Raw genomic sequence first — 132,592 nt, forward strand, 5'->3', positions numbered from 1 at the left:
TCATTCTATAGGTAAGTTGTGTCTAGTCTTCTAATGAGGTCATCAGAAGTGTTCCTCATTTCTGATATACTTATCTTTTTTTACTTTGTTTCATTTTTTTCTTTTTTTTTTTTTTGTAGTGTAGTTAATACACAATGTTACATTGGTTTTCGGGAAACAACATAATAATTTGAGAAGTCGGCTTCTTATGCTATGCTCGCCACACGAGTGGCTACCATCTGTCACCATACAATGCTACTGCAATACCACTGACTGCGTTGCCTACATTGTACCTTTCACCCCTGTGACTTATTCCCTGACTGGAAGCCTGTACCTCCCGCTCTCCTTCACCCATTTTGCCCATCCCCTCAGAGAGAATTTTCATCTGTCTGTCTGCATTACCCCTCTATTCTTGCACGTTACTGCTTTTCCCATTAGAACCCTTACCATATCCATCATAGCTATTTTAAATTCCTTGTTGGATAATTCCAACACCTGTATCCTATCTGAGTCTGGTTTCTGATGCTTACTTTGTCTCGTTTGATTGTTTTGTTCTTGTTTGATATTGTGCTTTGTGGTTTTTTCATGAAGGCTGTACACGTTTTATTGGGTAATAGCAACTGAGGTAAATGGTCTTTAGTGTGAAATTTTATGTTAATCTAGTTAACAGTTGGGCTTTACTTACTGTTGACTTAGTAGTTATAGATGCCAAAAACTTCCAAAATTGTTCCTGTGTTCCTATTGTTGCCTCCTTTTCTGACCTTGGGCTTTTAAAAGTACTTTTCAGGGAAAGTCTGTTTCTCTCAGCTTTAACACACCATTATCATTCAGGAGACCTTAAAGTGTGACAGGAATGGATGAGGGAGGGCATTTTATAATCTCCCAATTAAATCTCAGTCTTTCACTGGGGTCATGTATCTGGCCCATGACCTTCACAGGTGTTTCTTCTTGTACAGCTTCCCCCATAGGTGGACAGGAAGGCTGCAGAGAGCAGAACAGCCTCTCCCACTGCTCTAGGACAAGGCTCCCATCTAGCCTTTGTCCCTGGAGAGGAGATCTTTGTTACAGAGAAGGCTCTGGGTGTCCATCACTAGCGTTACTCCTCCTTCCCCACTCTCTCCAGTCTTCACTGTGACAACCTGTGGGGACTCTTCAAGGTAAAATCCACGAAATGTGGAACTCTCTAGGATGTCCGCCCCCAGGAGTATCTCACTCTCATGTTAGTCCACACTCAGCCTCCAGTAATTTCTCAAAATTACCATTAAAGCTTTCTACCAGCATATGTCTCCAGGAGTTTCTGTTCCATGGGAGCAGATTTCCTGTGAGAATCTGGATTTTCCTGTCTCTCCCAAGTGCAGGGTGGAGATTAGCAGTACAAACTTAGTTCTCTGAAAGGCCTAAGAAAAATCATCGATTGCCAGTGTATCCAGTTTCCTCTTGTAAGGATAGGATTGGCAACTTCCAAATTCTTTACATCTGAAATTGGAAACCCTTAATCTAGTCTTTAACGTCATAAATATGCTTGTTTGGGGCCTCATTTAATGATTTTAGCTTTATATCTTACTCTATCTGATTTTTAAAGTATCATTTGTTTAGGACATTCTTAGTCATGCCATTAATGTTAGCCTTTCTATGTAACTTTATTTTGTGCCTCATAAAGAGCACATAGTTGGATTAGTTCCTTAATCTAACCTGACATTTATCTATTAATAAGGTAATTCAACGCATTACTCTTGTACTATCATTGCTTTGTGCTGTAAGGATTCTGACATTAGATTTTCCAAATTGATGATTTGTTTTTAACAGTCTATTTTTAAATTTCCTTTATTAACCTTTTTTATACAAAAAATCACGTTATTGTTTTTAACATTGTAAAACCTCTTTTTTCTTCCCTTCTAATTTCTTTGAAATGTTTTCTTATATTATCTTAAGGATTCATTTTTATTTCCTTATGCTTTTCTGGGGAATGTCTTAGCCAGGTGCTAAGAATTTAAAAATGAATTTTGTCACAAGTTGGCTAAGAACCCAGGGACTGGCAAGCTGTCCTACCCAGGTTGAGAGCTTTGGAAGCCTCTAGGTTGCTAAGCTCTTATGGAATGAGAAGCAAGATGCATTTTTCTTCTGACTTCCCATTTCCCTGGCATAGTCCTTTCCTTTAGTGGGATACAATAGGCAAGTGCATTACACTTTTCCCTGTACAGTGATCACCATGCAGTTCCTCTGTGAAAGCCAGGGCATGGGATGGCATCACTCCAATTTCCTCATGCAGGTTCTCCTTTCAGACTACATGGTCTTGCATGATAGAAATTGCTCCTTACAGTCTCCTTATAAAAGAAAACTGTTTTGAGATTGATTCCCATGTTGGGGCACCTGGGTGGCTCAGTCGGTTATGCATCTGCCTTCAGTTCAAGTCATGATCCTTGGATCCTGGGTGGAGTTCTGCATGGGGTCCCTGCTCAGTGGGGAGCCTGCTTCTCCCTCTGCCCTCCCCACTCCGCTTGTGCTTGCTCTCTCTCTCTCTCATGCTCCCCCACAAAATAAATAAAGTCTTAAAAAAAATACTGATCCCCATGTGAGGTGGATGGGGAGAGGGTGTAACTGGGTGATGGACATTAAAGAGGACACTCGATATAATGAGCACTGGGTGTTGTATGCAACTGATGAATCACTAAATTCTATCCCTGAAACTAATAATTCACTATATGTTAACTAAATTGAATTTAAGTTAAAAAGAGAGAGAGAGAGAGAGAGAGAGAGAGAGATTGATCTCTATTAACCCCTATGTTTCTCCTTAAGGTATATCCCATGGCCCAATCCCCCAAGACATTTTCTCAACACACACACACACACACACACACACTCACACACAGTCACACACTATTACCAAAGAGGTAATTTTTAAAAGAAGTTATTTACTAGTACCCTAAGAAGCCCTATTTATAGAATCTCTTTAGTCATTATTAACTCTTTCCATCTTCTTGAATAATAATATTAGATAAAGTACCTTTCATATTGGAGTCTGTTTAAATACAACAATGTATGGCTGAGGAAGACTGAAGAGTTTTTATATTTTGTTATTTGTAAAGAAAAGAGAGCCTTATATGTGAACTAGCCAGAGTAAAGAAATATATCTGTATCTATGTAGTTAGAAAAATGCTTCAATTTTTATATGTATCTAACCAAGCTAAAACCCTCACATCACTCATGCCCTACTTATCCTCAAAATACTACCCTGATAAATAGTGAAAATGAAGAGACCTATTTCTTGAAATGTATTTATGTCTACTTGTCAATGTGGAGATAATAAAGTATATCACTTCAAAAACAATGGAAAAATATTAAATTTACCAAGCTTTATTCACATGTTAACATTCCAGTTTCTTTTGACCTTCTTAAATTTTGGCATACTTCTTCCTTCTCTGCTTTTCTCATCTTCTTCAAGATCAATTCCATTTGGAGCTACAAATTTGTTAAAAGCAACATTTAAGTGTTCGTAATGGGATCAGTGAAACTGCACTAAATGCCATCTATTGTGAATTTTAAAATATATTCTTTCACTAACCTAATAAAATCTCTATTGCTTTTAGCTATTCCATCAGTAACGCTGAACCGGATTTGGCATCTGTTTGAGATAACTTCTGTCTTGGTTTTCAAAAGGAAGGAATTAACTCAATCAATTGTTCATAGTTTCCCTAGAAATTATACCAACTAAAATAGAATGGCAATATATGAAGAATTATTTTATATATTCCTATATTTCTTCTGATAACACACTAAAACATAAACAAGAACGACAAAATCCCCAAAATTTTCTAAGAGGCACAGACACAGGTCTCAATTATCATATTTACCTCTTTTATATTTGTTTTCTTAAATATGTCTCATTTTGTTCTATGTTAGACAATATTTGATAAATATTTTATCCTTAGGAAAGTCAATGTTGTGATTCATCTGGTAATTTTCCTTGATTTATGGACAGAGATTTATGTTAAATAAGTAAGAATTCTGAACTTATTTTTTTTATAGATTTCTTAAAAAATTAGGCAGATGAAATCTTGGCCTCAAATCTAATGGAAAAGATTTCCTAGGGATGCTCCAAATCCCAAGTCTCAGAATGAATGACTCTCTTCCTCTTCTTTACATATTTCCTGTAAAAGTCTGTCTATTGCATGCAAATATGTAACCTTCCTTTTGTGCATCTGCCTTTTGTTTTGGCCTTAGCTTTTAGTGGCTCAGAGATTCCATAAGTTACTGGCACAGCAGTCAAGGTGGACATTTCTTGAATAACACTGATCTCTGTTAGAGCGGCCGTTCTTGCCAATAAAATTTTTATTTTTAATTTTAAGATAGAAATTGTTTTGTAAATGGCATTGGGATAGAACCAGTTATCAATGAAGAATACAGATTGACTGACTGACACCAAAGTTTTGTACATAATTCACTAGTGGAGACATTTACATTCTTAAAAAATTCCATAAATAACCCAGTAAATCAGCTTTCGAGCTATTTAACAAAAATTCCAAAAAGGAATTAATATGCCACAAAATTGAAACCACAATGTTATGCTATTTTGAAATCACAATGTTACATCAAAGCGGTTTTCTTTCAGTGCAAATTCACCACATCATTTGCTTAAACTACTTTATTGAAACCCTTTAATATTTGGAAACAATTCAAAATCAACACATTCTTTTTTTGAATCAAACTTCTTCAGTGTAAATCTACTCATATTTCATCTCCTACTTAAGGTTTTAACTTGTAAGCCTCAACGTTCTTTGTTTCCTGATCTGGCTTACCTCTCTAGTTTTATCTCCTTCCACTTCCCTGTTTCAGCCATCCTGTAGTTCTGAGTACCTGTTGGGCTCCCACTCAGTTCCAATGTCCATATACATCCTGCTCTGTATGTTTAGAAAAAAATCTCTGCACCAGAAGGTCTTTCATCCAGCAAACTTCTAATTATTTTACAAGATTCATTGCAATCACCTCTTTTGGGAAACCTTCAGGATTCCTCACGTATGAGCTATGTGTTGCCATTATGCTCTGTATTTACCTGTATAACAACTCTTAACTACACTGTTTGACAAATGTTTGTTTCCCCACTTTGGATCACTTACAGGTACCTATCATTTCTTACCAGTTTTCATATTTAAGTTGCCTATAGATGTTTAGCATATGGTAAATATCCCAAACATGTTTTTATTCAAGTAAAAATGAATTAAAATGAGCTATATAATATTCCTTCAGTGATTATTAGTAATTTTCTTACTTAGAAAGTACTGTTTAGAGTGCCTGGGTGAGTCAGTCAGTTAAGTATCTGCTTTAGGCTGAGGTCATGATTTCAGGGTCCCGGATTGGAGCCTGGGTCAGGTGATTAAATTAAAAGGAGATGGTTTGGAAGAAGCCGTAAACCAATAAGACTAGTGTTCTTAGAGGAAGAGGGAGGGGGGCAAAAGGGCGGGGGGGGGGCTTGCCCCAAAGATCAGTTGGTAGAGCGTGTGACTCTTGATCTCTGTCTGGGCTGTGGGTTTGAGCCCCATGTTTGGTATAGAAATTACTTAAAAATAAAAATCTAAGAAGAAGAAGAAGAAGGAGGAGGAGGAGGAGGAGAAGAAGAAGGAGGAGGAGGAGGAGGAGGAGGAGAAAGAGGTGGAGGAGGAGGAAGAGGAGGAGGAGGAGAAGGGACACCAGGGACATGTGTGCATACATTGGGATGGCCATATGACCATATGAAGAGGCAGCAAGTGGGCCAAAAAAAGAAACTTTAAATGAAACCAACTCTACTGGCACCTTGATCTTGGACTTCCAGCCCCCAGAACTCTGAGAAAATTAATTTCTGTTGTTATTTTGTTATGATGGTCCTAGAAAAGCAATATGATTTTGAACTTGGGTCAAATACTTTCCAGTCAGTAGGGATTCTTTTTTTTTTTTTTTTTTTTTTTTTTTTTTCAGTAGGGATTCTAATGTTCTTCCTCTACATAGTAAAGTTGATCATGGAAAGGGAGAGAAAGAAAGTTCTAGCCAAAGAAGAAAGCAAAACTGTAGATGCAGAGCTTCAGAGTCAGAATGCTTTTTACACACTGCTTTATTTTTATTTGATATTGATGTTTATTGTGGATTACTTAGCCTTTCTGAAGAAGGTTTCTGTTTTTAAACATCTGAAGGCCTTGGTATGTTTAACGATCGAGTTAGTAGAGAAAGGGAAGATGAAAGTAAAGAGAGAGGAGAATTGATGCGTTATACTTCCTGCATGTCACACAGGTGATGAAATTCGAAGAACAGGTGAGGGAATTGATCTTGGAGAGGACAAGAAGCATAGAAGAAGAAATGTTTTATCTAACTGAATGGAAGGGAAAAGAAAAGTTCTTATCATAAGCAGGTTTGTTGAATAAACCCTGAGGAATATCCATTCTCATGCTTCCAATTTCTCATGGATTGAGAATAGGGAGGAAGTGAGATGCATGGAGGTTTGAGGAGAATGGAGAATGCATGAAATAACTATGGAAAACAAGAGCAAACATAATAACATTGTTGTGCTTTTAAAGGGCCAATCTAGTATAAATGTCATTTAAGCTATTGTTAAGTAATTAATCTGTTCACTCAGTTTTGGAGAATTCAGGTTGTTGGGTTTACCCAGGATTGGAATTTTATCAAAGGGATACAGCAGAAGAAGAAAGAAGCAGTGTAGCTCAGGATATTAATTAAAACGTTATTCCTTGAAACTGCCTAACAATAATTTATATTCCTATTTCAGCCACTGAACTGAAATAAAACAAACAAAATACACAAAATAACTACACCATTATTCTTATGTTTTTGGTCAACCACATGCTTGGTTCTGCCATCTTCAACCTGTCGTGTTCCATTATGCATTTCTCAACATCTAATCATCACCTATCCTGGGAATTTTGCTTCATAGGTATCTCTTATAATTTCTGGTTTCTTTTATTTTCCAAGGTTTTCATTATGTTTGGACCCATATTATCTTGTATACTTTTACAACCTCCTCAGTGGTCTTCTTGTTCCTTGTTTTGTCTCTTATCATTGTCTCTAAATGGCTTCAAGAAATCATTTTACAAGACAAATCTGATCCTGTAATTCCCTTTTCTTAAGACACTTTGCTGCTAATTAAGGAGGGCACATGATGTGATGAGCACTGGGTGTTATATGCAACTGATAAATTATTGAGAACTACATCTGAAACTAATGATGTACTACATGTTGGATAATTGAATTTAAATAATAAAAATAGGGGCGCCTGGATGACTCAGTGGGTTAAAGCCTCTGCCTTCGGCTCAGGTCATGATCCCGGGGTGCCGGGATCAAGGCCCACATTGGGCTCTCCACTCAGCGGGGAGCCTGCTTCCTCCTTTCTCTCTGCCTGCCTCTCTGCCTACTTGTGATCTCTGTCAAATAAATAAATAAAATCTTTAAAAAAATAATAAAAATAAATGTAAATATAGCCTAGGAAATGAATATCGTTGTATATTTGGACTTCCATAATCTGGCCCATCCTAATTTCTCTAGCTTTGTTTTCTGTCCCTCTCTCTTTTACTCATGTCATTAACTCTTTATAGCCCAGCAAAATAAAACTATGGAAATATGGATATATCATGTAATCTACATCTATGTCTCTATGTCTCACACATGTTTTTCTACTTGTTTTGAATTCCCTTTTCCCTTTGGTCAGTCCGGCATATTGATTTTATAAAACCAAACTCAGGCATCATTTTCATGAAAAACAGCAATCCTTCCCTCATAGCCTTGAGCCAGTTAATAAGTCACTCTCAGGAGGCCATGAATGCCTGGTACATGAGTTTTTTTTATTGTAATGATAATACTCTTAAGTTACACTCTTGGGAAGTGGTGCATTTAAAAGAGGGGGTAGTATTGTGTTTGACTCATTTTACTATTGATTGATGGACATGATATTCTTTGGTGTGACCACTGTGGACCTGCACCCCATCTTGTTCATTTTTAGTGAAAACTCTAACTTACCTTTTCTAAGGCTTTAGTCTTGGAATCATTGTGGAATTTTTCTTCCCTTCTATCTGTTACTAAGTTCTCATTTTTCTCTTTGCTAGCAATGCTGCCCTCTATTCTTGCTCTTGGCAAAAACCCTACACCTGACTGAAGATTTTTTGCTAGTTATTATTGACTATCCACTTCATTTACTATTAGCACCCCCAAGGTTTAATGCTAGATGTTGAACTCTCTCATGTTGCTTGTAGTTTTTCAAATCTATGTTTGCTATGGCTCTCCCAGAGGGATAACCCATTAAGGAAATTACTATGTTTTATACTTTCTAGAACTATTTGTATAAACTATTGCATAAACTTTCTGAGTTAAGAGTTCTCCATTGTCTCTCCAGAATATCTACAAGATTTCATCATTTCTGTTCACTTTCTTGGACTTCATTTCATCTAGTCCTTCACCTGAGGCCATGATTACTCTAAAATCCTTTTAGACAGGCACTGTTCCACTAGTCTCTTATTTTAGCTAATATTCTATTCTTATATAAACACACAAAAAACATTATTTTCAACATCCCTCTTCTCTATCAGGAGCCTATTCTTATACTGCTTTTTTTGTATTATTTGTTTTTGTTTTTTATGGAGCAACCTTTTCTGAATACTATTTCTTGGAACACTAGGTCTATAGAAATTTAAACTTGTGGCATTATAAAAAAAGAAAAATATCTTGGACAAACATGTTACAGAGATATTGAGTTAAATGACATTAATATGTTTCTTTATGACATAGCAAAACATGGGATATGCTAAAAGAATATAAATCTGAGTAGGTACAATAGACAAAAATTTCCAAGTTTGTTTATTCATTGACTATTTCTATTTTCTCATGAAGCATACTGAAGCCTAATGTTGCACAGAATATATTTTAGGAAATGCCAATTGATAGATTTTATCCACTTTATTATTATTATTTTTTAAGATTTTATTTATTATTTATTTGACAGACAGAGATCACAAGTAGGCAGAGAGAGGAAGGGAAACAGGCTCCCTAAAGAGCAGAGAGCCCAATGTGGGGCTCGATTCCAGGGCCCTGAGATCATGACCTGAGCTGAAGGCAGAGGCTTTAACTCATTGAGCCACCCAGGTGCCCCATATCCATTTTATTCTGATCCCATTTTCCCTAAGTCAACCCAATGCTTTATTGACTATCCTTTTGGCTTCTCTCTCCCAATCAAGCCAGTCTCAGAACCGGGTCTTTATCCCTCACCCCTTCTGTGGACGCTGCTGCCTAAGAAAAAATGTTTTTCTCCTACACCAGTGCTATATATAAATTCTATATTTTTATTTTTTTAAATTTATTTTATTTTATTTTTATTATTATTATTATTATTTTTTTAAGATTTTATTTATTTATCAGAGAGAGAGAGGGGGAGAGAGCGAGCACAGGCAGACAGAATGGCAGGCAGAGGCAGAGGGAGAAGCAGGCTCCCCGCCGAGCAAGGAGCCCAATGTGGGACTCGATCCCAGGACGCCGGGATCATGACCTGAGCCGAAGGCAGCTGCTCAATCAACTGAGCCACCCAGGCGTCCCTACATATAAATTCTATTAATAAAATAAGTTTTAAACCTTGGGTTAGAGAGACATAAACCTTACAATCCACAGCAAACTTTAGTGAATAATGACGTGAACTTAATTTCCTCAGTGAGCCTGATTTTTTTTTTGAAACTTTATAATTTTTTATTTTTTATAAACATATATTTTATCCCCAGGGGTACAGGTCTGTGAATCACCAGGTTTACACACTTCACAGCTCAGTGAGCCTGATTTTAATATTTTACTTTAAACCAAAATAATTTGATAAATACCATGGTTTTCTTTATATAACTTACCTTTAGTATTCATCGGATCATTATGCATTTACTTGCTTATTCTTAAAAGAAACCTGCTAAAATAGAATGTTTATTCTTATTCATTTATCTCTTATGCCATATACATAAATTATAAATGGGGTTTACTGGTGTGGTAAATATGAAACATTTGCCACAAAGGTGTAGATTTAGAATCTACGATTTGCATGCTTTTAACTTTCAGTTGTTGTAGCTTGATATTAGAAAAACTAGAGGAATAAATTTTTAATATTGATCATACACAGTACTTCCATATTAATTGTTCAACTATGTCTTTAAAAAAAGAGAGATAATAACAAAAAGTCAAACCTGACATTGTTTCAGGTTTTGAAAAAAGAGATTCTTGGATTGCTTTTTAAACTGATGTGACATATTTGCTTTGGATACTGGAGAAGAGGGTAAGTTGTCATAAATATTTAAGAGTTGAATTCCTGGCTGCTGGAGGAAAGCGTGACCTCTCAGATCTGCAGCAATTCTGATAGGCAGATTCAAAGCTTGTCAAAAGAGGCAACTCTAACTTTTCTCAGACTTAGTTAAAACTGCATCTGACTGGAAGATCTGTAGGTCTCTTAGTAGTCACATTCTTAGTAGTCACATTCTTCTGCCGTAATAATTGCTACTATTGCTCCAGAAGAAGGTATGACTTTGAGTAGTCCTGAATGAGACAACCTATCACGTGCTAACTATAAAATAACTTTGGATGACAGTTGTTCCATAGTATCTACCTGGATGTAAAGAGCTTTGGCTAAAATCAATAATTTTGATATAACTGTTATTGGACTAGCCTTAATGACACTAAATAATAGACTTATTTGTTTTTTCCTAAAGCACATTCTTAAAGTACAGTAACAGTATCATGTTATTTCCATAGAGGTCAGTAATTTTTTGCCTTTTTTTCCCTAAGACCAGGGATCATATATCTGATTTATCTAAAAACTATATCATGTCATGTAGGCATTTTTGCAGTAAATATTCTGACAGAACATTAAAATCCTGATCTATTTTTAGTCCCTGCACAACCATCTGAGGATTGTTTTTCCTCCATGCGAGTAAGGGCTGATGATGGATTGATAGATGGTACAGGGGACCTTTAATTGTTCAGAACTGTTCCTCAATTAGATGAAACGGTACAATGCTCAAATTCATAAACAGGAAGATCTTACTCATAGTTCTTATTTTATCTTCTCAAAATTACATTACAATTAATGTAGTGTTTTGGTTGCGTATAAATGTTATTCTAGGCCTCATGGGATATGATTGAATATATAATTTGCAGTCACACACCCACACAAATATTTTAAGGGCCAGTTTCCAGAATTAGACATACTTAATCATATAGTTCTTGCAATCATTTATTAGCAAAGTTATAGCAAAATCTGTAAGAGCTGTATCATGCCTCTGAATCTCCATCTATAGATTGTAGTAAAAATAGTACTGACCACATAAAGTTGTTGAGAAGATAATGAAGGTAACATGTTTTGTGTATATCTGAGAAATAGCACACCTCAATCGATACTGATAATTAGCATTATTGCCATTATGTCAAACATACAAAAAAAAAAAGGGCGGGGGAAAGTGATTCTCAAGTTAGTTCATATTTAGGCCTAACCTGGGCCTGGAAGTAGGAGCCTGAATCTATACATTAGTCTCCTTGACTCCAGCTTCCTAGTCTATAGTCAGAGTTCTGTATAAGCCATGTCTATGTCTAAAAACCAAGCTGCTCTAAATCACCTATATGCAATCAGAATCAGTCTGTTTGCTTGTTTTTTTGGTTTGTTTGTTTTTGTTTTTGTTTCAAAGATTTTATTTATTTATTTGACAGAGAGAGACAGAGAGAGAGGGAACACAAGCAGGGGGAGTGGGAAAGGGAGAAGGAGGCTTCCTGCAGAGCAGGGAGCCCATTGCGGGGCTGGATAGGGGAACCCTGGGATCATGACCTGAGCCAGAGGCAGAAGCTTAAAGACTGAACCACCCAGATGCCCCTCAGAATCAGAGGCTTAATGTTTTACAGGACGTTAAAGATGGAATAATCCCATCTCCGCACCTTCCAACTCTATTATACTATATAAGTGGATTTATCTTTGAAGCCTTTGGTTTCTCATCAAAAATACAAATATGAAAATAACTTGCCAAGATATCTTGACGTTTTTAAAGCATAATTCAATGACATTTCTTGCAATTAATCAATAAGAAGTGGCTATCATTTAAAAGTTAGTTTTAAAATAATTAGGAGATTGGAGAACATTTTAAGGATAATACACTATTTAAAAAAACATGGAAGTGATCTTGGGCTATCAAGTACTGTTTTTGTTATTCCAGTATGTTAAAATTGACTGCTCATTGAAATTTCCTAATACAAATTTTATTCTCTTCTGAAATCATGAATGTACTTAAGAGATTCTGAATAACTGACACATTATCTACTTATTCCCTGTTGTAATATTCCCTTTATATTTTAGTCCCATTATCTATTTTTGAATCATTTTTAAAGATTATGAATTGGGGAAAAACACATCTAAAGTATCTGGACATGGGGGTGCCTGGCTAGCTCAGTGGGTAGAGCCTGCTACTCTTGACCTCAGAGTTGTGAGTTCAAGCCCCACATTGGGTGTGGAGCCTACTTAAATTGATTAAAAAACAAATAAAATAGCTGGACATAGTGGAAGAACTGGATAAAGGCATCAAAGGGTACAAACTTTCAGTTTTAAGGTAAATAAGTTCTGGGGATAGAAAGCACAACATGATGTCTATAGTTAACATAGTATATTGTATATTTAAAAGTTAAAAATTCTCCTCACAAGAAAAAAATGTGTGAAGTATGTGTGGTGATGGATGTAGTAATAATCATTTTGCAATATATACAGATATCAAATTATTATGTTATACACCTGAAACTTATACAATATTGTAGGTCAATTGTATCTCAATAAAATGGGGAAAAATAAAGGAGCTGGATATGCTTCTCTTAAAAATCTGTGGTGGTAATAATAGAATTTTGACTGAAGTTATGATGAAAAAATCTCATTATGACTTACAATTTGGGCTCATATGTTAATAAATCAGCATGACTCGCATAGAGAAAAATTAAAAAGGGAATAAATGTGTGTATTCCAGACTAATGTTTTAAAGCTACTTAAGGCCATAGCAAGAATGTTAAGTGCTTATGTCATATAAACAAATAATATGGCAAGAAACTTGTCTTCTCTTCTAATGTTTGGCTACTCAGTCTAACACAAGATATTTAAGACAGCATCTACAATTGATTTTCAAGTAAAATAGGTATTATAGGCCACATAAAGCTGGGTACATAAAAAATAGGGTTCTTATTGGATATGTTGAGCTTGGTTTCCTAAAATGATTCCAGGTAGATGTAAGTAAAGGAACAAACAAGCAGAAAGAAATGTAAAACAGGATCTTATTAATAGAAACAAATGTATCATTCTGTTAAGCAAATAAAATTCTGTTTAGTTCTTAGAACAATCTGAAACTTATGCACTGTTCTTTTCATTTTATTGGTAAGAAAACACAACATTTAAAGAGATTAAGCAACTAGGTCAAGATTTACTCATTTACTCAACCTTGTTTTAGGTGCTTGGGCAATATCAACTGACAAAAACAGACACAAACCTCTCCCTTCGTTGAGCTTACATTTTAGTGTAGAAAGAGAAGCAACATATACATTAATAAGTCATGTAATACATTAAAAGGCAATAAGTACTATGAAAAAGAAAAAGAAAAGCAGGAAAAGCGGGATCAGAAATCCTTGGAGATGGGACAGTTTTCACTTAAAAAAAAAATATTAGATAAATGTCCTTGAGAGGGTTACATCTCAGAAACAACTGAAGAAATTAGGGAACTAGACATGATTGTCTGGAGGAAGAGCATTTTCATTTATTTACTTATTTATTTTCAGTGTAACAGAATTTGGAGGAAGAGCATTTTAAGCAAAGAGAACAGCTGTAGCCAACAACCTAAGGTGGGCTCTGTGTGGCATTGGCAAGTTGGAGAAGCAGCAAGATCAGTATGGATGGAACCAAGGGATTAAGGGGAAGAGGGAGAGAAGACAGTATTTGGAGAGGGTACATGACATTAGGAACCTTGTAAACTATTGTGAACACTTTGCTTTAGAATCCAAATAAAATGAGGAGCCATTGCTGGGTTCTGGGTTGAGGAATGACATCATCTGACATATGACTTGTTTTAACCGTTTCTGGTTGCTGTGCTGAGAATATTAGAGGATAGGGGAGACCTAATGGTAGAGGCAAGGAGAGCAGACAGGAAGCTATTACAATAATCCAACTTAGAGATGAAGGTGACTCAGTCCATGTTTGTTATAGTAAAAGTAATGAGAAACAGTTTCCTCATAGTTTGGATGTGAGGAAGGAGACTAAGAGAGGAATCAAGAACAACTTTTAAGAAATTTTGGCCTAAGCAATTGGAAGGAAGTGGTTATGATCAATTAAGAAGAAGACTCAGTTGGAGCAGATTTGGGGGAGAAGAACATTAGCTCCATTTTAGACGTGTTGAGTACAAAGTGTTTATTAAATATGCAAGTTGAGACATTGAGAAGGCAATTGCGTATTTGAGTCTAGAGTTCTGGAAAGAAGTCTAGTTTGGAGAAATAAATTTGGGAGTCATCAACAACGATACTGAAAGCTACATATTTGGATGAAATTACTAAAACAGTGAAGGAAGATTTAAAGAAAAATAGAGAAAGTAGACCAACTCTTGGTAGGATTGGGGAAAATCAGGTTATTTCATGACATTATTGGGAAGGTTTACCTTTAACAACATAATACACACAAAAAAAGTTATATAAATACAGTTGACTTGATCATCTTCATAGAAAATATTAAAAGTTCTGAACTTCATGGTTTCACAAGCCTGGAAGAGGTCTTTCTAGGTCACCAACTGTACTTTCTAAACTTTGGGCAAAAGAAAATGAACCCAAACATATCTAAACAGTTGGATATGCTTTTCTTATAAATAACTAATTCTCCAATAATACATCCATAAATGGCATAATTACAAAATAATACTAGGGGAGGTAAACCAGTTAATTTTAGGTATTTGCACACATAAGCCCTTCTAAATGTGTTCCTAAGATTTTTGTAAGCAGAAGGTGGGTATATTTCATTACAGGAGTCTGAATATCCTATTATTCCAAACTTTTAGTGATACCTTGATTATGAGAAAGCAAAGTTTGTGGTTTTCTTTGACTTCTGAACTCCCTTGGTTGCATGGAACTTTTCATTTATCCTTCTGTAGGGGATAAAAAAAATTTCCCTTTACCCTTCTAGGTTCTTGGCTAAGAACCACCTCCCCTTGTCCTCTCCCCTAATAAAAGATTAACAGGAGAAAAACAAACAAAAGTTTAATAACATGTGTACTTCTTATATACTTGGGAGGCATCCAGGAAACCTGAGTAACCTTCTAAAATGGCCCAAGCCATGGTCTTAAATACCATTTACTGCTAAAGACAAAAGAAGATATTGGAGGGGAAGAGGTTGTCAGGAAGGCCAATTGTGGAGGTTACCAGGAATGGCACAGTAACTAAGGGTATGCTGTTATACAGATTTAAGTCAGTAACTTCTCCATCAACAAGAGTTTCTAGAGATTTAGTCACCCTCTTCCTCTCCCTGGTATAGAGAAAGAGAGGGAGAAAGAAAGAGAGAGAGTGAGACAGAGACAGAAACAGAGAAAGGGAAACACCTTTGCAAATGGAGACTTCCCTTATAAATGTGTGTTTTTATTTTATTTTATTTTTTTACAAAAGGGTAACTTTTTTACCCAGTTTTCAGAGCTTCTCTTATGTCTGCTGTTTTGTAAAAATAATCAGCTCAAAGTAATCCTTATTCCAAAGACATATATCTTGGGGTAGCAAATTCTGTTCTCGTTCACTTTCTTACATGACTTGTTCACCAAAACTTATATCTTATTAAACTTATATGATCAATGAAATTCTCCTTTATACACTTGTAAAATCCAAGATCCTCTCCTGATCCAATTTGAAGATTCCAATAGGACAGCTCTTTATTTTATTTTTTTTAAAGGTTTCATTTACTTATTTGACAGACAGAGATCACAAGCAGGCAGAGAGAGACGGAGAAGCAGGCTCCCTGCTGAGCAGAGAGCCTGATACTGACTGGATCCCAGGACCCTGGGATCATGACCTGAGCCAAAGGCAGAGGTTTTAACCCACTGAGCCACCCAGGCTAGCTCTTTAAATAAAATAATGATCAAATGCTAACCTTAGGCAGCAGAACACCTTGTAAGCTTATAGAACATGGTTATATATAGGAAATATTCCTTTCCTGGCATAGATATGGGTTGAAGTATTTATTAGTGAATACATGTGTAGGTCCAAATGTATGATGCAAAGTGGTGCTCACCTGAGATGAGGATTTTTTTTTTTTTTTTTTTTTTTTTTAGATTTATTTGTTTGAGAGACAGAGAGCAACCACAGAAGGGGAGTAGCACAGGGGAAGAGCGAGGAGAGAGAATTTCAAGCAGACTCCCTGCTGAGCCCAAAGCCCAACACAGGACTCCATACCACCACCATGAGATCATGACCTGAGCCAAAATCAAGAGTCCCACAATTAACTATCTGAGCCACTCAAGTGCCCCTGAGACAATGCTTTCTTAAAAAAAAAAAAAAAAAAAAAAAAAGTCAGTTAGCTCTAGCATTAAGAGGTAATGGGAAAGGTTTGCCACCCAAAGGTGTTTTGTCAAATGAAAGGCTTCTTAGAAAACGACCACAACCAACACTTGGCTACCAGAAGGCCAATGTCATACCTGTCAATATCAGACTGAGTCTCTGGTAAATTCCATTCAAAATATGTAACACTAAATAATCCCTTAATGTATTTGAACTTCACTTTCTTCATCTGCAAAACGGGAATGACGACATAAAACCTGCCCAGGAATGAACCTTGTGAGGGCCAAAGGAGACAATGCAGGGCAAGGGTTTTGAAACTGTCAAGTGCAGGATTACATGATTTCAGTGATTTTGACTAATTTACGTTTGCTTAGAAAGGTCAGGCTTTTAGACATTGTTGGTAAGAATCAGCGATTACGTTAGATGTTGAGTCCGATGACTGAATTTCAGAAACTACGCGTTGTCCGCCCTGGTCCAAGAAGGTCATCTGTTATTCTCCTGTTTCTGTTCCTAGTGATCCAAAGTTGACCCTAAATGAATTCCAGCCCCTTAAAAAGTCTCCCCCCAACCTCTGTATCAAAACGGTCCTCATGCCCCATTCCCCGCGCCCGTCTTTTCTAGTCCCTTGCAGGGGGACTACATTTCACAGAAACCCCTCCAGTGCCCGGAGGGGAAGGTGCTGTGACGTCCTTGCAGGCGCGCTCGGAACACCTTTTCCCTCCCCCGTCCCGCCATCCCGCCGTCCCGCCAGCCCTCCTGGCTCCCGGCAGCGCGGCCCGCGGACCCGCAGCGGCCCGGAGCGCGGCTGCGGACGCCCGGCGGCGGGGCGCCACGGCGCAGGCTCCGCGGCCCGAGCAGGCGCGTCAGCCGAGCTCGGCGGTGGCGCGGGCGGCGGGGACGCAGCTGCCCCCGCTCTGCGCCCGCCGCACCCCCAGAAGCCACCGCCGTCTGGGCCCCGAGCCGCCGCGTCCTCGCCTGGCGGCTGCGGGCGGGGGCGCCTCGGGTAGGTGTCGGGGGCTCTTGGCTGGGGTGGGGGAGGAGGGCAGGAGAGGACCCGCAGAGGGAGGCGGCGGTGGTCTGGGGACGGGAAAAAACGCTCTGCGGAAGGACCGGGTCAAGCCTGGGGTGGTGGAGGCGCGGGGAGCACTGCGGCGTGCAGGGGGAGGAGGCGAGTGCTGCCCAGCGTGGGTAAAGGGGCGCGGGGTGCCGGGCAGCCGAGTCAGGGATGCAGCGATCCGGTGGCGTCCGCGGATACGCTCCGGATGGAAGGATGCTGAGAGCTGGGGGAACTGGGAGAACGCAGGATGTGCGGGGAGGGCTCCTTGCGTTGTTTTGTGAAGCTCCTTCAGTCATTGCAGCTGTCCCCTTTGAAAGGTTGGAGGTGAAGACAGGGAGCATAGGGTTGGATTTCTCTGGCCCCTTCAAACCGTTGGGACGGCCCTCCTGTTTTCCTGGGGAAGAATGTGGAGGTGGGAGAAGTACCTGCTGCTGTGGGCAGAGGTGTGTGGAAGCCGATGCCACCGTGGGATGGGGGAAGGGAACTCCAGTGGGAAGTTGACAGAGGAGAACCTTCTGTTGTTGCTCTGGGCATGATGAGCCCTCTCTGTTGTCCTTGGAGAGGGGGCCTGGGAAGAAGCCCCCTGGCTTGCCATAGGTGCTGTAAAGGATACATGGAAGAAAATAAGAATTCCTGGGAGAAAGGGAGGTGCAAAATATGACACAGGAGAAGCAAGATTATAAGGGTGAGAGGAATTAAGTCAATGGTGAGGAGTCTGATAGATCTCTTAGTCTGCAGAAAACAATGATGGAGAAACAATTTATGGTTTGGAAATGAAGGACTTCAATAAATATTCCAGTGTTTCTAGACGCTTAAAGTTCTTCATCTTCTCCTTCTTCTTCTTCTTCTTTTTTTTTTTTTCTTGATGCATCGGACCGGCAAGAATATAATTATAATTTGAGCATAGAAAGTGTTATTAAAATAGGTCTAAGAAGATTATGTTAAAGAGTCTGACCATACTTGCTAGTTTTTTTTTCCATATTATGTTACCTAGAATGTAGAGTCAAAAATCATCTTCGATCAATCTTAATATCATGAAAGTGGGAAAGCCAACAAAATACCTTAAGTCAATATGCACCCGTTTTGGGTAAAAGGTAACTTGCAAATTTAATGTGTATAAATAAAAACACCGAATTTAAAGTGTGAAATTTTGATGCTAATATTTTTCTTTTATCTCTGTCAATTCTTTAATCTTTGTGATTAGGATAGTTTTATTATTTTTGAAAAAATATACATGCAAAGTTCAAAAATGTAGAAATTGAAAAAGGAAATAAAAAATCCAAATGTACAAGAAGAAGGAAACCATTTTAACACTGTGTTAAACATCCTTGCAGGTAGTTTTCTAAGCATATATTGAATATTGTGCAATTCAATGTCAATTTATGATTTTTCTCTAACATAAAATCAGAAATTTTGCATACTTATCTTTTATACCTCCTTGGGGTTGTATTTTCTAAGAACGGTTATTCCATTTAACCTTTACTCACAAATATATAATGAAGGCCAACCACATAGGTTTGAGCAATGAGAATTTCATGTACAAATGTACTTGTCCTTTGGGTAGTAATGGTCATACTCTCTACAGTCGTATTGTTATCACGTTATGTAAACCTTTTCTTGTTCTTTCTTGTAGATTGATCTCCTGAAACTTAACTTTCAAGATGAAGTTTTTATTGGCGATTGCCTTTTTTATTTTAATTTCCTTATGGGTTGAAGAAGCTTATTCTAAAGAGAAGTCTTCAAAGAAAGGGAAGGGGAAAAAGAAGCAGTATCTATGCCCATCGTACGTCCTTCATGTCTTATATTATTATATGGAGATATATTAGTGCATTTTTTATCAAAGTAAGGTGGTTTGTTAAAGCATATCAGCAGAACTTTTCATATCAGAATATGTACCCATTGGTTTCACAGGAGAGGTTTAGAATGTGATAACTAATACCTAGTGCTTAAGATAAAGTTTTATAAAGTTTTGTTCATGCTCTAGGATTATACAATTTATGTACATATTTTATAAAATTAGGAAAAAAATTACTATTTCTTTCTTACTCTAAATATGGAGCTATAATTGGATACTGAAATTCCATGTTTTGATCAACAGCAGTTCAAAAAGATGGTTTTAAAAATTCCTAAAAATGAATATCAGTTTAAAAATTAGCTATAGTATGATTTTTAAGGTATATTTCATTTATGTTGATGCATGGAAGAAGAAAATTCCCATGGTAGATCAGTTTTCTATTTCAATATTTTTCTGTAAAGGGCTTAGATTGGAAAATTATTTTTTTCAAAATTGGATATTTTTCAAAAAATGATATTTTTCCTTTTCAAAAAAGGAATATTTTTTCAAATATTTCAAATATTTTTCAGAAAAGGATATTTTTCAAAAAATATGTCACGAAATTTGAAGTTACTTGTAAAAACAAAATCTAAATCTGAAACACCAACTCCTTTTGTGGTTTGGACTTTTTTTTTTTAATAGGAATGGTTAATATTACTGGTGAATAACAGCGTATTTTTTATAATACCTAATGGATAGAGCAATTGAAGAGTTTGTAAGTAAATAACTTTCATAAATATAAGGGATCTTTAGGCAATAAGATCACATATGCCGTGATCTGGAATAAAAATTAATTTGCTGTTATAGGTCATTTTTTAATTAAGATGTTTTAAATGTCATATTGATCATGGGTGACATCTCAGAATCAACATTATTCAAAGATAGACCATGATAGCTTTGTAGATATTCCGTATGAGATAGGAACATTTTGGGAAGTTTATTTTGTTAAGAAAGGATATTAAAATTGGTATTTTGGGATGGATATCTGTCTGACCATGTGAGACTGGAAGTCTGGAGTCAGTATCATGTACATATAGGTTAGCATTAAATAAAGTTCCTGATTTAGAAGTATCTCTTGGTTTTCAAGTTTATTAGTCCTACTTATTTCAGTGCTGCAGAGTCTGATGTCAGGGCCAGATTTCTGTGTGTATTACGGGATGGCCCTGAGTTACATTCACATGTCCCTCCTTAGCTGTCTTTCCAGTTGGATATGAAGTATCTCGTGGGGTAGGTTTAGGAATAATCACCATCTGCAATTATTACTATTCTTCAGTGTTCAGAGTTTTGGTGTCACAATCAGGATATAAGCCTGTTAGCAAAATGGACATTGTCAGGCCTTACTCCTCCCAAGGGAAAGGACACATTCTCATGTTTTAGCTCTTTTTGTATTTTTTACTTGATGCATGTTGGCATATTGATACAAACTGTTGCATACATGTTACAGTCATGGTGACTCTATGTGTGGGTTAGGCCAGCTTCAATCAGTCAGGTTTCTCTATATGTGGAAGCTGATAGAACTCTCTTCCACTACCTCTTGCCTGTCCCTCACCCTCTGCCCCCAATCAAATGTCATGAATCAAAGAGTTCGGAAGCTGGCAACAGCAAGTCTTAGAACTACTATGTATCTTTTTTTTAAAAAATATTTTAAATATTTTAAGATTTTATTTATTCATTTAACAGAGAGAGAGAGAGAGAGATCACAAGTAGGCAGAGAGGCAGACAGAGAGAAAGGGGGAAGCAGGATCCCTGCTGAGCAGAAAGCATGATGAGCTCCATGAGCATGAGAGCTTGATCCCAGGACCCTGAGATCATGACCTGAGCCCAAGGCAGATGCTTAACCCACTGAGCCACCCAGGTGCCCCCCCCCTTTTTTTGAAGATTTATTTATTTTGGGGGTACAGAGAGAGCAAATCTTCAGGCAGACTACCCATTGATTGTGGGGCCCAACATGGGGCTCAGTCTCATGACCCATGAGATTACAACCTGAGCAGAAACCAAGAGTCCAGTGCTTAACCAATGGAGGCACCCAGATACCCGTCACTACCATATATCTTACGATAGTCCTTTAGAAGACATTCTGTCCCTTTTCAGAATTATGCTATTAAATTGTCTTATATATAAACTGGCTATATGTTTTCAATGTCTATAGTTATTTAAGATAGATTTTTAAAGTTAAATCTAGTAGGTTAAGAATGAAACAATAAGGTTCTCTTGCTGAACATTTAAATTGACAAATAGAAGGCCCAACATAGACTTGGTAAGCCCATATCATGGTATTTTAAATACATTGTGTAATTAACTGAAATTTTATTTTTGAAATTTTCTACCATGAAATTTAAAATTTTATTTTATTTATTTTATCTTATTATAATTATGAGACTAGATAAAACTTTATTAACAGTTGCCATGGTGATGCTGCCAAAAATCTGACTTATTAAAAAACAGGTGTGCCTTGGAGAATAAGATTTATGTATTTTTTTTGTTTGAGCATTTTATAAGAATTTTGATTTATTGACACTAAATTATGAACTTCAGAAGACAATAGCGTTTTCTCTGGCTGTGTTTGGATCCATTATACATAATTCCTTGGAATATCCAGATTAAGAATCTCAGCTATTATAATGAGCTGTGAAAGAATATGCAGATCCTTTGTATCTTGGAGAATGATCCAGTTAGTCCATCTTGTATGAGTTGATAAAGTATAAAAACATTGTGACTAAGAGGAATATTTGAGATTATGAAAGTTAGGTACAGACCACCATAATGTTTTTCAATATGGTGAGATCTCCCTCTGTGGTATTTTTATTTCTTTACATTTTTTTTCTTTTTGAATAGAATTGAGAAAGCAATGAGGTTGTATACACACATGCAGTTAATGTGTGAGTATTGCAAACATGAACAAAGATTTCCCATTTTACTATTGTAACAATATTCTGTCCCCCAACCAAGACTTAAAAAGGGTTTAAAATGAAGGAATAGAAAATTCAGGGTTCTTAAAATTCTAGGGCTTAATTTTGATGTTGAGCTTGAATTGTATCATAAACTTTTACTGGCTCTTTTACTATATATTTTTTTAACTTACTTTGTTTTGAGATGCTATAACATAAATTTATGCTATTGTTTTTGATGTTTATAAGTGAAGCAGTAGTACCACACTGACAAGGTTTCTGATAAATTTCCTTTCAAAAACTTCAGAAATTTAAAACACATTGAGATATAAGAAATAAACTATAAATGAGGAAAAAAATTGATTAAGTCCTTGGATACAGTAAGCTTTTTATTTACAGCTTGAATTTAATGTTAACCTTCATTTATTGGTCTCTCCTCTTTCTATGGAGTCGGCCTGAGTGATTCCATCCAAATCTATGGCTGTAACTACCATGTATTCACTGTTAGCTCCTAAGGCTCTATGTCCATCTCAGACTTTGAAGAATGCCATATCCATACATCCAATATTTTCTACCTGGCTATCCTATTTTGACCTCAAACTCAACTTCAAATGATAACACTTGAGTTCAGAAATCCTCCCCATCACTCCTGATACAGGAGTAATGCATTCCTTATCTAGGAAATGATACCACTACCTCTTTTACCAACCAAAATGCTGGGCATCTCCTTAGACCTTCTCTTTCTACTGAAGCAAATTCAGTAGTGTCCAAGACTTCTCAATTCCATCTTTCTCACCTCCAGAATATGTCCTTCATTTTCGCTTCCCTGTGGGCACTGCGTTAATTACTTCTCTCCACCCATTTTCATGAACTCTTTATTAGTCTCCCTTCTTCTTGTCTTCCTCCATCAATTCATATTGGACACTGACCCTAGAGGATGTGTTCTAAATCTTTAATCTAGGCAAGTAATTCTAATGCTTAGAACCCTTCAAGCACCTCCATAGCTTTCTGTGGCTTCATAGAAAAAGCTCTTGATGAACTGGCCTCTGGCTCATTTCTTGGCTGCACATTTCTTGGCTCCACACACACAGCTCTTGCTGAACTGGCCTCTGACACCTGCATCTGTGTCGTTTTATCCTCCCACCCAGCACATATGAGTCAGGTCTCATATACACTTGATCTTTCATACCTCTTGGAAGTATGCTTTCCTTTACCTGAAATGCCAATGCTTTCTTTTTATCTTTAGTTAATTCCTGCCCCAGTGGTCTTGTCTAAATCTGTGGCTATAAATATCATCTTTCACTGTTGACTCTTCTTAGAAAACAATATTCAGCTGAGTAAACTGGAAGATCTAATTGGCTTTATGAAGAAATTCAAGAATTGGGCAGTATTCCATCTAGCAAGTAGAGAGATGCTCTGAAGAGTTATACAAAATGGAAGGTTTTTATGGGAAGGACAATGTGGTAAGAAGTTATTAGCAAAAGAAAGGATTGCTTCAGGCAAGCTACCTTCCCTTAAGGGGAAGGGCAAGGGATTTTATTGGGTAGATTACCTCATCTTTTGGGGGATGGAGAGGGCGCATGTGACAGATTCCTCATTGATGCTGGTCAGGAAATTCCTGACTAACCAGTTAACACTACATTTTTAGGGTAGGTTGAAATGTAGTCGGGTAAGGTATTAGGTCCATATTTGGTGACTTGACTGAAGTGACACCATTTTGAGCCAGTGGTTTTCTTTTTAAGGCACCTAAATCTGTATGCCTGGCCCAGACCTCTCTCTGAAGAGCACCACACCCATATAACCAGATTTTAATCTGATGGACCCACAGTGACCTCAAACTCAAACCTTGCTATCTCCTTTGGGAAATCTTTCCTAATCTGATAATTTGATTTAGATAATTACACTCTATACTTCTATATATCCCTAATTGTCTATCATGTTTATAATACTATGGCAATCATCAATTAGAATTTTTGCTTTCCCCACCTGATTGTAAGCTTCTTGGGAGTAGCATCTACTACTCAATCACCAGAGATGATATCAATTTAGTGCGTGACACAAATTATACATACAATAAAAATTTGTTTAAAGAGTGAATAAAAATCCAAAGATTTTTGGTTCTTATAAATCTTCTATTTAGATTTTGTTAAGGAACTTGAATATAACTTATATAGTCCCTATGGACTATATTTAGAAGTATGGTCTCAGTATAGGGATAACTAGGTAAGTTAACAACTGGGTAATTAGTGAAACTTTTCCAACCTGGATGATGTTTCCTGATGAAATTTTGGCCTTATCGTGTTTAACATTTTATCAATGACTAAAATAAGACTGTATGGAGGAGAGACTTATCCAAACTGAGAATCATGTGACTTAGGGACATATAATGAATATCTGAGACAGAATTAGTTTCCACTATGATCTTGAAGGGTCAAAGTAATGGACTGAAACTAAAAAAGGTAGATGGAAGTATAAATTGCACTTTTTCCCAGAAATCATCTGTGCAAGTATAGGATGGGGGAAACACAGTATGGTAGAGATCATTTGAGGGAAAAAAATAGATAATACAGTAATGATTTATATACATATATATGCATTACATGTAAACAATATATATGATACAAATGAGTATATATACTTACTTAAATTAATATTTTTATTTTACCAATTTTATGTTTACTCTATTACTTAATAGGATGATATTTAAAGCAAGACTTACAGAGATTTCTGCATTGTGCTAGTCATATTTTCAGGGGAGAGAAATAAGAACAATTGAGATCATTAAAATCATTATCATATTAGGGAGACTGAAAGAAACTGAGATACTTAAAGTTGTTTTCAAATTGTTGAAAAACTGTGATGTAGATGAGAAAGTAGACTTGGCAGTTGGCACCAATAATGAAAACCAGGACTAATGAGCTGAAGCTACGGGTAGGATATTTTTAGCTCTCAGGAAGAACTTTCTGATAAGAGTTCTGCCTAAATATAATTGACTGGGAAGGGAAGTAGTAGAGTTCTATATGACTGGTGTCACTTGGCATTGAGGGGTAATTATTTGGCAGACATTTTATAGAAAGTTTGAACATTGGTTGGGTGGTTAGACCAGATGGTGATACTTAAGGTCATTTCAATTTGTCAGATTTTTAAGATTCTTTGATTCTAATATATTATATTTGATTGTGGCCTTACTATTGTCCAATAGAATGAGATAGAATAATTTGAAAATTTTATCTCAATACATGTTTAGACAGATCTGCCTTTACTTTTGGCGCATTGCCTTGGGATGCTCTACCATATAAAATAAATAATATCTTGGTCCTATATTAATAATAAGGATTTAAAAACCTTCAGTAGTAGAATTTAATCTTGGAATTTCATGAATAATCATATTTTTAAAGTATCTCTTTCAAACCCAGAAAATACTTCTCTTTTCTGATCTAAACCAATAGGCAGAAATATGTCTTACATAGTGATTGGAGGATGACAGACATAAGTGATCCAATTAATGCTTACCATAATTTATAAGAAGGTGTAGGTTTACATACTTATATTTATATGTGTATTATATATGAAACCAGAACATGTTAAAATATACTTTCAGTGTTGCCTGAGTGGCTCAGTCAGTTAAGCATCTACTTTTGGCTCAGGTCATTATTCTGGGGTCCTGGGATGAAGCCATACATCAGGCTCCCTGCTCAATGGGGAGTCTGCTTCCCCTTCTGCTGCTCTCTCTCTCTGTCAAATAAATAAATAAAACCTTTCAAAAAATAAAATACACTTGCAGAATTTTTGTTTGAATAAACAAAAATAAAACAAGACAGAATTATCTCAGTAAAAACATTACTTGTCCTTTCTATTTGTGCTCCCAGCAGATATAATAACACTTCTAAATACTGAATTTACTGGGCCTCTCAATTGGTGACCCATTCACTCTTGATTTTGGCTCAGGTTGTGATCTCAAGGTTGTGAGATCCAGCACCATATTGGGCTCTGTGCTCTGCTGGAAGTCTGCTTGAGATTCTCCCTTTCCCTCTACCCTCCCCACACTCACATGTGCTCTCTCCCATGCTCTTCTCTCAAGTAAATAAATAAATCTTTCAAATTCATACATACATACATACTGAGTTTGACCAGGCTGTAACCTCTTAGCACGTGTTGCCATAGTTTACTATCATTGAGCTTAGGGAACTTCCACCATTTGTTGAGGACTGTTTGAATTTCAAGTGTCTGATAGCTTATAGTAAGTGCACTAATATGTTTACAAGTTAAATTTAAAATATCTTTTCTCCTACTTGGCCCAAACTTTTATCTTAGGTATGGAGAAGCTTAATAATAAGCCCTAAATTAGTACTAGGTGAGGGCTGCTATTACTTACATTAGTGTGTGGTCATGTTAGTGTGAATTTATCCTGTCTTCTTCATGATCTTTCCTCCAGACCATTGGTACTCTACCTTTAAAATCACGACAAGGAAATTTTTACTGTGATTCTGTGTGCACTAATGGAAAAAGTGTGATTTCTTTATATTAGTTTGTTCATAAACGAAAAAAAAAATGTGAGTTAAAGCGTTACCCTCTGTTATGAGAAATTTTTTTGTTTCCTTTAGAGATATACTGTACCACTTGATAATAACATTTGTACACATCAGTTTTATGTGGTAGAAGGGTAGGAATACTGAATAATCAAAAAGCTACTACATGTTGTGTAAGTATACTATTAGCCATTTTCTTCCTATTCTAATTTACTTACCTACTATTGATTTATAGAATAGGTTGATTTTAGTTTAGTTCTAGTTTCTTCCTAGTGGAAATGTTGATGATAACTGCATTGGCCAAAAGATGAAAGGCAATTGCAAAAGGGTATGGGTAATCTTGGTAATGAATACGATTGAAAATTGCCTACATTATTCTTACTATAACATATTTAGGTTGAATAGTTCACTGATGTTTAGTTATACATTTTCTTGCTACCTGTTGAACAGTCCCAGCTGAGTGGCATGCTTTTCTTTTGCCGTCAGCTGAATTAATGATCTTCCCTTTCCAAATAATTTCCCAGGTTTTAAAACTGGCATCCTCATTATTCTAGCTACTCAGGCATGAAATTTAAATGGAACCTGTCTTTCTATCTCTTAGAATTATTTCCTATATCTGTCAGGTTCATTGCCTCTCCACTTACCATCATTTTGAACAGTTTTCATCAATATTTTTCTAATTATTTACCCTATATTTTCTGTTCATTATCATTCATTTTGCATATGGTTTCCATTTTCATCTTGTTAATATTATATTCAAGACCCACAGTGCCTTCTTATTGCCTGATGGGTCCCAGTGCAGACTCTTTACTTTGACTTTCAAGGGCCTCTGTAATTTGCATCCCAAACTTTATGTGAAACTACCCTATTTTATTTTATTTTTCCTTTGGTAGATTTTTTTCTCATCTGTTTTTTTTTTAATTTAATTTAAGTTTTTTCAGTGTTCCAAAATTCATTATGTATCACACCCAGTGCTCCATGCAATACGTGCCCTCCTTAATACCCATCGTCAGGCTCACCCAACCCCCTACCCCTGTCCACTCCAAAACCCTCAGCGTGTTTCTCAGAGTCCACAGTCTCTCATGGTTTCTCTCCCCCGCCAATTTCTCCCAACTCACTTATTTTAGAAAGGCTGATCAGTTTTCACTCCTAAACTTCTTTTGCCATTGCTTATGCTTAGACTTGTTTATGTGTAGAATGACAACTTCCTGTGTAGTCCTTCAGGACTCATCTCAAGTAGTACCTTGTCTTATGAAAGTTTTAAAATAATTAGAAGTTTCAGTTGAGAATAAGGTTAATATAAATGAATAGCATGTGATGGCTATTTAATACTTTTGTCTTGGACACTGATAGAAATACTATGTTTAGAAAGGAAAAAAAAAAGTTAATATGGTGGGTATAAATTCTGGTTGCTATCGTGTGTGGTGGTTAGAATTACATCAGAGTTTGTCCAGGGAATCATGATCAGGGTTTGAAGGAACATGACAATTTGTTGTTTGATCAATTGCACTGTGGGTTGTTTTTCTTGAAGAATAGAAGAATAATTACTTGCTGCTTGCGGAATTACCACATGAGGTAAACTCGACTTCTTTTGTATGATGTCAAGTTATAGAACCAAGACCAAAGAGAAACATTGAGGAAGACAAGTTCAATTTTAAAGGATATGATAGAACTGTCCAAAAATAAAATGAATTTCTTTGGGTGGTTCTTTGTTGCTACAGTGATTAAACATAGTTTGGGTAGGGATATTACCCAAGTCAAGCATCACTGGAAAGTTATAGAATGTGAAAGTTCTTTTTTGTTCTCAAAATTTCATGAGTCTATGATTAGAACTTATGTTCACTCCCTCTCCTTTTTATTTTTAAAATTTTTTTAAAAAAATTATTTATTTGTTTATTTGACAGACAGAGATCACAAGTAGAGAGGCAGGCAGGGAGAGAGAGGAGGAAGTAGGCTCTCTGCTCGGGGCTGGATCCTGGGACCCTGGGATCACGACCTGAGCCGAAGGCAGAGGCTTTAACCCACTGAGCCACCCAGGTGCCCCTTCACTCCCTATTCTTGATCTTTTTGAATCTCTTTTGTCCATACTGTATTTTTTTTTTAAAGATTTTATTTATTGATTTGACAGAGAGAGACACGGCGAGAGAGGGAACACAAGCAGGGGGATTGGGAGGAGAAGCAGGCTTCTAGCCAAGCAGATATCCCGGTATGGGGCTTGATCCCACGACCCTGGGATCATGACCTGAGCTGAAGGCAGACACTTAATGACTGAGCCACCCAGGCTACCCATATTGTATGTTTTGACATTTGATTTTATTTAATACAAATAATCTTTATATGATATCTTTTATTTTCTAGTTGAACTATATTATGTATGTATTAACTCTAATACATGTATATATGCACATCTTATTTAATATATATATATGTGTATATATACATACACATCCATCTCACCTCAAATATTTACAATTTATTTAGATTGTTAACACAATGTATTAACTCTAACCATATATAACAAGTGTTCATACACACTTATTATGTAGCATACATAAATGAGACTCTTATGCAAAGAATCTTGAAGTGGGCAAAATATAAAAGTGTGTGTATATGTATATATATTCACGCATGTATGTTTAACCTATATGTGAAAGTGTGTGTGTGTGTGTGTGTGTGTGTGTGTACACAGACACATACACAGTTTTATATTCTGCTTACTTCAAAATTCTTTCCTTAAGAGCCTCACTTATGCTTGCTAAATCAAGCAGAATAAAATGGGTCACTGACGCTACAGAAAAAAACAAGTCTTTTGATTGGTCAGTGGCTCGCTGGAACTGTGATTAAAGGTAGCACTTCTAAACCTGTATTGTTTAAAGTTCCCTTTGTATGTCTGCTAACTCATGATGACATGGTAGTATAGGCGAAAGAACATTGCTGTATCTCAATTAGAGCTGTTGTTGAGTGGCTTTATGACTTTCAGTAATTCACTAATTTTAGGGGGCATCTCATTTGTATAAGGAGGTTTGATCCCAGTGGTCTCCTAATTTCACTCATTCATTCATTTATGACAGCTGTATCTTGTAAGACTTTACCAAGTTTTATTCAATGTTCTTTTGGTACCTTTATATTCTGTGTTAACTATTTTTGTTTTTGTCACTGTTTTGCTTTCAGATTCAAAACCAGTCAAGCCAAACCAACAGAAAAATACACAAAACTCTGCTTCTTGACCAAGTTAATTACAAAGAGATCTAAATTTTGAACTTGGTTTAACAAAATGTAAGCATTTAACTGAATCCCAAAGTAGAATAATGTATGCGGAAGGTGAACTGTTTGCTTTCTTAGCTTGCCAATTTTTCACAAATTAAGGAGTTTAACTTATAAAAATGTACTTTTTTTTCCCTTTGGAGATGAATAATACAATAATACAGTAAAGTCTTTTCAGAATATATTTGCAGAACTCTTCTCTATTCTCTCTGTGCTACTACCTAAAAGAGGCACATCGCTTCTGTGTTCCAGAAAGCAGAGACCCTTTTTAAATGAGTTCCTTAACCATAGATATTTCATGGAAATTTACACTTAGAATTCATGAAGCAAATTATTCAAATTTATGCACATACAAATAGCTCCTCTGAGAGATGATGTAAATACAAAATAATATTTCTAGAGCTCTGATTGGAATAACAGCAAAACACTGATTAAATCACTAATAGAATATGTTGGGTAACTTGAAACATCTGACCTTTATTAGTCCTCTTGTGAGAGAACAATAGTATGAATTTGTGATATTCAGGGAAGGTTACTATTCTGATTTCTGAGAATAACCTAATAAAAAGGCCAACTTATTAATGACGGGATGTGTAGTGAGTATTCTTCTCCACTGATAGTTAGCTTTCTGTTATACCATGGGGGTGGCTAACAAAACGATCCAGGGGTCTAACTGTAGCACTCTTTAATATCATCCAGAAGTTTCGTACTCATTTGATTATAATATTTTTGGCTTAATTCTACAGATGTAGATGTTTTCAGTTATTAAGAATCTGTATTGATTTATTTTGTGTGGTGATCTAGTCTTGGCTGGGTCCTCACTATGTTTCCAATAATCCTTGTACTTGGCCCTTAGTGCTTTATTTTTCTCTCTGTCTCTCTAATAATTGTTTCATCCTTTATCCTGAATCTTAGCATGCACTCTTAGCTTTTGCTTCAAAAAAAAGAAGCCATTGGGCAGGAACTCACCCAGTGTCTCCCTGTCTTCACGCTAAAGCTACCTATAACATCATCCTTTCTTTTCTCCTTTGCTTCTGACCTAACAGGAAGTGACTTCTTTTGTTCAGTCCCTGTCCCATCTTTTCCACCCTTTTCTGACACCTACCTCTATTATCTTACCATTGCTGTCCCAACTTTTCAATATGCTTTTTTCTTTGGCTCTTTTTTTTTCCTCTGAGGGCTTACAAAGTTACAGAAGGGTCTCTCAGTTGAGAAAAAAAGAACGTTTTTATAGTCCTGTTGCATTAACTTTGTTTTGTTTTCCCTGTGTTCACTGCCATATGTCTTAAACTAATCGACTACAATGGTCTATACTTTCTCAGGGATATTCATTAATTATTTTTCCCTTCCCTTCCCTTCTCTTCCCTTTCCTTTCCTTTCCTTGAATTTCTTTAAATTATGAAAGCCATACACTATTGGGGTAGCACATGAAACAATATGTATCACTTAGTATTCTGAATACGTACTCTCCTGTTGACATTAACTGCTGCTTCATTGTACTTTTTGGTAAAGATACTTTATTCCTTTTAACCAAATCTACTGACTTTCCTTTGAGTCCTTCTATTACTTGGTAAAAACTAATGATTGTAATGAGAACTAATGAGTTTCTTGCTCATCAATTTTCCCCTGAGTAATTTCTGCTTTATCTGTAGCTCTTTCTACATCTTTACCTCTAGGAGTAACTACCCACGTGAGTTCCCGATAATTATTTTCAGTATTCTACTGGACCCCAGAGTTAATGTATGGAACCAGCTCTTCCGTCTGCATTTCCCAGCTTTGTATTCAGCCATTTGTGAGAAATAGCTGAAGCAACTTTCTTCCATGAGATGTCTCCCTGATTATCTCATCAGTTACTTTTCCTGTTGATTCTTGTTTAGAAATGACTCTTGCATCTGCTGTTTCTCCCCATCCCGACTAGTATGGTCTTTGCCAGGCTCTCATAATTTCACCTGGCATCTCTTATTGCAGTTACTTACCTGGAAGCCTGAATTCTGTCCTATCGTCTCCACTTCAGTTCACACTGCATGGTAGTGGCTCTCAAATTGTTGGTCTGGGCACCCCTTTATAATCTGAAACATTATTGAGGACTCAAAGAGCTTCAGTTTATGTGCGCTATAGCTACTAATACAGCCTTATTATAAATGGAGACAAATTTTTAAAAATTTATTAAATCACTTAAAATAAGCCTACTCATTACGCGTTAACATAAACAACTTAATTCTTGTGAAAATAACTATATTTTCAAAAATAAAAATAGTAGGGAGAGTAACCATTGTTTAATATTGTTGCATATCTCTTCAGGCTGGCTTAAGGGAAGACAGCCAGATTCTCATATTGGTCTTGTGATATATTGCTTTGATAGAAATAGGTAAAGAAAATATGACCTCAGACATGTAATTAGAAATGGGAAGAGTATTTTAATAGCCTTTTCATAACTGAATATTCTTCTTTAATGCCATGTCAAAATTTAACAAGTGATAGTTGCAGTGTAAATTTTGAAATCAGATTAGTGAACACTCTATTTTCTGTTGCAAGTGTAAAACTCGTTATACACTTTTTCTTAGAGTTTAATTTTATTACTGTTCACATTTTTTTTATGTCTTAATTATTTTTGAACAATTTAATTTCTGCTTTTTTTCCAGTTTTATTGAGATGTACTTGACCTGTAACAATGTATTCGTCTAAGGTGTACAACATAGTTATTTGAGATATGTAAATATGGTGAATGGATTATAATTAAGTTTAGTTAATATCCATTAAACCTCACAAAGTTACACATTTTTTTTCTTGTGATGAGAACTTTTAAGATTCACTCTCTCAGCAATTTTCAAATATACAGTATAGTCCTCGGGCGCCTGGGTGGCTCAGTGGGTTAAGCCACTGCCTTCGGCTCAGGTCATGATCTCAGGGTCCTGGGATCGAGTCCCGCATCGGGCTCTCTGCTCAGCAGGGAGCCTGCTTCCTCCTCTCTCTCTCTCTGCCTGCCTCTCTGCCTACTTGTGATCTCTCTCTGTCAAATAAATAAATAAATAAAATCTTTAAAAAAATATATACAGTATAGTCCTATTAACTGTAGTTACAGTGAATGGCTATTCTGCCCAAACTTGATTTTATAACATCCTGCATTGGTCATTAGGAAAATATAGGTATGCTGGCCTTTGCAAATGTTGACACATTTCCTTATAGAATATCAAAAAGTCACATCCATTTTATGTCACTTCTGATCTCACTGGAAAGTCTATTAAGTATTGAAAAGCTGTCAGGGTCATGGTGATGAATATTGTTTCCCAAAATTCCACATTTTGTGTGAAAATTTACATTATTTTATTGGCAACAAATGCTATGCTCTTTTTAGTTTTTGTTGAAGTTGTAAGCTGTCTTGATTTGCTGTTGAAAAATTATTCATTAGATATCTTAAAACTAAATGACCATAGCCTTTCTGTGGTGTTCCATGAAAATGGTGTTCCATAAAAATACCACTGCTAGAACATCATTCACCTGAGTGCTTTACATAGGAACAGTTAACATAGTTTCGTATGCAGCAGAAGTGCTGCATGGATACTTCCCATTTTTTTTTCATACAGAATATTAAGACAATGTGGACTTAAATTTTTTTTTTTAACTTTTTACTTAAATTTTAAAATTCAATAAACTTAGAATTTTTAATTTCTTCTTCAAGAACATCACTTATTAACACTATTTTTAAATTATTTATTTATTTAATTACTGCTAACATGCAGTAGTAAAGAATACAATGACTATTAGTGCCTATTAATATTATTTTCTTGATTTGTGCAGTGGCAGTTTTATTCACTATTGCTTTTGCACTATCAGTGCAAATGTCAGTATTGTGAAACAAAGTAAATAGTATTTTAAAATAATAATTATTATTATGAAAATAGTTTTGACTCTGTGGACCACTAGAAAATGTCTTGGGTACCTTTAGATCCTTGTGGACTACACTTTGAGAACTGCTGTTTCATAGGGTCAACAGATTTGTGATGCTCAATATATATCCAAGCATTTATTTCTCTTTCTTTTTTGAAAGATGTATTTATTTAATTAAGAGTGTTGTGGGGGGAGGGGCGCCTGGATGGCTCAGCGGGTTAAGCCTCTGTCTTCGGCTCAGGTCATGATCTCAGTGTTCTGGGATCAAGCCCTGCATTGGGCTCTCTGCTCAGCACGGATCCTGCTTCCTCCTCTCTCTCTCTCTGCCTGCCTCTCTGCCTATTTGTGATCTCCATCTGTCAAATAAATAAATAACATCTTTTTTTTTTTAAAGATGTTATTTATTTATTTGACAGACGGAGATCACAGGTAGGCAGAGAGGCAGGCAGAGAGAGGGGGTAAGCATGAAGGACAAGTCAGACTTGTCCTCCAAGATAAGCAATCTTCGATCTTAAAAATTCTGATCTGTAAAATGAAAGAATAGCAATATGATTTATGAATTTCTCACAGTAATTGGGAGAAAAGATTATTTGGAATTTTGACACGTGGAACCAATGTTGTCCTGAGTCAGAAGACCTTAGTTCTAGTCTAGAACACATTAATACATTTGTGACCTTGAATGAACAATTGTTTTTCCTCTCCAGTCTTCAATTTTCTCACCTGTAAATTGGAAATAATAATCTCTACCTATTTCATAGAGCTTCTCTGAAGGTATAATTTGAAATTTATGTGAACGTATTTTCTGAACTGTAAAAGTTTTACGAAGTGGACTACCTATGGTAGTATATTATGGAACCCTTTTTTAGGGATTCAAAGGAATTTTGCATATTTTATATTGTTCTTGATCTCATTTTTCTATTATTAGGCTAATTTTCATAGGCAGAAAAACTAATCATGGAGGAAATATCTGGGTAGCTTGATTAGACATAGATTGTCATAGATTCAGTACTAGGACTGGTTGAATACATTTGTGGTGCACTCTTTCAATGCAGTGGTGGGCACCATATGCTTGACATATGGCCCCATTTGATACAGTGAATCTAGCAGGCAACATCATTCACCTTTATATATGAAAAGTTTGTATTGTGGAACACATTTATGTAGCTTTTTTAAGGTCATAAGGTTAATAGTATTCTAGATATCTAATCCAGATGGGTATTTTAGACTAATTTTTTCCTCATATAACATATCATAACCCATCCTGTTTATTTGGAAGTAATAAAACCAAGGTCAAATAGCTTTCTTAAGGCATACCACTGGCTAGGAACTGGGAGTAAAACTTAGGTCTTTTGATTCTCAGTCCGAGGTTTTTTTTTTTTTTTAATTAGCTTTCTTTCCAGTTTGTATTTATTTAATTGTTACTTTCACCAACAAGAACTCATTTTTCTTTATCTTGATTTCACATATCCTTTTTATATTTTTATCATTTTCAAATAACATAACAGGTTTACTTGCGGTCTTTTACTGAGATTGAAAACTCACTGAAGTTCTATCTAAATAACAGAATGTCAGTTTCTGAGTGGACAGCCTTACAGTCTTCCTGTTCATTGATGTGTGTTCCACCACATAAAAACTTGTCGTTAGTTTGATTAATGGTATTCAATTTGAATGTTAGTTACCAAGAGAGTTGTATAAATAAGTCATTCTGAGCTACTATTGTCACGGAACAGTATATGATGCATTCTTTCTTCAAACTGCATATATTCATACTGTAAGATCTACAAAGGCGTAACTACAAATGAAATTAAGTGTAAAACACACAGTTCTTTTTGGCTATGTTTTTAAGAGATAAAAAGCAATAGTCCAATTCTTCAGAGATAAGAAAGGGAATTATCATTTAGTGACCATAATAAATTTGAAGTGAATGCATTTACTCCCTTTCATATAGAATATTAGAGAATTTTAGTTTTGACCAGTAATTCTAGTATCATCATTTTGTTGCTTTGTACAGTCAATCTGTCTTTCTTTTCGTGTGTATATATGCAGATGTTTGTGTCTGTCCATGTAGGTGTACACACACATACAGTTAAACACAAAAGTTGTTTTTGTGTGTATTGTTTTAAACATTCTGAAGCCTAATATGCATACAGAAAAATGCACTAATCATAAGTATACAGCTTAAGTTCACATTTAACCGTGTAACCAGCACTTGAGACCTAGAGATAGCACCTTACTCAAAAGCTTAGAAGCCACTTCATGTCCTCTTCCAATTACTCATTGCCTTCTTGAAGATTACCATACAGTATATTAAACTTGCCTTTCAACTACATATAAATGGAATAATCCAGTAAATATCTTTAATGAGTACCTTATTTTGTTCATTTTATCTATGAGATTCATCTGCAATATTCAGTAGCTCATTACTGCATAGTATTCTATGAACCACTACACTTTATTTTTCTAGTCTACTTTGGAGACTTTGGGTTGTTTCCAAATACATGGACATACACAAAAATAAAGACTTTTATTGAGGACATATGAAAAACTAGAGATTATTGAGAAAAAGGCAACCTAATAGAAAATGACTAAAAGTCTATAGACAAAAGGCCATAAGCATCTTCACTAGTGATTAAGGAAATGTGAATTAAAATCACAATGGGATACTATTACACATCCACCAGAGTGGCTAAAATAAAAAAAAAAAGGGGGGGGGCGGATATCAAGAGTGTTAGCCAGAATGTGAACTATAGCTCTTATACACTGCTGGTGAAAGTTCAGATTGGCATTACACTAGGTAAATTGACAGCATCTAAAAACCCCTGAAAATTCACATTCCTTATCATTCAACCACCATTCTGTTTCTATGTGTATATATACTCAGTGGCAATGTGTACATGTTTACTCAAAGATATGTACAAGAATGTTCATAGAAACACTATATGTAATTACCAAAATATGATTTATTTTTTTAAAGTTTGAGTGTGGTTTTTTTGATTCAAAAAATACAAATTTTTACACTAAAATAATATTTGGCATTGCATCAAGAATTAGACCTTTGGTAGTACTAATATAGATTAAGTTGTCTAGAATGAGAATTATATGAAAAAGGTGAAATAGCCATTTGGAGGTGTAGTTAAAATATTCAAGATAAAGATGGACTCCTGTAAGTTATTTCTGGAAATGTGCATCTTCTTGCTTATCAAAATTAGGTGGGTATAGTCAATGCTGGCTTATCATTGGAATGGAAGAGAGTAGTCCTATAGGTAGCTTTAAATGAAAGGCTCAAGGGCCTCTGGGTAGCACAGTCAGTTAAGCAACTGACTCTTGGTTTCGGCTCAGGTGCTGACTTCAGGTTGTGAGATCAAGCCCTGTGTTAGGCTCCATGCTTGGCCAGGAGTCCGCTTGGGATTCTCTCTACTTGTGCTTTCTCTCTCTCTCAAGTGAATCTTTAAAAACAAACAAACAAATAAACAAATGGCAAAATTACTCTTTTACTCATTACTCATTATAATTGGGTAATTACTCAATGAGTAATTACTCATTACTCTTTTGAATGCATTTATATTATTTCATAATTTTTTTTAAAAGATTTTATTTATTTATTTGACACTCAGAGATCACAAGTAGACAGAGAGGCACTGTTAACCCACTGAGCCACTCAGGCGCCCCTTATTTCACAATTCTTTTTTTTTTTTTTTTAAATTTTATTTATTTATTTGACAGACAGAGATCACAAGTAGACAGAGAGGCAGGCAGAAAGAGAGAGAGGGAAGCAGGCTCCCTGCTGAGCAGAGAGATCGATGCGGGGCTCGATCCCAAGACCCTGAGATCATGACCTGAGCCGAAGGCAGCGGCTTAACCCACGGAGCCACCCAGGCACCCATTATTTCACAATTCTTAATGAAAATTTTTAACTTAGAATAAACAATCTCTTTCTGACCCTTAATGAACATACTGTCTACTTCTCATTTCATGTCTTAAAAATTAATCACTTATTCACTTACTCTTTATTGAGCATTTAGTTTGTGCCAGGCCCTGACCCAGGTGCTTGGGATATAGCTGAGACCAAAACAAAGTTCTTTGCCCTCAGGAAGTTTGATTCTAGTAAGAGACAGAACATGAACATGTAAACATGAATATTTTAAAAATTAAATTTATTTTTTTTCAGTGTTCTAAAATTTATTGTTTCTGCACCATACCCAGTGCTCCATCCAATGCATGCCCTCCACAATACCAGCAATCAGTGCTGTGGGGAAAAAGAGAGCAGGATAAGGAGAATTGGGGGTGTAAGGGAGTTGCTATTTTATGCATGTTAGTTAAAAATATCTTTCTGATTAGGTAAGATTTGAATAGAGAGCTAAAAGAAGTAAAGAAGAAAGCCATGGCAATCTCTAGAGGAACATTGATTAAGGGAAAGAGACACCCAATACCAAAGTCCTGAAGCAGGCTTTATGTGTTCAAACAACAGTCTGGAGTCCAAGAACAGAGTGATGATGGAAGAGTCAGAAAGCTTGTAGGTCACTGAAAGGGTGATTCCCATGCTTTGTGTCTGAGCAACAGAAAACATGAAGTTTTTTCATTTACTGAGAGGTCTATCAAAGATTACATTAAGAGTAGATAGATAGGAAGTGAGGGAAAAATCAAGAGTTTGGTCTCGGTGCAATCATTTGGGGGTCTCTATTAGACTTTAAAGAGGAAATGTCTCCTCAGCTGTTGAATATGGATCAGAAATTTCGGGGAATGGTGCAGTCTGGAGGTATAAATTGCAGGTTTTAAAATTAATGATGTGGATGAGGTCATGTAGAAAGTGTCTTAGGAAAGTAAAAACATCTGAGAAATGACTGGAGATGACGTTGAAAAAATGAAGAACAGCAGGCAAAGGTGAATGGGAAGGAGCAGCTAGCGAAAGAAAGACTGGATTTGAAGGGCGCATCTTTTACTTGAACTGAAGTCAAATTAAGAAAATCTTTTAAGAAGGTGGGTAGGGAATAACAATGTCAGATACTGCTGTTAGCTGGAGAGAGGTGAACATTGAGAATAGGTCATTACATTTGACAACATCATTGACCTTGATAAGACTTTTTTCTATAGATGGTTACAAAATCTCGCTATATTGGATTTGATAGACATTAGTGAAGAAATGGGGGCTGAAAATATTAAAATTCTTCTGAGGAATTTTGATGTAAAAAGAAACAGAGTAGTAATGAACTATAGTCAGAAAGAACTTAGGGTCAAGAGGAAAGTTTTTACAGATGGGGGATAATAAAGGATATTTACAAGGTGGTGAGAAGGTTCTGGTAAAGAGAGAAAGCTTGTAATGCAGGAGAGCAGGGACAGTTGCTAGAGTGATTCCACAATGGCAGAAACTCACAAAGAAGTAGAAAATGTAACCTTCAGTAGCATTTTTATTTTTTTTTCCAGCTTGTCTACGAGGTTCACAATGATAGAAGAAAAGTAGACAAACAATTGTTTTGTTTTAGAATCCTATTACATGGGAAACATAAAAAGGGATTTCATCTGGTAACAGTATATTGCACTTACTATCCTTGCCACTTATTCTGGGCTAGAACACAGATGCCAAAACAAAATCTTCTGATATACACCAGGGCATCAACTATATTTCTCTCAAGTCTCCGTTACATAACCATGCAGGATCTGTACAACCCAAACAGGTTTTAACTGACTGATACTTCTATACCATACAGTAGATAACTGGTTATGGTTCATTGGTCTGTCTCTGTGGGCTCCAGAAGATTAGTTTACAGAGCTGCAGATTGTTATTTTTTCCATATACTTGTTTGTCTTTGGAGTCCCATTTCTAAGCCATATTGCACAAATTGCCTTTCAACAGTGCGTGAAATTTTAGGAAAAACCCCTCTTGAACAGGAATATTAATTAAGACTTTCTTTTTTCCCCCAATTCTTTTGTTTTATTTCTTTCAGTGTTCCAGAATTCATTTTATGCACCACATCCAGTGCTCCATGCAATACATGCCCTCCATACTATCCACCATAAGGTTCATCCAACTCCTCACCCTCTCCCCTCTAAAACCCTCAGTTTGTTTCTCAGAGTCCACAGTCTCTCATGATTTGTCTCCTCCTCCGATTTTCCCCAACTCACTTCTCCTCTCCATCTCCCAGTGTCCTCCGTGTTATTCCTTATGCTCCACAAAATAAGTGAAACTATATGATAATTGACTCTCTCTGCTTGACTAATTTCACGCAGTGTAATCTCTTCCAGTCCCATCCATGTTGATACAAAAGTTGTATCCTTTCTGATGGAGGCATAATATTCCGTTGTATATATGGACCATATCTTCTTTATCCATTCATCCATTGAAGGGCATCTTGGTTCTTTCCACAGTTTGGTGACTGGGGCCACTGCTGCTATGAACGTTGGAGTACAGATGGTCCTTCTTTTCATTACGTCAGTATTTTGGGGGTAAATACCCCGTTGTGTAATTGCAGGGTCATAGGAAAGCTCTATTTTTAATTTTTAAAGGAATCTCCACACTGTTTTCCAAAGTGGTTGCACCAACTTGCATTCCCACCAACAGTGTAAGAGGGTTCCCCTTTCTCCACATCCTCTCCAACACATATTGTTTACTGTCTTGTTAATTTTGGCCATTCTAACTGGTGTAAGGTGGTATCTCAATATGGTTTTAATTTGAATCTCTCTGATTGCTAGTGATGATGAACATTTTTTTATGTGTCTGTTAGCCATTTGTATGTCTTTGGAGAAGTGTCTGTTCATGTCTTTTGCCCATTTTTTGATGTGATTATCTGTTTTGTGTATGTTGAGTTTGAGGAGTTCTTTATAGATCTTGGATATCAGGCTTTTGTCTGTAGTGTAATTTGTGAATACCTTCTCCCATTCTGTGGGTTGCCTCTTTGTTTTGTTGACTGTTTCCTTTGCTGTACAGAAACTTTTGAACTTGATGAAGTCCCAAAATTTCATTTTCACTTTTGTTTCATTTGCCTTTGGAGACATGTCTTGAAAGAAGTTGCTATGGCTGATGTCAAAGAGGTTACTGCCTTTATTCTCTAGAATTTATAATTAAGACTTTCTTTGGATAGCAGTGATCTTGTAGAGGAAGAAATAGAATTTATAAGACATGAACAACTGCTTATTTTTACATATTAATCTAAACTTTTCATATTAAAATAAAATAGAAGTGGCATTTTTGAAATAGAGGTTTTTTTGAGCTCTTCCTGTAGAAATGACTGATTTTTTATTATTAGGACAAAGCACTTTTATTTAAATAGAGAGGCAAGTTATTAAAATTCTAATTTGTAATTTCATAATTTTTTAATCTTAGTTCATGAAAATTCTTAAATCTCTACTTTAGTAAGTCTGCCTGTTTCAATTCATAATCACCTTCTGTATTTGAAAGTCTTTTATGCCTATGTGATGTCCTGCCAGAATCTAAATTATAGAAATCATGATTGATTATTTGGTATTAAGGAGAATCTTGCTACTTTAAACTTCAAAAATGTAATTACTTGTATTTAATTTTAAGTAAATATTAACATTTACTTTATTAATCAAATAGTCTATAATTACTTACCTTTTCTGTTAAAAAGGACCACTAAGAGCAGTTAAAATTTAACTTAGTTTATCAGGAAGTTGAAGTAGGATTCTTTCTGACTCAGTCTTGGATGAAGTGCCAAAGGCCACAAACAAAATGATAGGTGCCTTGATGGCCTTACTGGGTTAAGACCGAGACCAAGTAGGAGAAATTGTTTGGAGAAATTTGCTCGAGCCCAGTGGCATTTTCCATACCCTTTGCCACTGGAGATGGGAGGGATATGTATTTCCTCCTTCTCAAATCCTAGTGAGAGGCAGAACCATGTTTGTCCCCTTTTGTTTGGGGGGCTCATAGTAGACTGGTTTCTGACACACATCAGAGAAGTCAAAGCCATGGCTGTGACCATGGGTTAGCGGAGATACCAAAGAGAAGAGGGCTACCACAACATGGAGATTCACTTTCTGTTTGTCAGGAAAAAGAATACTTGAGTAGTCGCTTGACTCTATGATAGAGACCAAGAGATGTAGACAGTGACAGTGAGAGTAAAGTGAGCAAGAACGTGCCTGCTTGATGTTTAAAACCAAGGAACTTTGCTCCAAAGGGCCTAGGAGTGTGTTGGAATCCAGTAGTGTGCCTGTGAGGTGTGGACTGCAGAATACCTGGAGTGAAGTTTAGAATCAGGAGCTGTCGGCTGAAGAAAAGCCATGGCCATTTCATGGTCATTGAAATGAGCGGTTCTCAAAGAGAGGATTTTGAGAAACCCACAAAGATGCTGTAAACTAACAAGGCAGGAGAACAGACAAAAACTAGTCTGGCCCACAGCACCTTTCTGAGGAAGACTTGTCTAGGGGAGAGAGGGCATATCATTTTTGAATCAAGCTGAGAATTTTTATTATTACCAGGGACTGGGCAACTGAATTATAAAAGTGACAGTTCTGGAGGGACTTAAGTGCCATGGAGACCTTTTATTATCTGAGAGTGACTATAAATATTATGAGATCTGCGGGAGATTTCATGCAAGTACTAGCTCACAAAGTGAATTTGGATGGGTGTAGAAGGAAAAGCAGAATATGTTTGTGTGTGTGTGTGTGTATATATATATATATATATATAGAGAGAGAGAGAGAGAGAGAGAGAGTCTTCTAGAGTCTAGCTCATTCAATAAAAAGTTACATTGGTTTCCAAACAGTGGCTGATAAGAACAGCAACAACAAAAGGCTTATCTTTTATTATCCAGGTGCCACCATGTACTGCAAGGAAGCAGTTCATCTCACTGAATGACATTCATACTTGTTGCCTTTGTATCTTTTAGTGGGATGTTTGTCTGAGACACTTATCATTGTTCAGACATGTGTGACTGTGAATGTTTTAATGAAGATATCATTCAAAAGAGAGAGTTTTCTGATCTCTATCTCACAAATAATCTTATACCTTAGAAATGCTGCAAAGAGAAGCTACAAAGAGCAGTTACAGCAGAAACAGGGTCAATAGTGACAGCTTTTCCCTGGCTCACTCAGTTCACTCCTGAGCAGAAGAAGCCCCTTTATCCAAAAGCTCGGCAGTATCTCTTGGAGCTCTTTACTCTAAAGGGCTGTGAGGCTTAAATTATTTGTTTCAGTTCCCAGTTTCTGCTCTGGCCTCTCAATAGCTTGTTTTTAAGTTTTGTTTTGTATTAGCAAAAAAACTACTTCCTTTTATTAGCTCAGTACCATAATTTTCTAGAAAGCAGTAGAACTAGAGTATTGCTTTGGAAAATGCACTATTTTACATATTTGCTTAACCAAACCACATAATTGATAAGTTTCAACTGGTTTAGACTCCACTTTTTTTTTTCACCCTGACTGGTTTATCTTATTTTGTAACTGATTTCTCTTCCTTTGCCTATGACACAAAATAGGTTACTGGGAAGTGATATGTAACACAAAGAATATAAATAGACCTTGTTCGAAGGTCTTTATTTAAATTGTCTAACCCTGAAAACAGGTCTTTTATGAAGAAATGGTTTTCCAGGATTATTAGCTTCTGTGCATCAGTTAGCTCATCTGTAAACAGGGTTAATAACCTTGGAAAATCACTTTACTCAACATCATCATATTTGCAAGATTTCATCCATGTTGTGGGTATAGCAATAGTACTTTCCTCCTCATTGCTGTGTTGTATTCAATTGTCTTGAATATACTATCTTTGTATATTTGTCTGCTTTACACATCAAATGAAAAATACATCTGAACATAGGTAGAAGTTCGATTTGAAAGGATTATTCCAATAGACTGAATGCTCTGACTTTAAGTTCTGTAAGCCTCTCAAAGGTCAGGCAGAAGGGGCTTCTCTTTTATAGGAGTAATTGAGGCTGGAAGGAACCAGGTGTTGGGGAGTGCAGTGAGCAGTGGCAAAGTTGGACAATTTTTCTTTGCCACAAGCCAGTTCTTGGGGAAGTCCATTAAGGAGGGTTTGTTCTGCTCTCCAAGTGACTGCTTAATCTCAGGGACATGAGAAAATTGAGGATCCTATGGGGAGAAGAGAAGCCTAACCCAAATTTCTTCAAGTGAAGTGGCCAGGCATCTAGTTCAGGTTGGTTAGTGGGGACAAACAGTTCAGGTACTCCTTTATGAGACAAAAAAGAGGAGTTTAGGGGATTTCTGGTCTTGTCATAGGCAAGCAAGGGGTTAACCACGAGTCTTACCAGGTTATCTAAGGACAGGATCTTTGCAGTAAGATGCTTCCCAGAATGCTAAAGGGCAAGGATATTTCTTAATGTCCCAGTGTTTTGGGAATTCAAGTGAAGTTTGAATATTACTGTTATTACTCTTGATGAATATTCATAATGCTTCCAGTTTGGGGTCATTATTATTGGGGTATATTAAAGGTGTTATAAACATTTTTATACATGTGTTTTGGTGGACATAAGCATATACCTAAGAGTGAAGTTTCTGTATCAGAGGCTATGTGTATACTGAACTTTGGAAGATATGGACAGTTTTCCAATTAGACTTCATCATTAATATACGAGAGTTCCAACTGCTCCATGCTCATATCCAAAGTTGATATTATTAGCATTAACTTGAATTTTAGCCATTTGTGTAGGTACAATGATATTGCAATGTGATTTTAATTTGTATTTCTCCAGTGATTACTATCGTTCGAGCCTCTTTTCATGCAAATATTGAACTTTTAGCTGTCTTCTTTTGCAAAGTGCTATTTCAAGTGTTTGCTCAATTAAGTGTTTGTTTGTTTGTTTTCCTGATTGGTATATGGAAATTATTCATACATCCTAGACAGGATTCCTTGTCACAAGCATGTACTGCAAATCTCTTCTCCATCCTTTGATTCAACTTCTTAATGGTAACTTTTGATGAGTTGAAGTACCTATTTTGAATGAGTTCCGATTTATTGGTTTTTGTTAATGCTTTTGTGGTTTTTTTTTTTTTTTTACATCTTTCTTTGTTCCAAGGTCATGTAGATAGTCTTTGTTTTTGTTTTTGTTTTTTTTTCCCTGAGAGCCTTATTGTTTTATATTTCACATTTAGTTGTATAATCTACTTCAGTTCACTTCTCATATATGATGTGGGATAGCTCAAGACTCATTTCTAAAATAGGCGTATTGGTTAACACAGCACATTTTTTGAAGAGGCTACCCTTTCCCCGATTTCCAAGTAATAGCTGTACAAATAGTTCAATAATCAGCCATTCGATTCAGTTAAAAAAAAAAAAGCAAACCTATTTTTGACTTTTTCCTTATACTTAATTGAGCAATAACTCATTCAAAACCTATTATATGTATACATACAGTATAGATTTTCTTTTGGGGGGGTTGTCACTCGAAATTGTGTTTTTTAAATTTTTTCCATCTTATTATGGTAAGAACACTTAAATAACATGTAGCCCTCTTAACAGATTTTTGTGTGTAATATGGTATTATTAGGTATAGAGAGTGTGAAACAGCAGACCTGTAGAGCTTTCTCATTTTGCATAACTGAATTTTACCTTTTGATTAGCCACGGCTCTTTTCTTCTCACTGCCAATCATTATTTTCTTTTTTGCTTCTCTGAGTGTGACTACTCTAGATACTTTATATGAGTGGAATCGTTCATGCGGTATTTATGCTTCTATGACTGGCTTATTTCACTTTGCATAATGACCTTAAGATTCATTTCTGTTCCGTGTTGCAGGACGTCCTTCTCTTTAACGGCTGGGTAGGGGAACACCTGGGTGGCTCAGTGGGTTAAGTGTCTGCATTTGGTCAGGTCATTATCTGAGGAGTCCCTGCATTGGGCTCCTTGCTCTGCATTTTCCCTCTGCCTGTGGCTTTTCCTGCTTGTACTCTCTATCTCTCTGACAAATAAATAAAATCTTAAAAAGTGAAGACTGGATAGTAGTTGATTGCATGTATATGCAGGACTTTTTATCTATTCCTCTGTCAGTGGACATTTAGTTTGTTTCTGTATTGTGGCTACTGTGGTGCCCTGACTCCGGTGGTGCAGACACAGGGAAGAGCTGTGTTTCTAGCCCAGTCACAGTGCAGCAAGGTGGTGGGGGTGGAGCTGTGGTGAGTGCTGCTTGTTGGCACAGCTGTTCTGTTCTCTGTCATCCCCAGGGACTAGCATTTGTGCTGGGTCCCCTCAGTGCCCCAGATGAGATAGGAGCTGGTCCCTAGGGTAGCACCTGGCAAAGCTGGTGTATTAGATATGAAGTCTGAGGCTTTACCTCTTCAGGGAGGAGCTGCAAGCTGAGGACACATTTGGATGGGATTATACTGTGCTGTGCTGTGCTAGGGTGGGGATTAGGGCAAGAGGGTGTTTCCATTTTTCCTACTAATTTCATTGCACCTGCTTGGGTGTCGAAGCCTGTCAACTAGATTTTGGATTTCTGACAAGAGAATTCATCTGTGTGGTGCTGTTGAGTTGGTATGCCCGCAAAGGGAAGGAGTGTTGATTTCCTTCCCTGCCCCTCAGTACTATGCCCACTCCAGGCTGGCTCCTGTCTCTCTCACCTGAAAAACAGCTCTCCTTTTGCTAAATCCCATGAGTGAGATTTCATTCTTCACCTTAACCTCTCAGTAGCATTTGGTCCCATTAACCAACCCTTTCATAAAATATTCTTTCTCCTTAATTCTGTTGCTACCACATGCTTCTGGATTTCATCTTCTCTTGCAGTTTATTCTTTGTCTTAATTGTTGGCTTATCATCCTCCATCTGCTCATTAAATGTTGGACTTCTCAGTTTTTAACTCCATATTCTTTCACTGTAAACTCTCTTTTCTAACAAGTGATTCATTAGACTGTTAGAATCATCTGAGGAGCTTTCTAAAATCCTGATGCTTGGACTTCATCCCAAACTAATTAAAGCTGGGGTGGGACTAGGCCTTAGTTGTTTGCAGAGCTTCTCAGGTGAATTTAGTGCATAGCAAAGCTGAGAATCACTAGACAAATCCATCTGAACCCACAATCTTTAAATACTACTTTTTCATCAGAATAACCAACACTCGTGTTTGATTCATAAATACATGATATCTTGCATGACATATAGAAAATGCTCAAAAACTTTGTTAAATGAATTCAAGGAATTACTAATTCGGGAAAATATTTGGTGTATAGATAATTGAGTGATAGTAACATTTTTGTTGTTTGTTAAGGAATTGTATTATTTAGTTGATGTTGTGGGTTGAGTTGTCTCTAAGATGGTCTTTGAGATAAAGATTTCCACGCAGAAAAAGCTTGCTTTTGGAACAAAAAATGGGAATGAGGAAGCAGGTTCAAACACAGGAAAGGTGCAATTGCACCTGTGGCATGGGTTCGATGCTACAGGGAGTGCTGAAGCTGGGATGGTCCTTCAAAGTTATCTCAATCAGTAAGAAGAGACTTGAATGCTTTTGTGTCCCCATGTTGAAGCCTTTGGGTTTGAGTTGCCTCCAGAGCAGGACACCTTCCTTCAGCTGAAGGCTATTCCAAAAGGGACCCAGCTCAGAGCCTTAAGCAGCCAGCATTCCTTGCAGAAGCCTCGGATCCGAAGGGGTGATGGGGAGGATCCAGCACCATGGCATCTGCTACAAGTAGAACCAGATTAGCAGCCAAATGGGATCTTACTGATCATCTTATTTAGACCTTTGATTTTAAAGGTGACTTTATGGGGCGCCTGGGTGGCTCAGTGGGTTAAGCCTCTGCCTTTGGCTTGGGTCATGATCCTGGGATCCTGGGATTGAGCCCCGCATCGGGCTCTCTGCTCAGCAGGGAGCCTGCTTCCCTTCCTCTCTCTCTGCCTGCCTCTCTGCCTACTTGTGATCTCTGTCTGTCAAATAAATAAATAAAAATCTTTAAAGGTGACTTTACTGAGGCTCAGAGAGGGATTTGCCCCATATTATGTAGTAACCTTAGAGTCTGTCGGGTTCTAGAATGCTAGTCCCCTTACTCTTAGACAAGTGTTTCTTCAGTTATACCCACTGTGTGTGAGTGAGTGTGGGATTTATCCTATCACCATTTCTGTTGGGCCAGAAAGGAAACATTTTATATTTATCTCTGCAGGGAAATAGAAAATTGAGAAAAGATAATTACCGTTGTAGCAGCAGTTAGAAGCAGAGTTAGAGGTATTACTCCGGATTCGCCTTTGCTTGATGAGCAGGTAGTACTCTTTCTGCAGAGCATGGAATGTAATTGCTGAGTGAATGTTTTGAGGTTTATGTGTGTGTCCTTTGGTTATGAGGTTTATATCAACTTAGTAAACCAATAAGAAGTAGCGAGAATGTATAATGTTTTACACTGAGAAACATACCCTGTCAGTAGGCGACCCTTGCAGTATTCATATGATGAGGAATCTCGCATGTGATCGGAGGTTAAAAGAGACCACAGTACCATGCTGTCTTGATGATGACAGCTTTGTAATAGAGCTTGAAGTCCGGAATTGTGATGCCACCAACGTTGGCTTTCTTTTTCAATATCCCTTTGGCTATTCGAGGTCTTTTCTGGTTCCATATAAATTTTAGCATTATTTGTTCCATTTCTTTGAAAAAGATGGATGGTACTTTGATAGGAATTGCATTAAATGTGTAAATTGCTTTAGGTAGCATAGACATTTTCACAATATTTATTCTTCCAATCCAGGAGCATGGAACATTTTTCCATTTCTTTGTGTCTTCCTCAATTTCTTTCATGAGTACTTTATAGTTTTCTGAGTATAGATTCTGTGTCTCGAGTTAGAGAGGAGAAGGGAGTTGGGGGAAATTGGAAGGGGAGGTGAACCATGAGAGACTATGGACTCTGAAAAACAATCTGAGGGTTCTGAAGGGGTGGGGGGTGGGAGGTTGGGGTACTAGGTGGTGGGTATTATTAAGGGCACGAATTGCATGGAGCACTGGGTGTGGTGAAAAATAATGAATACTGTTATGCTGAAAATAAAAAATTAATTAAAAAAAAAAAAAAAAAAAAAAAAAAGAGACCACAGCCTCTGATGAGACTGGGAAGTTGCTGGTCTCCAGAATCCAGCATCTCTGCAGATAGATGTTTCTACTCTGTGAAAAATGTTTTTCTTTGAGTCACGGATGATGTAACTGCATAACTGAAGTTAGACAAGATCTGGAAGTATTTCCACAGGACCCAACAGTTCCTCAGCCCAGTTGAGAGATAAACAGAAGGATTGCTGTGAAACTCTGTTCTTAATTATGATTCTTGGCCTGTGATGACACAGTAGACGTTGCCACACACAGGCACACATACCCATAAACACATTCTTTTCAAGTAAATATAAACTAATTAAACTAAATCAATCATGTAAAAGGTATCCCTCACTGTATTCATAAACCTTCTGTTCATAGTTTAATCCAGAAACAGAACAGAAAATAAATATAGAAGCTGTCAAGAGAGGTAATAATAAGTTTTACTGTAATTAGGAAAATACAAAACAAACAAAACTCCTCTATAATAACCTTGCAGTTCCCTGGATTCATACATAACTACCGACTCAATTTATTACCTGAATATATAAGGTGTTTCCCTGTCTTTGTATGTCTATCTGTCTGGTTATCTAGGAGAGTATTTTCACTGCTCTAAAAATCCTCTATGCTCTGCCTATCGGTCCCCCACTCACCCCAGTCCCTGGCAACCCTTTTTACTCTCTCCATAGTTTTGCCCTTTTCCACAATGTCATATAGTTGGAATCATCACATAGTAGCCTTTACATAATATGTATTTCTGGATGCTCTATGTCTGTTCATGGCTTAACAGATCATTTGTTTTTAGTGCTAAATAATATTCCATTGTCTGGATGTACCACAATTTACTTATCCATTCATGTACTAAAAAACATCTTGGTTGCTTCCAGATTTAGCAATTATGAATAAAACTGCTATAAATATTTGTGTGCACATTTGTTCATGTAGATCTTAGGTGTTTATATCCTTTGGGTAAATACCAAGGAGTGAGATCGCTAAATCGTCTTGTAACAGTTATGTTTAGTTTTGTAAGAAATTGTCACCCTGTCTTTCAAAGTGGCTGCACCATTTTGCATTCCCATCAGAAATGTATCAGAGTTTCCATTGTTCCATATCTTTATTTGCTTTTGGTGGTATCAGTGTTATAGATTCGGACCATTGTAATAGGTATAATGGTGTCTCATTGTTCTTTTAATTTGCATTTCCCTGATACCATATGATGTGGAGCCTCTTTCCATAGACTTATTTGCCATCTGTATGTCTTCTTTGGTGAGGTATCTATTAAGGTCTTTGGCACTCTGCTCTTTTTTCCCCCTCAAATAAATTTTATTTTAGAACAACTTTAGATTTACAGAAAATTTGCTAAATACAGAGTTCACAAATACTCTGCTCCTAGTTTCTCCTATTATTAGCCTTTTGCATTTGTATGATACATTTTTTTATAATTAAAGAACCACTGTTGTTACACTGTTATTAAATAAAATCCATTCTTTACTCAAGTTTCCTTAGTTTTTACCCAATGTCCTTTTTCCGTTCTAGAATGCCATTCAGTACATTACATCTAGTATTCATGTTTCCTTAGGCTCCTGTTGGCTGTGAAAGTTTCTCAGACCTTCCTTTTTTTACATGACCATGATGGTTTTGAGGAGTACTAGTCTGATATTTTGTAAAATGTCACTCTACTGGGATTGGTCTATGTTTTTCTCAGGATTAGACTCGAGGTATATAGTTTTAGGAGGAAGGTCACAGGATACAATGCCATTCTCATCACATTTTATTAATGGTACGTAAAATCAACAGGACTCAACACTATTGAGGTTAACCTTGATCATCTGGCTAAGGTAGTATGTGTCAGGTTGCTTTGCTATAAAGTCACTTCTTTCCCCTTCCCATTTTATGTTCTTTGAAAGAAAGTCACTATGCACAGCATATGCTCAGGAGTTATGCCCCACCAGTTGAGAATAGAGGGTATACTTGAAATTCCAGTTATTTGGAATTCTGCTTGGGAAGATTGACTATCCTCCTTCATTTATTTATTGAATCATTTATTTGTATCCATATGGAATCATGGATTTTTACTTTATACTTTGGAATATAACCCGATATGACTTTATTTAATTGCTCACATCATTTAGATTTGAGCATTTGGGAAATCTTTTCATTGGATTCTGTGTCCCTTTGACACACTCTGATTATCTTTTCTTTCTTTCTCTTTTTTGAGTTTACTTTCAGTTGCTATGAGATCTGATCTTTTCTTTATTTCTTTTTTTTTTAATGTTTTTCTTTTCCTCTCATTTTAGATGAGGATACCAGCATTTGTTTCCACAAAAGAAAGTTTCTACAACTTAAGTGTTCAGGCCCAGGATCCCTCAGCATTGTAAATTTTGTGTGAATTTTTCAGGGAAGAACATAGATTTTGCCAGATTTTTAGTGTTGTCCATAACCTAAAAAGAGGTAAAGAATCACTGCTCCAGTGTAAAGAGGAGAAATAACACACCATACACATTTTACATACCTTGCTTTTTCCTAACTGCTTTGTGCTTGCCTCAGTTCATGTCCAGCTGGAAGCTTTAGAGCTCCCACACCCAGATTCCTCCTCCAGCATATGCCAGACTGCTTTCAGGTCCAAAAAGAACTTTGACCATTGTTGTTACAGTTATAACTCTGTAAAAACATAAGCATCCCTTTGGACTCAGACTCTTAACTGGAGGGAAGATATTCAGTTAATATGCTCATACACACCAGTTTTGATATTGAATTATGCAGTATGGTCACTAAAGGGTCATGTAAAAATAAGAGTGTGCTACAGTTGATGGAAAACTGAGTTTCCCCTTTGGAAAGAAATTTCTGGATTTGTCCTTTAGTTCTGGAAAACATTACATCATCCAACTATACAGCCTGATACATTCCTTGCATAACTTCACATATTAGTAATGACATTGGTTCAAGTTTAGGCAAGTGAACAAAAGAAGACTGGTTGTAAAAAGGCTTTTGATATAAAACATTATTTTCTCTAGTCATTTGATCACTTTGCTTGAGTAAAGTAAGTTATTTTCTTAAATTAATATCATATTTCTGTGGAATAAATACTGTTTTGTCATAATAACAGAATTATTGATAGATTTCTTGAAATAAAACAAAATGGCATAGTCAAAATGGATAAAATATTGGACCGAGTTGCAGAATATAATGACTAACAATGAAACATGTAGTGTGTGACCTATTTAAATGCATTTAACTCTTCTTATTCTTGCTTGTTTTGTGCAAATAGTAGTAGTCACTTTCCTGTATTACAGGGTTTATATACTAAAGTGCAGAGAAAAATTGCAGATTATTTCAGCTCTTTGGCAGAAAGTGCTGTAGCTTCTAGACTCTTAAAATGTATCTTAACATGTAGAGATGACTTTAATGTTGTTTTAGTATTGAGTGAGCTAAACAAAAGATTTCTATTGTTTTCAGGTAGGAAAAACCCCTGAATTCATGCGTGTGAATATGAACTACATGGATTCACTTAAATTTTAAAATATCTTTGAATTTCTAGTATAAGGAAAGGTGACCTATCAACTGAATATTCATATAAGATTAACTACAACAGACATGAGAATATATATTTATACAAATAAGAATAAAAGAAAGGAGCTATAATGTATTTGATATATTCCTTTTTTATTAATTTGAAGAGATTTTTCTTAGCTGACATTGATTTTTTTATTGTTGTTAATAAACAAGAATTTTTGTTGTTTTTGTTTTTTGTTTTTGTTTGTTTTTAGCTGTGGAAAGAAAGAAAAACATTTGGGGATGTCTGGATGGAAGAGTGACTTTGATAAATTATAGAAAGAGCAGATTCAGATTTTCCAGGACTAATGATAAGTAAGGCTAATAGAAACTAAGAATTTATCTCTCTCTCTCTCTCTCTCTCTCTCTCTCTCTCTCACACACACACACACACACACACACACATCTATACATACACATTTATATAATATATCCTAAAGAAATATATGGGTGGATGGTGATAAGATGAATACTATTTCACTCCCATTTTGGCAGGTTTATTGTGAAATGACAAGTAGGAATCAGGATTACCAGATTTCATAACTCTCCCACCTTAGGATACCTTCTTAGCCTTGCTGTCTTAGTTCCTGTGGGTACATCCTCTGTTGCTCCATTAACTCAACCTAGTGTGTACTCTTTTACTGGTCAGGGTTTTTTCTCCTTCACTGAAGAACAGCTCTCTGGGTGGTTAATTATCTCTCCTGTTTCTCAAGGGAATGTTTGTGATTATCAAATCAAAGAATGTAATAGACATGATAGTTGATTTCTCAGTGTTTCATTCTGGACTATTGCTCTGAGCCATAGTTTTTTTCTCCTTGACAGTGATTGGTTCAGCAATGGCCAATGCTGGAAAACTTCTGAAGAAAACAAAAGAACAAAAGTAACCCTGATTCTGAGAAGACACCTCAGGAGGAAATGCTCTTTACCTGCATGTGATGTGTGGAAATGCCCTTGCTTTAGTGCACGCAGGCTTCCTGAGGCTGCAGTCAGCTTAGAGGTCTGGCAAATAGGAGATGCCTGGGTGGCTCAGTGGGCTGAGCATTTGACTTTTGATTTTTGACTCAGGTCTAGATTTCAGGGTGGTGAGTTAGAGCCCTGCTCTTGGGCTTAGTGTTGAGGATGGAGCCTGCTTGAGATGCTCTCTCCCTCTCCCTGTGCAACTCCCCACCCCTGCTCGCTCTCTCTCTCTCAAATAGATAAATCTTAAAAAAAAAAAGAGCTGGTAGATGGAAAGTGCTTGAGAGAGTGTGTATTTCATATTATACAGAAAGTATATGGAATTACAAAAATATAGAAGCCATGATTCCCTCAAGAATCATACTGTCTGGATTCAGTCTAGTTGGTAATAAATACACAGATATGAAAAAAAAAAGCTATAATATAATTGCCAAACAGTCTGTTTATGTTTGTGTTTGTTAGAGTAAGATGGGATGATTGAAACAAGATTTTAGGAGAGCAGTCTTAAAGGACAGGTTGGGGTTAGAGTAGTACAATGAGAAGTGGAAGTTACAATATTCCAGGAAGGGAGGAAGGACAAAATTTGGCAGTGAGTTCCAAGGACCAGAAAGTAAGTTTGATTGATACAACTTATAGTGGTAAGGGAGGAAAGATTTTTTTCCTTCTATCCTCAATAGCTAGGTCTATGAAATAAATGACCACAGGCATATTAACAGGAGAAAAGGTATACAAATTATTAATCTTTAATATCACATTCATGGGGGCATCAGAGCTAAAAGAAAAATAGTGAATACCCAGAGTGGTGAGATTTGAGAGCTTATATTATGCCTTCATAGAGAAAGGGGAGGAGGATATGTTCCTCTTAGGGGAAAATATCAGATTTTTAGGAAAGATGAATGAGCCTTTAGAAGAACAGTTGGGAGGTATGATCGAATATGACAAAGTTTGTTTCTGTGTCCTGTCCTGTGATAAGAGTCAATCTTATTTAGTTGATGAAACTCCAACGGAGGGGATTTATGACGGTAAATTCTTTTGGGGGAATCTATCTGTAGGCAGATAGGAGTTCAGAGAAAGCCTCCCCTGCATTTGCTCTTTTTCAAGGACTTTAGCTCGAATAATCCGTATGCCAAAGAGACATCTTCCACAGCTGGAAGAAAAAAATCAGGCTGGATAGTTCTCATTATTAAAATTAGTGTTAATTTTTTTAATGTTGTCTGGTCATTTCATTGGTTAAAAGGGATGTACTTGTAAAGGATTTTATGTCAAGAGACACAATAATGAAGTCCTTAATTAATCCAATACAAGTATATTTTGTAATCAATCAGTTCTGTTTTCCTCCCCTGAATGGAAACCTAGTAGATGGGTTTGAACACTAATTTGCATCCAAATATCCAATTTTCCTACATACCTTCACTCTCTTCAGAGTTTTCAATCTTTTGATAAGGGGTGACACTTGGTTCTAGGGAGGTTACAATTTCACCTGCAATGAAATGGGAAATCTCATTACTAACCCCCAAGTCCCTGCAGCCACAGTATTGGCACTGATAAGGCCACGGGAAGCAATTTAAAAAATCTACATCATCTCCTGAACCTTTAGGTGGTTTAACTAACTGATTAGCATGTTTTTCTTTAATATTTTGGACTCTGATATCTACTTGAAGAGATTGTCTGTATCAGTTTGTAGTGTTTTCTGAGTTTTATAAACTTATTATCCATCCCATCCCACCTCTAGGGGTTACATCTTATCAGCCGACTGTATGTAATTAACTCAGAACAGAAGTGCCTGATACATGAGAGGCTGGATTTCAAAACAACACCATGCCCCTTCCTTCTAAGTTTGCTTTGTATAAATTAATATCATTTTTCGAAATCGAAACTTTCACTCTATCAATACAGAATACACTAGATAGGGGCAGATACTCCAAGTATAATTTTAAACTTCCTTGTGATTGTCTTGGATTTTTTTCCTTTTTTGTATTGAGACAATGATAATATAAGACTTTATGTGTAAAAATATGTATTGTTTTACTTTATGTTAAACAAACCAACAAATAGTAAACAACAAAGCATTTTTTTAATTAATTAATTTATTTTCAGAAAAACAGTATTCATTATTTTTTCACCACACCCAGTGCTCCATGCAATCTGTGCCCTCTATAATATCCACCACCTGGTACCCCAACTTCCCACCCCCCCGCCACTTCAAACCCCTCAGATTGTTTTTCAGAGTCCATAGTCTCTCATGATTCACCTCCCCTTCCAATTTACCCCAACTCCCTTCTTCTAACACCCCTTGTCCTCCATGATATCTGTACCCCAATGTTTATAGCAACACCAAAGCATTTTTCATTGGATTCCAAGAAAGTGGATTTTTTGTTTGTGTGGGTTTTTTTTTTTTATGATTTTATTTATTTATTTGGCAGACGGAGATCACAAGTCGGCAGAGAGGCAGGCAGAGAGAGGACGAGGCAGGCTCCCTGCTGAGCAGAGAGCCTGATGTGGGGCTTGATCCCAGGACCCTGGAATCATGACCTGAGCCGAAGGCAGAGGCTTTAACCCACTGAGCCACCCAGGTGCCCCTGTTTGTGTTTTATAGTGCTTTCAATTGATACCAATTTGGTCAAAATTCATTGTTCAAGGTTAATTAAAAGAGAAAAATGTGCCAGGTTTTTCTCATACTGATAGCTAACAAGCAAACATACATAGAAAAGAGATAGCTGTAACTTGTAGCTCAGTATTTTCCTTGTTTAATTGATCTGGTAATAGAGAAACTTCTTTTACCACTTCCCCACATCCCCCACCATTCTCCCCAACATATTGAACTCAGTGAGGACGTTCATCGGTGATTTCTTGGGGAATACCATTTTATAAATGTCAGCGTGATAGTTTTCTGAATTGTTAGACTGTCTCTCTGGCCATATCCTCTTAGGGTATGTACATACTCCTTTGTTTAGGCAGAAGGTTAATATACATTATTAAACTATTTTTTGCTCTTTTCTTTTTCCCTTTTATCTCATTGTCTGTACTCCCTTTGTGCATCTTTAGATTTTGATTGCAGATTGCTTCTGATCTAGTAATATATCTACTTAATTTTATTTAAAAGAAAACAACATTGAGTACTTGGGGCAGTGTTGCATGAATTTAGAAAATTAAGTGCTAAAATACTTTCTTCATCTTTTATTTCTCATGACAACTATCTTTTGGGCATTTGACAATGCCTACTATTTTTATTTACTTCTATTTGGAAAAGCCATGCTGTAGTGGTGAATGTGTCTCAAAAAGCATCTCTTCTCCATGGAGAATTACACATTTCTATTGCCGGCTATGTCTAAATGCTTACCAGAGTTTTGTTTTGTTTTCTTCTCCTATAGCCAGCAGTCAGCCGAGGACCTTGCCCGAGTACCTGCCAACTCCACTAGCAATATCTTGAATAGGCTATTGGTCAGTTATGATCCCAGGATAAGACCAAATTTTAAAGGTTTGTTTCTTACCCCCTCCAAAACCTTCAATCTGTGCAGTTTAAAAGTTAATTTTATGTGTTTAATCATTCAGTTGTGATATTCAAAACAATAAGGTTTCAAATTGGCATGTTACTGTCCTGTGATGTTGCGTAGGTTTCGAGCAATTTAGTGACAAAATTATTCAAAGACAAGCAGAATACTAGTTCTGTTGTTTCATATGGTTCCCAGTTAAAAGAACAAAATAAGTATATTGTGGATTAGACTAACCTCCATCATGGATTTGCTAAGCACTTAGTATTCCAAAGCTTAGTGATTTAAATTTCAAGCTCTGGACACAGATCTTCCTTTCATTCACAGACACCAAAGTTATAATTTGTAGAATAGCCTACACTTGTTAGGGATAGACAATAGTTCTGATACGTTTTTAGATTCCTTTAAAATTTTTGCTAGCATTTCACATTGATAAAAATATCCCTCTACTCTTTTGCTGAAAAAAAAAAAAAGATGGCCATATGGTTGTTAAAAACATGCTAACTTTGTGAATAAAAGCAACTGTGTTTTCTACAACAGATTGTTTCTACTCCAACAGAATATTACTATTTATCACACCTTTCAAGAACTAAAACCATACTTGCAATAAAAGTCACGAGAAGATTGTATAGTTGTGCAAACTTTCTTTCTTTCTTTTCTTATTTTCTTTTTTTGTCCTCTTGACGAGCTGGGAAAAGCTATCTGAAAAAAAATATCCTCTGGAAAACTATAATCCTTATTGCTGGCTAAGGACAGGTATTAATGTAGATCAGATTAACATTATAAGGCTTGATATTTTTTTCTTCTTCCTTTACAGAAAAAAAAAAAAAGTCTGCAGCTGTTTCTAGTCAACTGAAGTTATACAACTATGTTGTAAAAACAGGGTTTTTTGTTCATTACCCGAACCTATTCAGTTACTTTCAACAACAGCCTTGGTCTGGGTTGTCACATGTCTACCATATATTGATTCACCACCTGTTTTCCATCAGTCAGTGGTTATGTGGCTAAAAGGCTAAATTCACATTTTTCCCTTTGTTAACCCAACCAGCAGCCCACAATGAATAAAAAGAAAAAAGAAAAAAAAAAAAACAAAAAAGCAAGCAAGCAAGAAATTTGCAACATTATACCTTAATTCTCACTCCATGAACTTTCAAATTATTTTCCAACAGGTCAGGCAAAAATCTTTATAATGATTCTGTTATATGTCTGATTAACTTTGTATATTTATGAATTAAAATTCAAAATACAGTCATTATAGGTAATAGGTATTGAACACTGCTTTACTAATGAAAGTAAGACTTGAAATGATTATAAAAATGCAAAAAACTAAAACATTAAAAAATGTTTTTTTAAAGAATGTTTTACGTTTTCTTAAGGTAAGTGCATTAGCTCAATTAAAAACTTCTTTAAAAGTTAACATATTTACTCAGTCTTAACAATTTAAGAAATAAATATTTCTGAATAATAACATGAGTTAATACAACTTAACTTATTTTTTAATTTTTATTATTATGCCTTACTTAGAAAAAAAGTAATAGCAATTGTGAACATGGAATACTAAGACCATAGTTTCAAAGTTTTGTATCTCAAGTGGATTGGAAAAAATATAAAATCAAGTACATAAACCATAAAAATATGATAATCTAACCAAATTCTTACAGTTACTGAGTATGTTCTTAATTTTTATTTGTAGGCATTCCTGTTGATGTAGTAGTCAACATTTTTATCAACAGTTTTGGATCTATTCAAGAGACAACAATGGTAAGATTACAGGCAATTTAATATTTTTAATTATCAAAATTTTAACTAGAAGATAGTGAAAGATATAGTAAAACTGAAAATAAGGAGTAACTCTCTGGGAAAATGCATGCTTTCTTCTAGTATAAAATATCCAAATTCCAAGGTGTGTTACATCAGTGATTTCAGTGCCTATATAATTTTGCAATTCAAATGTGGCCTTAATGCTAATTAAAACTTACAGACTTGAAAGAATGAATTTACTCACTCTGAGCTACTAATTGGATACCACCTGGGAAAAGCATTTATGAATATTCTGGAGCAATGTTTATTTCCTAGTATACATGTATGTATGAACATTAAAAAATACTTAAGTGTTCACGGTTTATTTTTCTTTCTTTTCTTAAATTTATTTTAAGTTTTGTAATCGTTTATTTTTCTCCTAGTTTCCTGAAGAGAATCTTTGTTTCCTCTGTAGTGCTAATATTGTGGTGCTTGGATCAGAGAATTGTAAAAAGCAAAGAGGAAAATTAATTTTTATAAGATAAGGCAGCAGAGCTCCGTGAAAAAATTATATAATAAGAGGAAAGATCAAGGAAGGGCAAAAGAGGAGCAAGAAAGAGGTGACGGTCAGGCTCCTGTCTTGAAAGGAATGGACAAGAAGGGTTTGAAGGCGTGGCTGCTATCCATGATGAGTTGGACTACAGGGACAAAGGCTTCTATAAAGTAGTAGTTTTGTTAGTAGGTTACTAATTAGTAGATTACATTAGCAGATTTTCTGAATGATGTGTGATATAATTACTCCTGCTTCTTAAAAGGCATTCAATAAAGTCCACTTGCTCTTTGATGTTTTAGAATATTAGGTTTTCTGCCTTTTTGAAAAACGACGTGCTGAAATGATACTTTAAGTGGGAGAAAGAAAGCCCAAGTTTTTTGTATTTTTTTGAGATCCTTATATTTTATTAGTAATATACACTGTGGATCGAAAGGCCAGTAATGGATAGGGCACAGTACAATTTTTCAGGGACTCTCCCAGGCTAGAGAAAGAATGATTTAAAATATTTATTCCTTTATTCCTCATGGCAGCATAATGTGTTATCAAAGCAACTATTTATTGCATTTAATTTATGACACCCATTTTTGTATCTAATTGAAATAAGAATGTTATTTATGTTTTTGTAGAAGCATGTATTTAGCCCCTGAATAATTGGTTATTTTCTTAGTGTGTAAATATTTTTAGAGAATTATTCAAAAGTAGATTTTGGAATCAAATTCATTTATTTCCGGTGACTTTTTAGTTTGCCTAAATGACAGAAATATAGTACAGATCACCAGAAGACAGCTACAGAATAAGATAGAGTGAGTGCCGTATAGCACTCAGGAGACAAGTGTAGCATTTGTTTACCGAAAATGTGGTTAGTCTAGCTAAGCACTTCACTTTGTAAGAATAAGAGATGTCCTTTTTTCAAGGTGAAACTTTAAAGGAATCCATTTTGTCTGGATACTCTTCTCTGTGCCCTCTTGTATTTCTTGGCATCATTAAACTAATACTAAATCATCTCTGAAAGATGTTCTGGCCTGTTGGAAACACTCCTGCTCTGTCTTGCATTTTGGGACAGTTAATGCAAGGATATTTTTTCTCATTTGCATAAAAGCCACACATGTGTCCAGCTCAGTAGATATCATTAATGTATCTCTACTTCAGTTATCATTGAATGCCTTCCAAATATTAGACACTTCAACTTCTCCAGGCCCCGTCTGTAGTTACTTGATGATATCTGGCTGAAAACACTGGGGGAAAGGTATGCTAGAAAAAGGAGAGGAACTTTCCTACAGATTATTTGAGGATTATAATAAAATATTACATATTTATAACATATTCTCATATTGTCCTCCTCCAGGGATTCAATATAGTAGCTAGCCCAGGGTACTTATTGCTGGGACCAGATTCAGCCTATTCTCATTAGAGTCTTTGTCCCTGCTTTTTAACCCTGATTTCCATTTCTTCTAATTCTTCTTTTCTGGCTGCTCTGACTCACTTTGTGCCTTCTTTTCAATCCAGGTCTTTCATCTCTATCACTTGTTACTTAAATCTGATAGCTTTATTTTTTTTCTCTCTCTCTTTCTTATTTATTTATTTTGCTAATAGCCCAAGAGCATATTTCTTAAAAACAAACCAAACAAAAAAGTCCCCCAAAACAAGAGATTGGGAAAACAGAGGGTATTAGATTTGTGTAAATAAAGGATATATGTTCAGGGAAATAATATGGTGACCAGTGTGTAAGTTGCAATATTAGACTGGCTTGTGCTTGAATCTGTTGTGTAAATTACAAAAATAAAGAAGCAGTAGCTTTCAGTGATGGTGATTCTTGGGTTGTTATGCATTCTCAAATTCATTTCGTATTTCACAATAGAACTTCAATCGAAAGAAAATGCTAAAGAAAATGAACCATTTATAAGTTCGTTAGTAGCACCATTATACAGTTGGGATTTTGTTTATTAATAACCCACTAGAAATTTCCCTTACAAAGTTCTGCTAAAATAAAGGAACTCATAAAATCTGGGAAGCTTTGATACTGCCCCAAACTTTTCTCTCCCATTCAGACCTTTCTATCTCAACTGGAAGTTGCTTATTCCTGAAGGCATAATGCAGAACACAGAACTTGGGGGTGACTGTGACTTCAGTAGCTGCAAGTCAGGTGGTGGACAGATGTAGGGCAGCTTCTGAAAGGGGAGGGTGACCATTCCATTTTTCCAACAGATAACACTGATTATCAAAGAAGCAATCAGGTTTATAGGCATTCACATTGTTGTTAGGAAATTTGAACCAATTCCATTTGGAAACCATTTCTTTGTGCTAATTTTTCTTTTTCTTAATTCAGATGCTAACTATTGGCGACTAAATTAAAAGTAATCTCACACTTATTCAGAAGCAATAATTGTGTAGTGAAGGAGAAATTATAGCCTTATTAGTATTCCTTAAGATCTTCTATACTTCCATGGTTATAGGCCCCTTCAGCTTGTTTTATTATCTCATTTTATAAGCATTATAATTCCTTTTTCTCATATCTGTGTTTATTTACATTCCACTAACTTATATTTTTGTAAGGTATCATTATAAATACTATGCATGGTATTTACTGACATTAATAGTAACATCACCAAAATTATCTAATAAGTATAATCATCCTATTTCAAGTTCTAATTTTATCAGTTTGCATGCTACTGCCTGTGGCAACTGAAATGAGTATTCAGAACACTGAGAAGAATGGTTTTTTAGAGGTCAGTGGCATCTGCTCTGTGGTTAATGATTGTAATATATGTTGATTTTTCCATTTGGTTTTTATCTTTGGCTTAAATCACTGGGATTTTCATAAATGAAAATGTGAACTATTGCACTTGTGAGGAAAAATTAGGTAGTATGTTTTATTATAATAATCAATGCATAGACTTCATCAGGAACACATAAGAGCTATTTCATGGAAATAGGAGCCTGTTTGTATAATCCATGTTCTTTCTTTGGTTGAGGATGCTTCATGATTATACTGAATTATGATTACACTGCAATTCATGATCCCATCAGACTTTCAAAGCCTTTCTGCTGCATGACTTATAATGTGTCTCAGTGGACTTCAACTCTTTTTGAGCAACCCAGTGTGCCTGTCAGGAAAAAAAAAAAAAAAAGAAGTCACATTTTGGAACTGTTAAATGAGCTGAATTATGGTTCTTGGCAATTATTTATCTTTGTTGTTTTAGAAACAATTTTATGTATTTCCCTTTATATAAACTTATGTTTCTTTCCTTAAAACTTGTCTTAGCTTACTATTCTTTTTATCTTGTTGCTTTTGTTATTAACTTTCCAGCATTATTTCACTGTAGAATAATATTAGACATATTTTCCCCATTTTTCTCTATTTTGTATCTTAGATACACAAAGTTTCAAAAGGTTTTTATATTTATTTTTTCTCATATGATCAATATTCAGGTCTGTCCCCTGTGGTAGTCTAAATAATGTTCCCTCAAACCGTCCATGTCCTAATCTCAGAACCTGTGAATAAGGTATTTTACATGATAAAAGAGACTGTGTGTTTATAATTAAAGTAAGGATCTTGAGTTGGGGAGATTATTCTGGTTATCCAAGTGGGTCCACTATCATCACAGGGTCCTTCTAAGCAGGAGGCAGGAAGATCAGAGTCAATAGTGGTAGATGTGATCAAGACAGTGTGAACGTAGAGTGATGCAAGGAAGTGATGTATCAGTCAAGGAACGTAGGCGGCCTCTAGACACTGAAAATGCAAAAAAGTGGAGTCTCTCTTCAGCTCCTCAAGAAGGAGTCAGCCTTACAGATACTGTGACTTTAGTCCCATGAAACTAATTTTGATCTTTCGAATTCCAGAACTGTAAGTAATAATTTATGATGTTTTAAATCACTAAATTTTGATAATTTTGTTACAGCAGCAATGGGAAACTCATACATGTGCTGATGAACACTTTGTTGATGCATTTTTTTCCTCCCAAATTCTATTGGAAGATTATCTAATTGCATATAACTTCATCCTATATGCTACTAGAGATATCTGATTATGTATATAACTTTTTCATATATGTATATGGGAAAATAATCAATGGTTTTGAATTCAGTGATTACTAAATACTGTCACTTGTTAATTGTAATAAGGACATAATTTGAAAGAGAATATATTTTTAGTTGTTAAAAATGTATTTCATTCTCTTTTTTTGTCAAAGTTACTTTTTTAGTATCTGCCTTAAAATGAAGAATAACATGATTTGTTGTGGATACTTTTCTCTTCCCTTTTTTCTCCTAGCTGTATTATTTAGAAGTATTGGTGATTAAACATCATATTAGGCAATAAGGAAGGATGAGAAATGCTCAAGTTTTACTTTCTTCTTCCAGTAATTAGTCATTGTTATCAACTGATATAGGAAAAATTAAATTAATGGTATTAATAATACTAGACAAATATCCTAACCTGTCAAAATGTGACAGTAATATGTATTAAATAGAATCATGTTGAGTACTTTTTATTCAGCCCAACATACTGCCACTCTTACGGAGTTCATAGTTCAGGGAGGCACCACAGTACCACCTAGCAGGCATTCCTAATACAGATGGAATATTGGAATAGGTCTAGAATTTTTAAATATTCATAAGGTGTTACTAAATAATATTTAACTATTTTTTAAATAAAATGACATACTGGGAATAATTACTAAAATATAACCTAGAAAATTTTAGTGGCATTTTGCTAACTCATAATTCTTACATGAAATACCTAACCTCACTAATAACTAAATTTAAATCTTTTCAAACCAGGCTTATAACAGCTCTTTGACAGAACTTTAATTATAATGCTGCCAGATGCTGTGAGAGATGATCTCCTTCATTGCCTGAATGCTAACATTTTTATTATAAGGTAAAGACTACAGATGAGTTAGAGATTCCCTGTGTGAGAGGCAGGTAAAAATTATAACTAACCAGAATAGCTATCCTAACAACAATAGAAAGTATAAACATTTTTTAAATATTAAAATATCAATAATACAACTTAACCAGTTTTAATGTCTTGTTGTGAAATGTTTTATTGCATTGAAGAAATAGTTGAATTTGGGTCTTAATTGGGACTGAAAATTTTGGAGAACATCCATTTTCCAGATAATGACTAATAGTGTGCTCTTTGGAATGAACAATGAGTAGTATTTGTCACCAAGTTCTTTAAAAACAATTAAGTAATTTCCCACTGATAAAAGAAGTCTGTTTCTGATGGGAATTTGTTCATTGCAAAATAAACTATAAAGCTATAATTACTGTGATTGACTAATTGAAAATGAAAATAAATAGGTTTCAAAGATAGTTATCTTAATATAGAACATTTGAAATGCCAATAACTAGTAATTATTTAGAAATGCTCATAAAACATTAACCAAAGCAACTAATGAGCTTTTATCTTTTAATGAATGTTAAACTCAAACTATTAATTTAAACTGTAAAATTTTAAAACACTCTTAAAAGATATATAAACTTGCTACAACTTGGATTGAATCATAATGATATGTGACTACACAGCTAATAGAAAAGCATCTTTGAAGTACTTTTATAAGGAAATAATAAGATATAATGGCCAAGACTGATACAATGAAATAAGCAATTTCCAGATTTTTGGTGATGCTCATTATAATACAACTCTGGAGTTCTACTAAAAAATTAAGAAAAGGATTACAGTGGAGACTTGAAGATATGTGGTGTGTTAAGCTTACAGTGGAGCAGTTGAAAGCATGAAGAATAATTCAGGAGATGCTCAGAAGCAGATTTTTGCACTGTGTCAAGATTTGTGACTTTGAAGTAGATTACTGTTAAGAATAATTGTTGGTTGGGAGCACTGGGTGCCTCAGTTGGTTAAGCATCTACCTTCAGCTCAGGTCATGATCTCGGGGTCCTGGCATCAAGCCCTGCATTGGACTCCCTGTTGAGCAGGGAGCCTGATTCTCCCTCTGCTCTTCCTACTCATGCTTTCTTTCTTTCTCCATCTTTCTCTCAAATAAATAATAAAATCTTTAAGATAAACAAATGAAAAAATAATTGGTTGGTCAACACAGTACAGAACAAACTAAATGAGTTACACTAGATGCAGAATTGTTTTGAAGCAAAAAAAAAAAAAAAAAAGAAAACAAAAAACTTATTAAACTGTGTTACCAACATTATAGAAGGATAACAGCAGCATAAAAGGTATATCTTAATAAGGCAGTATACTTGTCTAGCTTTTAATATGTCCAAGTCCAGTTCATATACATGGTATACTATCTCATTTAATCTCTATAAAAACCCCATCTTTGTGGGTAAGTTATTACTATCCCCATATTATAGATAGGAATTTTATCCTTTGTTCACTTCTTAATCCTCCATAATCTTGCTTTTAATATGCCACTCTACCAAAAATGCTTTTGCTAAAATTTTCAGTGGCTTTCTCATTTGCTGAGAGTATTCAGTATGACTCTGCTTAACACTGTATGACACCTGCTGCTGTTGACCTTCTCAAAGCTTTGGACTATTTGGTTTGGTGAAATCACATTTTCAGGGTTTTCTTTTTTCCTCAATCTTCTAGCCTGTTCTTTGAATGCATGTCCTTCCCAGGGTTATTTATTTATCTATTTTTTTTTTTTGCTTTGGATTCCTACTCTAACTAATACTTATGGACAAACTCTTAATTAATCATCTTCTTTTTTTTCCCCCAGTTGGTTATGTTTTCAAGATTCATTTATATCATAACAGGTATCAGAATTTCATTCTTTTTTTACAGCCAAATAATATTCCTTAGGGTGTATGCATATACAGGCATACCTTGTTTTATTGTGCTTTGTAGATACTGTTTTTTTTTTTTTTAACAGATTGGAGATTTTTGGCATCCTGCAATGAGCAAGTTTATTTGTGTCATTTTTCCAATAGCATTTGCTTACTTGCTGTCTCCTTGTCACATTTGGTAATTCCCACAATATTTCAAACTCTATTATTAATATTATATTTGTTATGATGATCTGTGATCTGTGATCTTTGATGTTAGTCTTATGATTGTTTTAGGGCATCAGGAACCAAGGTCAGATAAGATGGCAAACTTAATTGATAAATGTTGTGTGTGTTCTGACTACTCTACCAACCAGCCATTTCCTGTTTCTTTCCCTGTCTATGGGCCTCCCTCCCCTGAGATACATAATACCAAAATTAGGCCAGTTAATAACAAGACAATGGCATCTAAGTGTTCAAGTGAAAGGAAGAATCATATACCTCACTTTAAATCAAAGGTAGAAATGATCAAGCTTGGTGAGGAAGGCATGTCAAAAGCCAAGATAGGCCAAAGGCTAGGTCTCTTGCACCAAACAGCCGCATTGTGGATGCAAAGGAAAAGTTCTGGAAGAAAATTAAAAAATTCTATGCCAGTGAACACATGAATGATAAGAAAGCAAAGCAGCCTTGTTTAGTGGTCTGGATAGAAGCTCAAACCAGCTACAACATTCCCTTAAGTCAGAGCCTAATCCAGAGCAAGGCTCTAAGTCTTTTCAGTTTTATGAAGGCTAAGAGAGGTGAGGAAGCTACAGAAGAAAAGATTCAAGCTAACAAAGGTTGGTTCATGAAGCTTAAGGAAAGAAGCCGTCTTCATAACATCGATGTGCAAAGTGAAGCAGCACGTGCTGATAGAGAAGCTGCAGCAAGTTCTCCAGAAGATCCACCAGAGGGCATTCATGAAGGTGGCTACACTGAACAACGGATTTTCACCGTACACAAAACAGCCTTCTATTGGAAGAAGAAGCCATCAGGACTTTCATAGCATGAGAGGAGAAGCCAGTGCCTGGTTTCAAAGCTTCAAAAGACAGACTGACTCTCTTGTTGGGGTCTAGTGCAGCTGACAACTTGAAATGGAAGCCAGTGTTCATTTACCATTCTGAAAACCCCAGGCCCTTAAGAAGTATGCTAAATCTATTCTGTGCTTTGTCAGTGGCATAGCAAAGCTGGCATCACAGCCGTCTGTTTACCTCATGGTTTACTGAATATTTTAGGCCCACTGCCGAGACCTAGTGCTCTAAAAAAAGATTCCTTTAAAAGTATAGCTTCTTCACAATACTTTTGATCATCCAACCATTTTGATGGAGATGGGCAACAATATTAATGTTGTCTCCATACCTGCTAATACAGCATCCATTCTGCAGCCCAGAGATTAAGAAGTAATTTTGAACTTCAAGTCTTATTATTTAAGAAAAGCATTCTGCAAGGCTATCATTGTCATAGATAGTTATTCCTCTGATGGATCTGGGCAACGTAAATTGAAAGCTTTTGAAAGGGATACAGCATTTTAGATACTATTAAGAACATTTGTAATTTGTGGGAAGTAGTCAAAATACCAACATGAACAGGAGTTTGGAAGCTGATTCCAAACCTCATGGATGATTTTGAGGGGTTCAAGACTGCAGTGGAGGAGGTTGCTGAAGATACAGTGGAAATAGTGAGAGAACTAGAATTAGTTGTAGAACCTGAGGATGTGACTGAACTGCTCCAAGTTCATGATCAAATGCGAATGGATGAGGAATTGTTTGTCTTCAATGAGCAAAGAAAGTGTTTTCTTGAGATGCAATCCACTCCATGAAGACATTGTATAGATGGTTGAAATGACAACAAAGGATTCAGAACATGATGTAAACTTGGTTGATAAAGCAGCAGCAGGGTTTGAGAGGACAGACTCCAGTTTTGAAAGAAGTTTTACTGTGGATAAAATGCTCTCAAACAGCATCACATGCTACAGAGAAATTGTTCATGAAAGGAAGAATCAATGGGTGTGGCAAACTTCACTGTTGTCTTCTTGTAAGAAATTGCCAACCACTTTGATCTTCAGCAGCCACCAGCCTGGTCAGTCAGCAGCCATCAGCATTGAGGCCAGACCCTCCACCAGTAAAAAAATACTATGACTCATTGAAAGATTAGGTGAGTGTTAGTATTTTTTTAAATAATAAAGTATTTTTTAATTAAGGCAGGTACATTTTTTAGACATAGTGCTATCACACATTAATAGATTATATATAGTACAATATATATAACTTTTATATGCACTAGAAAATCAAACAATTCATTTGATTTGCTTCATTGCAATATTCACTTTATTGCAGTGATCTGGAACTGAACCCACAGTTTCTCCAAGGTATGCCTGTATACCCCATTTCATTTATCCATTTACCTCTTGATGGATGCTTGGGTTGTTTCCACCTTTTGGCTCTTGTGAATAATGCTGCAATGAGCATGGTGTGGAAGTATTTGTTGGAGTCTCTGGTTTCAGTTCTTTTGGATTTATACCTAGGAGTGGAATTGCTGGATCATATGGTATTTCTATTACATTTTTGAGGACAAAGTATAATTACTTAAAAGTGAAAAATGTACATTTAGTGAGGAAGTATGGACATGTTAGTGATTTATTTAACTCATTAGTGAGGGACCCAGCGGGATACTAAAGCTGCTTCAGTGGAAAATTCAGGAGCTTGAAGTGAAAGAATGAATGCTGAAATTAGATTGCTAAATTAGACACAGGCTTGTTAATGTCTCACAGGGCAATAAAGGTGTAATCTTTGGGGATATCTTTTCTCCCTGACATAGAACCTTTGCATTTGTACCGGGCAGATACCATTTGCAATTCATGAATCTTCTGTATCTTATCTGCTTTTGCAGAATTTAGGCCCTAACTAATAGAAGATGGCAAGTCAGACAAAGATACACTTTCCTAGAGAACCCCACAACCCTTATGTGGGCTTGTTATGAATTGTTTCATCAGGATATTGAAAGGTTGAATAATAATCTTTTTTCCTTATTTCCAAATTTTGATTTTTCTTACCTTCTTGTCTATTCCCTTTCATTTTGTTTATACTATATTTTACATCCACCCTTTGTAACTTTTGTACATATCTTTCTTAGAATGTATTACTTTGTTGAAATGTATTTACTTTTCTTTATATTTTGATACATATTGCCTAAGAACTGTCCAGGTTAGCTTATACTCCAGGAAAGTTTATGCATTTATGTTGCTATTGTTGGTGTATGAATGTGCCAACTCTCTATGCCTTACCAGTGATAAGTAGGATTACTCATCATCATTTCTAACTTCATGAGCAAAAGGAAAAATAAAACCTTGTTTTTCATTGCTTTTCTTTTGTAGTGGGGCAGAACATATCTTCATGTTTATTGGTTCTTCATAGCAAATTTTGCTATAGAGATTTCCATGAGAGTACTTTCTTAAAGAAATGTACAGTACCCCCTCTGTTTTTGAGAGAACTATCAGATTGTTTTATATAAATCATGTTCATATTTTTAATGTTAAATATCATTCTTTCATATGAAAATAACACATTTTTCTAATCTGTCCTTTCTGATGGATTTTAGATTGTTTCTGGGTTTTGTTTTGTTTTGTTTTGTTTTTTGTTTGTTTTGGTTTGGTTTTGGCTATTACATAGTTGTATGCAGTAGACATCTTTGAAATGTATTTATGTACCAAGTACCTTACTTTTAAAGATCATTTTTTTTAAAGATTTTTATTTATTTATTTGACAGATCAGAAGTACCAAGTACCTTACTTTTAAAACTGGACTTTTTTTTTTTTTTTTTTTTTGAGAGCAGTTTTATCTTCACAGCAAAATGGAGCAGAAAATATAGAGAGTTCTCATATACTCCCTACGCCCCCTACCTACAACCTCCCCCACTATCAACCTTTGCACCAAAGGGGTGTATTTGTTGCAATCAGTGAACCTACAATAGCACATCATCAACCAGTCTGTAGATTACATTAGGGTTTGCTCTTGTTCATTTTATGAGTTTTGACAAATGTTTGAACATATGTATCCAGTTATAATTTCATATAGAAGAATTTCAGTACCCTAAAAGTCCTCTGTGTTCTACCTGTTCATCTCTCCTTCCCCTGTAATCCTTGGCAACCACTGATTGATTGATTGATTGATTGATTGATTTTTACTGTATCCAAGTTTTGCCTTTTCCAGAATGTCATGTAATTGGAATCATATAGCATATAGCCTTTTCAGATTGGCTTCTTTTACTTACTGGCATGTATTTAAGGTTCCTGCATATGTTTTTATCGCTTGATAGCTCATTTCTTTTTCTTGCTGACTAATATTCTTTTGTCTGCATGTACCACAGTTTAACCATTCACCCACTGAAGGACATCTTGGTTGCTTCCAAATTTAGGCAATTATGAATACAACTGCTATAAAAATGGACGTGCAGGTTTTTGTGTAAGATTTTAGTTCCTTTGGGTAAAAACCAAGGAGTACAGTGTTGTAAGAATATATTTAGTTTTGTAAGAAACTTCCAAATTCTCTTCGAAAGTGGATGTGCCATTTTCATTTCCACCATCAGTGAATGAGAGTGCCTTTTGCTCCATATCCTCATTTGCATTTGGTGTTGTCAGTGTGATGGATTTGGCCCTATCTGATCATTGTGTAATTGGTATCATTGTTTTAATTATTTAATTTGAATCTCTCTAATGACATATAAAGTGGAACGTCTTTTGATAGGTTTATTTGTCATCAGTATATCTTCTTTGGTGAAGTGTCTGTTAAGATCTTTGGCCCATTTTTTTTAATGGGGTTGTTTGTATTCTTATTTTTACATTTTAAGATGTATTTTGTGTATTTCTTCTTGGTCTTGACTTTAACTGCGTCTTTCTCCTGGCCACTCCCAAATCTCTGTCTCATGCTCTGGCCTCCTTTTAGTACTGATTTTGATTATTTCTGCTACTTTATGTTTCTTGGTATTTAGTGATTCTTTTGTATTGCTGACAAAACACTTGAGAAACAGTGACTTCTGCCTGCTACTTTAGTCCTGCCCTTTCTTAATATCACCACCTGTTAAAATTCTGTCAACTCTTAGAGAACTCCCCAGAATCACTATCTGCAGGCTTTCCTGACCTGTGTCTGTAGTGATCATTCATTCTCTCAGTAAGTGCTGTCACCCCTAGAATCCTTACCATTTATTCCCTTACTTGTTTAATCATCACTTCCTGTTTGACTTATCATATGGTTTCACTTATTTGTGGAACATAAGGAATAGCATGGTGGACACTAAGAGGAAGGAAAAATGAAGGGGGAGAAATCGGAGTAGGAGAAAAACCGGGAGAGACTATGAGCTCCAGGAAACAAACCGAGAAATTTAGAAGGGAGGGTGGGTAGGAGGATGAGTGAGCCTGGTGATGGGTATTAAGGAGGGCATGGATTTCCTGGAACCCTGGGGGTTATACACAAACGATGAATCATGGAACACCACATCAAAAACTAATGATGTACTATATGGTGACTAACATAACACAATTTAAAAAAAAATCTCTTCCTGAGGGTATGGCCCTCAAATTTTTATCTCTCTCAGACTGGTAGCTCAGACCTTCAAACATAGAAAGCTCTTAATGAGTTATTATTTAATGAATGAAAAAATGAAGGAAGAAACGAATGTTTAACCTAGCAAAGTAAAACTGATTGTTAACTCAGTCTCTTTTGTAACCATTGAATTTAGTCTTGAACATAAAAACCATAGATGTTTTATTTTGTTAGTCCACAAAACAAACCTACCATTGTTAGTAGATGTATCTTAAGTCTTTGAAATCTGAATAATATTAGGTTGATCAGATATTAATAATTCATATTAATAATCAGAAATTGCCTTTTTTTCTAGTACTATATTATATTCATCTTTTTATAACCAGCTACTAACATAGTCTTCACATCTGTTACCCAAAAAACATTTTTAAAAATCTTTTAAAGAATAGAATTAAAGTCAGTTTTGATGTTCAATAACCAATTAAAACTTTCAGGTGGCATATTTGTAACTATAGAAAAGGAATGCTGTCAATGGTAGTTGTGAAACATTTCAAAGTGGTGATAATAACTATAATGGTAATAAAGTTAATAATACATATAATAAATTAGTTAACTTTTGAGTACCCTCATCAATTCCTGTTTGACTTATCATATGGTTTCACTTATTTGTGGAACATAAGGAATAGCATGGTGGACACTAAGAGGAAGGAAAAATGAAGGGGGAGAAATCGGAGTAGGAGAAAAACCGTGAGAGGTTTCATGCTTTAGGTACGACCTTTCATTTGATTCTTGTGAATAACTGAGGATTAATTTTATTGATGAATTTAAGCTCAGAGAAGTTAAGTGACTAGCCTTAGGACACATAATAGGACATAATTCAGACCCACATTTGTCTAATTGTCCTGTCTTCAAGTCTCAGTGTAGGTGTCAGTTCACTTTGTTACTTTTAACTAATCCTGAGTCTACATGCCCCATAGCAATCTATTTCCATTTTCAGAGTCTTTTTAAAATTGTTTTATATTTGACTGATTGTCCATGTAACTGACAATTATTTCTTTGAAGTCTGAGAGTACTCACAGTGTGTCCTTAGTACCTAGAGCATGGAAAGTAATATATGGTTAATAAATAATTTTTGAATTGAATGAGTGAGACAACCCATCACCTAGAGATTTAGGAGGAATTTAAATAAACATCTTTGGGAAATAAATGATATATTCTGTAGCTAGATTCTCAAGGATGTTTAATGGAAAGGAAACTGATATTTATATAGTGGTCACTATATTAATCTTTTATATTGAGCATTTTATTGAATTATCACATTAGGAATTAAGATTCTTATTTTTTAATGTTAAAAATTGAGCTCAGACAGTTTAAGAAACTTGCTCAGAGTCAAAGCTATAAGATTCAGAGCTGAAACGAGTGAGAAACTTTGTATTTCCAAGTCTATGTTGACTCCATTATATTAGACTCTATAATTTGATTCATATAACTACAAAAAATTACTTGTGATGATAGATAGAATTTTAAAAGGGATGGCATTAAAACATTCTTATATAATTTGTAATTTTGTAATTTTTTCCACAGATAGGTTTTGTTTTGTCAAAACCTTTGATATTATGTAGGGCCACACGCTGGGCTTTAATCAGCTTTTGGCTGGTTAAAATGTTTTGAACTTAAGAACTTATATAAAGATATAAGCATTATAAAGTTATTCTTGGATTGATGGAAGCACTGATTAGACTTCAAGAAGGATTTAGAAGAATGAACTTCACATGGGGAAGCACCATTCGAATTACTTTAAAGTTTTTTTTGTTTTGTTTTGTTTTTTTAATTTTTTATTTTTTATAAACATATATTTTTATCCCCAGGGTTACAGGTCTGTGAATCACCAGGTTTACACACTTCACAGCACTCACCAAAGCACATACCTTCCCCAATGTCCATAATCCCACCCCCTTCTCTCAAACCCCCTCCCCCCAGCAACCCTCAGTTTGTTTTGTGAGATTAAGAGTCACTTATGGTTTGTCTCCCTCCTAGTCCCATCTTGTTTCTTTTATTCTTCTCCTACCCACTTAAGCCCCCATGTTGCATCACCACTTCCTCATATCAGGGAGATCATATGATAGTTGTCTTTCTCTGCTTGACTTATTTGGCTAAGCATGATACGCTCTAGTTCCATCCATGTTGTCGCAAATGGCAAGATTTCATTTCTTTTGATGGCTGCATAGTATTCCATTGTGTATATATACCACATCTTCTTGATCCATTCATCTGTTGATGGACATCTAGGTTCTTTCCATAGTTTGGCTATTGTGGACATTGCTGCTATAAACATTTGGGTGCACGTGCCCCTTTGGATCACTACGTTTGTATCTTTAGGGTAAATACCCAGTAGTGCAATTGCTGGGTCATAGGGCAGTTCTATTTTCAACATTTTGAGGAACCTCCATGCTGTTTTCCAGAGTGGCTGCACCAGCTTGCATTCCCACCAACAGTGTAGGAGGGTTCCCCTTTCTCTGCATCCTCGCCAGCATCTGTCATTTCCTGACTTGTTTATTTTAGCCATTCTGACTGGTGTGAGGTGATATAAAGTTTTAAAAGAAAAATAACTTTGCTTATAATTTTAGATGAGTTACCCATACAATTTTTGGAGATAGAATTGTGGAATATAGAAGAGTGTTCCCCCAAAGAATGTGTGTATGTATGGAGATTTTAAGGAGAACTCAGTAGTAATTCTGGGGTAATTTTTAAATTTCTACCCCAGACATTGCAAGGTGGCTTATTTTTAATTATGCAAAATATTCCCAAGTTAAAGCTTAGAATTGCTTTAACTCCTGTCAGATATCTTGAGTATTGTTATAAAATATCGATATGTCATTGGAAATTAATTACCATGATGTAAACTAACATACATTCCAAATTTCATCTAAAGAATACCAATAGGTCTTCATATCTGTATCTCTAAACATAGAGCTAACATTCTATTAAAATATGAAAACCTAATTTTAGACTAAAATAAAGCATCCTGATTCTAAAAGCCACATTGGCAGTTTCTGGGAAGTGGCATACAAACAATGTTGACAGACTCTTGTCAAGAATATGACAATCCAGTGTGCCTGGGTGGCTCAGTCGATTAAGGGTCTGTCTTTGGCTCAGGTCATGATCCCAGGGTTCTGGGATACACTCCCGCATCAGGCTCCTTGCTTGGTGCGGAGCCTGCTTCTCCCTCTCCCTCTCCCTGCTACTCCACCTGCTTGTGCGCTCTCTCTCTCTCTCTTTCTCTCTGTGTCAAATAAATAAATATTCTTTAAAAAAAAAAGACAATACCTAAATTGTTATTTGACTTTTGATTCATCTGTATTTCTGTCAAATGTTTTAGGTGTATCATAATACCAAAAATATGCAAGGTAATAATTGAAATAGGACTAAATATGCAAGAGCCACACAGTGATAGTCATACAAGGATATGGGAGAGAAATTATTAATTCAACTGGCTATAGAATTTAGTCTTTAGTGCCGTAGTTGCCAGGCGAAAAGAAAAATATGATACGAGGGGCGCCTGGGTGGCTCAGTGGGTTAAAGCTCAGGTCATGATCTCAGGGTCCTGGTATCAAGCCCCATATCAGGCTCTCTGCTCAGCAGGGAACCTGCTCCCTCCTCTCTCTCTCTGCCTGCCTCTCTGCCTACTTGTGATCTCTTTCAAATGAATAAATAAAATCTTTTAAAAAAATGATACGATAGTTCAGGCTTGCTTTCCTGTAATAGGAAGCATATAAGAGAATCAGGAAAGTATTTTTAGTATAAACTCTGAGGGATATATTTCTTTTTGCAAAGCCTTAGACTAAATATGCCTAGCACATAGTAAATACCTAAATAGTTGTATTATAGTTATATATGTATAAACAAATGAGAAATTACATATAGAAGAACTTACCTTGTATATTTTCATGTAATGACCAAAGTAAGGAGTCATGGCTTTAATAATGTGTTTACAGATACATAGCAAAGTCATCTCATTATTTTTCATACTAATCCTTGCAAACGGGTTAAGGATGTATATTTTACCATGACATTGTGAATGCACATTTTAAATATGGAAGATTAAAGATGTAGTTTTTGATGATATACCTTTTGATAAGACACAGTACATAGAGAAGGTAATAAAATGGCTTTAGTTTACCTAATTTTAGAATGCTGATAATTTAAGCAGGTCATTCCAAGGAAGTTTTTAGCAAATAATTTAAAGTTGAATACTGTTAAGTGTTCAAAGTAATGTCAAGTGTATGTCAACCATGTGCTTTAGCTAAGGTAATGTAACTGGTATCTTATTAGAAAATCAAACCCCAGGGCACCTAGATGGCCCATTGGGTTCAGTGTTGGAGGTTTGGTTTTGGCTCAGGTCATGATCTCAGGGTCGTGGGATGGAGCCCCACATCGGGCTTTATGCTCAGCAGGGAGTCTACTTGAGATTCTCTCTCTTCTTCCCCCTACCCCTCTTTGTGTGCTCTCTCTCTGTCTCTCAAACCTTTTTTTGAAAAAAGAAAATAATTGAACATAATGTATATTCTTTTTAAAGGGGAGGGCCATGCATGTTTGCCTGGAATGGAAAAAAGCTTGCATCAGGAAGCAAGATGAGGTCTTCTGGAAGTCTCACCATGTGATGTAGATAAACCTTTGTCTTGGATGCGTCTGAGTTAGTTCTTTTTGTCATAATCACTGTCAGATGTGAAGCAATTAAGTCCCATTATGAGTTTTAAGATAGTTGTATATTTTGACAGTTCATATAGTTGTACAATGCAGCTCTTTATTTTCCAGAGTTCTAAGCCTCCTTTATTCCCTCCTTAATTCCATGTTCATTTGATTAGAAAGATATTATCTTTTTTTAAATCAGTGCTGCAGCATATATGTTCAGTGCCAGCTTATATAATCTTTAATTTATTTGACTTTGGTCCTCTAGCATCATCTGCATATGATTTTTAAGAATCAATTTGTATTATACATGTTGAAATTTTTAATAAATCTTAAGTTTAGAGTAGCTATGAGATGTAGGTAGTTTAAATTTTATTTCACTATCTATACTTCAGTATGTGGATGTCATTACTACGTACCTTACCCTTCTACAGTTATTATGCAGAGTCTGAAGATCATGTGAGAAAGTAAATTTTCCAAGCTTTTTTACTGGGACAGTTACTACTCCTTGATTATGTTTTATTTTATATGTTATACATACATAAAACATGTGCACTTAGGTTTCATGGAAATCTATTCTTATTACTAAATAAAAGATGATCTATAATGTCTTCCTTCCCAGTTGCTTATTTGGTTTTTGATTCATTTTCATCATGTTGAAAGGTTATAGATAGACAGCATTTTGTAAATTTTGAATGACTGAAAGCAAGGAAGCTGAAGCCCAAAACAATTTTTACCTTGAGCACTTCTGTGCATGTTCTGAGTGCAGTATGTAAAATTAAAATCAAAAGTCCTGAGCACCATGCTCAGTGCTAAGTACGTACATGCTAACAATCTGATTTGTGGCAGACCCCCATTTCACTGATGATATAAAATGTATTAAGCTACTAAACATGTTTCTAGGTTCTCATATTCTTAATATCTATGTCTTGACATAATTCAATTTTTACAAAGTTTTAAAATGAGTATTTTTGAAGATAGACAAAAAACTGAAGTAAAATGGCCAGCTTTTTAGTGGATTTCAAAACATTTTTCTTCTTATTTAAATAAACGTAACTCAAATTTTGATATACTTAATCTGTTTTGCACGATGCAAGTCTCATTTGACTTTCTCACATTCTCTCTACAATCATATACACATGAGTAGTCAAGAATAGTTTATCTTTTCCTTATTACATATATGTAGATAAGTATATGTGTTATAGACATATATACATGTTATATATTGTTTTTATAGCTTGCTACTTAGTAAAAGGCAAGTAGAAATATTTTCCCTTGGCTGCTTATCTATTTTAAATTAAATTTTATTCTACTTTTTTGGAGGAAGAATGACAATATTTAGTAATCTCATGTTTTTTTTATTTAAATTTTTTATTTTTTATGATAATATCACTTAACCAACTGGCATAACTGGTATTTGTAAAAAGGTGAAGCAATTATTGGTAAAGTTATATTTTGATATCGGAGCTAGCAAGTGCTAAGGAAATTTCTGTAAAGTTATTAAATAGACACAATGATGTCTTTATATTTATTGACCAAGCAGTTTTGATCCTGTTGGGTGGGGGGAGAATAAAAATATCTGTGCTGCTTATCACTGAAACTCTTTTCATTCTGGTGCTGAATATATTCTTTCAAATAGCAGTAAACACACACATGCACACAACTTTTTTCCAGGACTATAGAGTTAACATCTTCTTGAGACAGAAATGGAATGATCCCAGGCTGAAGCTCCCTAGTGATTTTCGGGGCTCGGATGCACTGACGGTGGATCCCACAATGTACAAATGTCTATGGAAACCTGACTTATTTTTCGCAAATGAAAAAAGTGCCAATTTTCATGATGTGACCCAGGAAAATATCCTTCTTTTTATTTTTCGTGATGGAGATGTTCTTGTCAGCATGAGGTACTCTTTAATAATATTTGTACAGCCCTACGTGTGTGTGTGTGTGTGTGTGTGTATAAATTCAGATTATCACAGACAAACACATTAAGTGACATCTAAGACCTCTGTTTCTACTTTCAGGTTATCTATTACTCTTTCATGCCCTTTGGACTTGACCTTGTTTCCCATGGATACACAACGTTGCAAGATGCAACTGGAGAGCTGTATGTAAATGAGACCCTAAGTGACTATAGGAATACAAATTCTTAAAATCTCTAACCAGTACATTCTGCTAATCTCAGATAACAATGGTCAAACTAATGCTTTTTATTACAAATAGTAGAATAATTTATTTAGGATAATTGTTATTCTTTTACTGTAGTAATTACTAAGATAGACACATCTTTTGGGTGCTAGGTTTTGCTTTCAGTTTATGTAGGTGTACACTGCTAAATTGTTCCAACTGCCATCATCATTTGAATTGATAATATAAATAAAGAAGAAAAAAAAAGGGAAAAAAAAGGAGAAAATCATATCTTAATAATTGTTCTACTGTTAAAGCCACATGTTCAGATCATAAAATTTGAAAATATTAAAAAATAGCACCTAAATCCTACTAAGTAGTCATTTTCTGTGGATTGTCTAAAAAGATTTTTTTTTTGCAAAATTGGGATTTTTGTGTTTATATGATCATATGTTTTTCACTTCATGAAAGATATACCACATTAAGGCATAAGGTATATAACTGAAATAATTATTGAAATAATTATCTTTAAAATATACCAATTAATTTGCTAATCATGCTTATCCTTTGAAAATAAAAGTAGGACATAAAACTTGAAAAACTAACACTAAAATAAGGAAGTCTTAGCCTGAAGACCTATATTCAATGAACTCTCTCAGCAAAAAAATAAAGAATAGCCTTGTAAAATATATATACACTTGCTAGATGATATGCTTTAAAGTTACTTTGTGGTTATCTGCTGTTTAAAAAAAAATTTACTGAAGCTGGAACCTAAATCTGAACAATCTCAAGTGCTTTCTAAGTATAAATTGAGATTTTGCAGATGTAAGTGTATGTATGTATGTACGTTTTTGTGTGTTGTATCCATTTATGCCTGTGTTATTATGTATTTGTGTAGGAAATTCCAAGTGGGTATTTATATTCAAATCTATTGTCAGATGCACTGAAGTATTGCTTTGAAAAATCCAAGTACTTATAGTTGAATGGTAGGCTATGATATGCTGTAAAACCCCATAGGATCCTTGAGTTGTAGCCATATTACCTAAACCCCAAATATGTGCTTTCACATTTAGTAATGATGTCCACTTGAGAGACTGTTTTCCTGCTTTCCTGTGCAATGCAACTCCCTTAGGGAAGTTTGTAGTTATTTCTTCAAAAATATAAGTGATTTGTGCTTAGGGTTTTTTTTTTTTTTAATTTTCAGGTAGCATATTGTATAATTGTGAATGAGTTTATTCTGAATATATTCAGAAAGCTAGTATGACTTATTTACTTTTTATTGATGACAGCTCTGAAATCTGACATAGCAAAGTATGCTACTATATAGGAGGCAGTGAGATTGTAACTGTACCATATGCTCATTGTTTTGGTTTGTTCTTTCTTTAAGCCAATTATCTGTAAATTTGTGCTACTCTTTTCATTGATAGCCATAGATTTTATCTCTGCATTTTTAACAAGAGTTTCAAAGAAGAATGACCTGTTATTTTACCATTTATGTGTATAATAATTGGATTCTTAAAATATTAAGAAAATATTAATTACCTTTCAAACTAATATTTTTATTTATTTACTTTTGTTTATAGTTGGCTATACAACTGATGATTTACGATTTATCTGGCAGTCAGGGGATCCTGTTCAGTTAGAAAAAATCGCCTTGCCTCAGTTTGATATTAAAAAGGAAGATATAGAATATGGCAACTGTACAAAATACTATAAAGGCACTGGTAAGTAATATTCTTTGAATTAAACAAAACTAAGTCCTGTTTCAAAGGTTTGTTTCAATTTTAACATATATCAGGAACAGAATAGAAGAAAATTATTTAAATAGTGAGTTCAGTATTTATAAGTAGTTTATCTTTACCTTCATATATTTACATCTTTCATAAAATGACATTCACTAAAGTTCTTAAAAATGTTTATTACTACATAGTTTTGCTTTTATGTAACTACATAACAAGAGGTTTTCAATTTTTTATTTTAGTAATATGAACTCTCCCAGGCAATAGTTTTCTTAGGTGTTGCCAAGAAACTCTTTTTCTGGCAAGTTTCAGTTTGGGACCAAACATCATGGATTTGATGAATGTAGTCCATACCCACTTGTCTCCTGTCTTTTAGGCAGGTTTAGATGTTGGTTGACCCATATTCTTAGTTACAGAAAGCACTGATCTTTATGCTACGTAGAAGCGGAAAGTGTGGAGAATAACTGGGCATCAGTTAATATTGCCTGTATAATATTGTTGGCCTCGATTATGGAATGCTAATTGTGAAAAGCACAACAAATTAACCTCATTCACTACATTACTTCAAGCTTTGCAGAAATGAAAATATACCCACTAATCAATACTTTAATAATATGATTCATATACAACATTTGAGTCACAACTGACCGTTATAGTTATTGAGGGTTTCAGTTATTAAATGTAATGGCTTTTCCTATAGTAATATACATAAAAGGCTGATTGAATTTTGCTCATTATTTTCAAGCTAATCATTTCAACTTTGAATTATGCAATTCTAATTTTCTATGAGGAAGTAAACAAAGATATGACAAAGGTGTTCAGAAATAGATATAATTAGGAGCATCTGGGTGGTTCAGTTGGTTAAGTGCCCAACAGTTGATTTTGGCTAGAATCCTGAGATCAAGGTAGTGTAGAACTCTACTCAGGAGGGAGTCACTTTGAGACTATCTCTGCCCACCCCCCAACAACCCACGGCTGCTCTTTCACTCACAATCTCTCTTAAATAATTAATAAATCTTAAAAAGTGAGATAGAGAAATAGGTATAATTTAATGTATTGTAACATTTATGTTGACTTGCAAAAATAAAAATGTATACTGTAATTGTGTAGGATTCGGGGAGATCAGATGTTTGAGTTTATAATGCTGCCATCATGGCATCATCAAAGACAAAATATAATATGAAAAAAGGCAGAGTGAACTTTGACACATTTACAGGGCTACAGTAAATGCAACACTTAGGCAACTTGGAGATAAAGTTAGTTTGAGCATCTGTTGTCATTGACACTCACATAATTTAATGGATTATATAGCATTTATATATAAATAGCTCCTTCTGTTATAGAGTTTATAGTATATTAGAACAAGAGAGATAAAAAACAAATAAACTGCTAAAAGAAATTATAAAGTATTTTAAAAAGGAAAACCTGAGAACTCTCAAAAAATTTGATCATCAAAACACTCATGTATGATTTGGATACATGGGCTTTTAGTGATCTTATTGACAGTTCTGAACCAGTTCCTTTATTTAACACAGAAAATAACTGAGGAGCACAGTGATTGAGGGGCTTGTGGAAAGTTCCAGGCAAATCAATGTCAGCTGCTGCATGAAGAACTGTACTCCTTTTCTCTGTACTCACTCAAATTAAGGGAAATGCACTACCGTGTTTAGAAACTTTGACAGGTCACCTAGTAATGGAAAAAAAAGAAAAAAGAAAAAAAAAAAGCTTGAAAGCCAAGGACAATCCTTTTCGGATTGTTGTGTAGAAACACATATTTGGTAGATAGCTTTTGGATTTCTTGCTGTTTGTTAGGCATTATTTTAAGTGCTCTGCAGGAACTCTATTTTAATTCTCACAACCACCCTATGCATTCAGTACTTTTATTTTCCCTTTTTTACATGTTAGGATAATAGGCCAAAGACACTTACCCAAGTCATATAGTTACTGAGTGATGACTGGAATAGTGAGTCTGACATTGCTATACTACCTGTGAAGTCAGTCCTCCTGCACTTTGCAAATAGTTATCCACATCTAGATTATATGGTTAATATTTCAAAATGAATAGGCTCAAAATTGTTTTGAGAAATTCGAAATGACCTTATTGAAGTTTTAAGCTTTGTCTAAAGATGAAAATAAAGCTAGTAATTTTATTTCTGATTTTATGTAATAGCATAAAATTATGAGATAGCATTGAAAATCCTGGGTGTTTTTTTTTTTTAACCTATTTTTTTTACCTTTAAGTCCTACATCTAAAAACCTTCATTGGGGATGCAACAAGCAATAAAGGAGATATCTCTGTCTTTTTATAGATCTATATTCTAATATGGTACACACATAAAATAAATAAGATCCTTTTGTGCTTGAGAGGTTACTCAAGATTATAAACACAAAAGTTTTTTGTAGTCCTTTTTGAGCTGTTTTAAGTAAGTCGCTGATCTCTCATTAGCTATACAAAATAACGATAAAAGAACTTATGTCTAACATAATGATAATTGTCATTTACTGTGTTTCAGTAAGCATGTTATCAGTGTTTACATGAGTCATCATATGAATATAAGTAAAACATTTTAATATTTGGATAATATTTAGATAATATTAGATGGAAACTTATAAATATATGAATGCCTAATATATAAAATAGTGAAAAAGATATAGACAGCAACATTTATAAAATGATGGACACTATTTTCTTTAACTAGTACAGAAATAATCAGAAATGATGATTTGGCTTTAACTTTATTAAAAATTACAGTTATTTTATAATTATAGATGTTACAGAGGTGGAGAGATGGATAGGGAAACAAGTATGCAGAAATACTTAAATTGAAAGCCTAAGTGAATAATAGTGAAATAAAACCTCACAGGAAATAGAAAGTAAATTGAATTTGCCAATGAACATTTATATCAATTAGCTGCCCACCTGCCTCTCATAAATGTAACAGTACTAGGAAAAGATCAAAAAAGATCAAAAAATGTTTCTCATAAAAGTTTATGGAGCAAATCACTATTATATCCAAGCATATATTTTATTGCCGAATTCATCCCAGTCCTGGGAAGCTCCCCTAGTGGGTGCCTTCATAAAAGAAGGGTGTGGAAACCGGCTTCAGACTATAGGAGTCCTGTTATTTAGGCTTGTTATTTAAACGTGGTGGGATGGAATGCAAAATTCATTTTAGAGTGAGCAACTCTAGAGTAAGTTATTGTAATATTTGTGACAATTTAGGGTACCTAAAAATATGCAGTAAACACATACATGTTGTTCTCTATCTCACAGGCACTAGGTACACATAAAAAGAACTTGAGTAAGTGATACTATTGCAAAGCCAGGTACTTCAGAACCACTTTTAGGAGGTACCGTGAGTCTCTTAATTGAGGAAAATTGGAATTATGAAGGATTCTATTTTGGAAATTTTGCACATGATTTTTAGTTAGAAACATGTTCTTGTTTATGCAGGCAGGAAGTTAAGATGAGTGGTGGGAAGACACAAGGGAGGGAGTTTTCATTGTTTGACCTCTTGTATCTTTTAAAAACCTGTGAATAATTTAAATTGATTTTCTACTTTTAATGTACTTAAAATAAAAAAGAAGACAAACATGCTGTTTTTGTTTGTTTGTTTGTTTGTTTTTTAATATATAATTTGGAAACATTTGGCATAATTAGAATTTACTTCAGTTCCAGTCAGTTCTTAAATTTTGTTACATTAGCCCCAATATTCTAATCTCTCAGAGTTAGCAATGATTATAATTCACACGGGGAAAAGGATAGATTTCTGGTCTAAGCTACTTAATAAGATGATGTAAATAGCTGTTCTTTTATTTAACATTTTTTAAGATCCTATTGTGTGCCAGTACCACCATAGGTATCATTAATGAATGAATTTGAAGTTTGTTCTAGTGCTAGAAGTGTGTATATTCTTCCTAACTAGGAAAATAAGTAAATGTTACTTTTAAAATATAAAATAGCAAAAAAAATATTGTCATTTCCCCATAATTATTATATTTATTTATACATTTATTTATTTTAGCATTTTGAAATACTGGTGTTTAAGCTAAACACAATTGGAGACATATTAACTTTCTGTTATTTGCACATAGCCTTGCTTTTTTCCGAATGGTAAATGAGATTTTTATCAAAATTAAGCACTTCAAGCATTAACTATTGTATTTAAATTGCTAACTGAAAGGACTAAAGCATTTTTTAAAAAAATTCTCAAACATCTAGAAGTCTCTCTTCTATTCCAGTGCTAGAAGAATATCTTGTCACTTATTTTGTTTCTCAAGTCAGCAAAGGCTCTGATGAGGCTGCCCATAATTTGTGATTAATTTGGGGGACTAGTTGGTATCATGGCATCCCTAGAATTACGTTGTAAGGCAATTTCTGCATTTGTCTCAGCTTCTGACAATGAAGTCCTTTCCCTCATAAAGCATGGAGTGCACCTGGAGTGGCAGATGGGACAGAATTGAGAGGAATATCAGATAACTACCCTGTATAATATTTTATCTCTATAGCCTGAAAACATGTATTTCTTATCCTTGCTAAGATTTACTTACAATATGCTTAATATTTTAAGGTTTAAGTATGCATGGGAGTTATTGTAGACTGCTATGCTTTCTAGATAAGAAGGTACATGTAACTGAAAAATTATACTGACAATACATAGTCGTGGAATGTTTCTTTTTAGACTTGTTCCACTTTGATTTACTGCTCCCTATATGACTCCTTCAGATCAGTTGCTCTGACAGTGCCCATGGGTAATGAAAAGTTTAAGTTCATTGCCAATTCCCTGAACAAAGACTTAAAAGCTGTGACCCTGACATAGTGGAACAGCATGTGGTATCTATTTCTCAACATCATAATAAGGTTGTGAAAGGTCAGGTGAGACGGGTCCTATCATGTCAACCTTTACACCAAATAAATTATATATTTATAAGAGAAAACTCTCTTTGTGGAATTTACTTTGAAACTGTCTCAAATAGAAGTGACTTATAATTTACAGGTACATTATTGGTTTTTTGCTGTTGTAGGTAGGTGGGCCCCTCTGATTTCTAACATAAAGTTTGTTTCCAAAAGGGTACTACACCTGTGTGGAAGTCATCTTCACCCTGAGGAGACAGGTTGGCTTTTACATGATGGGTGTTTATGCCCCAACCTTGCTGATAGTGGTTCTCTCCTGGCTCTCCTTCTGGATCAACCCAGATGCAAGTGCTGCCCGAGTGCCCCTGGGTAAAGTATTCTGTGCTTTTCTCTCGTGTCAGGAATGAGTTATGTCCTTGCATAACTCACTATATACTCAACACTTTTAAAATAGACTTTTAAAATTGAAGGCAACCTTATTCTCATCTGTTTTTAGACTTCCCTCAAAACTTGACCTTGAGGGTACCTGAGTGGCTGAGTGGGTTAAGCCTCTGCCTTCAGCTCAGGTCATGGTCTCAGGGTCCTGGGATCAAGCCCCACATTTGGGCTCTGCTCAGCAGGGAGCTTGCTTCCCCGACAACTGCCTGCCTCTCTGCCTACTTGTGATCTCTCTCTCTGTCAAATAAAATAAATAAATCTTAAAAAAAAAAACTTGAACTTTAACTAGAATTTCTCAATGTTTATGAACTCCATAATGAAACCAAGTTTTTTTTTTCTTTTCATATATTTGGATATTTTATTTATTTATTTTATTTATTTATTTTTTTAAAAAATTTTTTATAAACATATATTTTTATCCCCAGGGGTACAGGTCTGTGAATCACCAGGTTTACACACTTCACAGCACTCACCACAGCACATACCCTCCCCAACACCCCCTTCTCCCAAACCCCCTCCCCCCAGCAACCCTCAGTTTGTTTTGTGAGATTAAGAGTCACTTATGGTTTGTCTCCCTCCCAATCCCATCTTGTTTCATTGATTCTTCTCCTACCCACTTAAGCCCCCATGTTGCATCACCACTTCCTCATATCAGGGAGATCATATGATAGTTGTCTTTCTCTGCTTGACTTATTTCGCTAAGCATGATATGCTCTAGTTCCATCCACGTTGTCGCAAATGGCAAGATTTCATTTCTTTTGATGGCTGCATAGTATTCCATTGTGTATATATACCACATCTTCTTGATCCATTCATCTGTTGATGGACATCTAGGTTCTTTCCATAGTTTGGCTATTGTGGACATTGCTGCTATAAACATTTGGGTGCACGTGCCCCTTTGGATCACTACGTTTGTATCTTTAGGGTAAATACCCAATAGTGCAATTGCTGGGTCATAGGGCAGTTCTATTTTCAACATTTTGAGGAACCTCCATGCTGTTATCCAGGGTGGCTGCACCAGCTTGCATTCCCACCAACAGTGTAGGAGTGTTCCCCTTTCTCCGCATCCTCGCCAGCATCTGTCATTTCCTGACTTGTTGATTTTAGCCATTCTGACTGGTGTGAGGTGATATCTCATTGTGGTTTTGATTTGTATTTCCCTGATGCCGAGTGATATGGAGCACTTTTTCATGTGTCTGTTGGCCATCTGGATGTCTTCTTTGCAGAAATGTCTGTTCATGTCCTCTGCCCATTTCTTGATTGGATTATTTGTCCATTATCACCACTGCTATTCAACATAGTACTAGAGGTCCTTGCCTCAGCAATCAGACAACTAAAGGAAATTAAAGGCATCCAAATTGGCAAAGAAGAAGTCAAATTATCACTCTTCGCAGATGATATGATACTATATGTGGAAAACCCAAAATACTCCACTCCAAAACTGCTAGAACTTATACAGGAATTCAGTAAAGTGTCAGGATATAAAATTAATGCACAGAAATCAGTTGCATTTCTCTACACCAACAGCAAGACAGAAGAAAGAGTAATTAAGGAGTCAATCCCATTTACAATTGCATCCAAAACCATAAGATACCTAGGAATAAACCTAACCAAAGAGGCACAGAATCTATACTCAGAAAACTATAAAGTACTCATGAAAGAAATTGAGGAAGACACAAAGAAATGGAAAAATGTTCCATGCTCCTGGATTGGAAGAATAAATATTGTGAAAATGTCTATGCTACCTAAAGCAATCTACACATTTAATGCAATTCCTATCAAAGTACCATCCATCTTTTTCAAAGAAATGGAACAAATAATGCTAAAATTTATATGGAAACAGAAATGACCTCGAATAGCCAAAGGGATATTGAAAAAGAAAGCCAACGTTGGTGGCATCACAATTCCGGACTTCAAGCTCTATTACAAAGCTGTCATCATCAAGACAGCATGGTACTGGCACAAAAACAGACACATAGATCAATGGAACAGAATAGAGAGCCCAGAAATAGACCCTCAAATCTATGGTCAACTCATCTTCGACAAAGCAGGAAAGAATGTCCAATGGAAAAAAGACAGCCTCTTCAATAAATGGTGCTGGGAAAATTGGACAGCCATATGCAGAAAAATGAAATTGGACCATTTCCTTACACCACACACAAAAATAGACTCAAAATGGATGAAGGACCTCAATGTGCGAAAGGAATCCATCAAAATCCTTGAGGAGAACACAGGCAGCAACCTCTTCGACCTCTGCCGCAGCAACATCTTCCTAGGAACAACGCAAAAGGCAAGGGAAGCAAGGGAAAAAATGAACTATTGGGATTTCATCAAGATCAAAAGCTTTTGCACAGCAAAGGAAACAGTTAACAAAATCAAAAGACAACTGACAGAATGGGAGAAGATATTTGCAAACGACATATCAGATAAAGGACTAGTGTCCAGAATATATAAAGAACTTAGCAAACTCAACACCCAAAGAACAAATAATCCAATCAAGAAATGGGCAGAGGACATGAACAGATATTTGGATATTTTAAACAGTTAATCTATCCTACTTTGACTTTCATGCAATAATTATTAAATAATTTTCACAGATAACTAAAATCTAAATTCCCCAAGAGTGCCAAACTAAACATAAAACTATTTTGATGGGACTCTTTCTAAATTATATTGTATACCATCCCATACTCTTCAACTGGGAATATGTGGTACAGTGTATTTTTTTAAACATGACTTCATGTCATTTTCTTAAACATCAGTTATTGTGTGCTCTATCATCAGGACTGGCTAAGGAAAAGAAGAGCTGGTTATCCATGCTCCCCCATTTGTTACTTTTAATGCTCTGCCACACAGAAACAGCATCAGCCAGTCTTGAAAACTGTGTCTATATAGGGGTGAAAAAGTCTTTGCTTCATGAAATAATCAAGAGATCTTCTAATGGATGAATTGATTAAACTTAAAAATAAGAAGATTGTTATAACAAATTTTGATTGTTTATAATGTTTTAAGATGTTTCATTACTGTGTGTGTATGTGTGTGTGTGTATGTTTTCTGAATATCACCTGGAACTTATATAGGTAAGACTGTGGTATATCTGGCCTCTTAGGGACTGGTGGCAGCACTTTTTTTTCCATTGAAAAGAGCTTGTGCAAATCTCCCTCCTGACAGAGTAGGGGAATTAAATGAAATACAGATTTTAAAGAGTAGGCAACCAGGAAAGAAGCAATGAAAATGACAGTTTTACCTGGGTAAGAAATGTGATGGTTTGTATTTAATAAGAGCCACAGAGACCAAATCTATATCTTAATAACCAGAAATGTGGGAAATTTCATCCTACTGGTTATGTATCTGGAATGAAGACAGAGACAACCAGGATTAACTCCTTTAGGGGATGAGAATGAACTATGTAGTATGCTGTACTGAGAATAAAACTCCTAAAAAAATAGATTTGTGTCAGACTTGTCAAAAATATCATGAATTTCCCCCAAATAGTTAATTTTTTGCTTATTAGGAATATCATGCAGGGATATAAATTGAAATGTCAGGCTTCCAAGAGTACCCTGGAGACATTTCATCCCTGACATATTCTTGAAGGATTTTTCTCTGTAAATCCCCATCTATTACAAGACTTCTGTCATGAAGTCCCTTAACTTTCCAGTTAATATCCAGTGGAACTGTTGTATGAAGTAAACAATGCTTCATGGTTGCAAGTCAGTCCTTTCCGTTAAATCTGGATTTGAATTCCTGCTGTCAGCTTACTAGCTATGACAGTTTGGACAACAAGCAGATCTAATCTCTTTAAGCCTACTCTGTTAAAATGTCGATAGGGATGAAAAACTACTCAAAGGGTTAATTGGAAGATTGAAAATATGAGTGGAAGGTGCTTATTACCCATTCAGGAGTTAATAATATGCCTCATTTATACATAACAGTTTATAAAGCACAATAGATTCATTTAGCAAGTATTTATTGTGCACCAACTATGTCCTAAGCAATGTTCAAGAAGATGGGCATATAGTTAAAGTAAATACAAAATAGATAAAATAGATAAAACAAACAAACAAACAAAAAAAAAAAAACACTGAGCCTCAATGAGTGTACTTTTTCTTGGAAAGAAAGAGAAACCAAATAAGCACAATATGTAATCTCTAAGATGATGATATATAACTTCCAGTTATAGAACAAATAAGTCCTAGAGATAAGAAGTACAGCATAGGGAATATAGTCCATAATACTATAATAACAAGGTATGATGGCGGAATACATTTAATCATGGTGAGCATTGAACACTCAATAGAATTGTCAAATCACTGGGCATTGGTGGTTCAGTGGTAGAATTCTCGCCTGCCACGCGGGAGGCCCGGGTTCGATTCCCGGCCAATGCAAACAGAATTGTCAAATCACTTTACTGTACACCTAAAACTAATATTGCATTGTATGTCAACTCTACTTCAGTTTAAGAGAGTTCAGGGACAGCAGCCTACTTGTCAGGAACTTCTCAGAAGGAAGTGATATTGGATAAAAATGTGACAGAGGTGAAGAAATGAATCACTTGTGTATCTAGGAAAGAATAAGCTGGGATAGTGATCATCAAGTCCAGCATTCCTGAGGCAGGAGCATGCTTGGAATATTTTTGGGAATGCCAAGGCCAATGTGGCTGGATCAGAATGAGTGAAAGTGTGATTAGTAGATGAGGTCAGAAAGACAGCAGTGTTAAGGAGACCATGTAACATCTCCTAAGGCATTCTGATGATTTTGGCTGAAATGGGAAGACCTTGAGGGCTTTTACATGTGATCTGCTTTAAATTTTAATAAATTCTCTTTGTCTGCTTTGTGTAGAACCCATTAAAAGGGGGTTTGGGTGGGAGCAGGGAAGGTAGTTATTAGGAAGCTCTAGTAATCCAGGTGAAACAATCACAGTATTGCTAGGGGGTAGAGACGCATATAAATAGATGATGGTTATGGTAGACATAATGAGATTTGCAGATGTGTTGTATGTCGGATTTAAGAAAGCAGATTCAAGGCTGACTTCAAGGGTTTTTCTGGCTGAAAAGCCAGGAAGATGAAGCTGCCACTAAATTAGATGGGAAAATCTGTGGGCAAAGTATGTTTGAGAAGTTGGGCAGACCAGGAGCTTCTTTTTGGACATGTTAAGTCTGAGATATCTTTTAGGTAGAGTTATCAGGTATTCAATTGGATATACAAGACTGGGGTTTCTAGGAAAGATTAAGGCTGGTGGTAAGAACTTCAGATTTATCAGCATACAGATGATCTTTAAAGGGAGACTGGATTATGGGTAGAGAAGACGTCTCAGAACTCAACCCCTGAGACTGAGAAGATGAGTGACAACCAACAAGATGTAGCTTCCTGGAAGCCAAATGGAGAAAGCATTTCTAGGTGAAGGGAGTGATCAGTTAAGTTAAGTTTGGGGCTAAATATTGTCATTGGATTCAGCAGCCTGAGGAAGTCACTGGTGTCCATGATAAGGACAGTTTCCGTAGAGTGACAAGAGGAAAGCTTGGTTGGGAGTGACTTCAAGTGAGAATAGGAGGGGAGGAACTATTGGCATCCAGTATAAACAACCCATTGGAGATTGTTAACTGTGAAAAGAAAAAGAGAATAGGGAAATAGCTGGTGTGGGAATAGGAGTTGACAGGTTTGGGGGTTTTGTTTTTAAGGTGGACAAAATCATATTATATTTATTTTTGGTGGAAAACAAGCATTAACAAAGGAAAAAATGAGAGCTGGAAGAAGTGTAGGAGCAGAATCCTTGAGAAGTGAGAGGGGATGAGATCTGGTGGACAGACTGGACTTTGCTAGGACAAAGTGGATTTGTTCCAGGGATCAGCAAACTCCTGTAAAAGGCCTGATAGTAAATATTCCATGTTTTAGTTTCAGATGTACAATGTAGTGATTCAGCCCTTCTATACATTACTCAGTGCTCATCATAAGTGTACTTTTAATCTCCTTCACCCTATTTTACCCATCCCCCATCCTTGTCGCCTCTAGTAACCATCACTTTGTTCTCTATAGTTAAGAGTCTGTTTTTAAATTTGTCTCTCTCTGTTTTTTTTAAATTTTGCTCATTTGTTTTGTTTCTTAAATTTCTTAAATTCCACATGTGAATAGCATATATATATATATGTATAGCATTTGTCCTTCTCTGACTTATTTTGCTTAACATTAGAATTTCTAGCTCAGTCTATGTTGTTGTAAATGGCAATTTCATAATTTTTATGTCTGAATAATATTTCATGGTATGTTTACATGTGTGTATGTATGGGTATATATGTTGTATATGCATACACATAAATACCACATTTTCTTTATTCATCTATGGATGGATATTTGGACTGCTTCCATAATTTGGTTATCGCAAATAATGCTGTAATAAACATGAGGAACATATATCCCTTTGAAATAGTGTTTCTGTATTTTTATGGTAAATACCTGGTACTGTAATTACTGGATGTAATTCTGGGTAGTTCTATTTTTAATTTTTTGAGGAACCTCCTTACTGTTTTCCACAGTGGTTGCACCAGTTTGCATTCCCACCAACAATATAAAAGAGCTCTTTTTTCTCTACATCCTCACCACAACCTCACTTGTTGTTTCTTGTGTTTTTGATTTTAGCCATTCTGACAGGTGTGAGATGATATCAAAATATGTTTTACTTTTATGAAATACTACTATAGAGTTTATCAAAAAGATGGTATCATTTGCTTCACATACTCCCTAACATTTAACAGTTACTTCACATACTCCCTAACATTTAATTTTCTCACCTTATTGTAGTTCTCTAGTGTAATGTTGAATAGAATTGTTGAGACAGGGGTTATTCCTGTTTCTGGGTAGAAATAACTGAGCCACTCATTATTGGGTGTGGTAGTAGCTGTAGATTTTTTGTAGCTGTCTTAATTGGGTTGCATAGATTCCATTTTCTCTCTAGTTGGCTCAGAGTTTTTTTTTTTTTAACACGTATGATAAAATTTGATTGAATTTGGATTGAGTTTAAATTTGATTGAATTTTGCCAAATACTTTTTATGCATGTATTTAAGTATTTAGATGGGTTTTCATATTTATTTTGGTGAATTATATTGATTGATTTCTAGATGTTACATGAGTTGTAAAAATTATTAGCACAAAAATATGTTGATAATATTTCTTTATTCCTTTAATGTCTGGCTGTAGTGGTATTCCAGATTTTGTTCCTGATATTGTTAAATTGTGAATTCTCTTTATTCTTAATCATTCTAGCTAAAAGCTTGCCGATTTCTTGACATTTTCAAAATTTCAGATTTCGTTTCATTTATCTCTTCTATTTTCCTTTTTGTTGATTTTTAGCTCTTTATTAAATTCTTTTTTTAATTAGTTTGAATTTAATTGGATATTTTTGATGCTGAAAGTGGGAACTCAGATCATTTTTAGATTTTTTTTTCCTAGATGAGCATTTAAAGTTATTAATATCCCTATAAGCACTACTTTAGCTACTATTCACAAAATTTTGATATATATTTTTTCATCTTCTTTCCATTAAAAATATTTTCTGTTTTTTTTTGTGATTTCTTCTTGGCTTATGGATTTTGTTTGATTTCCAAATATTTAGAGTTTTAATAAGTACTGGAACATGCTTTCTGATTTTGTCAGAATATGATTTCAAACTTTTGTTTATCGGAACTGTTTTTTATGGCCCAGACCAGTATATGTCTCCTGGTAACTATACCATGTTCACTTGAAAAGTATATTTGTCATCATTGGGTGTAGTGTTCTGTAAATATCAATGGAGTCAAGTTGATTGATAGTACTATTGAAGTCTTTTGTGTCTTCTGTATAGTTATTTTTATAGCTATTGGTGAGAGAGTTATTAAATATCTTACACTATAAAAATTATGCTTCATGTATTTGGAAGCTCTGTTATTAAACCATTACATATTTGTGATTTTATCTAAAAAGGAAATCTTACTACTTTAATGTATGATTTAATGTATCATGGTACTTTAATAAAAAGATATTCCATTCAAATGGAAACAAAACTGGAGTAGCTATACTTACATTAACAAAATAGATTTTTTTTTAAAGATTTTATTTATTTATTTGACATACAGAGATCACAAGGAGGCAGAGAGGCAGGCAGAGAGAGAGGAGGAAGCAGGATCTCCACTGAGCAGAGAGCCCGATGTGGGGCTCAATCCCAGGACCCTGGGATCATGACCTGAGCCGAAGGCAGAAGATTTAACCCACTGAGCCACCCAGGTGCCCCAACAAAATAGATTTTTAAATACAGACTGTAGGGGCACTTGGGTAGCTCAGTCGGTTAAGTGTCCATCTTTGGCTCAGGTCATGATCCCAGAGTCCTAGGATCAAGCACTGCATCAGGCCCCCTGTTCAGTGGGGAGTCTGCTTCTCCCTCTGCCTCTCATCCCACTCATGCTCTCTCTCACTATCTCTCCAATAAATAAATTCTTTTTTAAAAAAAGGAGACTATAATGAGACAAAGAAGGGCATTACATTATGACAAAGAGGCCAATCCAACAAGAGAACATAATATTTGTAAATATTTATGCACCCAGCATCGGAGCACATAAATATATAAAGCAAATATTCACAGACTTAAAGGGAGAAATAGATAGCAATACATAATAGAAGGAGACTCTAATGCCCCATTTATACCAATGGATAGACCATCCAGACAGAAGATCAATAAACATCAGCCTTAAGCAGCATGTTAGAACATATGGACTTAACAGATACAGAATATTGCATCTAAGAGCAGCAGAATACATATTCTCAGGTGTACATAGAGCATTTTCCAAGATAGATCATATGTTAGGCTGAAAAACAAGTTTTAATAAATTTAAGAGGATCGAAGTCACATCAAGCAGCTTTTCAAACCACAATGGTATTACACAAGAAATTACAAAGATTTCTTTATTTGAAAGAGAGAGTGCATGTGCATGTGAGTGGGGGGAAGGGGCAAAGGGAGAGGGGGAGAGAGAATCTCAAGCATATTCCCTACTGAGCACAGAGCCTGACACAGGGCTCAGTCCCATGGCTCTGGTCATGACCTGAGCCCAAACCAAGTGTTGGAAGTTTAACCAACTGAGTGCCCCAGGTGTCCCTGAAATTAGAAATTAATTACACAAAGAAAACTTCAAAATTGACACATTTCTGGATATTAAACAGCATGCAACTGAACAACCAATGGGTCAAAAAATCAAAAGAGAAATTAAAAATACCTTGAGACAAATGAAAATGAAAGGTAACATACCAAAATTTATAGATGTAACAAATGTACTTTTAAGAGGGAATTTCATAGTGATAAATGCTTACTTCAAGAAACAAGAGAAATCTCATATAAACAACCCAACTTTATGCCTATAGGAACTATAAAAAAGAAGAACAAATGAAGTCAGAAGTAAGTAGATGGAAGGAAATAAAGATGATAGTAGAAATAAATGGAGACGAAAAGGACAAAAAAAAAGATCAATGAAACTAAAAGCTGTCTCTTTGAAAACAAACAAATTTAGCTAGATTCACATAGAAAGAAAGAGAAAATGCTCAGATCACTAAAATCAGGAAAAAAGAGATGTTACAACTGTTATCAACAAAAATGAAGGGTCACAAGAGACTATTAGGAACAATTATACACCAATAAACAGATAGCCTAGAGGAAATGGATAAACATACAACCTACCAATCCCAATCACAATAAAATAGCAAATTCAAACAGATGGGTTACCAGCAAGGAGATTGAATCAATAATCATAAACCTCCCCAAAAGCAAAAGTCCTAGACTGGACAGCATCACTGGCGAGTAATTTCAAACATTTAACATTTTTTCTCAAACTTTTCCAAAAAATAGAAAACAGAAGAATTCTTCCAAACATTTAACAAGGTCAGCATTACTTTGGTACCAAAAACAGACAAAAATGCCACACACTTAAAAGATTACAGGCCAATATTCCTGGTGAATACACATGCAAAAATACTCAACAAAATACTAGCAAATCTAATTTAAGAGTACATTAAAATGACCATACACCATGATCAAGTGAAATTCTTTCCAGAGATGCAAGAATGATTCAACATCTCTACATTGGTCAGTGTGATACACCACATTAACAAAATGAATGATAAAACCCCTATGACCTGTAGATACAGAAAAAGCATTTGATACATTTAAGATTCATTTATGATTTAAAAATATGCTCTCAAGAAAGTAGATATAGAGAGACTGTACCTCAACATAATAAAACCCATATGTAACAAGCCCACAGTCAACATTTATACTCAACAATGTAAAGCTGAAAGCTTTTTATCTAAGATCAGGAATAAGACAAGGTTATCCACTCTTGCTATTTTTATTTAACATAGTATTGGAAGTCCTACACAGAGCAATTAGGCAAGAAAAAGAAATAAAAAACATCTAAATTAGAAAGGAAGAATTAAACTGTCACTATTTGCAGATGACATATTATATACAGAAAACCCTGAACACTCCATCAAAAAATGGCTAGAATTAATAAATGAATTCAGTATAGTTGCAACGTACAAATTCAACACATAAAAATCTGCTGTGTTTCTTTATGCTAATTATGAACTATAAAAGAGATTTAGAAAATCCTATTTGCAATTGCATTAAAAAGTATAAAATATTTAGGAATAAATTTAACAAAGGATATAAATGAGCTATATACTGAAAACTACATGTTATTAAAAAAATTGAAGACAATGCAAAAAAAAATGGAAAGATATTCCATACCCATGGATTAGAAGATTAATATTGTTAAAATGTCTATATTACTCCAAGCAGTATACAAATTCAGTGGAATCTCTATCAAAATTCCAATAGCATTTTTCTCAGAAATAGAATAATCCTAAAATTTGTATGTAGTTACAAAAAAATCCTGAATAGCCAGACCAGTCTTGACAAAGAAAAGCAAAACTGAAGGTATCCACACTCCCTGATTTCAAACTATACTACAAAGCTATAGCAGTTAAAACAGTATGGTATTGACATGAAAAATAGATACACAGATTAATGAAACAAAATAGAGAGCCTAGAAAAAACCCATGCATATATAGTCAATTAATTTACGATGGCAGAGCCAAAAATATACAGCTGGGGAAGGACAGTCTCCTCAGTAGTGCCGGGAAAATTGGACAGTCACCTGCAAACTGGACCACTGTCTTATACATGTGCAAAAATTAATGCCAAATGGATTAAAGACTAAGTATTAGACCTGAAACCATAATCTTTTAACAGAAAACAGGTGGTAAGCTCCTTGACATAGGTCTTGGTGATGATTTTTTGAGTCTGACATCAAGAGCATAAATAAAAAATGGGACTGTATCAAACTAAAAAGCTTCTGCACAGCAAAGGAAACCATCAATTAAAATGAAAAAATAACCTACTGAATTGGAGAAAATAATTGCAAATCCTATATCTGATATGTTATCATATCATATGATATGTTATCATATCATATGATATGCTAATATCCAAAATATACAATGACTTCTTCCAATATATCAATAGCAAAAAAACCAAAACAAAACAAAATAAAAGTCCAGTTAAAAAATGGGCAGAAGACTTGAATAAATGTTTTTCCAAGAGATTTACAGAGGGCCAGTAAACACATGAAAAGACACCGGATATTCTCCCAATCTTGTTTTGATTTACCTTTTCCATTGTTAACAAACATGAAAGCTCCCTCTATGAATTTTAGGTGAAGACTTTTGTCCTTAGTTACTTCTTTAAGTATGGGAATAACTATGCAAACAACTATGGAACTAACTGTTATAAATTATACAGAACATTCCCTTTCTCTGGTACATAAAACACTTGAACTGCTGCTAAAAAGGAATTTTTTTAACAAATAACTTCCAGTCAAAAATATTTGATAATTTAGGCTACAACTCAGACCTCTAGCAGACCACACATACATACATTTCATTCTGATACTCTTTTCATTTGGAGCAGGACCTCTTTCAGAAATGTCAAAAAGTCTTTTTGGATTTTAGTTTGGACATGATATTAATAATGGTTTTCCTTTAGTATCCTTTGATTAAGACATTCTGAAATGATAACATCCCAATATAATTCAGTAGTACTTCTAAATGAATTTTCATTTTATTAATCACAATTCCACATCTATGAATTTGATAAATAGTTTATCACTTAATGGTATAAAAATTATTTGGAGTTTAGACAGATATGTGAACACTTGAAGTTACTTCTTGACCGGTTCATGGCATTTGTTATTACATTAGCATTCTATTCTACTCTCTGGCTCCATCCTTATTGCCGCAAATGGCAAGATCTCATTTTTTTATGGCTGAATAATATTACACCGTACACACACACACACACACACACACACACACACACACACACCACATCTCCACATTTTCTTTATCCATTCATCTATCATTGGGCACTTGGTTGCTTTCATATCTTGCTATTGTAAATAGTCCTGCAATAAACTTAAGGATACATATATCTTTTCAAATTAGAGATTTCATTTGCTTTGAGTAGATACCCAGCAGTGGAATTTCCTTTGATTGGCTTATGATTTATTAAAATGCAGATAAAAATTCACTATGCATTACTTAATAATGAAGTAATTTTATTTGAAGAATGTATTAAGATAATGTCACAATGTTTGTCTAAAGGAATATTATTTGCTCAGATTTTCTTTTTAAAAAAGATTTTATTTATTTGTTGAGAGAGAGAGAGAGAGTATATGAGTGGCGGTTGGGATGGAGGGAGAGAGAGAGAGAGAAATCTGAAGCAGACTCTGTGCTGAGGGCAGAGCCTGAGGCAGGGCTCAATTTCACACCACAAGATCATGACCTGAGCTGAAATCAAGAGTTGGCCACTTTGCTGACTGAGCCACCCAGGTGCCCCATGATTTCCTATTTTAGGATTGCAAAAACAAGATATTTCCTGTTTTAATATGATTTCCTAAAGAGAAGGCATGCAATGATATTCACATTCTCCTCCTCCAGAACTCATCTCCATTTCTATTCTTTTGCCTTTGAAATGATAAAAATTCTAATAGAATTGACTATCATGGTTTCTAACTTAATACCTGGAATTATAAATACCACCTTTCTCCCCCCACCCCACATCTATTAATGTCATACCATTCCTTTTAAAAGACAGTCCCTTCTCTCTTTCTTTGGTTTCCTTTCTCTGAAATTCCAGCATCTTTTCCTCACAAAGCTTTCTGCATTTTCAGCATGACCTCCATCTTCGTATTGGCTGATCTTTCTTTCCTTTTACAAAACTCTCACGTGCTTTGTGCTCTGTCATGGTCATCAGTTTCTTGGCCTTTATCTAACCTAACTCAGTATTTTCATTACCAAAGTCATTATCTTTTCTAAGTCTCTTCTTCCCATCTTTCATGGGTACTTTTCTAGTTATTCTGTTTTTCAGATAATTTTCTCAATCTTTTCCTTCTTCCTTCAATCAATAGCCAAGTCTTTTAAAATGTTCTCTTCAAAATCCTTTTGATATTAGTCCTATTCTTCTTTTCTCATGCTTTCTTTCTAAAACTGCTGTTTTTTTCCTTACTTAGTCTGTTTTGTATATCCTTACCAGAGTAATGTTTTTGACATTCTTTTGATAATGTCATTTCTCTTCCCTCAGCTTACAGTTTCTTAATATTTTCTACCAAATATGGTAAATTCATTATAGGGCTTTTAAGACCCACTATAATCTGACATTATTCTCCACTTTCTCATGGAGTTTCTAATATATCAAAAAATATTCAGGTATACTACTAAGTTTGATATATTCTTTGTTATTGATGAACATGAAATGCTATGGAAACATGGAGAATAGTGTGTCAATATATTCTATCTCAGGGAATTCAGTAAAGCTTATTTTTGATTGATAGGTTGACAGATAACATTTGATTAAGAATAGAAAAATTGACTTGGAAAAATCATTTGCCAAATTAATGCCCATAGGCATAACTCACTGTAGTTTCAAGAAACAAGTGATAGGACCTTGGATTTGTATGTTATTTTCTACTTCAGGTTGGTAACATTAGGACCTATATTAACTTTTAAAATATAGTCCTATTAATTAGTTCTTAGTTTTCCTCAGGACTAAGGGTAATTAGTTTAATAGCATATAGGATGTTTATCAAGTCTTTATATTCTAAGTAATATTGTTTCCATCCGCTAGAAACCTTTCTTTCTAACAGAGACTCTTTAAACTCTTGCATACTTACAAAAAAACAAACCAACAAACTCTGTAACTTTCAAGAGCCTCAGTATTCAACTGATCGAATATATTTTTCAATGTTTTAACTGATTATTAATACTAATATAGTACTTACCAAATTTTCAAAGCAAGAGAAAAGAGAGCCAAGTACATCTTTATTAGGATGACATATCATTAACTCTCATGGGTGGTCAAATCTAAGAATTAAAAAGTGTACTTTGCCCATAAGTGAAATGGACTCACAGAGTCAAGGCAAACCTATTTCCTACATGGCTGAAAGTGAGTCTCCCTTAACATCATATGAGATTTTTTCTGATCCAGTGTATTATTGGTAGTTAGTGCCAGTGGGTCATATTTGCCCATCCCCTCTTCTGAAAATATGAAGGAAGGGAGAGAAAGACTAAAGGGAAAGGCTGGGAATATGGCAAGTGGAAAGAAAAGGAGAGATATAAATTAATGCAATTTTCCTTTAGGATCTTAAAATTATTTGACTTAAATTGATATATAACTAGTTAGCTTTCCATAAGTGGTTAATATTACATAGAAGAATATTAGTCTTTCCTTGAAAAGCTGAAATCATTTGTTTCCCTGAAATAATCAGGAATACTCTATCTTTATCTTTTCTATTAGATTTTGTTTTTTAATTGTGAACCTTATCAGAAAATTGTTTTGTATGCTCTATTCTTGCTCAGGTTTAGTTCTTCATAGGGTAAAATTCAGTTCTATAACTGTCTAAAATAAAGTGGAAAAATGAAATAACTAGTTAGAGAGCTTTGTGGCTTTCTTTGAGATATTATAAAATAGTTTTTAGACATCTACAGTATTTAAACCCGGTCTAAATTGTGTTTTTACACCTTGGTTTAAATTTCTGTTTACTTTTAATTATTAAATATTTGTAAAAATCTCCAACCACATTCACAAATCCTAAGATAAAAAGTATGTTAGTATTGTTTTTTCTACTCTTTGAGCTTGAAAGAGACCTGAGGAGCATTGCAACTTACTGGAGAGGGATATTTTCCAAAAGTAATGTTTGCAGAACATTTCACAGGGGTAAAAAACAACTTTAACTCCCATTTCTATTTCTGTAGGTATCTTCTCGGTACTCAGCTTGGCCTCTGAGTGTACAACCCTTGCTGCCGAACTTCCCAAAGTATCCTACGTGAAAGCTCTTGATGTATGGCTCATTGCTTGTCTTCTCTTTGGGTTTGCTTCCCTGGTGGAATATGCTGTCGTCCAGGTGATGTTGAATAACCCCAAAAGAGTTGAAGCAGAAAAAGCCAGAATTGCTAAGGCTGAGCAAGCAGATGGAAAAGGTGGAAATGCTGCTAAAAAGAATACTGTTAATGGTACAGGCACTCCTGTTCACATTAGCACTTTGCAGGTAAGATTGAAACTGTCCAGGGAAATTCTCTCCTCTATCAGGAGAAAGATACTTTTCTGTGGTGTGAAGGTTTGATAGAATTGGTGTTCACTCATGTTCTCTCACAGAAAAAAAGGAACTGTACACAGCATACTTTTTGGAAAAAATAAAAATAAAAATAACCCTTAGGTTAAATACTAATTAAGAAACAGGAATCCACACTGTATCAGATTTCTAGAACACTTTCCATGGAGTTTAATGGTACATTTCTGCTTTGATGGCTACCTTTGAATGTGGAGATCTTGCCAAAGTATAGGCCTTCTGACTGTTTCTCACTATACCCATAGTTTAGTATCTGTCCAGCTTAGTGGGGAGTGCTTACAGAATTGGACATTGCCTTATCACTTGATCATAGATTTAAGAATAATAGACAATGCCTTTAGATTCTGATAAATTCTGGAGCAGTAGGCTATTTCATGGATTAAATATAGCTATCCACTTACCCCAGTGTACCTGATTGATGTCTTCTGTATGGGATGAGTAGTAAACCAGGAGACTATGTCCATTGAGCTTTGCATGATAAATTCCATAAGAGATAATAGGTTCATACTGCCCTACAACCTTGAAAACCTTACCTCTTCCTGCTATATTATAACTACATTAACATGGGCCATTAGTCTATTAGTTTGTTAATTACAGCCATATCCCTTACCTAGAATGTTAGGCAAGTATGCTACAGACTCTTTTCTAAGTACAAAAGGAGACAAACTGTTTCTATGTGGTGTTGCCTGAAGCTAGAATTTTTAGGAAAATTAAAAAAATTTCTAGTTAAGTCATTAAACTCTCTTTATGAAGAATATGAAGAATAAGTATACTATTTTCATTACTGCAGAGTCATCATGACCTTAGAGAGGTCATGTTTGACATGTCTTTTCAAGCCTTTTCCATCCAGCATGTCTGTATCACTGTATGTGAAGTAAGCTTTTTGCAGACAACATATATTGTTGATTTATGGCTTTTAATCTGCTCCACCACTCTCATGTTTTGATTGGTATATTTAGATCATTTAAATTTAATGTAAGTATTGATATGTTAGGATTTCATTCTATTGTTTCATGTTTTCTTTTATGTTTCATGTTTTTTTAATCTCCCTCTTTTCTGTTTCTTGTTACATGAAGGTTACTTTAACATTTTTTAGAATGACATTTTGAGTTTTCTATATTGTTTTTAAGTATATTTCTTTGTCTATCTTATTTAGTGGTTGTTCTAGATGCTAATTACATGTACATAACTTGTTACAATCTACTACTGTCATTATTTTGCCAGTTCATGTGATGTTACATTCTTTAACATCCCTTTAACTTTCTCTTTATGATAGAATTGTAAATATTTCTTAGAACCTATTAGAAAGTGTTAACATTTTTGTTTCGTTATCAAACATAGTTTAGAAAAACTGAGAGGGAGATGGAAAGCTTATTATATTTATATATCTTTTTGCTTACCATGTTCTTTTTTTTCTGACATCTTTCATTGTTTACTTTTAGAGAATTTCCTTTATCCATTATTTTGGATAATGCTGTTGATAACAAATTGTTCTAGTTTTCCTTCATCTGAGGAAGTCTTGATTTCCACTTCATTTCTAAAGGATATTTTCACTAGTTATAGGATTCTGGGTTGACAGTTCTTTTAACACATAAACAATAGTTGTGCTACTTCCTTCTGACCTATATTGTTTTTAAGTATATTTCTGTGTCTTCTGATGAGAACTCCACTTCATTTGTATTGTTTTTCCCTCTGAGGGTAAACTTTCGTTTTTACTGGCCACCTTTAAGACTTCTTTTGGTCTTTATTATTCGGAAGTTAAATTCTATGTTTTGGTGTGGATTTCTTTGCATTTGTTCAGCTCCTGTTGAGAAAGGAGGCTGATGTGGGACTTGATCACATGACCATGGGATTATGATTGGGCCAAAGTCAGACATTCAACCCTCTGAGCCACTCGTGCTTTCCTCAGCTATTATTTTCTTAAGTATCTTTTCAGATCTGCTATCTTTCTCCCAACTTTCTGAGTCTCTAATGACACAACTGTTAGATCCTTTATTATAGTCCCACAGATCCCTGAGGCTTTTCATTTTTTTCTAGTTGACTTTCTCTGTTTTATTGGGATGGGATAATTTCTTCAGTTATATCTTCTAATCCAGTGATTTTTTTCCTCTGCCCCTTCCATTTTTCTGTTGAGTTTATATGCTGAAATTTATATTTTGCTTAATATATTTTATAGTAAATCCCAATAGTTCATTTTTGCCCTTGCTTCCCTTGCCTTTGGCATTGTTCCTAGGAAGATGTTGCTGCGGCTGAGGTCGAAGAGGTTGCTGCCAGTGTTCTCCTCAAGGATTTTGATGGATTCCTTTCGCACATTGAGGTCCTTCATCCATTTTGAGTCTATTATTGTGTGTGGTGTAAGGAAATGGTCCAATTTCATTTTTCTGCCACCAACATTGGCTTTCTTTTTCAATATCCCTTTGGGTATTCGAGGTCTTTTCTGGTTCCATATAAATTTTAGAATTATTTGTTCCATTTCTTTGAAAACGATGGATGGTACTTTGATAGGAATTGCATTAAATGTGTAGATTGCTTTAGGTAGCATAGACATTTTCACAATATTTATTCTTCCAATCCAGGAGCATGGAACATTTTTCCATTTCTATGTGTCTTCCTCAATTTCTTTCATGAGTACTTTATAGTTTTCTGAGTATAGATTCTGTGCCTCTTTGGTTAGGTTTATTCCTAGGTATCTTATGGTTTTGGGTGCAATTGTAAATGGGATTGACTCCTTAATATCTCTTTCTTCTGTCTTACTGTTGGTGTAGAGAAATGCAACGGATTTCTGTGCATTGATTTTATATCCTGACACTTTACTGAATTCCTGTATAAGTTCTAGCAGTTTTGGAGTGGAGTCTTTTGGGTTTTCCACATATAGTATCATATCATCTGCGCAGAGTGATAATTTGACTTCTTCTTTGCCGATTTGGATGCCTTTAATTTCCTTTTGTTGTCTGATTGCTGAGGCTAGGACCACTAGTACTATGTTGAATAGCAGTGGTGATAATGGACATCCCTGCCGTGTTCCTGACCTTAGTGGAAAAGCTTTCAGTTTTTCTCCATTGAGAATGATATATTTTTTTTTTAATAGCAAAAATTTATTTATTTATTTATTTATTTTTTTATATGTTTGCGGTGGGTTTTTCATAGATGGCTTTGATGATATTGAGGTATGTGCCCTCTATCCCTACACTTTGAAGAGCTTTGATCAGGAAGGGATGCTGTACTTTGTCAAATGCTTTTTCAGCATCTATTGAGAGTATCATACGGTTCTTGTTCTTTCTTTTATTGTTGTGTTGTATCACATTGACTGATTTGCGGATGTTGAACCAACCTTGCAGCCCTGGAATAAATCCCACTTGGTCGTGGTGAATAATCCTTTTAATGTACTGTTGAATCCTATTGGCTAGTATTTTGTTGAGTATTTTCGCATCTGTGTTCATCAAGGATATTGGTCTATAGCTCTCTTTTTTGATGGGATCCTTGTCTGGTTTTGGGATCAAGGTGATGCTGGCCTCATAAAACGAGTTTGGAAGTTTTCCTTCCATTTCTATTTTTTGGAACAGTTTCAGGAGAATAGGAGTTAGTTCTTCTTTAAATGTTTGGTAGAATTCCCCCAGGAAGCCGTCTGGCCCTGGGCTTTTTTTTGTTTGGAGATTTTTAATGACTGTTTCAATCTCCTTACTGGTTATGGGTCTGTTCAGGCTTTCTATTTCTTCCTGGTTCAGTTGTGGTAGTTTATATGTTTCTAGGAATGCATCCATTTCTTCCAGATTGTCAAATTTATTGGCGTAGAGTTGCTCATAGTATGTTCTTATAATAGTTTGTATTTCTTTGGTGTTAGTTGTGATCTCTCCTCTTTCGTTCATGATTTTATTTATTTGAGTCCTTTCTCTTTTCTTTTTGATAAGTCTGGCCAGGGGTTTATCAATTTTATTAACTCTTTCAAAGAACCAGCTCCTAGTTTCGTTGATTTGTTCTATTGTTTTTTTGGTTTCTATTTCATTGATTTCTGCTCTGATCTTTATGATTTCTCTTCTTCTGCTGGGCTTAGGGTTTCTTTCTAGTTCTTTCTCCAGCTCCTTTAGCTGTAGGGTTAGGTTGTGTACCTGAGACCTTTCTTGTTTCTTGAGAAAGGCTTGTACCGCTATATATTTTCCTTTCAGGACTGCCTTTGTTGTGTCCCACAGATTTTGAACCATTGTATTTTCATTATCATTTGTTTCCATGATTTTTTTCAATTCTTTAATTTCCCGGTTGACCCATTCATTCTTTAGAAGGATGCTGTTTAGCCTCCATGTATTTGGGTTCTTTCCAAACTTCCTTTTGTGGTTGAGTTCTAGCTCTAGAGAATTGTGGTCTGAAAATATGCAGGGAATGATCCCAATCTTTTGATACCAGTTGAGTCCTGATATAGGACCGAGGATGTGATCTATTCTGGAGAATGTTCCATGTGCACTAGAGAAGAATGTGTATTCTGTTGCTTTGGAATGAAAAGTTCTGAATATATCTTTGATGTCCATCTGGTCCAATGTGTCATTTAAGGCCTTTATTTCCTTGCTGATCTTTTACTTGGATGATCTGTCCATTTCAGTGAGGGGAGTGTTAAAGTCCCCTAGTATTATTGTATTATTGTTGATGTGTTTCTTTGATTTTGTTATTAATTGGTTTATATAGTTGGCTGTTCCCACGTTGGGGGCATAGATATTTAAAATTGTTAAATTTTCTTTTTGGACAGACCCTTTGAGTATGACATAGTGTCCTTCCTCATCTCTTATTATAGTCTTTGGCTTAAAATCTAATTGATCTGATATAAGGATTGCCACTCCTGCTTTCTTCTGATGTCCATTAGCATGGTACATTCTTTTCCACCCCCTCACTTTAAATCTGGAGGTGTCTTTGGGCTTAAAATGAGTTTCTTGGAGGCAACATATAGATGGGTTTTGTTTTTTTATCCATTCTGATACCCAGTGTCTTTTGATTGGGGCATTTAGCCCATTAACATTCAGGGTAACTATTGAGAAATATGAATTTAGTGCCATTGTATTGCCTGTAAGGTGACTGTTACTGTATATGGTCTCTGTTCCTTTCTGATCTACCACTTGTAGGCTCTCTCTTTGCTTAGAGGACCCCTCTCAATATTTCCTGTACAGCTGGTTTGGTGTTTGCAAATTCTTTCAGTTGTTGTTTGTCCTGGAAGCTTTTAATCTCTCCTTCTATTTTCAATGATAGCCTAGCTGGATACAGTATTCTTAGCTGCATGTTTTTCTCATTTAGTGCTCTGAAAATATCATGCCAGCTCTTTCTGGCCTGCCAGGTCTCTGTGGATAAGGTAGCTGCCAATCTAATATTTTTACCATTGTATGTTACAGACTTCTTTTCCCGGGCTGCTTTCAGGATTTTCTCTTTGTCACTGAGACTTGTAAATTTTACTATTAGGTGATGGGGTGTGGGCCTATTCTTATTGGTTTTGAGGGGCGTTCTCTGAACCTCCTGAATTTTGATGCTCATTCCCTTTGCCATATTGGGGAAATTCTCCCCAATAATTCTCTCCAGTATACCTTCTGCTCCCCTCCCTCTTTCTTCTTCTTCTGGAATCCCAATTATTCTAATGTTGTTTCATCTTATGGTGTCACTTATCTCTCGAATTCTCCCCTCGTGGTCCAGTAGCTGTTTGTCCCTCTTTTGCTCAGCTTCTTTATTCTCTGTCATTTGGTCTTCTATATCACTAATTCTTGCTTCTCCCTCATTTATCCTAGCAGTGAGAGCCTCCATTTTTTATTGCACCTCATTAATAGCTTTTTTGATTTCAACTTGGTTAGATTTTAGTTCTTTTATTTCTCCAGAAAGAGCTTTTATATCTATCGAGAGGCTTTCTCTAATATCTTCCATGCCTTTTTGAGCCCAGCTAGAAACTTGAGAATTGTCATTCTGAACTCTAGATCTGACATATTACCAATGTCTGTATTGATTAGGTCCCTAGCCTTCAGTACTGCCTCTTGTTCTTTTTTTTGTGTTGAATTTTTCCGTCTTGTCATTTTATCCAGATAAGTGTATATGAAGGAGCAAGGAAAATACTAAAAGGGTGGCAACAACCCCAGGAAAATAAGCTTTAACCAAATTAGAAGAGATCCCAAATCGTTAGGGGGGGCAAAGGGGATAAAAAGAGGTTCAAAGAGGAAGAAAGAAAAAAAAAAGAAAAAAGAAAAAAAAAGAAAAGAATTTAAAAAAAAAGAAAACAAAGAAGAAAAATATAAAAAAGAAAAAATATATATATTAGATAAACTAGTTAAAAAACGTTAAAAAAGAAAAAGGTAAAAGTTAAAAAAAAATTTTACCAGAAGGCCAGAAAAAAAACAAAAAATGAAAAAGAAAAAAATTAAATTTATAGCAAGACTAAAAATAATAAATCACAGGGAAAAAGCCATGACTTCCATGCTTTGCTTTCTCCTCCTCTGGAATTCTGCTGCTCTGCTTGGTATTGAAATGCACTCCTTGGTAGGTGAACTTGGTCTTGGCTGGATTTCTTGTTGATCTTCTGGGGGAGGGGCCTGTTGTAGTGATTCTCAAGTGTCTTTGCCCCAGGCGGAATTGCACTGCCCTTACCAGGGGCCGGGCTGAGTAATCCGATCGGCTTTGCTTTCAGAAGCTTTTGTTCCCTGAGCGCTTTCCGTAGAGTTCCGGAGGACGGGGAATACAAATGGCGGCCTTCTGGTCTCCGGCTCCGAGCCGAGAGCCTGGGGTCCCACTCCTCAGTGCGCCCTCAGAGTACAGCGCCCAGTTACTCCCGTCTGCCTGACCTCCAGCCGTGCTCCGATTCACGGAGCCTGCGACAGGTTCAAGGTAACCGCGAGCTGTGAGCTTACTGTCGGCTCTGTCTCTGTAGCCGGCTTTCCCGTTCCAATACCCACAAGCTCTGCGACACTCAGAGACCCCTGATCCTTCTGTTACCCTGCAGGACCTGAGGCCACGCTGACCCCGCGTGGGCTTCGCCCCGGTTTAGCCTCTGGAGCGATGTCCCTCAGCGGAACAGACTTTTAAAAGTCCTGATTTTGTGCGCGGTTGCTCCGCCGCTAGCCGGGAGCTGGCCCCTCCGCCCGGGGTCTATCTTCCCGTCGCTTTGGATTCATTTCTCCGCCGGTCCTACCTTTCAGAAAGTGGTTGTTTTTCTGTTTCCAGAATTGCTGTTCTTCTTCTCTTCGATCTGCCGATGGATTTTCAGGTGTTTGCAATCTTTAGATAAGCTATCTAGCTGATCTCCGGCTATCTGAAGTAGTCTCAGCCTGCTACTTCTCCGCCATCTTGACTCCTCCTCAGATAATTCTAATACATTTTTCATCTTGGTGTTGGTATCTACTGATCATATATTTTTTAAAAAAATTCAATTTGAGATCTTCTTTGGTTCTTCATATGATGAGTGATTTCTGTTGAAACCAGAACATTTTCATATTATTTTAAGACTCTGAATCTTGTTTAAACTTGCCTTGTTTTGTGGGCTTTCTCTTACCGTGTCCTTCCAGGAGAAGGAAGGATGTTGCATCAGAACTTCCAGAAGTAGAAGTTCAAATCCTCACACTGTGTGGGTCTCTTCATTATTTCAGGGTGGTATTGGGAATTTTTAATACCCCATGTGGTCTCCACTGATATGACAGGGGGAATGCCCTTGTTACCACTCTGTGGTGATAGAAGTCCTGCCTCTCTGCTAGGCCTCCTGTAATATCATCCTCAGTGTAAAAGAGGGAAAGCAGTTTGCTTCTGCTGGGTGGGGGTGAAGGTCCTTGTTGCTTACACAGTCTCCACTGATGCAGTGGGAGAAGCAGACCCTTGTTAGTGGTCTATGAAGATGAAGTCTAGAAGTCCCAGCTTCTTGTCTGGCCTTCTCCAATACCACTGCAGTGAGAGTATTGGGTGCCTTGTTACATCCTCTTAAAGGTGGAAGGCTCAGTTCTCCACTCAGACTTTGCTACATGAATGGAGACGGGGTTACACTTTTTTTTGTGTGTGGTGTTTGGCTCAAGTAGAGAGATTATTAGCCAAAAGGGGTTTCGTCTTGCTAAGCTGCTTTTTGCTTTGTTCTGTGACTAGAGGAAGCAGGATTTTATTGGGGCTATTTTTTTTTTTAATCTGTGCCCATTGGCATATCAATTTCAGCTCCTTCAGCTTCAAATCTGGTATATATAAGGCAAAAAGGACACACAAGAACCCACCACCAAGTGAAGGTGCCCAGCTGATCTCCATTTATATCTCCCAGTCTTTTATCAGTTTCTCCTTTTTCCAACCTACTAATCCCTCTACTCACTAACTTGAACCCTGGCTAGTGATCTCAAGACAGAAAGCAAGGAGGTTCTACAGAATAGACACTATTTATTTTATAGATGGAGGAGATTTTCAGAGTACCATAAAATATATCAAGATTTTAATGACAATAGATATAAAGGATAAATAAGATCTAGAACATTAGACTGAATTATGTTATATTCTATTGAAGAGTAATTATACACAATATTATATTAGTTTCAGATGGAAAACATAGTTATTTGATATTTATATACATTGGGAAATAATCAGCACAGTAAGACAAGTCACAATCTGTCACCATACAAAATTGTTGCAAAATTATTGACTATATTCCCTATGCTGTAATTTATATTCTATAACTTTACTTATTTTATTAATGGAAGATTGTACTTTTAATTCCTCTAATTTATTTTTATTCATCTCCTGCCCCCTACCCTGAAACAACCATCAGTTTGTTTTCTGTATCTGTGAGTCTTGTTTGTTTTGTTTTTGATTCCACGTATAAGGCAAATAATACAGTATTTATCTTTCTCCGACTTTTCTCACTTAACATAATACTCTGTAGGTCTACCCCTCTTGTCACAAATGACAAGATTTCATTCTCTCTTGTGGTTGAGTAATATTCCATTATATGTATTTACCACATCTTCTTTATTCATTCAATTATAAGTGGATACTTAGGTTGCTTTTGTATCTCACCTATTGTAAATAAAGCTGCAGCAAAAATTGGGATACCTGTGTCTTTTTGAATTAGTGTTTTCATTTTTATCAGATAAATACACAGAAGCAGAATTGCTGCGTCAAATGGTAACTCTATTTTTAATTTTTTGAGGAAACTTCATTCTGTTTTTCAGAGTGGCTGTACCAGTTTACATTCCTGCCAACAGTGCACAACGGTGGCCTTCTGTCTGCATCTTCACCAACACTTGTCATTTCTTTTGATATTAGCCATTCTGATTGGTGTGATGTGATATCTCAGTGTGGTTTTGATTTGCATTGTCCTGATGGTTAAGATGTGGAACATCTTTCCATATGCCTGTTGATCATCTATATATACTTTGGCAAAATGTCTTTTCAGGTCTTCTGCTCAGTTTTTTTTTTTTTTTAAGATTTTATTTATTCATCTGAGAGAGAAAGATAGAGAGAGCACAGGCAAGGGGAGAGGCAGAGGGAGAGGGAGAAGCAGACTCCCTGAGCTGCTGAACTGGTAGCCTGACATGAGGCTGGATCCCAGGACCTGGAGATCATGACCTGAATTGAAGGCATACACTTATTTAACCATCTGAGCCACCCAGGTGCCCTTTCTGCCCAGTTTTTAACTGGACTGTGTTTTTTATATTGAGTGGTATGAGTTATAATGTGAATATTAGTATACTTAATGATGTCCCAAAGTCCCTTAAACTACCCAGTTTTAAAATTATTTTTCTCTTTGCTGTTTGGTTTGGCTTATTTTCACTATTCTGACTTCCAGATTGCGGATCCATTTTTCTGTATCAACTAATCTGCCTTTTCTTCCCTCTGGCGTATTTAACATTTTATTATTGCATTCTTCAGCTCTGGCTGGTGCTTTCTTATATTTTCTATCTCTTTGCTGAAATTCTCACTGTTTTCATCCATTCTTCTACTGAGTTTGGTGAGCATTTTTATAACCTTTACTATGAACTCTTTATCAGGTAGATTGTTTACTCCATTTCATTTAGTTCTTTTACCAAGATTTTGTCTTATTCATTCATTTAGAACATATTCTTCCATCTCTTCATTTGCCTGACTCTCCGTGTGTGTTACTAAGTATTAAGTAGTCCAGCTCTTTTTCCTGGTCTAGAAGGAGTGGCCTCATGTAAATGTTGTCTTGTGGGGCCCAGAAGTGCACATATTCCTGGCCACAGGAGCCAGGTGTTCCAGGAGCATCCCCTGTGTAGGCTGTGTGCACCCTCCCGTTGTGGTGAATACATGACTGTTGTGGGCATGTGATAGGTGGGAGTGGCCTCTGGCCCAGCTGGCTGGGATACCTGGCTGTGACTGCTGCAGGGGCATGGTGGATGGGGTTATTGTCTTGTCAACTGCAAGGCCTGACCAAGGCATAGGGTTGTTTGATGCCCTTTATGGAGCATGCCCTCTGACATTAGCAGTCTAGAGGAAGGATTCTAAAATGGCACTCACCAGTGCCAGGATCAGCATGGAAGAACAAGGTGGTAAAACTGTCTACCTCCACTGTCTAAGTTCTTGGGGGAAAAGAGGCTCAGCTGCCTCCTGTTCTTGCACTGGTTTCCATGTCAAGTGAGTCAGCACCTGAGCCTTTTAAAAGTGGGTTTTTCAATTACTATGGTTCTGTAGTTTTCCTGGACATATTCCTTATCCGTTTTCAGAGTTAGGTATTTTGAGGACTCATGTCTCCTGTTCAGAATCTAAGGGTTAAGTTACATGACCTGGAGCTCACATCTTTTACTCCTCAGGGTAAAGCTGTGTAACTTTGAGATCCCTCCTAAACATGGAGTGCTGTGCCTGAGATGTGTGTGTGGTTTTTTTTTTTTCCCCCTTAATGAGACTGTATCTCTGCCTTTTCTACACATTCTGTTTATGTCCCTTAGTACTGAGGCTCTGTTCATCCACATTCAGAGGGAATTTTTCCATATATGGTTGTAGATTGGTTAGGTCTATGGAAGGGATGAGATCAGGTTCTCCCTGTGCCATCTTGAATTCTCTACAGAATTGTGTTATTTTAAAATTTAGCTTTCAGGCATTAAAATAATTACCCAATGAAGGAAAGTTGAACATATTTAAGAACATCTATATTTTAATTCTTTGTGTTTGAGCTTCCTAATAGAAAAACATGTGTTTGGATTCTGAAACTTACATTTTGCTACAAAAGTCATAGAGTGATACTTATGGAGTTTAAAAGTTGACCAGAAAATTTAGTCTCCAGAAATAAATAAAAAATTATTGCTTACAGGCCAAATGCAACTTCTAAAATGAACATTGTACCCATGTAACATTTGTATCCTGAGATAGACTTCAAAATGAGAATGAGTAAAAAAGCTTAACATTTTCAATATATATGTCAAAATTAAAGAAAATATGTAAGCTTGATAAATTCATAAGACTGTTACACATTGACATAAAAATATAAAAAAGAGAAATTAAATTTTGTTGTCTTTTTAATTTAGTGGTTTTGCTATGGAAAACATACTTTCTAGTTTCAAAATGCATTTGTTCCAGTATACTTTGCTTTTAAAACACAAACTTTTGCAAAGTAATTTCTATGAAATTGTTATTGAAACCCAAGTTTGGCTGCTTGCCACTCGAAAGACAATACTGAAGAGACAAGTGTTGGTTAGAAAGGAAGGAGTGCTTTGTTTAGGAGGCAGGCAACCTGGGAAGATGGTAGATTGGTGTCCAAGGACCATCTCTGAGGTTCCAGGTGAAGAAGTGGGGTTTTTAAAGGGGAAATTCAGGGTAGGAGATTACATACATATTGATGAAAAGGGAAAAGAAACTTATGACTATTCATGAGGAAAGATGGACCACACATATTGAGCAAACATATATGTAACATAAATCTCATTTCACTTTGGGGTAGGGACTTAACACCAGAAAGAGGAAAAATTCAGCCCCTTACATCAGGGGGTTATATTAGGACAGGGAGAAGGGGCTGTGGGCATACTCAGAGCTGGTATAAACTGGAATGGGGTCTTAGTCTTGTTATCTCTGTGAAAGAATGCAGGGCCTTGTTGTTCATAGGCTGGCACCATGTCAGTTGACCTTGAGTTCAGTCTTCTACAGAAACAGCTAGTGGATTTGTTAGTAGGGTCTGAAAACACACAATAGCTGATTAGGGAGAAAGGATTCTCTGAAAAACAAGCTTTCAACATTCTGCTAGTTTCAGCCTCATGAACCCTGTGGTGCACAGTTTCAAAAGGATATGTCATTTATTTTTAGACAGAATAACAATAGTTATTAATGAAAGCACAATGAAATTTGAATTATAGGGAATTTTTGATGCTGATTTTTAAAATAATGCTGTTTGCTAAGGAAAGGGATAATTTTAAAAAGTGTAATAAGAAACAGCAATGATAATGTAATCTAGCTTTTAGCATGTTTTAAAATTTTGCCTGCATACATAAATCTGTCATCATACACGCATAATTATCTGGGTTATTTCCCCCTTAAATTTAGTTGAGGACCTACTGTTGTTAATATCATCCTGTCCCCAATGCTGGTGTGTACCGTGTGCTATTCATAAGAAAGATGCTGTGAATAAAAGACAAAATAGTTTCTTTGCCTTATGATTTGAACAATTAAAAACATAAAACCTGTTGTTTAAGTATGAATGAGATAGTTGTTTCCTATAGTAATGATGGGTTTTTAAAAATAAGGAATGACTTAAATTGGGTAACTTATATAGAAATTATTCCCTTTTGAACATATTTTTATTAACTGCAAAAGATACTATTATCCACGTGAAATCATATGTAAGTTTTCTGGTCAAGAAATATTGCATATGGTGATTTCCTTTTAAACGTGTGACTCAAACTGAAAACCACACACACACTCACACACACATACACACACACAATCTAAAGGTTGTAATTTGAAGCATTAGGAAGTTCTTATCTGCGTCATTTTTTATTCTTGACAGTTTCATTACCATACTAGCTCATTTTTGCTACCAGTAATTTTCAGGAATGACAAGTTTATATGATGAAAGTAAATGAGACACATATTTATATGAGGAAAAATTGAGAAATAATAAATTGGAGATTAATATAACCAAGATCACTTTTAAGAATATGTTACGTAGGACTACTCTCTTATTAATAAGGAGTGTATTAAATCCCTCTTGATGTGATATCATAATTGCTTTATATAATATTACATTGTAAATATTTTTGTACTTTTAAGTACATATTTGATATGATAACTATGTGTGGAGAGTATTGTTATGTTAGTGTAAAAAAAGTTACGTTTGTGTAAAATCTCCAATGAATGCTAAGAGGTGAGCCCAGCCAACTAGTTAATGAATCATGGCCTATTTAAGGAGGCTGAGGACTTCTTATTTCTTATTTAGTTATGTCACATAATTAAAAGATATTTCCATAATAGAGGTTCTCTCCTTCAGTACACACACACATACACACACACACACACACACACACAGCTCTTTTCAAATAAGAGAACCTTCAAATACATTTCTAGAAGAGGTTTTAATAAATTAAATGAGTGAAGATTTAGTACAACCAAACTGAAGCTCTTTGGAGTACTTTTCTGTTATTACTTTAACATTGAAGAAATTATTCTTCTTTTACTGACATATATACTATATTTAAATAATCTCTCTGACTAAATATAACATCCTATGTCTAATTTTTGATTAAACTGTGTGGATGAAATTCTAAAATTATTGAAATGGCTAGCAGAACCCAAGAATATGTTTTTGTAAATAAAACAGATTAGAAAATTTCAAGTATTTATGTGTGATTTAGGTTATAATATCATATAAATTTGATTACTTATTTAGTTATTTATAGATACTAAAACTATACCTAGAGCTGTGTACAAAATATGATTTAAATGTATTTCTGTAGTAAATATGCATGGCTTTCTTTGTGAGAAAGTAAAGTAAATGATAAGCATTGAGTCTATTGGCAGAAGCTAAAATATCCCTTTGTTTTGATAAGTGGATTCTAAAGCACAGTTAGTAAATAAAACTTTTGGAGTAGAGAATTCTAAAGGGAGAAAGCAAGATGGGATATCCACAGAGTCCCAGATTTTGATGACTGCTCTGAGAGTCTGGGGATAATACAAAGATATGATATGTAGAGACTGTTCTCAACCTCTGTTCCAAACAAGGCAGCAATTTCACTCTTCACAAAAGTTCACTGATAATGCTAAGACTTACTCCTCAAATAGGACTGGAAAATTAGAGCTTCAAATGTGGTGGTCTTTCTGGTACACTTAAGGAAGTGTGTAGGAGTATGAATGTGAGTCTGTGTGTGCATGTGTGTGGTGGTGGAGTTTAAATCACAGAATGCTTGCTGAAAATGGCCTTTTAAAATTTTAAATTGGGGAATTTAAATGGAAGGTATGAGTAAGTTTTATATATATAAAATATATTTTCTATTATATAATCATAATTTACAATATTCACATAATATTTGTGTTTATGTTCATATATTTATTATATATATTCATAATTGTATAAATGTGATTTCCCAAAGTCATATTTAAATAATTTCAATTTTAGTTGCTGCCTTTGTTCTCATTCCAGTGACCAGACCCTATTTTTTGCCAGATATTTTCCTAGACCCACTGCATAAATTGATATGGACTAGACCCTGAAATTGTGATTGCTCAATCAAAAATAGCCAATTAAGCCATACTCTTTTAAAGTCAGTTGAGTTCTCACAATTGGTAAATCGTAACTACACATTAGGAAAGGGTAGGGAGAATCCTCTTAAGGTTTGCCTCTGTTAGCTAAAACAAAGTTCCATCAAAGCAGTATGGAACTATGTTTCCACTTGGGCTATTTTACATCCCAAACCTTCTCTAAATATGTTAATATATTGGTGTTTCACATCTTTTTTTTTTTTCTTAGTATGAAACACTAAGAAGGGTAAAATTCCCCCCCAAAAAACATATAATAAATAGGTAAAATTCCAGCTCCACAATTCCTATTCCTACTTATCAGTAGCTTCTTGTGTATTTTTATATAGTTATATTTATATAAACATATTTTTAACAATTCTTACTCAGCAGAATTTTACACGTATCTATGTGGTATAAAGTATATACGATTAAAGCCAACACTTATATACCAGCTTAAAAAATAACATTACCAGGACATGTTCATAATTGAGGAAAAAATGGAAGTAATCTACATGTATAATGATAGGAGATACACAAACGCATCTTAACTTGTTTTGTTTTGTTTTGTTTTCACCCACTATATCTTAATTTTATGTGCTGTATTCCTCTAAACACTGCCATCTGGCTCTTGACCAGAAGATATGACTCAGTGTTTGTCCAGATAAAGGTTAGGGTCCTGCTACCTGAAGTACTGCTAGGAAATAATTTGTGTTAATTCTTATATTAAGCATGAGTTTTACCCAGCCATAATCTGGTAAAGGTGAATGGAATCTATATAACTAGTCATTTTATTACAAAAAATGCAAAAACTAGAGTAGCTATAGTGTACTAAGAGTATATAATGACAGGTTTCCTTTTTCAGTAAAAGCAGTAAATATCAATAATGGAGATTTCCAAGGCAAACTGTGGAATTTAGGATTAAGAACAGTAGGAAATTAAGCAGTAGAGTCAAGAGTTAACCCTTCGGTGGCCTTTTGTAATATCAGTGTTTTTTTTAAGATGTTGGGGTTGGCATCTATTTTTTCTCTTTTAAAAAATATTTTATTTATTTATTTGGCAGAGAGAGATCACAAGTAGTCAGAGAGGCAGTCAGAGAGAGAGGGGGAAGCAGGCTCCCCACTGAGCAGAGAGCCCGATGTGGGACTCAATCCCAGGACCTTGAAACCATGACCTGAGCCAAAGGCAGAGGCTTAATACACTGAGCCACCCAGACACCCCAGCATCTATTTTTTTCTGAGAGCATTTCTGATTGCTAGAGAGAGTTCAATGTGAAATAATTATTCTGTATCTTATAGGGAATGTTATAAATTTAGTAGTTTAGAGATTATCAACTGAATAATCACTATGACATCTGATCTGGCTGAAATATACATAATTTCTTTGGATTCTCTGAGTGTGGTTGGCTAATTCACTTTAGTCACAAATTAAGAATGATTGCCTTTCACCAGTTTGTCTTTGGTTCATGATCACTATGACCCTTTTTTAGTTTCTAGTTGTGAATGCAGTTTACAGACAGAGTCTGTCTCATTAAAGAGATAAATGGCCTCAGTCATTTAAAAACCACCATCTCCAGAAATAGAATCCATGGGGAAGTCAAAGATTAGAAGTACCAGAAGATTTCTCTTATCCATGTATTGTAGTAATATGGTCTGTATAATGGTTAAATATTGTAATGTATTGTGTTGGTATTTCAAATGAGAACACTGACAAGCACTGACTTAGGAAGTACCTAAGATAAATGTTGATTTGCACTTGAGTCCCTTGACATAAAATAACCTATCAAAAGTTTATTCCATGACATAAGCCTTGTCATATGGGCAACATTTTAGAACCCTAAATATTCAGGTAGTCTGATGGCCTCATCAGTTACTATTGGATCTTTTGTGAAACCGAGATAATAGTCAAATGACTAAACCAGCAGATTTTTAAAATATCCTTTTGAAGAGATGTTTTATGAATAGAACAATTCTAAATGTACTCTGTCCTCAACTTTTATTCTCAGGTAGGAGAGACGAGATGCAAAAAGGTGTGCACTTCCAAGTCTGACCTGAGGTCTAATGACTTCAGCATTGTTGGAAGCTTACCAAGAGATTTTGAATTATCCAATTATGACTGCTATGGAAAACCTATTGAAGTCAACAATGGGCTTGGGAAATCTCAGGCGAAGAACAACAAGAAGCCGCCACCTGCCAAACCTGTGATTCCAACAGCAGCAAAGCGAATTGATCTTTATGCGAGAGCATTGTTTCCTTTCTGCTTCTTGTTCTTCAATGTTATATATTGGTCTATATATTTATGATAAATCTTTCTGATTTGTGTAAAATAAAATGCCATTTCATTGTGACCGGCCTCACTCATAAATGCCAATCTGAGAAATTTTGCATTTTCATAGCAATATATTGCATTTTGGATGCCATTTGATTGTAATAAAAATGTGGCACCTTACTTTTGAATGGCAGCATGATCTTGTTACTTCTGTGCTCTACTAATGATGTATATATGTATAGCGAACACATTGCTTTAAGAATAAATGAAGGATAAGCATACTACATAAAATAAAATCCAAACAATTATCTTCAGTTAGTGTAAATTGCAGATACTTCAGATGATTCTCATAATAAAATGATGTGCACGCTGGATCCTGTTATGGTCACCATTCTAATGTATGTAGAATTTCAAATTTCCTTCCTTGTAACTTTCAGAGAAAACCATCTTAATCTTGTATAATTTTAGATGATATTATCACAGATTAAGCAAAATTATATTACATATTGTTTAAACTTTGTAAGTAGAAACATATCAACTATAATTATGTGGGCTCTGTGGAGAAATAAAGTTCAAAAAATTACTAATTTGCAAAATCAGCTCATTTTAAAGTGTGCCTGTGTTGTCAAAATGCCAGTTTATGAAACACAGAGAGCATTTTTGAAACAAAGGGAAATCTAGATTTATGTAAATTCATACTGAATTCTGACTTCTGAGAAAAATAAAGGATAGATACATTGATTAAATATTTCTGGCAAAAGAAAGTCTATTTAATCCACGTTAAAGCCTAAATATATTTTCATGGATTTCATTTTGTTGATACAGATTATACAAAATCATTGTGCCTTAAAGAGTCATAAATATTTTAAATTGAAATATAATAATGGATATGTGATTTCACATAATTTTTAAGAAATGAAGAGGAAAATACACTATTACTGGAAATAACTTGAGTTTGGGGAAAAATCATGGGAGGATTTTAATTTCTTTATTAAAATTCTTACATTTTTTTAAGTAAAATTGACTTTTTTTCTGAATTCATTTCTTTTTTTATTTGAATACTTTTTGGATTTGCTATAAAACATTTAAAGATTAAGTATGTAATATCTTTGTTTAAGTTAGGTCTTACTGCTAGTTGTATTTTCTTTCTTGTCAGAAGTCTAGACTTTTTAGATTTATTTACATTGATCTTGTTTGAACCTGAAAATAGGCACTTGATGATCTATAAGTCTCCCATTTCCTAGTGTTATCAATCCAGTGTAACTTTTTTATTTCTCCATAGCAGAAATTGGAATTATCCATAATTCATATAACACAAGCATAAGACCAAGTAAGTATATTTACATTATTTAGAGAGTTTTGTTGGAGCTGAGAGTTTATATGGTCAATTCAATGATAAAATGTGTTTAAATATTGTTTATGCAAATTGATATATGTAATTCAATGCTATTTCATTAAAGACTTTAATTTTTTAAAGATTTTCACGGATTACCAAATTTTTAAAAAGTAAGATGTAATCTAATCCTCTGTAGTCCTTCAGCACCCCCTAGCTGCAAAATTTAGCCATCTGAATAGTTATAAAATGCCACAAGTAACCCCACCAATGGACTTGAATATCCTGTGAGGACCCAGGGCAGTAACACTTTAATGGAACTGTGATGGGGGGAAAAAAAAAAAGCCTTGAGTAGAACTTAAACCATTTAAAATTTTTACTTATAAAAATTAGATTTGATTATAATACATTTTCTATGTTGCCTCAAATTTCATTCATATTCAGGAGTTTGATTTAGAAACAGAATTTTAAGTGGGAAATGTACCAAATGGAAGACAGGTTTCATCATGCAAGAATTTATTGAAAAAAAAATGTGAATGAATTCCTTTATGTAATATAGTATTGTCGCCTCTTAAGATCAATTTTAAAGATTTTATTTATTTATTTGACAGAGAGAGATCCCAAGTAGGCAGAGAAGCAGAGAGAGAGAGAGAGGAAGAAGAGAGGAGAGAGAGAGAGAGAGAGGAGGAAGCAGGCTCTCTGCCGAGCAGAGAGCCCGTTGCGGGACTCGATCCCAGGACCCTGAGATCACGACCTGAGCCAAAGGCAGTGGCTTAACCCACTGAGCTACCCAGACGCCCTTAAGATCAATTTTAATACCCAACTATAAATATGTCCTGTTCCAGGACTAAGTGTGTTATGGAACATCAAATGGAACATTAGACCATGATCATAACAAAGAAGTACAATCTGTGTCCACTTATAGTTGTTTTATAATTGTTACCTCAAAGATTTAGTTGCTTAACAAAACGGTAGTTCTGGTCTATGTCTCTAAATATTATGTCTTTCTGGGAGACTTAAAGTATATCTACCTGGATATCAGTATCTTAGATTCAGTGTCTCCAAAATAAAAATTATCTTCTCTTCACAAATCAGTAGGTTTCCTTATTTCTTGTTCTTGTTAAAGTGTTAAAGATGTCGCTATTGTAGTCAGCCATATTAAATCTTCCTTCTTTCTCTCGTTTTTCACCCTTTCAAGAGGCATAGAGATTTTCCCTCTCACCCTTACCACTGCCTCCTCTCCATTTCTGCTGATACAACCTTAATTTAGTTGCCTTTCCCATTCTTTTTCAGACTGCGACAGCAGTTTTTAATCTCTCTCCACTCTATCTCAGCTGATTATTACTATCATTATTAGTATTTTGATTATTTTGATTAAGTACTTTCCATACCTAATGTGGGGCTTGAACTCATGACCTTGAAATGAAGCATTGTGTCCTGCTCAGATTGAGCCAACCAGGTGCCCCAACTCAGCTTAGTTTGAACTAACTGTGAGATACTAGTTTTTTAAATTATCCAAGTAAGATATGAATACCTGATATATTAGAAAGCAAGATGTATTTAGAGTGAGCACTAAACATTGGTGTCATGGCCATCTTTCTTCAAGCTCTTCTCTCTTTTTCCCAGAGGTTATCACCTTATTCTAGGTAAATTTACAACTCTATCCAGGTTTAAGTATAAAAGATAATTTAATTCAATGGGATTTAACATAAAGGTGATTTTACCATATGCATAGTTTTGCAACTTCTTTATTTTTCGTTTACTGTTTTAAGTTTTGGAGATCTTTCTGTGTGAGGACATATTGGACATTTATAAATCTATCCTCTGTCTCCTGATTATTCTAAAGCATGAATGTGCTTGAATGTAGCTGCTTCTTAAGCAGAAGTTTTGATTGGTTTACTTTTCTAATCAAAATAGTATTGCACTAAGTATCTTTGTGCACACATGAATATACTTCCATGAGACATATTTCAGAAATGGAGTGCTGAGTTTAAAGATGTGTACATTTTAAATTTGAGGGTGTTCTCCCAGATTTCCCTCCAAAAATTACTAATGTTGATTTTCATCATGATATATCCAACTCTCACAACCTAGTCATCTCTAAACCTACTTTATGTCACTGATACACTACTTTTCTTTTTAAAAGCTTTCTTGAGATTGTTTCAGACTTTTAGAAAGCTTGCAAAAATATTCCAAAGAATTCCTGTTTACCACTTATACAGATTCCCCAAATGTTAATATGTCATCATACTTACTTATTTCCCTCCTACTGTGTGTGTGTGTGTGTGTGTGTGTGTGTGAGTGTGTACTTGAGACTTTTTTTTCTGAAACATTTAAAATAAATTTGCAGATATGATTTCTCTTTACCTCTATACACTTTAGTGTATGTTTCCTAAACAAGGAGAGGGTACCACAGTACTAGCAGATATCCATATCAAGAAATAAACATTAATACAAGGCTATAATCTAGAGACCTTATTCAAATTTACCATTTGCCCCACTTTTTTTTTGTTTCAAGATTCAATCCAGTATCACAAATTTCACTTAATTATCATGAAATTAAATTCTTCAAAATAAAGCTTGATCATGGCAATCTACTCAAACGTCTTTGGTGTGTCTTGTGCTGCCCAGTGAACTAAGTAAAAAGTCCTCTCTCTGACATGAAATTTTCTCCTATTAAATGTTTAGCTTATCTCTGCAGCTATTTCCCATACCACCCCTCTTCTCACATCTTAAACTCCAACCAAACTGATTTTGACCTTTATGTGTCCTGTTTAGCAATGATTAGAGTGCTAGGTTCAGCTAGGTAACTTACCTTTTAGGGAAATGGTTTATTTCATGTTTCACTATTTCTTTTAAGTATGCCACTCTTGGATGTTATGTCTTTACTCATTTTAACTAAAATGTTTTCCTCCAATATTGTTTATTAGCCATATGGTTGCATCTCTATTGAAAAATATTTTTCAATATTCAAATAATATATTTCCTATTACATATTCAGTGTTCAAATTAAGGTGCTCTAAAAACAACTCAATTTATCATCCCTATTTACTGAACGTTTGTTTACATAAATAGTTGAATATAAAATTTTAAAGTACCAAGCCTAAGATGAGAAATGGTTTGAAGTATTTTTATAACTTTTAATCGACTTTTTAAAAGATTTTATTTATTTGACAGAGAGAGAGGGAGTACAAGCAGGGGAAGCGGCAGGGTGAGGGAGAAGCAGGCTCCCTACCAAGCAGGGAGCCTGATGTGGGCCTAGGTAGGTCTCAGGCCCCTGAGACTAGAGACCAGAGCCAAAGGCAGGCAATTAACCAACTGAGCCACCCAAGCTCCCTAAAGCCTTTCTTGTTAGACTATTATTGCTGTGCTATGCTTTAGAATAGCAGATTTTTTCCAATTTTATTTTCAAATTAAATGCATATGTTTACACAGCATATCAATGATTTAGCATTCACTACCTCCTCCCTTATTTACTAAACAGACTTTCTTGTGATTAATATTAATGGAGAATATGGATGCCATTTTCACGATTGGTTACTCCTTTGTGTGTATATATACATATAGGCATAAACTTTATATTTTATATTTAATACCTTTTATATTTTCTCTATATTTTTACACCTATATTATTATACATGCTCATATATTATTATATTTTGTCCTTATCCTAGAAGGACAATGAGAAAATTGAAATTTCTATATTCTAAACAATAAATGCATTTACGTTTCCACAAATACTTTAAGATTTTTCAAATTTCACATGTCACTCCCAAACCATTCTCTCTAAACCCACTTAGAATAAAATACTGAAAAAAAATTGTACATCAGTAAATGCTTATTGGGCACTTTATATGCTAAAGGTATTGTGTCAACCAAAAACTGTAAAGACCAGGACTCCCTTCTTAAATGAGAGTCAATAGTGTGAGAAGGAAATAGATATGCTAAATACACAGATCACTATTATACAAACCAGAATGCATTATGCACATTACCAAAGCACGAGAAGGAACCACCTCATTTGTCTAAAAGAAAAAGACCTGTTTTCAAGAAAAGTAAGAAATAGTTTAATATAGCTAGGTAACCTCTATTTTACCATAGATTGTAGAATTTTGAAGCTAGATATTAACTAAAAAATGATGATATGTAAAGTGTAGAAACATTGCAATTAAAAATGTTAAAGTGCTATTTGTATTTTATTTCCTAGTTAACATTGCTGAGGAAATAATGAACAGTAAAGGAAAGTTTCCTTAGTTGATGATGTAATGCACTTTACCTAATGTTTGCCCCTTAACTAAAACTCCCATCTGATCTTAATCCTATAACTTGAAACATTTTTCAGTAAATCCCAATTTGCAGCCTGAGGCAATTGCAGTTCAATTAAAATATCATTCACAGTAAAGTGGTCAAAAGGAATCAGAGCCCTCCGCCCCCCTTTAGCAAGAATGCAGTCAAACTACAGGTCCTTTCCCAATTACCTCATCAAATAGGGATTTTATTAGTCAATTAGCATTGCCTCACCCAATGCCATTGATGACACATAACAGAAACCCCATTTTGTGAAATGGTAAACAAGATGAAGAGGCAAATGATTTTAATTTTTGAAAAAACTCAGCTCAGTTTATTGTAGGTTCCCATGGGATGTTCTTTCAAGTGTTTATTAGAGTTGGAAGTGTAGCAGGAGGAAAATGGCATTTAACAATAATAAACACCCCGTCCACTTCTCTTTAAGGACTACAACCTACGCCATATAGCTTTTAGAGATCTTCTCCTTAGACATGAAGTTAGCACACAATGGCATCTGCCTACTTTACCAGCCAAACATATGCATTTTTAATAAATCCAAGTCAGAATCTTCAGGCTCCTCAGTTACAAAGATGATCTTTAACTTATTAACTGAAAGAATTATATGGAACTCATTAAGAGGGAATACCTAATAAATTCTGCCTTGGACTATTATAAAAGCCTCATTTCTAAACACAGCTGCACTTGTCTGGTTCATTCATTTGTATACTCAAAAGCCCTTTCATTCAAAAATCACTGGAGTTTCCAATCAGTCCACTGGCATCTTAGAAGCGTTCAAATTTCTAGATGAATGAATTTAAATGTCTAAATGAAATGTGACATCTGCTGAAGACTACGTGTGGGACATGCATGATATGAAAGTAATCTCAGGGTCCTAACTAAGACAAAACCCAGCATCGTATGGAAACTTACATGGAGGCAGGGATGGGTAGTAGAAAGACCGTTTGGAATGGAAGTAATAGGACCCAGATTTGCCATATATAGTCCTGCAAACCTGGTCTAAGAATTTTTTCTTAAGTACTCTATTTTTAAAGAAGGAATAAAAATAATGTAAGAATGAGTAATTATGACGTGTAAGTCTGCCTTTTATAGCCCATTATAGGCTATATAGGATTTGGAAACACATAATCTATGCTAGGATTCTATTTACTAGTGTATATCTGGCAAGTTATTCAACATTTGTGAGCCTCAGTTTCCCTATTTCTAAAACATGGGTAACAATAACAATCTCACAATATTATTGTGATGATTTAATGTATTATTATATGTAAAGTGCTCAGCAGAGTTCCCAGCACATAGTACATGCAATAAAAATTGTGGTTATTTTTATCTGATTTTACCCCTAACTACTATGACTACAGTATTTCCAGCACTAAACCTATCTCTAAGGAAGTTGCCCTTTTTCAAAATTTCCTAATTAAAATAATGAGTGTTTGGCTAAAATATACACTGACATTTTGATAAGAGGCACATATGACTTCTGCATGTTAGGTGTTTTAACATCTATAATCATTGAGATTGATTTTGAATATAAAATAAATGTAATTTAAGGATAGAAACAACAGCAGGAACTACAACTTGTATATTAAAGTATTGGTAGGTATGAAAGGAATCTTTGGACTATTTACTTGGAATCCATAATTTAAACATTAGGTTGTGAGCAAAAGAGTACAATAATGCCAAAAATTCAGAATCCACATATTTAAGGGTCATACTCTACACTTATCCTATAAAAATAGATAAATGAGAATATTTCAGAATTTTTTAAAAAGAATACAGGAAGGATTTCTTAGATATGTTACCCATATTGTTCAAACTGGACTCAATCTCTTGTAACCTGTGCATGTATGGTAATAAAACATAATTAAAGATTTAATAAAAGATAATTAATGCTCATAATGATTTTCCTGGAGAACTGCATGATTCTGAAATTCTTTCTGAAACTTAGAGGGAATACTAAATAACATTAGTATTAGGCTCAGCGGGGAGCCTGCTTCCTCCTCTCTCTGTCTGCCTCTCTGTCTACTTGTGATCCCTCTCTCTGTCCAATAAATAAATAAAATCTTAAAAAAAAATTTTGTGTTAATATATTTTATTGTACTTTAATTCTTTGAAAATCAGTAATTCAAATATGTACTGACCATAATGGTTAGTCTCAATCAAAATATCCAATTAACTCACTTCTGTATAAATGATAATGTGTTGCATTCTGAATTCATATTAAAAATGTATGAGGTCCACCTCTAAGTAACAAAATTATATTTAAATCTTCTTAAGGCAACATATTATATTTTATAGCCATAATATTTTTGCATTTATGAAAAAAATACTTGTTAAACACTTTACACCTGACAAGTATAATGCTGGAAAGATACTAAAGTAAAGAATGTGTGTGTGTGTGTATGTGTGTGTATAGGTGTATGTGAATACACACACACACACACACACAGTATAATAACAATTGGTTGGTGTTTTATTTGCAATTAAGACATACTATATTTTGCCCATTTGGGAGTACTAAAGGGTACTTATTATATATATATATATATATATATATATATATATATATATATATGGAACAGTTTCACATTAAGGTTACATTAGGAGTTCTTTGAGAGAATGTCTATTTAAGGATCAAATAAAACAAGTGTGTGCTAATTGATATGAACCAGATGGCCCAGAGAAAAAAAGTTCATCTCAACAGATTGTTCCATTTATTTATTTGTATGCTATTCATTGAAAAAAACACTTGTATATACCCTAGGTTCATTCTGCCCCACCTCATAAAAGCAACTATATATGCTTCTCCACCCCATCACTGAATACTTCAAGAAAAACTCCTGTTTTCTGTGTACAAAATGGTTCAGGAAGGGAACACACCCAGCTTCCTCCCTATTCACTTCGTCCAATTCTTTTGGGCTGACTCTAACTCCATGCACATAAGCTAGGTCAGTCCCGTCCTCTAGGGGGTTTTGGCACTTGCAGAGTATCTTATCTTACTTCCTAGGATACCCTTTCTTAGGATCTCCTCACGAGCCATCATCGTTCATCCCATCTCAAATGCCAGCTCTTCTCTCAATCCTCCACCTCCTCTAGTTCCCGCCTTTCCACATGTATCCACAGGTTTCCTCTGTGCCCCTGGGATGCCCATGCCATTATCAATGAGACCTGAACATCCTTAACCTTTCTTTTTTTTTTTAAAGATTTTATTTATTTATTGGACAGAGAGAGGGATCACAAGTAGACAGAGAGGCAGGCAGAGAGAGGAGGAAGCAGGCTCCCCGCTGAGCAGAGAGCCCGATGTGGGGCTCGATCTCAGCACCCTGGGATCATGACCAGAGCCGAAGGCAGAGGCTTAACCCACTGAGCCACTCAGGCGCCCCCTTAACCTTTCTTTTATTCCTTCCCCTACCTTGCCTGTACTTAATCAGAGCTCTTCAGAGAAGTGTTTAAGTTCAATACCAAACTGCAAAATAGCTGTCGGACTCTGCCTGTTTCAGGTGGGCTCTGTTTATTTTCTCTCACCATATATAGGGTATGAGACTTGAATGAGCATCTTTCTTGCTCTCTAATAATTTCGCAGATTCCTTCTCCACCTATGTGTCTTCGTTTGTTGAAGCTAGTATAGGAAATCACCATTGACTCAGTGACTTTAACAACAAACATTTATCTCTCACAATTCTCAAGTCTGATTTTGAGATTAGGGGGCCAGCATGTCTGTTCTTGGTTCAGCGGGGGCCATCTCCCTGCGGTGCCTTCACAGGGCGAACAGAGCTAGTGAATAGTCTGGCCTCTTGCTGTCAGAGCCACAGTTCCGTTCTTGAGGGCTCCACCTTCATGATCTAATTAACTTCCCCAAAGCCTAGTCTCCAAACACCATCACACTGGGATTAGGATTTCAACATTCAACATGAATTTGGCGGCATACAAACATTCACAGTATTGCACACCACTACACTGTGCAAAACTCCTTTTTTTTTTTAACTTCTTTCTTTTGAAACTTGAACTTTTTTATGATTTTAAACATGTGTATGTGTGTGTGTATCAATGAATGAGAGAGACTGAGAGTGAGAAGTATCAGTGGGAATAGAAAAAATCAGAAAAATGGAAAAGGAAATATAATAATTACCTATATTCCAACACTAAGAATTAAATCGCTTTAACTTTCTAGCATATTTGATTTGAATTCTTTCATTCATTTTATTGGTAAGTAACATAAGAATACTTTGTCTTATTTGTTCTTTTAATTAGAATTATGAAAATTAATGAAAGGAAACATAAGTAAAAGGAGTTGGGAGGCCAGAAGGGGAAACTCTTGGGCCCACTTGTCTTCACTTGCAGAGCCAACAGGAAGAGATATACCTTGCAAGTGACAATACTTAAGCTACTTCCTTACTACCCAGCAGGAGGAGAAAGGTTTTGTTCCTCCCCAGCAACATTTCAGCCAATGAGAGACAGTCACAACTCAGCCAGTGAAAAGCCACTGTACTTCAAACCCAGTTTTCACCATTGGGCTTTTTATAATATAAACAACTTGTTTATATTTTGTTTACAATAGACCTTCTATAGAAATCTCCTTCCTCTATAAAAAAAAAAACCAAAAACCAAAAACAAAAAAAAAAACCCCATACTTTTCCTTTGTTCTCCAGACTTGTCCATGACTTACCATGGCTTGTTTGTCCTGAATTGCTATTCCCAGATGAACCCATTTTTTGCTGGTAAAATAACTGGCAGTTTTATTTTTGAGGTTAACAGACCCTAAGGGATAAACTTGAAATAGTCACAACTTCTTGATCCTCTGCAGTTATACTTGGAGGCAGTTATGATTATCAGTTAGTTTGTACTTTTTTCCAAAATTATTGCTTAATATACTAAAGAAACAATATACAAATATTCATGTTTTTAAATGTACATAAATGATATGTAACCATATGTATTACTCACAACCTTAGGGTTTTTTTAAAGCTATTCATACATAATCAGATTATTCATTCATATGCAGGCATCACATTTTATTAAATTAAGAATATTTATTGATTCAGGGCACCTGGGTGGCTCAGTGGGTTAAGCTGCTGCCTTCGGCTCAGGTCATGATCTCAGGGTCCTGGGATCAAGTCCCACATTGGGCTCTCTGCTCAGCGGGGAGCCTGCTTCCCTCTCTCTCTCTCTCTCTGCCTGCCTCTCCGTCTACTTGTGATCTCTCTCTGTCAAATAAATAAATAAAATCTTTAAAAAAAGGATATTTATTGATTCAAAAATTTCATTATTTCAAATAATGCTGAAATAAGCATCCTTGTGGATATATCCTAGCATTTATGTGAGAATTATTTTGTGTAGTAGATAACTATACAAAGAACATCTATAGTGTTAAAAAATTAATTTATAAAGCAAAATTTTTCTATAGGGTAGCTATATCAATTTACACACCTGCCATGATTGTATGAAAGAACTTATTTCCATCCTCCATTCAGCAAGTGATATAGTCAGAATTTTACTTTAAGAAATTTACCAAACTAAGGTGCTGAATATACTCATTGTTTTAATTTGTAACTATTGACATATTGTATTTTTTTCTCCTATAAACTATTATGTAGTTACTGGGTTAAAAGATTTTTTAACTCGGGGCGCCTGGATGGCTCAGTGGGTTAAGCCACTGCCTTCGGCTCAGGTCATGATCTCAGGGTCCTAGAATCGAGTCCCGCATCGGGCTCTCTGCTCAGCAAGGAGCCTGCTTCCTCCTCTCTCTCTGCCTGCTTGTCATCTCTCTCTGTCAAATAAATAAATAAAATTAAAAAAAAATTTATAAAAAAAAAGATTTTTTAACTCAAAATAATATCTGTATTCCTGAGATGAGCTGTTTTTGTTTGTGGTGTGTTGTTTTTAGCATATTCCTTTTATATTTAATATGGTCTTTTAAGAGTTATGTAAAATTGCTGTATCTGTCTTTATATGTGAGATTGGCCAAAATAATATTTTCTTAAGTCATCCACATTCTGTTTATGTGGTTTCATAAAATGAGTTGAGTATCTTTTTGTTTCTTTCTAAACTCTAGAAGAAATTAAATAAACCCAGAATGAATGGTTCTTTGAGTTTTTCTAGAACTCCCCAAAAAACAAATCCAGTCTTATGCTGTTGAAGGTCCACTGGGAGACATTTATGAATCTGAGGACATTTTAAAATAAAAAACCATATTGGTCTATTCACACTTTTCCCTTGTTAGATAAATTTTGATAATTTATATTTTCTCTAGGAAATTATCTGTTGTATTTAGATTTTTAAAATACTGGTTATCATGCATAAAATAATGTGTTGTGGTGTCAAAAATCTCTATTATAATCTGTATCCCTTTTCATCCTAATGATATTTACTTATGTTATCTCTTTTCTTTTTTTTTATTATCTTTTCTTAATTGCACTTATACAGATTTTAAATTCTTAGTCTTATCAGAAAATCAGTTTATGTCTTTCTTTTTTTTTTTAAATTTACTTCTTTCTTGATCAGTACCATTGGATTTATTTTGTATTGTGTGTGTACTCCATTAATTTCTCCTTTTGTCTTCAGTATTTGTCTTCAGTATTTTGTTTGGGTCTATTTTGTTGTTGTTTCTTAAAGTTCTTGATTTAAATGCTCAGTCCTTTTTTTCCAGCTATTCTTATTTTCCAATAGATGCATCTAAAGTTACAAATTCCTCTGTAGGCATTGCTGCATGGCACATATTTTCTATATATTTTTTGTTGAGGTCTAGTTATCAGTGTTTTTAAGTCTATTTTTAATTTATTCTGTGATATGAAATTACTTAGAATTGTGGCTTCTACTATCCAGATGTACAGGACATTTGGTTATCATTTTTTAGGAACATCTATGTTTTGACTATCATTTCATTATTGATTTCTTATCTTACTAAATGTGATTGATGAACATAATCTGTAACAAAAATTATTAAAAATTGACATTTTACCATGTGATTCTATTGATTTCGCTTTCTATATTTTAAGGCTTCATTAATCCCTGTGTGTATATATTATATATATATTATTTTTAATATTTTATTTGTATTAAATTAACATAGTATATTATTAATTTCAGAGGTAGAGTTCAGTGATTCATAAGTTGTATATAACAGCCAGTGCTCATTATATCACATGCCCTCCTTAATGCCCATCACCCATTTATCCACTCCCTCACCCTGTAACAACCCTCAGTTTGTATCCTATGGTTAAGAGTCTCTTTTGGTTTGTCTCCATCTCTGATTTCATCTTGTTTTATTTTTTCCTCCCTTCCTCTATGCTCCTCTGTTTTGTTTCTTAAATGCCACGTACAAATAAAATCATATGATAACTTTCTTTCTCTGATTGACTTATTCCACTTAACACCCTCTAGTTTCATCCATATCCTTACAAATGGCAAGATTTCATTTTTTTGATGAGTGGATAATTTTCCATTGTGTATATATGTAGTTATACACACACATCCTCTTTATCCATTCATTTGTTGACAGACATCTGGGCTCTTTCCATAGTTTGGATATTGTGGACATTATTGCTATACATTAGGGTGCAGGTGTCCCTTTGGTTCACTACATTGTATCTTTGGGGTAAATACCTAGTAGGGCAATTGCTGGATTATAGGGTAACTCTATTTTTAACTTTTTGAGGAAACTCCATACTGTTTTCCAGAGTGGCTGTACCAGCTTGCATTCCCATCCACAGTGTAAAAGGGTTTCCCTTTCTCCACATCCTCGCCAGCATTTTTTGTTTCATGACTTGTCAATTTTAGCCATTCTGACTGGAGTAAGTTAGTATCTCATTGTGATACTGAGGTATCACAGTATGATGATGATTCCCTGATGATGAGCTGATATGGAGCATTTTTTTTTTCATGTGTCCATTGGCTGCTTGTACATATTCTTTGGAGAAATGTCTGTTTATCTCTTCTGCCCATTTCTTGACTGTATTATTTGTTCTTTGGGTGTTGCGTTTGGTAAGTTCTTAATAGATTTTGGATACTACCTTTTATCTGATAAAGAATTTGCAAAAATCTCTCATTTCATAGGATGTCTTTTGGTTTTGTCAACTGTCCAAAAGCTTTTAATCTTGATGAAGTCCAAATAGCTCATTTTGCCTTTGTTTCCCTTGCCTTTGGAGATGTGTCTAGTCAGAAGTCGCCGTGGCCAAGGTCAAAGATTTTGTTGCCTTTGTTCTCCTCTAGGATTTTGATGGATTCCCATCTCCCATTTAGATTTTTTTTTTTTCCCATTTTGAGTCTATTTTGTGTATGGCATAAGGAAATGGTCCAGTTTCATTCTTCTGCATGTGGCTGTCGAATTTTCCCAACACCATTTGTTGATGAGACTTTATTTTTTCCATTGGATATTCTTTCCTGCTTTGTTGAATATTAGTTGACCATAAAGTTGAAAATCAATTTCTGGGTTCTCCATTCTTTTACATTGATCTGTGTGTCTGTTTTTGTGCCAGTGCCATACTGTCTTAATGATTACGAAGTCTGGAATTGTTGATGCCACAAGATTTAGTTTTCTTTTTCAACTTTCCTTGGATATTTGGGGTCTTTTCTGGTTCTCGACAAATTTTGGGATTATTTGTTCCAGCTCTAAGAAAAATGTTGATGATATTTTGATAGGATTGCATTGAATGTGTGGATTGCTCTGGGAAGCATAGACATTTAAAAAATATTTGTTCTCCCAATCTATTGAGAATAGAACATTTTTCCATTTCTTCATGTCTTCCTCAATTTCTTTCGTGAATGCTCTTTAGTTTTCTGAGTATAAATTCTTTACCTCTTTGGTTGGGTTTATGCCTAGTTACCTTATGTTGGTGCAATTGTAAATGGAATTGATTCCTTAATATTTCTTTCTTATATCTCATTGTTAGTGTATAGAAATGCAACTGACTTCTGTGCATTGATTTTATGTCCTGCCACTTTGCTGAGTTC

At 35.3% G+C, this 132,592-nt stretch overlaps 1 protein-coding gene across 2 annotated transcripts; it reads left to right on the forward strand.

Annotated features, from left to right (window-relative positions):
• The first annotated feature begins 17,242 nt into the window (after window positions 1–17,242).
• GLRB (glycine receptor beta) lies at window positions 17,243–119,485 on the forward strand. Of its 2 annotated transcripts, XM_082728462.1 has the most exons (10): window positions 17,243–17,518; window positions 19,206–19,355; window positions 56,806–56,912; window positions 58,619–58,686; window positions 77,896–78,125; window positions 78,246–78,328; window positions 79,932–80,072; window positions 85,159–85,311; window positions 100,709–101,001; window positions 117,743–119,485. In XM_082728462.1, exons 2-10 carry the CDS (start codon window positions 19,234–19,236, stop codon window positions 118,037–118,039), a joined length of 1,494 nt encoding a protein of 497 aa, XP_082584588.1. In that variant the 5' UTR covers window positions 17,243–17,518; window positions 19,206–19,233; the 3' UTR covers window positions 118,040–119,485. The 2 variants fall into 2 exon arrangements, with proteins under 2 accessions (XP_082584588.1, XP_082584589.1); XM_082728463.1 differs by lacking the exons at window positions 17,243–17,518; window positions 19,206–19,355 and adding an exon at window positions 52,693–52,792.
• The last annotated feature ends 13,107 nt before the right edge of the window (window positions 119,486–132,592 follow it).

Source organism: Mustela nivalis (genome assembly GCF_964662115.1).
Source record: "Mustela nivalis genome assembly, chromosome: 4".
NCBI lineage: Eukaryota > Metazoa > Chordata > Mammalia > Carnivora > Mustelidae > Mustela > Mustela nivalis.

What these genes read in the sequence shown, in the direction of transcription:
- GLRB (XM_082728462.1), top strand. Translation starts at nt 19,234, where the DNA reads ATGAAGTTTTTATTGGCGATTGCCTTTTTTATTTTAATTTCCTTATGG. An exon ending in CTATTCAAGAGACAACAATG is followed by an intron (nt 58,687 to 77,895) that starts GTAAGATTACAG and finishes ACTTTTTTCCAG; the next exon opens with GACTATAGAGTTAACATCTT. An exon ending in TGCTGCCCGAGTGCCCCTGG is followed by an intron (nt 85,312 to 100,708) that starts GTAAAGTATTCT and finishes CTATTTCTGTAG; the next exon opens with GTATCTTCTCGGTACTCAGC.